This window comes from Syngnathoides biaculeatus, chromosome 23 (genome assembly GCF_019802595.1).
Source record: "Syngnathoides biaculeatus isolate LvHL_M chromosome 23, ASM1980259v1, whole genome shotgun sequence".
Lineage (NCBI taxonomy): Eukaryota > Metazoa > Chordata > Actinopteri > Syngnathiformes > Syngnathidae > Syngnathoides > Syngnathoides biaculeatus.
This window is the reverse complement of record NC_084662.1, coordinates 5455492-5599670: the sequence shown is the minus strand read 5'-3', so window position 1 is coordinate 5599670 and position 144179 is coordinate 5455492. Positions and strand designations below refer to the sequence as shown.

Genomic DNA, 144179 nt, shown 5'->3' with positions numbered 1-144179 from the left:
GTTTTGATTCGCTGCATTTCGATTCTGATACGCAAACCCCGGGGAAAATCCAAATCCGAACACGTTGGGACAAACACAAGAAAGGGAAGTTTCTCCCCCCCCTCCATTTTATTTCCAAGTTTAACATCAGGCGCCATTGTTTTACGGTCATGTCCATTGTCGCAATCGGAGTTCAGAAGCCATATATGTGTCATCGTCATAGCTAAGATGGCGTCTCTGTAATAACACCGGCAGTGGGGCTGGGGAGGGGAGGGGGGGGGGCATTATATTGGGCCGCATAAAACAATGACAGGTCAGGGAGTCTCAACAGCTTGTGACCTCCCATCTCCCCCCCCCCCCGAACAGAGAACTGCCATGTAGATGGAAGTGAGAGGCCGACTGCGATGATGTGTCGAAATGATAACAAAAAAAAAAAATTCATGTACCGCATATACTCGCACACCCCACTCTCTCACCCCACCCACGCATGTGCGCTGAACATCCCCTCGCGTCAGAAACGTCACCCAAGCGGCGCGCGTGTGCACAAAAACTCCCAACGAAGGCAGAAGTTGCTTCTGAGGAGAGAGAAGAGAAGTTAAGACACATCTTATTCTGGTCGTCATGGCAGGGAGGAGGAAACTTCTGCTTCTGGGTGAGTCAGACCAGCTTTCATGGAAAATCTGCGCTTTTTAGTTTCAATGCTGACTTTCGTCACGCGATAAAGATATGAAATGCTATTTTTTTTTGCCAGGAAATATTTTATTCCAACTCCTACATAATGAGATGTACATTTATTTAGCGTTCCCTGTGTATTTTTCTCTCTATTTTTCTCTTCCTTCTAATCATTTGGTTTTACCGCCTCATAATGAGACCGGCAGAGTCCTTTCAAATGCTATATGGACAAAACTTTTGGGACCGCCACGTTTTGGAATTATGAAAAATGTAAAATCGGACCATAAGAAAAATTTCCGAGATGCGAAAAAATGTGTTCGGCTCGATGAAATAATTCCAATAACTTCAGCATTGTTTAAAAAAAAAAAACCTTCAGGCTTCAACTACAAAGCGTTGAAAAAAAAACGGAACATAGGAAATTTAATTGGGTTTAATCAGATTTATTGATTTAAGTGATGGCAGGTGTGTCCTGCTGACTCCTATTTAATTTCTTTTTAAATGTGATTTATTAATTTAGAATATGGCCACGACACAGTTACAAGAGGGTGTAAAATCTTGTCCAACCACGTTATGACAACAGCTGATTTGTACATTCCGCTTTCTGAAAGTTTTTTTTTTTTTTTAATTAAATATCAATTGACCTGGACAACCTGTAGATCAAATTAATCGGGGGGAAAACATTTTTTTTTTTATTTATCTTACTCTATTTTTTTAATCACAAAAACCTGCCGTTTGAAAATGAGAATGTAAAGACTTTTTTTTTAAGTCCACTTTCAATCTGCCTTTTGAGTTTGTTTATATTCGGAGCACCATATTGTGACAGAAGAATGGAGCTTTGATTCGCAAACTTTATTGACCCAAGGCACAAATTTGGCATCATAAAAATCTCACACCACCAAATAAAAGTCACAAAAAGCATCATTACTTTACACTAAAATAATGATCTTATCTCATTTGTGTCACAAATGTACTTACGCAAAGTTATCATTCTGTCGTATGAACAGACACAGATGTGTACAGAACTTCATTTCAGTGTTCTGACGGTCACTATATATCGCGGGCATAGATAAGTGAAGCGGGTTTCCTGCATCTGCTTATCCGTGAATCCCTCTTAGGTCAGGGCAAGACGTCACGAGGAGCAATCGGACGAGCATCAAAATTTGTGACACAGGTTACAAGCAGAAGAAACGGCATCCAGAATATGAAATGTCACGCGGCGCCGACCTGTCATCCTCCCTTTGTTATTACGTCGTAAGCCGGCTTACCGGGGAGAAAACTTCATCCCTGCATCCCGTGCCAGCGCTTTTTACATACGGCGGCGGATGAGCAGACTGACTTTTAACCGATCGTGAAAAACCCGCGCTTTCCAATTTTCCTGCTCAAGGATTTCAACAAGATCTTGGAGTGCGTCTGCGGAAATGCGTCTGAGCAAGTTCATCCCGAAAGGGTCCGACGCGGAGGTTCTTCCCGCGACAAACTCGACCCAAACACGCCGGATCTTTGTAACCTTTCCGTGTTCTTCCCGTGCCTGCGTGGGTTTTCTCCCACATCCCAAAAACATGCAACATTAATTGGACGCTGTAAATTGCCTATAGGCGTGATCGTGAATACGACTGTTTGTCTCCACGTGCCCTGCGATTGGCCGGCAACCAGTTCAGGGTGTGCCCCACCTCCAGCTCGTTGACAGCTGGGATAGGCTCTGGCACTCCCCGCGACCTTCGTGAGGATAAGCGACTAAGAAAAATGGATGGATGGATGGATGTAAAAATAATAATAATAAATAGCATTAAAAAATAAATGGGATTTGAAAAGTACAATTAAAAAGAAATTGGCTTTTTGGGGGGATTTTTCCATTGTGGCAGTTCCAAAGTCAGAAAAACTACTGCAAGTGGGGGGGGGGGGTGGGCAGTAGGATGTGTTGCTCTGCTTTCCATCCAACAACTCCCTTATCTCAGCTGCACTACTCACAGGATTCTTTGTTCTGCTTTTGAAGAAAAGGGACGTTTCTGTACTATGAGCTCATCGCATCCACAACCGGCCTGATAGCACCTGGAGGCTCACAGGGGACAAAACAAACTTTTATATATAGATATATGAAAAAAAAAAAAAAATACAAAGGCGAACCCTGGCAAAAGCGTCATGACATCTCGTCATTTATACAATCAGGTCAATGGGGTATTGTGTCAGTTGTAGAGTACATTTACAATCGGTACGAACTACAACCAAAATACAGGGAGTCCTCGGGTTAAGACGGTCGCGGCCTAAGATGTTTCGACTTTATGCCGCCCGTCCGCCATTTTGTCTGACTAATGCTGTCCGAGCTGTATCTTTTAGAAAATCCATTCCCATGGAAACGAAGCTCAAGATCCAAAAAAAAGATCGGAGGAACGAGAGACACCAACACCGACCGTGGTGACAATTATTAAAGACAGAGTCCGTATTTTAGCGGGTGTTTGTTTTTCCTATGTCCTATGCGCCGCTCCCGAAAGCCAATCTTCCTTTGATTTACTTTCTCCTCGAAGCCGATCTTCCCTCTTCTCCACTCCCTCCCTCCCTGTGGTTGGTTTTTTCCCCGTGCCACGCCCACACTAACTTTGTTTTCCCTGGGGCGTTTCACTTTCCTTACCATTCTCTCGGTCTCTACATCCGTTTCCTCCCTCCAACTTGCTACCCACTTTATCCACCTACCACCCCATGCACCGAACCGTCTATATCCCACCCATCCTGTTCCTTCTTTTCTACCTCAGTCCTTTGTTTCCCCTCACTATATGCCCTCTTATTCATCTCTCACTCACCCCCCACTTCCGGCACCCCCCCCCCCTGCACTCCCTCTTTTTCGACCCCCCCCAGGTTCTCCTCTTTTCCCTTTCCCCTCTTTTTTCCTTCACCCTGTTCGCCCCCTACCTCCCAACACCCCTCTCGCCTCCATTTCCTTTACTCCCCGCTTTCATTTCTCCTCGCTTCCCTCCACTTCCCCCACTTTCTCACCCCTCCCTACCCCTCTCCCCTCCCATTCCCTCTCTCCGCTTACCCCCCCATCCCTTTCCTTTGACCTTGCCCGTCACCCCCCTCCACATACCCCCCCTCCATACCCTTCCACGCTCCTCCTCACTACCCCTTACCCCCACTCTTGTTAACCTCTCTGCCTGCGTGCGCCGCTCTCCTCGCCCACCCACCATGGTCCTTATTTTCTCTCTCCCCATTCCCTTTCACTCCATTTTCCCTCCCGCCTATTCCCCACTCCCCCTCCCCACCCCTCCCTCTCTCGCCCCTATTACTTCCCCCCCTGTCGCACCACCGTCCCCCTCCTCTACCCCCCCACTCACTCCCTGCCCCCTGTATCCACCTCTTCGTCCCCGTCTTATCCTTACCACTCCACACTCTTTCCTGCCAACACCACCTCTCGCTAGCCCCTCCCACCCTCCCCTTAAGCTCCGGATTTTCCCCTACACTCTCCTCACTCCCATAACTCTAGCCTTTCTCTACACCTTTCCCTGCTCCTCCCCCCCTCACTCCCTCCTTTCTTCCTCCCCCTTTTCACCTCCTCCCCTCCCCCCCCCTCTTACTTCTCCACCCCCCCCCCCACCCCTTCCCCCGCTTCCACTGCCCCCCTAACTCTCCTGTTCACCCCTTCCTCCTCTCCCCTCCCCCCCTTCCCCCCCCCTATACCCTCCCTCGACCAACCCCACACCCCCCCCCCTTGTATCCTCAGAATCTAAAGATTGTGGGCCCCGAGGTGACCTCCCAGTTGAACTCAACTGGACCAACTCTTTGTCAAGTGTCAGGGAGGTATCTTGCTCAGTTGCCAGAGGAAAGTCATTTGGCTCCTCATCATGTGGAATATCAGTGGTTCTGACTCCCCCCTGGATGACAGAGCTTTAATTTCCAAGAGTGAACTCAACCACTCAGAGGAAGAAGCTTCTTTTGGCCACTTGTGCTCCAATCTTGTTTGATTGGTCACTAACCACAGCTTGTTTCCATCGTTGAGGGTGGGATAATAGGCGGACCAAAAAATTGTTTTTTCCCATTTTCATCCAAGTCTCATGACCCCATACCAGTTTCATGCAGTCAATGCACAACTGCAGACGCCATGTCGAATTAACTATGGATTTTAGATTGTATCTTTCAACCCTAGTGTTTCTCAAATTGTAGAGGGGCAATGTAACCTGGCATTGTGTGTCAAGACACTTCCACCCGCCACTACCTACTCGTCACATCACCACAGTTCGAAGGTTGAATGACTTTTCTGTAGTCCATGTCTGTCCGAGGAGTTTGATTACCTTACGTTGGAGTCAACTGATCAGTCCACTTTCATTATGAGAATTGTAGAACTCTGTTGTATCAAACCAGAAATTCTTTTCTTATCTCCAGCTGCAGTTTTTAACATATATAAATAAGAACAAAGATCTTCAACTTCCAAAGATTTGAGGTTTTTACGGCGCTGGATTTGTTGGCAATCGCCCTGACTACCTTTTTTTTTTTTTTTTTTAATCTAAGTTGTGTTTTATTCAAACAACAGCTCTTATAAATATGTTTTTATGCAGTGGAAAGATTTGGTAAGCGTTTATTGACTGGTGACCATTCCAGAATTTACCAGATCTCTCACCCAAAGACATCTGACATATGCTCCAGCTAACCCACTATCACCATGACGACAAGAACACGAGAAAGTTCATGGTTGCACAGGATGTGTTGAAGGCATTGTTTTCCGAATTTTTGAGAGCAATATTTATAAACACTTTCAAATTTATTCTTCAGGTGTCGACTCATGTCCACTGGCACAACGAAAAGAAGGTACTGTTTAAAGATTTATGCGATTCTTTGTAGGATCTCCTTTTCTGTAATTTTAAAGTGCCACTGCCATGAAATTCATCATTTTTAGTATATAAATGAAAAAAAAGGCAGTCAGAAGGGACCCATCCGTTTTTTTAGCACACAACACGATTTTGATGAATATTCCTTTTGTAATTCCCGCCATGAAAATCCTCTCGAGCGATTTTTTTTTGAGAAGAAGTAGGAAGTTATGTACAGGGCAATAGGGCACTCAAGCGGTCTCGTTTGTTTATACTAGTTTTACCTGCTGGAAGGTAGCTCATTGTTCCTTCGTGTTCGCCAAAATGCCGGCCTTGCTGGATTTTGCACGAACACTTGGGAGGATGGATTCATTCTTCATACTTCCAAAAGACCCGGTTCGTCGTGAAAAATGGACTGCACAGGTGCACGAGAGGTTCGTGGGTTTCAAATGACAGGCATGTGTGTATACAGCTACTAATTTTTTTTTTTTAAATAGTTTGGGGGGAACCACTTAGTCCTTCTCTCATAACGTAACAAAAGATCCGTGTACGTGTGACAGGTGTCCTAAATGTGTCGATGTGCGTGTCAGACGGCTTCCGCATCAGGCACCCCGATGACGTCTTCCACATCGACCCGATGCGGAGTTGGTTTGGCCGCGTACGGGAGAAGAAATGAGCTTCCCCCCCGGCAAATAATAGTTTGGGTGTGTGTGGGTGGGTGGGAAGTGTGTGGGGGGGGGGCGTTATTCTTTCAAAATGTAACAAAAGATCAGCGCGCCTAAGCCAGGGGTGCTAAATGTGTTGATGTACCCGTTGGTGACGATCACGGCTTCGGCCGGGGTGGCTCATTCTGACGCCGAATTGGGGTGGCTTATCAAGGCGCCGAGCCGGGCCACAATGGCTCATCTACACCGTGGAGGTGGATCGGACGGGGAGGTGGTTTTGCTGTGGCGTCGTTGTTGCTCGCAGTCAGGGTTGTTTTTAATCACCATAGCACGGAGGTGGATTGGATGGGGAGGCGGTTTGGCCACGGCATAATCATCACTCGTGGGCGGCATTATTTTTATCACTGCCACGCGGAGGTGGATCGGACAGGGAGGTGGTTTGGCCACACGTGGTTTGGCCATGATCGGCATATCATCTACATATGCCTAAAAACAATCGGGTAATATTGCACCGGTCACTTTACTCGGTTGTGAGATGTTCTCTTTTTCGAAAAGAGCTTCCATGTCAGAAGGGGCGTGTCTGTCTCCCATTGTAGGTGGCAATGTCCCAGTGTGACATCACGGACAGAGCAGTAGCGCACCAAAACGGTTTCGTCTGTTTCTACTAGTTTTACCTGATGGAAGGTAGCTCGTTGTTCCTTCATGTTAGCCAAAATGCCAGTTTGTTGTATTGCTGGATATTGTTCAAACACTGGGGAGGATGGATTCGCTCTTCATACTTTTCCAAAATATCGTCATGAAAAATGGATTCCACAGGTGCAAAGGACACTTCGTGGGTTCCAAATGACAGGTAGGTGTGTATACAGCTACTAAGAAAAAACAATAGTTGGGGAGGGGGGGGTGCGTAATCTGCTGGGAGTGCTAAATGTGTCGATGTGCGCACCGCAAGGCTTCCGTGCAGCAGCCACTGAAGGCAGGCCTTGTTGATTAGGGCAAGCCAGCCTTGTGAATTGCCACCGGCCTTGTCAACAAGGCTGAGCCGGCCGCCAGCCTTGTCAACATGGCTTCGGCCAAGATGGCTCGTTGCGGCGCCAGGCCCCAGTGGCTCATCTCTGCCGTGAAAATGGATCGGACGGGGAGGCGGTTTGGACGCGACGTTGTCGTCGCTTGCGGGTGGCGTTTTTATCACCGCTGCACGGAGGTGGATCGGCCGAAGAGGTGGTTTGGCTATCATCTAAATATGGCTCGAAACGATGGGTAGTAAAACCTTGGTCACTTCTCTCGGTTGTGAGCTGTTCTCTTCTTCGAAAAGAGCTTCCGTGTCTGAAGGGGTGAGTCCCATAGTTGGTGCCACAGCGTGTTTTCAATGGCGAATGTCTGGGGTGATGTCACTGGCAGTAGATGCAGCCGAAATAGTGACCACTTGGATGTCGAATGACGCTTCCGCAACTTTGCGCATGGATGATGCGCTCTCCGCTAATATTTATTCTTTCGTATAGACATTGAAGTGAATCATGTTAAATGTATTTTTCATTAAAAGATTTATTTTAGAATGTTTATTGGATAACACTTGGGCTTTAAACAGACAGCAGAACCCTCCCTGTTGTTGTTGTAGCCAGGCAATCGCATTGATCAGTTGACTTCTGGTTCCAGGTAGGCAGCCACTTCCACAGGTCCATTACAGTCAGTATAGTGGGAGCCAATGCGCAGTTGAAGATGAGCTGTGTATCGTGAGGGCCCCATCTCCATTTTGGGCAGAGGTTAACGATGGTATTCTCAATACGAGTCATATAGTTATTGAGCATGTGGATTAATCCGGAGCGGTGTTGCGACAGTTTGGATCTTGGATCTCACAATCTACGTTTGACCATTCTGTGGCTGTGGTTAGTTCGCGAGTCAGAGTCCGTGTCACTCCTGTATGAAAATTGATCCAAATATTCACCAGTATTCACAGCCACAGGTTCAAATCTGGATGGACGTATTCTTCCGTCATCCTGATCAACCGATGCTGCTATTACTTCAACAGATGAGGATAAATCAGAGAAATCACCGCTACCCACAAGTGTGTTTTCGGAGAGGAGATGCACATGATATGTCACTACCTGTTTTTAAGTCATGTGACTCGCCAAAATGGTGGCACTCATCAAAATTCATAATTGCCGATAAAAACACCATGAAATGATTTCGGATTAACCTAAAATTTTCAAGGTACAGTATATATGACATGACCTATCAGATTAAGGCTTTTCATTGTTCAGCAGACTATTCCTTTAAAACTACATCTCAGGTTTACTGGGACCCAGAGCAATTTGATCAGTCTTGGGGTTAAATGATTTTTATAGTCCTTAATACCAGACATGAAAAGACCACAAAGTAATCATGTTGCAAAAGTTAAGATAAGTATCAAAACAAGTCAAAAGAAGTATCTTCTTAAAGGTCTAGTGTCATCCCTATAAACATTCTAAAGTAGATATTGAAATGAAAAATACATATAAGATTATTCACTTCAATGTCCCCATGAAAAAATAAATATGAGCGGAGAGCGCGTCATCCATTCGCAAAGTTGCAGAAGTCTCATTCGACATCCAATTGGTCGCCATATTGGCTGTATTTACTGTCTGTAACGTCACCCTGGACATTCGCCATTGAAAACACACCGTGGCCTCTACTGTAGGACACACCCCTTCAGATACGGAAGCTCTTTTTGAAGAAAACATCTCACAAACGAGTGAAGTGTCTGGGGCAATATTACCCTATTGAGCCATATTTAGATGACATGCAGACCACGACCAAACCACCTCCCCGCCTTATCCACCTCCACGTGGCCGTGATAAATGCTCACCCACAAGCCACCCCAGCCGACAAGGCCGGCGGCAGACTCGGCCTTGTCAACAACAAGGCTCAGCATTGGTGACAAGTCTGGTAGCGATCCACAAGGCCTGCGGAGGCCGTCCTTCCAATGCACACATCGATATATTTAGCAACCCTGATTTATGGGTTATGCCCCCCCTACTATTATTTTGTTTTGTTTTTAGTAGTTGTATACACACCTACCTGTCATTTGAAACCCACAAAGCTCTCCCTGTGCTCCCGTGCAATCCATTTTTCATGACAAACTGGGACTTTTGAAGGGTAAATCCATCCTCCTGAGTGTTCAAGCAATGTCCAGCAATGCAACGAGCCAGCATTTTGGCTAACATGAAGGAACAACGAGTTACCTTCCCGGAGGTGAATCAATAAGAAAAAAACGAGTCCATTGTAGGGTGGTTCTGCCATGTACGTCACTTCCTGCTTCTTCTCAAAAATGGCAGGAGTTACAAAAAGCTGTAGACGTCAAAATCATGTTTTGTGGTGAAAAAAACGCATGGGTCCATGTCAGCTGCCGTTTTTTCATTAATAACATGCTAAAAATCATGCATTTCATGACAGTGACACTTTAAAGTGCCTGTGTCCAGCAGGACCAATAACCAGCATCTCATCTTTTTCATGGTTAAAATGTTAAAATTTATAAGAAATTAATTATTTGTCAATATAACATAACACCAGATTACAGCCAATATATGGGTTAGTTTATTAGAAACAACAGGAAGCAGAACTTGAGGTAGAAGAAATGAAGATGCTGAGGTTCTTGCATGGTGTAAACAAGTTGGATACGATTAGAAATGAGCTCATGTTTTGGAGACAAGGCGAGAGAGAGAGCAGACTTTGATGGTTTGGACATGTTCAGAGGCAAGATAATGAGTATGTTGGTAGAAGGGTGCTGAGGATGGAGCTGCCAGACAAAAGAGCAAGAGAAAGACCAAAGAAAAGGTTGATGGATGTTATGAGGGAGGACATGAGGACGGTGGGTGTTAGACAGGAGGATGCACGAGTTGGGGTTAGATGGAAAAAGCTGACACTCTGTGGCAAACCCTAACGGGACAAGCCGAAAGAAAAATAAGAAGTAGTAGTATGGGTTAGTTTAGTAATTTTATTGATTTCAATCAATCTAGCACATTTCCCTTTTGTGGGACTAGTAAAGTTCTCATATTTAATGCCATCTTTACCAATAAACTCTCTAACAGGCATTAAGAAGGCTAATAGTTAGTAATGACATATGTGGCGTCAATAAAATGAGAGTGCAAACTACTTAAAGACAAGCATAAAAACAGAAACTGAAGAGGTGATATTGTGGGGGGGGTAAATATTAGTGTGGGCATGTGAAAAAAGTGAGGGGGCATACACAATGAATATGCTTGCTCACTTTTGCAAAATCACCTCTCACGTTCTGATTTCAATTCTCGCTTTTGTTCTCTTTGCTCTTGATTCTGATCTCTGCTCTAAGATTTATTTTTTCCTTGCTCTCGTTTCTTCATTGAGTCACTGCTTGCTTTATGGGAGATGTCACCTGTTAAGACTCGACTAGATGATCACCGCTCACTATTTACCTGGTTCAACAGGGCCCAGAATAATGATTTTACGCCCCACAATATTAATTTTATCTCTTCAGTTTTAGTTTTTCCGTTCATTTCCATGTACTATTTTATTGATAGCAACCTGATGCCATAGACATGGTCATGAATGGCTTTGTGTTATCTAAGAGAGATTCTAAACAACAGCTGATACCTATTTTTTTCAATATTTTTAGAAAAAAAAAGGCATATTTGACACTGGTCTTTGTTTTGCTCAGACAAAAATATCAGCCCCAATGAACATGTACACAAAAGCTGATACATTGTTTTCAACATTTTTTTAAAAGAACAAATACTTGGGAAAAAGCAGTGAAGGAGTATTGTTCCATGTGCCCTACAAAAATAGGATCAAATAACCAATGAAGAAGCGGTTTTATAACCAGTGGTATGGCATGCAGGATAGGGGATGCTTGAACATTGATGGTAGCTTTCTAATTAAAATATTACATAATTGAAAGACATTGAACACATTATCCTCCAAACAACTTGATGGTTTGTCACTGACCTGTCCTGTCCTGTCTTGTCTGTCATAACGAGGAACTAAATTTAACTGTACTTACTATATATAATTTTCCAGCCAGTAAATCTTGGGTTTTACTTCCATAATTGTGTGAGCAGTGGTAGTCACATTTTCTATATATTTATCTGAATGTGTTTTGTTTTCTGTATTTCTGAGGTCCATGACAAAAAAAAAATCTTTTAGTTGTGAATACTTAACTTGATGTAAATTGTTGTCCTGTGCCCCTCCTTATCTTCAGTGGACACTCTTCTCACCATAACCACATCCAACACTGGGCCACAGGAGCTTATTGTTCAAGTCAGGAAAGCTTTGGAAAATGTTATATTACCTTTCAACATTACAACGGATTTAATAATGACAAGCTTAAACTTGACTACAGGTGAGAATGCAATTAATACTAATTGGCTTCTGTAAGACCTCTAACAAGTGGTATAAATTATTTTTTGGTCACTATTTTGTGAGTGAATGTAGTGTCCTTTTTTTCTCCTCAGCCTGCTATTCAGACTTTAATGGAATTGAGCAGTGTCAGTGTGAGGATCCATATCTATGGCCATGTCACATCTGTGAAACTTATGGTACATGCAGCAATGCCAGAACGCAAAACTGCAACTGCATAAATGGAATTCCTCCGGATGGGCAGTATTGTGAACTAAGTAAATCCAGTTACTCAGACTGATGTTTCAGAATATGGACAACAATGATGACAAAACAACGATGATTAAGTTTGTTAGTCATTATCATGTGTTTTTTTCCTATGAATAAGCAATATTTTGAATTTTGCTCCACAGATATCACTACCACATGTTCAAAACCAACGACGACAGCACCACCATTAGAAACGACACCACCATCAATAACAGAAAGTAAAGTATCTGAGACATATAGAAATCTTACACTCATTCATCTGAGAAGTGAACTGAAAACACAATTTAAATTGTTCTCCAAATAAGTCTAATGTGTTTGTCCACTAACGAGGAAACAGGTTGAATGAGTTTTTAGCTCACATACAGACAGAACTACTAAACCTCCAAAAAAATCCAACATTGGGTCCTTCCTTATTTATTGTTATAAATTAAAAACTTTTGCATTAGTCTTGAAAAGATGAATATGATAGAATAAACATTAAGGCTTTGATTTCCCAGAATTTGCGTAGGTAAACAAAATATTTAAAACATTCCTAATCAATGTGCTTGTTGCCCAGGTGTGTCCCATTACATTAATTACTCAAACTATAAATAGCACTGAATAGCTTTGAAGATTTCAGGTTTTGAATTTCGCCTACCAACATTTTTTTTGTAATAGTTAAAGGTGTAACCGCCATAAAAAACTGTCTGAGATCTGTCTGTGGGCAAAAAACAAACAAACAAACAAACAAAATAATCATAAAAAAAAAACCAAGCAATTTTATGGCTGAGAGATCCATTGCAGAAGTATAATTTCTTTTCCAATATGTGTTTTGAAGTCAAACTCATGTTTCCAATTGACGGCATATATAAAAGAATTTCGCTTAGTTATCACAATACTATTGGAAGCGGAGTATATTGTACACAGTAACTGATATATATTAGTTGTATTTTATATACCATGATATTGTTTGCAATTAAAATGACAAAATGTTTCGACAACCTTTTCTTTAATTTTTCTAAGACATTTATAAATTCTTCAACTATATGAGGGAAAAGATAGAATGTTTGTTTAAACTTTGCTCTATCATTAACTCTACAGGTTCAACTCAAGTGCCCCAGACAATCGACGGTAAATAAGTTACACATGGTGACTCTTTTTTAAATTAAATTCTGTACTAATGAGGTATCTCTTTATTTTAGAGAGGTCGTTGTCGTTCACAATGAATATTGAATTTGAAGACTCATACAACAATAACGATAATGATGTTCACCAGCGGTGTTTACGTTCTGTAAGTAAGAATGCTTGCAGTTGTAATCTGTGGGAAAATTGTTTAACTCACAATGGGTCTGCTCACAATCTTAAATAGATTCAAACACAATCTGAGATCCATATCCCAGGTCTACTATCAGCAAGTCTTTCAGGCTTCAGGTAGATTTCAATTCTTTAATTTGATATTCGTCGAGCTTTTTAAATTATTTAAGTTACCGACCTTACTGTGATACAGTGCAATGCAAGCCTTTTTGTCTTTTGTTTCATGATTCTAATCAGATTTTTTCCAGTCACGGTGTACCTAAACAACAAATACATTTATAGTACACCTCACGAATGTGAATATTTTCTGCAATGAAGGAACATTATATTGCTTTTTAAAGTTGTTCCCATCTCAATCCCCTATAATGCTTAATCTGTTTTAAATGTTTGATATAGGAATGGTAGCACCATTGGTGACTTTGAAATTACAGCAAATACCCCAATTCAAGACTCAGATGTTGATGCACTACTCGCAGCAATATTCAATGACCTGAGAAGCACGTTTCCTATGATATTTGTCAGTAAGTAACTATAATAATGTTTCCATTGAAACAACCACTGAGACTTTCCGTTATATCACTATTAAGACTATTTGTCCGGAAAATATTCTGCAGAAAAATAATTGTCAACTCTTTGTGTGGTTTTCCATTAAAGGCAATGAAACCTTGGAAATTCAACCAAATGTTTCATTTTTTGGCAACACTGTGACTGTGACATGCGGCCCACCACCAGAGGACCTAGATTTTCGTATGACCTCGTTAATCTGGACACTTAATGGTGTTTTGATAAATGAAGATGACCAACACGTATTTTCGGAAGATAATGGAGTGGCAACACTTACAATCACAAATTACTTTTTCACTGACGAGGGTAAGAATCCATTCAAATACATTATACTGTATTAGTAAATGCTCTTTTTAAATAAATATTCAATAACATGTAAATAAGACTTTACTGCATAGTTATAAAGTTTGTTGAGGAAAATTGAGGAAATGCAACTCGACCTAAACATTGTTTGAAATCAGTTTCCCTTTCTTGTAATCTACCAATTGTTGGAATACTTGGTAGTTGGTAATGAAGTCTTAATTTTAATTTGCGAAACCATTTCATTACAGGACGATACCAATGTCAGCAGTTTGATCAGAATTCAAGTTTCCGACAGGACTCTGATGATACGTTCAGGTTTTTGGAAACACCGACAATCCAGATGGCCCCCCTCCAAAACAATATCTTGTGTGAGGTAGGACAGCAAGTGTCACTAGAATGCAGTGTCCAGGACCCCTACCAAGTGGAGTTTCAAGCCATCCCCAATCCAGGTAAAACTGAAACAAAAAAGCATCAGAAAGATGTTTTGCATTTATGAAACCATGCAGATCTACGGTTTAGCCCAAAATTGTCACCCTGGCCAATTTGTGAGTTATATTGAATTTGTGTCATTTCAAAAGATATCTTGTAGCTGGAAAAAAAAAAAACAAGAAAATGAGAAAATACTGGATCAGTCACGAGAGTTGGGCATTGTTTGAATTTGAGTGATCACGTTCCCGGTTCCAAACGATTCTTGATTTTGATACATGATTTAAATAAAGGGTGTACAAATTATTAACATCCATTTTCTTAGCAGTTAGCAATCAAGTTTTGTACTGAGGCAACTAGGTCATTAATTTTACCAGAGTTAAGGCACACTTGTGTTCGGTGCCACCACCATCAGTCAAAAACACATCTTTATGCATATTCTTCTTCATTAATTTTTTTAGCTTCTTTCCTGGTTTCCACACCTCTTCTTTTAGGTTGGCGGGCTATGCATCACAACTGGGAACTAGTGATGGGCATGGCAATTCTTTTGAGTCTACAGGATCATTCCAATAAGTACTTTAAAAAGATTGATCCAAAAGAATCATTCACTGATTCATTATATTATTTTTCACAAAATCACCCAATTGCTTCCTCATTCAGTTAATCAGCCATCCTTGAGGTTGACGTTCACTTAACATGTTCACTGAAGGACTATGCGTTGTTGTTGTTTTGTTTCATTACAATCTAGGAAAGGCAGGAAGGTTTAACAAATACGACTGGAAAAAAAAGTCTAGCTAAATTAACACCTACCTATCTCTCCCTCAGCAAGCTCTCAAACACCTGGCTTTGATTGTGACTTGTGAACTGTGTACAGTGACTCTCACTTTTCTTCATTGTACGAGTAGATCGTTTCTTAGTAGACCATAAACGTTATCAAATTTCAATAAATGAATCAATTGTGTCTAACAGCTCATGAATGATAAGTTCAACGAACAACTCATCAGTACATCCAGTTCACTTAAGTGCTTCCCCTGAATGAATCACTCTTCAGTACCCCAGGAGACTAGTTCACTGAACCAATCACTCCTCAGTTTTTAGTTCTCCAGAACATTCAGTTCACTTCAGTGTCTCCCCTGCCTGCATAATGTTTCCTGAAACTGGCTACTCATTGGTCATTTACCAAAGTCAGTGACAATGCTGGCTAATTTCAAAACACATCAGTACATTTAATGACGCCAGAATAAAAATATTTAAACTACTTAAAATCTATCCATCCATCCATTTTCTGAGCCCCTTATCCTCACAAGCGTTGTGGGAGCGGTGGTACAAATCCCAGTTGTCATCCATCAGGCAGGAAGCAGGGTTGCCCCGACCAGCCAATCGCAGAGCACATGGAGACAGACAACAGTCACACTCACAATCATAATCATACCAAGGGGCACTTTAGAGTGTCCAATTAATATTGCATATTTTTGGGATGTGGGAGGAAACCGGAGTGCCTGGAGAAAACTCACACAGGTACGGGGAGAGCATGCAAACTCCACACAGGCGGGGCTAGGATTTGAACCATGATCCTTACAACTGTGAGGCCAATGCGCTACTGCTGCTCTACTGTGCCGAAGTCATAACCAGAACGCGAGGGCGGACCCAAATGCACGACCCGGTGGACAGGAAGACAGTTGAAAGAGAGTCTTTATTCGTTCCAATGTCAAAAGCCGGGGAGTCAGTCAGAGCGAGCAATAGAATCAGAAACGACAAGTTTATGGGATTGGTCAGGGAACATGCGGAGGTCGGAGTCAGGAATGTGGAAGTGCAGGAACAAAGCATGGATGGTGATGATCTGGCAAAGACAGACCGTCCGCTGGGTCCTATATATACGAGGGTTAATTATTGCAGATCCCAATCAGCGCAGGTGTGCGGGGACCTGCACAGCCAGGGCTGGACCGGCAGGACCATGACAGCCGGTCACCACTCAAAATAATAATAATAATAATAATAATAATAATGGGGGACTGGGCGGCACGGTGTATTAGCTGGTAAAAGCGTTGGCCTCACAGTTCTAAGAACCTGGTTTGATCCAGGCCCCGCCCGTGCGGAGTTTGCATGATCTCCCTGTGCCTTGGTGGGTTTCTCCTGGCACTCCAGTCCATGTCTTCCTCCCACATCCCAAAAACATGCAACAATAATTGGGCACTCTAAATTGCCCCGAGGTGTTATTGTGAGTGGGGTTGTTTGTCTTGATATGCCCTGCGATTTACTGGCAACCAGTTCAGGGTGTACGCTGCCTCCTGCCCGTTGAAAGTTGGGATAGGCTCAAAGACTCCCATGACCTTGTTATGATAAGCGGCTACGAAAATGGATGAGTAATAATAATAATAATAATCATCATCATCATCATCATCATAATAATAACTATATACAACTATATTCTGCTCGTGCCTGCACACTGGTTGCTCAGTGGTCATTCACCAAAGATTCAGAAGTGAGTGACCTAACACTTCAGCTCTTCCGTTTCTGCTGCCAATTGACTTGCACACCTCATGAGGGCCTGTGGTGGCCAAGCTAAAAGAATGAATAATTTCATAAATGTATTTTGTTGCGTTTGTTCAGTAAAAAGATTTGGTCTTCTGAACAAAACATTTACAAATGAAACAACACATTTGTGACCCCACATTTTAAAATTTGGACAATTCCGGTAAAACCGGCACATTAGTCCCGGTTCTAACCAGTTCTCAATTCTCGGTGTCCAACCCTACCAGTCACTCAACGGTGGTATAGAGATTTCTTGTTTTTATGTGCGTTTCACTGCATCACGCCTTTTCACAAATTCACAAACCAAAATTAACTTGGATTTTTTGGGTAAATTACCCATGTAAATATATGCAATCATATTCACAGAGTTGTGTATTATTTGTCCATGTTTAGAAACAAGCTCAAGAGTTCAACATCTGCTGACAATCACACAGGAAGTCTGTGATAACCAAGAATTAAACATTACTTGTCAAGTCAATGATTTTCCACAATTCAAACGGAATCTAACATTGATGTTTTTCACTGATGGTAAGTATTGAGCCAGGAATGACAACAAAATTAATACTTTAGAATTAAGGTTTTTTCAACCATTCTCTGTCATTTGTAAACATGTATTGTCTGTCCAGGTGCATTCACATGTGTTGCTGATTCAGTATTCGGAAATGGATTTTTAAATGAGGTTGGTAGAGCTTCTTGTGAATTAAATCAGGTGGGAGAGAAGACTGCCATTTGCAGGGAAAATGGAACATGGGAAGCTCAAGAAGACAGTTGCACTCTGCAGAGGATTGCACATCTACTCTTTCAATCTCAGGTGAGTGCACGTTTTTATTGGCGGTGGGTTGTTTGTTTTTTGCTGCAAAATTGAAACTACAAGGACTGTTTCAGTAATAGTAGAATCAATGGAAGTTTTTTCTCCATAATGGGTTCCTTGGATTCTATAGGAGCAATAAAATCACAAATGATTAAACATTGCATTTGGTAGAAATCTGAGTTTATTGAAAGATTAGATACCTGAGTTAGCCTGAGTTGGATCATTTCTCTGTTCTGGGTAGAAACCTTGTGCCCTGCATTGATTTTAACATTGTTTTTTTCCCCCCTATTGAAAAATCAGTTTCTGAATGAAAGGACTTTGCCAGATTTCCTGGAAGAACTCAGTAACACCACTCTTGAACTCAGTGAGCAAATCACTGAATCTCCTAATGACATTGAAGCTATTGTTGCAATTCTCAACAATGTAGCAAGCTTTGTAACAACATTTAATATCGATATAAGTCAGGAATCCATGGAGGTATGTTTTTTTCTCTTTTATGTTTCAAGAGATGTTAAGATAAGTATTTGACTGTTTTTCTTTCCCCCCTTTTACTTTAGGATGTTCTTATCACGACTGATGTCCTTACGAGAGATGAGGCAACAAATTCATGGGACATTCTTAACACTCAAGCAGTCATCGATATCTTAGAAGCAAGAATCTTCACTCCCAGAAATGAGAGTGTCAGCTCATTATTGTTGTTTAGTCTTGAGGGTATAACGAGCAGGCTCATCAATGACTCGTTTAGCATTGAAACACCTTTGATTCTGTTGAACAAAACTACATTCACCAACAATTTCAATGGGGATTTTAATTCAACAGTGGGGATAGACATAGAGGAGTCTAATGGACCAACAAACCTCACTGTGATAACCTTTGAATCATTGGATAATGTACTTCCTCCAAGAGATGAGAACAACTCTACAGGCAGGGTAATCAATGGGAGAGTCGTACTTGTTCAGTCTGACACCACCGTGGATAATATCTCTTTCACATTTGACATTATAAATGACACCCTGGGGAACCCTCAGTGTGTGTTCTGGAACTTTACCCTCTTTGAAGGTCTTGGAGGATGGGATGAGGAAGGCTGCGAACTAGTTGTCAGAGATGATGAAACGGTCACGTGTCGGTGTGACCACCTGACCTCATTTTCAATGCTAATGTCTCCTTTTGTTCCAAACAGTCGTGTGTTGGATTACATATCCTACATTGGCGTTGGTATTTCCATGGCATCCTTACTTATATGCCTCATTATTGAAGCATTCATATGGAAAAAGGTTCGGAAGAGCAACACATCACATTTGCGCCACATTTCCATCGTTAACATTGCACTGTCTCTCTTGATTGCAAACATTTGGTTCATTATTGGCGCAAGTATTTCTGAAGGAGAGAAAAAGAATCCAGATGCATGTACTGCCGCCACGTTTTTCATCCATTTCTTTTACCTAGCTCTGTTTTTCTGGATGTTGGCATCTGCCCTGTTGCTGTTCTACCGCTCGGTCAGAGTCTTTGGTGGAGGCATTTCTAAAAATACTATGATGGCTATTGGATTTTCTCTGGGCTATGGGGCCCCATTGATTATCACAGTTATTACTATTGCTGTAACTGCACCAAACAATGCTTACATCCAAGAAAATGTGATCTGCTGGCTAAACTGGGAAAGGTCAAGAGCCCTACTGGCATTTGTAATCCCAGCACTGCTCATAGTGTTTATAAACATTGTAATCCTAATTGTGGTGATAGTTAAAATACTGCAGAGTCGGGGGATGACAAGCACTGCACAAGAAGATGAGAAGTATGTCCTGGTGGTCATTATTCGGAGCTTGGCCATCCTCACGCCCTTTTTTGGAATAACTTGGAGTCTTGGAGTTGGAATCATAATTGACCCAAGTAATCTCGGAATCCACATAACCTTCGCCCTTTTCAATTCTCTGCAGGTGAGTTTCTGTTACTGTTTTGTATCTGTAGATTTCTGAATGTGTTTTATATAGTTTATATTTGTTAGGGATGTACAAACAAAAGAAGGTCGTGGATTTGGTTCAGGCCTGGCATCCTTGGTTGACGCCTGACGGACTTGGTTTACGCTGGCAGCCTTACGAACCTCAAATAAACCGGTTCTTTTATCCTGGTCGATGTCATTCTTCAATGATCAGGCCCGATGAAAAGTGTAACCATTTATTCAAGCCAAAATTACAGAATAAGGTAAAAAAAAAAAAAAAAAGGTCAGTGAAGGTTCAGCTTTTAGGTCTTCCATGTGCAGCTCGAACAGCTCCAGGTGAAAAGACTGTAAGTCTGCTGCCATACTCATTTATTGTGGAGTCTCAGTTTCCTGTCGTGATCCTATGCAGTGGCGGACCAATACTAGCTTTGACTCGGCGTGTGTTGATGTTTTATGCTCGTGTTCCTCTCTGCGACTATGCTTATATGTCCAGGTGTACATACAATGCAACTATATGTTTGTGACAATAGCTTGGTGTGGACCTGTAATGGAATGTGGCAAACAAAAACATGTATGCACTGTTGTGTAATCATGCAGCCAGAAATTCATTTTGTTTTACTTCTCATTATTCTTCAATCTTGTCTATATATAGTCAGCTTTGACCCAATTTTAGTATTTACTATATTTATAGATTTTCAGACAACCAGATTATGGGAAAATATTAAATTAAAGGCAAAAGAGTTATGAAACTCACCTATTTTTGTGGTCAAAAATGAAATGTACTAAAACACACTTTGATTAAATGCATGAAAGTTACTTGTTAAATGTTACTCAATGAATTAATCAATAAAGATATAAAGCGCTTAAATACAGGAATAAATGGGGTTCAATGTTTGTTTAGCACAAAAAACTAAAGCCCCAAAGAATATTATGGTGTGAGTGACAAAGTCACTGAGAAAACTGACGCAGGCACAGGGAGAACTTGCAAACTCCATGCAAGTGTGGCTGGGATTTTTAAACCTGATTCTCAGAACTGTGAGGACAACGGTCTACAGCTGTGCCACCATGGTGCCCCAAATTGACAAATCATAGAATTAAAAACTAAATAGGAAAGAAAAGAAAAAGAAACTGTTTTTTAGTGTCCCTATGAAATTGCAAATTCAGAACTTCCTCGACAAGTTCATATATTAAATGTATGAATGAACATACATATACAGTATGGATGGTGTTGCATGTTTTATAATGCATGACATTGTTCGACTGAGAATGTTTCTTCTTGTCTAAAATTTTTCTCGATATTTTCTCTATCTTCACATAGGGTTTCTTCATATTAGTTTTTGGAACTCTCTTAGACAAAAAGGTATGTGCCTTTAATACAAAAAAAGCAATTTTTGTGTTTGCTAGGTCTGGGAAAAGTAATTATTAAATTAACCCCTATTTTGTTTTTTAATTGTCTTTGAAACTGATGTATGTTTGTGCTGCAATTATCTGCAATTAAAATGAGCATGTCAATCAAAATTATAGCATTTCAGCAGTCTCACAAGTCTCCTAGTTTGTTGATGTTATCTTGCTTAGATTTCCTTGATTGTAGTATTCCTAACACACATTAGGAATTGAGTATAAAAGTCACAAATATTTCCACAACTACTCATCAACCTAGAATTATACATTAGTATGTTAAATTGTTTGCACTAATTGTTTTTCAGGTCCGGTCCGAAATTTCAGTTTTCAAATCGTCTACGAGTTCTGGAAGTGGAACAAGGGTAAGAGCAGAACTCATCCACATTTTGTTAGTACATCACAGATCTTTCGAACAATGCTTTGTCGATTGCTCTAGACAACGAGTTCTGGAAATTCATCAAGTGGATGGCAGATATGGAAGAACTTTGGAAGAAGAGGTATAGCATCTTTTAAAAAGTGTGCAATATAACTCCTATGTACATGAAGCATAAAAACTAAGTTGCAGTGTTCTTTTTATCGTTTGTACATTTTATAGCTCATCGTGAGCATATATTTGTCTCTTTTGACAGTTACCAATGGAAGTTACAATTAGGCTTTGACTAACCACTCCAAAACGAAAGCTTTTAGCCCACTGAGAGCCATTGGCTCTGATTCGGCAGTCCTAATTCCTATTCTGCTGGCTACACATTCAGCTATGAACTGTTCCAGCAAAACACTAATGTTGTTTCTTCCCTGAGACAATTTTTTTTTCAAGACTTTCCCATCAACCAAATTATGTCAAGTTGATATGATCAACAATAGTCCATAAACAAGGCAACAGATAACAGTAACCACAATGTCGTATCTAGTTTTGCTATTGTTTGGTCACAGATTGAATCTCTTTTGTTGATGTTTTTCAGCGGGTACCAACCTGTCATCTGATTCCTCTTCATCATCTCAGGCGATCAACACTTGATGTCTGCTGCGAACATCTTTGCTCAGCGTGACCAAGCAACAAGCTCTTTCCATAAAGTGTGCGAAAGCTCAGACATAAGATGTCAAACTAATGCAAAAGCACTTTAATACTACTGTCTCATTGTCGACTTCATATCATTCCACCCATGACTCCGTCAACGAAGCACATATGATAGCAGTACTATGTCCTTGAAACAGGTGACCACGTATTTAAGATTAACTTCCTCCCAAACACTGCTACTTGTTTTGAAATATTGGAAACTAGCTGCACAATCGTAGACAGATTTAGGAACAAAGAAAAATATAGTGTGATACGATGGCCCTTTTATTTTTTTTCTCACAGCTATAGTCAAGTTTGGGAAGTATTTAAAAATGATCCATTTCTTTATATTATAAAGCAATCTTATTGTTCTTAAATTATTTCTTTTAGATTTTGATTGGTGATGTAATGTCAGAAACAACTCATGATTTTGTATGTATACATGACTATTAGAGTTGTTAATTCAACAACATTTAGGATAACACTCAACATATTGTAATTAATTAGCAATGGGCTTTTTCTTTTGTCTGACCTGTCCAGGCAAAGTTATGATTGTCAAGCACGTGTCTGTGAATTTGCTTTCACTGGAGGTACATTGCAATAACTGGTATAGGATTGTCAGTTGAAGTAAAATTATTAATGAATCAATATCATAGCATGACAGGAGACAATTTGAAAGTGTTAATTATTTTCGTGATTTGTTAAAAAATGTTCATACACTTGCACGGCATCACTATTATAAAATGTTTGAAGCACTTTACAAAAATATATATATAATTATACTTCATACTTAGTGTGTATAGTATGTTCTTTTTTTCTGTAATCAAATCTACAAGAGGTAACTTAACAAAAGTCACAGAGGCTCAAATTTTGTGTTTTAATATTATTTAGTGTTTTATATGTTCAATATTCTGTAATATCAGTTTTAATCTCTTAAAAAAATGAAAAGCAAGACGAAAATGACTGTTGAACTACTAAATCTAATTGAACGGGAAAGTCATTGATCAATTAATGGACTATTTTGTTCATCAGAGAACAGTAAGTTGTTCAAAAACTGCGTAAACATTGAACAGTTGGACACAAGGTCAAAATAAGAGTAGTATCCAGTATCCGGTGCATTTCAGGCTCAATTTAAAATTTTAGCTGAAATAATATCCCTTACTTTTTGTGAGTAGTCTATGTATTTTTATTGGAGTAGCAGTTATATACTGACTGTGTGAGTAAAGGACATCATTTGTGTAAAACCTGTGTACACGTTTGTATATTTTCCCCATCTTACGTGTTTGTGTTATTTAACATACTTCCATTAAGGGAGTATATTAAACTATGTTGTGATGCAGTGCATCCTGTGTTTAAATGTTTAATACCAATTAATTTAAGACATGAATAACAACATGGATAATGAAGTGTATTTGTAATTTAAAGTGTGCGTGATGATTAAAATCTTCAAACCAAGTGAACAATTGTGCTTGAAAATTGCTTTTGTCCTTCAGAAAAACTGCAGATGCATAAATACATGTATAATGACCTAAGCTGCTCGGCCTACATTAGTTTAGTGCGTTAACAACATTACCTACGTAGAGTATACAACGAGGACCAAACATTGTACATGGACTCACCCTTCAATTACTAGAGTGAGGACCCTTGTGGTTTGAATCCCATCCATCCACATATCCTTTAAATCGCCATATACTTTATATTTTCACAGAGGCAGTGCGTGATTTGTGTACCTTATGTGCTGACTGTGTTTATTTGATTGCTTTCATCTGACTTTGACATTATGTAGTAGGTGAATTGTGTATTTTATGTGCCGACTTTGTTTATTTGATTGCTTGTTTTGACCCTCTGCAGCCCGAAGGGGGGCACAATTCCTGTGTCTCCTGTAGGCCGGCCCTAAGCCCGGATAAATGCAGAGAGTTGCAGTACGAAGAGCATCAAGCGTAGAACTCTGCCAAACATATATGAGCGTTCATCAAACGAATTCCATAATGGATAGAACATGGCCTGGGCTAACTACGCCCGCCCCCAGCACTGTTAATCTGCAAGGCGTAGGCAGAGAGCAAGTGGAAAGGGAGTAAGGCCAGGAGCTCTTAGGAGCAGGGTTTAAATTATTTTACCATGGAGTAGATGGGAAGACAAATGGAGTAGGGGTTATTTTAAAGGAAGAGCTGGCTGAGAATGTTTTGGAGGTGAAAAGAGTATCAGATCGAGTGATGAGGCTGAAATTTGAAATTGAGGGTATTGTGTATAATGTGATTAGCGGCTATGCCCCACAGGTAGGATGTGACCTCGAGTTGAAAGACAAATTCTGGAAGGAACTAGATGAAGTAGTCCTGGGCATCCCAGAGAGAGAGAGTTGTGATTGGTGCAGATTTCAATGCACACGTTGGTGAAGGAAATAGCGGTGATGAAGACGTGATGGGTAAGTACGACATTCAGCAAAGGAACTATGAGGGTCAGATGGTTGTTGACTTCGCAAAAAGGATCGAGTTGGCAGTGGTGAAAACTTATTTCCAGAAGAGACAGGAACATAGAATGACCTACTAGAGTGGAGGTAGACGGACGCAGGTGGATTATATTTTGTGCAGACGATGCGGTAGTAATGGATAAGATGACAGATGAGTTCAGACTGGAATCCCCTTGGACTATGATGTCCGCAGATGATATTGTCATCTGCAGTGAAAGTAGGGAGCAGGCAGACTAAGAAAGATGGAGGCACGCACTGGAAAGCGGAGGAAAGGATATTAGCAGAAGTAAAAGAGAATATATGTGCATGAATGTGAGGGGTGGAGGAGGAAGAGTGAAGCTCCAGGGAGAAGAGATAGCGAGGGTGGACGACTTCAAATAGTTAGGGTCAACAATCCTTTCCAGGCCACTGGCCACATCCTTTCTGAGGTGCTTGACTAGCTCTTTGTCCTGAAGAGAGGCATCGTGCCACCAGCCTAAGCTCTTCACAGACCTCTCGGAGACAGTTGGAATTTGTTAGATTTATTTGGCTTGATCTTCATGTGAGACAGCTCGATGTTTTCCTGGAACTTTTTTAACAATCGTGCAGTGCAGGCCTCGGTTGTGATAAGTGTTATGAAGTCATCCATGTAGGCTCTGTCTGGAGGCAGCCTCACCCCAGGTCTTATTCGCTGCCCACCAACCACCCAGCAAGAGGCTCAGAGGATGACCTCCATGGCCAGGGTGAATAGCAGCGGGGAGATGGTACACCCAGCCATCATTCCCACTTCTAGGTACTGCCATGCAGTGGTGTACCCTGCTGTTGTAATGCAGAGCAGGATATCCTTGAAGTAGGCCCTAACCAAGGTTATAAGCGCCGCTGGGACCTTGAAATAGTCAAGCGCTGTGTGTGAAGATTATGAGGAACTGAGCCAAAGGTGTTTGCTAGTTCCAGAGACACCACACGAAGATCTCTTCCCTCTTTTTTAGCAACTTGGATCTGATGCCAGATGACGCTAGTGTGTTCTATGCATCCGGAGAAGCCAAGTATTCCTGGTTTCTGGGTTGAGGTGTCAATCAGGTTGTTACCTTTAAGGTATTCTGCTAGCCTATGAGCAACCAGACAGAAGAAAATTTAGGAGGCTGATCTGTCATAACTCCCCAATCTGTAATGAGTAATTCTCCTTTAGGATCAGAATTCCTCCACGCCAGGCAGTTGGTATCTCCCTCTTCTGCCACACAACCCTCATCAGATTCCAGAGGAATCGCAGGACATGTGGTGTGTTTTTGTAGAGCCTGTATGGAACTCCATTGGAACCAGGAGCTGATGCAGCCCTTTCTCTATGCAGAATATGGATTACCTCACCCACCTGGGTGGACTGATGTCCAGCTCATGCTCTGGTGGATTGATTGGTGGCATATCCGGTGGGAGCATAATATGTATAATAAAGGAATAAATACTTTTGTTTTAGATCTCTCCATCTCCCCTGTTTTCCCTGTCCTGCTTTCCTGTGTTTTGCTACACCTCAACACTGTCATCCTCACTCGTGACAGTGGTTGCAATTCTAGTTCATTTGGAGTCTGTACAGGTGTGTCTGAACATCTACAGAGTACCTGAATCCCCAAGAGTCGGAAGTTAAGGGGTTGGGGGGGGACGTCTTGTTTTCCTGAGGGTGTGAGGTGGTGATGGTGCGGTGTGTCAGGTGTTAGGGGTGCTTGGGGCCTGGCTTTGTGTTCCCGCGGCCGACTATGGGTGTCCCATTTTCAGTGCGCCACGATGGGGAAGAGTTGGGGTGTTGGAAAATGTACATTTTACATATTCCAAATATTGCCAGACAACAACGTAAGACAACATTCACAGGGTTTATTGTTATGTTGTGGCTTCTAACTCTCTCATACTGTGTGTAATATTTGTTCGTCATGGTCCTGTTGGTCCCAGCCCTGGCTGTGCAGGTCCTCTGCACACCTGCGTTGATTGACCTCCTTGTTCCTGATCCTGAACCCCTGTGTACCGACCTCCGCCTGTCCTCCGACCAACCCCGTAAGCTTGATGCCCTTTAGACTGCTGCTCTCCCTGACTGACTGACTCCAGTGTACCGATCCCTACTTGCCCACTGGCCTGCCTTCTACGCCTGACGTCCTGGTTACCGCTCCTCCAGTCTATCTGACCACCGACATTGGAATGAATAAACACTTTTCCCAAACTGCTTCTGCATCTCCGGAATCCTGCATTTGGGTCCTCTCCCGTATAAATGGGTTGTGACAGAGAATCTGGCCATTACAGGACCCAGCAGGAAAGACTTGGCATCGCTGGGAACGATGCCAGGCAAACCGCCTGCCGGAAGACTAAGCATATCCTATCCGGGTAGGCTCCATGATGTCGTCCTCTTCTTCCTTGTCACACGCACCGCCTGTGTGTCATGATTACGTCCCGACCACAACCCGCTCACCATCTTATATTTTCTTGGACTCGGATTTTTCTGACTTTGAGGAAGACTTAAATTTATATGAATGGCTGCCTGACTGCGATTCTGATATTATGAATTTCATCTCCCTATCTTTAGTTCCAGTTGTTTCACCTCCCCGTGTTTCCAGCTCCCAAGTGCCTCTGCCCGGTAGGTCCAAGTCCTCGTCCTCCAATCCTTTTTTGGGAACCCGCTTGGCCATCTACCCGGGTCCTCCATATGGCGGCCAGAGGAGACACCCAAGCAGGGTGCCCCATTGTACCTCCCGCTGTGCAACGACCAAGACACCGCCATCATCCATCTACTCCTCACTGGCAACGACCAATATTATATATATATTTAGAGTTTCCAATGAATGCATGTTTTTGGGATGTGGGAGGAAACCGGAGTCCCTGAAAAAAAACCCACGCAACAACAGGGAGAACATGTAAACTCCACACGGGCGGGGCCAGGATTTGACCCCTGGTCCTCAGAACTGTGAGACAGTCTAACCAGTTCCACCATCGTTCCACCTTGGTATGTTATGTTAAACATAAATAAGAACAGAATACAATGATCGTCGAATCATGTTCAACATAGTTAATTGAATGCATTACATAGACAAGGTATTTAATGTTTCAAATTATTCTCTTTACTGTTTTTTAGCAAAAAAACATTAACTTGCAAGTTTATAGCTGCAACACATTCCAAAAAAGCCGGGCAGGTGGCAAAAAGAGAGGAATGCACATCAAACGCCAGTTTGGAACTTCCACCAAGTGACAACAGGCTAATTGTGAACATGTGGATGCCATGATTGCATAAAAAAGGAGCTTCCTTAAATTGTTCAGATTATCAGAAGCAAAGATTAGGCGAGGTTCACCTCTTTGTAAACAAGTGCATGAGAAAATAGTCAAACATTTTAACGACAATGTTCCTCAATGTACAATTGCAAAGAATTTAGGAATTTCATCATCAACGGTCCACATTGTCATCAAAAGTTTAAGAGAATCTGGAGGAATCCCTCTGCGTAAGCGGCAAGGCCAAAAACCAACATTGAATTCCAGTGACCTTCGATCCATCAGCTGGCGCTGTATTAATAAAATGACATGAATGTGTAAAGGACAGTTTGGGGTAGTCTTTATTGTATAATTGCTCATTTTCAGGGTCTGGAGTTGTTATAAACCAGGTATATACTGTAAAAAAGAAAAATAAAACACCAGCCATTTATTTCAAGTACTTGCATGTAGCATAAAAATGGTACAGCATTGCAAAATTTTCATCAGCTTTTGAATGTAATAATATTATGATGATTTAGGGCAAGAGTTTGCCTGTGCAACTTGCATACAAAGCTGTTAAATTAAAGTGAAACTGAAAGTAAGTCACATAATTGAACGTACATGTCAACATGCCAGGAAAACTTGCCCATCAACAGCTGTACCAAGATAACTTGGATGCCGTCCTGCTAACATAGAATAAGAAGGCCTTGTTTTATTCACATTGCTAGAAAGGAACAGATAATAATGTGCTTCGTATTCTTGGTGTAATTATCACTTGTGTAGCATTAGACTTTCCGATTGAGGGTGCTTTATTTGCACTGGTTAGATGCAGTGGATGGTTTTGTCAACAAAGTTCATTTAACCACCGATTTGCTTTGTGTTCCATCGATCCATTCATGTTCTGAGCCACTTATCCTCATGAAAGTCACAGGAGTGCTGGAGCCCATCGGGCAGGAGGCGGGTATAGCCTGAACTGATTGCCAGCCAATCGCAGGGCCCATAGAGAGAAACATTTACACCTACAGGCCATTTAAAGTCTCTGATTATTGCATGTTTTCGGAATGTGGGAGGAAACTCGAGTGCCATGAGAAATCCCATCCAGGCATGAGGAGAACATGCAAACTCTACATAGGCCGGGCCAGAATTTGAACCCCAGTCCTCAAAACTGTGAGGGCAAAACTGTGAAGTTACTTAAGAATGTTCTATACATAGTTTGTGTATTTCTCAGAAACATTCTTCATTATTCACTGTCTACATATCTCTTTCTTTGTCTGTCTAATGCCCTCCCACCTATGACACATTCTTCTACCTAATAAAAGCTGGCTGCGCTGGGGAGTAGGAGAGAGAGAGGAAGCAGCAATGGAGCCGAGAACACACATCCAGGGTGTTCCTCACTCCCCTCTCCCCGCTGCAGCGGTATGAAATTGTACATTGTCTCTGCCTGAATTTCTTTTTACATCTGATGACCGACCACACGGGGTCTGCCTTTAAATGGACCCCACATTAATTGGTGCCGAAACCCCGGACCCACATCTGGACGATCTGCCGACGCTGGATTGAAGGACACCAAGACTCTGTCGACAGCGCTTCCCTTTGTTTGAAGCGGGTCTCCTCCTCCAGCTTTCACGGCAGTGCGCCCAGACACTGGGTCCCACGAACCAGGCCGGCATCAGATAATCAGGTAGTGCAATCTACTACACGTTTTTGAAATTGAAAAAAAAAAAAAAAAAAAATCACAGTTTTAGGTTGAATTATAAAATAAGGAGGTGGGAGTTGGCAAGCGCGCGAAAGGGCAGTGGCCCTCGTTGAAAAAGCCCAGCTGGCAATTTTAAAATCCGGATAACCCAAGAAACCATAAAAAGGAATTAGAGTTGGTTTATAATTAAGTGTAAAATAACGACTAACATTAGTTGGTGGTAATAGCACTTAACGGGATCGGGTATCTGGGTAGTGGAAATTAAACGTCGGTGTCTACGTAACAGTGACACAAAAGGAAAGACCAACCCCACCTACAAAGTTTTAAAAGAGTATAAAACAATGATTGAGTGCTGTAAGGAAGCGTGTTTAATCATGACTTTGGTAGTTGTTGTTATCATTATTTGTACTATCATTTTTTATTAACATCATGAATTGTCTGGCCAGAACAAAACACATTGTGAGTGATTACAAGTAAAATCGGAGTTTTGTTATACATAAATAAAATAAAGTGCACTGTGTGTGCGTGACTGCGCATGCGCCCGTCTGTACGTCTGTGTGTGCGTGTGCGTGAGTGCGCATGCGCCCGTCTGTACGTCTGTGTGTGGGTGTGTGCGTGTGCGTGAGTGCGCATGCGCGCGTCTGTACGTCTGTGTGTGTGTGTGTGTGTGTGTGTGTGTGTGTGTGTGTGTGTGTGTGTGTGTGTGGTGTGTGTGTGTGTGTGTGTGTCAGATCAGCGCTGTGATTGATGGTTTAGGGCGTTGGCCAATTGGTTTGGTTTGCCGAATTAAAGATGGGGCAAACCCAGAGAAAAGCTTTGTTGGAACATAAAGATGTGAAGTATATGGGAACAGTGAGCGAGGAATATGTAAAGTATGTGATGGGTTGGGTGAGAAAATTAGAATGTTCTCCCGATTTGGTCGATGTCCCTAATAAGGAGGAAGTGAAAAGAAAGTTAGTGAAGAAAAGAAAGGAAAAAGCCGGTAAAGGGAAAGAAACAGCGGGAGTTGAAGCCCAACTCCGCGCCATTGATGCATGGATTGCTCAGGGAAAGAAAAGACAAGGAGAAGTAGAGCAGAAAAAGCTTAGAAAGGAAGTTTTGCGTATGAGAATCGTTGAGACAGAGGAAACAGGAGTCAGGGTCAGACAGAGAGCACCAGGAAATGAGCAGAGAGCAGCTCCACGCACGTCTGAGGAGGAAGAGGAGGTGTTTGAACCCCCACTAGAAGAGGCGGGCCAACAGAGCACAGGCCCACCCACTGAAGGAGTCACCACTAGAGGGAAAAGTAAAGCGCCCCCTGGCAACAAACCAAAGAAAAACAAACGAGGCCCTCAGTCTGATGTAGTTGCATACCAAGGAGCTCTATATCCTCCATTGCCTGAGCTGGAGCCTATACCAACGTATCCCATGGTAGCCGTAGCTAACCCAGCATTTGGAAACATTGATGATACCACAGGCCAACCACATCAACCTATTATCTTAGTGTATAGGCCATGGACCGAAGAAGAGAAAAAAGCAGTGTGCTGGTGTCCCCCTCATAGAAGAGAATGCTCAAAAGTGGGCTGATGCTATTATGGATGTGCAAAGATCATATCATCTTAATGGGCGTGAACTGCTGAGTGTTTTGAAAATAACATCTGGACACAGACTGGGAAGATACCAGGGCACCTTCAACCCAGACCAAGCCCCTGGCATTCCTAAAAACCTTAATGCTGATTTCCTCCAAGAGTTAGACACAATGTTACAAAGAGCAGTCAACATGTACAAGAAACCACCAGACCTGGATAGAGTGAGACAGTGCAAACAAGAATCCACTGAAAGTGCCCAACAATTCCTTGATCGTCTGATTGATACAATGAGACTGTCCAGTGGATTTGAAGACTCACAGGATGTTAACAGCCCCTTCCAAACCCTCCTGAGATCCACCCTGATGGATGGCATAATGGAGGGGACAGCAAACTTCATCCAAAAACATTTCCCAAACTGGAAAACTGCCTCAGTCACCGATCTGATGGGTTGGATCATCCATGCTGAAACTCTGAAAAAGAAAAAACAAGCACAGACTGCATCAGCTCCAGTGTACTATCAAGACAGACCAGTCAAGGGGAGAGGCCGAGGAAGAGGCAGAGGAAGGTCTACATCCTACGACGACGCCTGCTACAACTGTGGAAAGAAAGGACATTTTGCCAGGGAATGCAGATCCAAACCAAAACAAAAGAAACCAAAACCTATTCAAGAAGAACAATATGAAGACTGACTAGGAGAACAATTGTTTCAGGAGGAACCTGAAAGTCAAAAAGAAGAAGACACAGACTCCCCTCCCCAACAAGTGTTAGACATATCAGTTTTATTCAGCAACACCTCATCAGTCACACCCCCGAAGAGAAAGTTAGATGTAGGCCCAGCCAAGACCCAATTGACGTTCATTGTAGACTCAGGTGCGCAGTCGTCAGTCCTCAAGGTGCTGCCACCTGGGATCAAATTGTCAAAAAGAACTCTGTTAGTTGTAGGAGTAGGTGGAACCCCCTCATGCAGAAAATATACTGAGCCAATCACAGTGTATGACGAAGACGGTACAGAACATAAAAAGGTAACCTTCGTTTACGTCTCAAATTGCCCAGAAAATTTGTTGGGAAGAGACCTAATTAAACAAATGGGTTTCACATTAACGGTAGAAGGTCACAAAATGGTGGTCCAAAAGAAAGATGATCTAAAGCCAATGTTGGTTCTTCAAGGAACAGGAGAACCGAGAACATTCTACAGCTTGGATCCCACTTCCCATGGCCCAGGTTCAATACTTAGAGCCTTAAAGAACCTACCAGAAGAACTATTAGCCTCCAGTGAATGGGAACCTCAAAATGAATACGACCTCCATGCCACAGTTAAATTCTGCCAACACCCAGCAGACACACATTTCCTAAAAGAGTGGAGGAAAGTGAAACCAAGTAAGGGCAGAGTGAAAAACGTGTACTGGTCACAAGAAAACGATTGGATGTTTGTGACAGTAATCTTACCAGACACCATCATGAATCTACGCCCCAATGACCCAACCACAGTACCCATGCACATCTCATTAGCAAAAAATCAAGACATGAAGTGGTCAGATTTTATCCAAAAGGTAAGAGACATCAGTTGGAGTGAAAGAAATCACCCGGAGGGATGGAGATCCACTACAGACTCCAACCATCATGCACAACCAAGCATGGAAAACAATTGCAGAATCAACAATCTGAGAGGAGAAGACATCTACAGATTACCCCTAAACTGGACAACCACCTTCACTCCAAACAAACACTTAACAAAATGAGAGAAGAAGATTCTGATCAGTAAAGAAGAACTGTCAGAAATCCCCGACAGACTGTGGTCAGCATCAAAGACTGATGTAGGCCTAATGACCACAGCAACTGAAGTCATCATTGAAGCCAAAACAAATTACAGACCAAGACTCCGCCAATATCCATTGAAGCCAGACGCCAAAGAAGGCATTACACCAGTCATAGCCAACATGGTAGAGGCAGGAATTTTGATTGAAGCGCCAACAGTTATGTGTAATACACCCATTTTCCCTGTAAGAAAAGCAGACACAATATCATGGAGAATGATACATGACTTAAGAGCAGTGAACATGGCAGTCAAACAAAGAGCTCCATGTGTCCCTGACCCACATACATTGTTAAATGAACTCAAAGCGCCACAACAATATTTCACAGTCATTGATTTGAGTAATGCATTCTTTTCTATTCCATTGCATGAGTCAGCCAGACACTGGTTTGGATTCACATTTAACAATAAAAAATACACATATACAAGGTTACCACAGGGCTACGCAGAAAGCCCAACTATTTTTTCACAAGAAATAAACAATTGCATTAGCCAAGATGAACACAAAGAATCTACACAAATTTTAGTATATGTAGATGACATACTGATTGCAAGTCCGACCAAAGAAGAAAATCACCAAGAAGCTGTTAGTCTTTGCAAACACTTAGCTGCTACAGGAAACAAAGCATCATTGAACAAACTTCAATGGACACAAACTGAAGTTGTTTTTCTTGGACATCTGGTCTCTGGAGACGGAAGAAAACTCACCTCTGAAAGGAAAACAGCAATCTTGAATGCATCAAAGCCTGTAACAAAGAGACAAATGATGGCATTTTTGGGGTTAGTGAACTTCTGCAGGCTCTGGGTGATTAATTATGCAGAGGTCACTCAGCCCCTAGTTGACATGATCTACACTGAAGACATTGCTCTGTCAGACCCCATTACATGGACACCTGAAGCAGAAAACAACTTCTGTATGATCAAACAAGCCATCACTGGAACAGGAGCACTAGGCCTGCCAAACTACCATAAACCATTTACTCAAACAGTTGATTGCAAAAATGGTTTCATGACATCAGTATTGCTACAACTACAAGGTCAAAAACTAAGACCAGGAGCATACTACTCAAAGAAACTGGATGCAGTAGCACAAGCATTACCTCACTGTGTCCAATCAGTGTGTGCAGCAGCAATGGCAGTCCAACAATCAGCTGAAGTAGTGTTGTACCATCCAACAACTCTCCTGGTAACACACTCAGTGGATGTCCTGTTAACCCAAACGAAGATGTCGTTTTTATCACCTGCAAGACATCTAGGTTTAACAGCAGTGTTATTATCACAACCTCACCTGACAATAAAAAGATGCAGCACTTTGAATCCAGCAACACTCATTCCCACGGAAGAAGATGGGGAAAAACACAGTTGTCTGGAAGCCTTGGACGAAGACTGCAAACCAAGGAAAGACTTGTTGGACACTCCACTGACAGAAGGAGAGACAGTATTTGTTGATGGCTCGTCAAGCAAAGACCAACAAGGCAATAACAACACAGGTTATGCAGTAGTGACACAGACAAAGACCCTGAAAGCAGAAAAGCTGCCTAGCAACCTGTCGGCCCAAGCAGCAGAAATCATCGCCCTCACAGAAACTTGTACATTGTTCAAGGACAAAGAAGTAACAATTTGCACTGACAGCAAATATGCCCACTCGACTCTACACATTTTTGCAGCAATGTGGGCCAGAAGAGGCATGAAAACATCATCAGGAAAACAAGTGCAGCACGCTGACCTTCTCACAGAACTGTTAGCAGCTGTACTACTGCCAAGACGACTTGCTGTGTGCAAATGTAAAGCACACACCAAAGCCAAAGACATTGTTTCACAAGGAAATGCAAAAGAAGATGAAGCAGCAAAGAAAGCAGCATGTGGAACACAAAAGAAATTACTCCATGTGAAAGACATTGATAATCAACAAGCTAAAACAATACCAACTGAAGTATTAAAAGACATGCAAGAACATGCACCAAACAAAGAAAAACACTCCTGGACAAAGCTCCATGTCACCAGAAGCCAAGATGGACTCTACCATAGAGACAATAAACCAATTATCCCTAGGAATTTGTTTCAAGCAGTAGCTGTATTGACACATGGGAAAGCCCACGTGTCAACAGGGGGGATGATGGCCATGGTGGAAAGGGCATTCACAGTACCATTAGGACTACATACCTATTTTAAAAATTTTTGTAGGTCATGTATAGTGTGCTGTCGTCATAATGTTCAGGGAAATATCAGACCAAAAAGAGGGAAGTGCCCTGTAGGGGGTTATCCGTTTGAAGTAGTTCACATGGACTTCATTGAGCTAAGCAAGAGTGGTCAGTATCAGTATTGTTTAGTATTAGTTGATTCTCTTACCAAATGGGTTGAAGTTGTTCCAGCCAAGCATGCAAATGCACTCACAGTGGCAAAGGCCATCTGCAAACGCATCATTCCAGACCATGGAATCCCTAGGGTCCTGTGGAGTGACAATGGGACGCATTTTGTTAATGATGTTGTAGATCACATGGCCAGTCACTTAGGTATTGTACTAAAACATCACTGTGCATATCACCCACAAAGTGCAGGTTTGGTAGAAAGAACTAATGCGACAGTAAAATTGAGATTAAAAAAGACCATGGAAGAAACAGGCAAACCATGGCCAGATTGTTTAGCCTTAGTAAAAACATACATGAGAATCACACCCACCTCCTCTGGCATCACACCATTTGAAGCAGTACACGGTAGACCATTCCACCTCCCACTCTGGGAGGGCCAGCCATGCTCAGACACAGTAGGAGAAGCAGACCCACTCACCAAGTGGCTCTGCAATCTGTTTAGGGAAAAAGAAGTTGTGAGAACAAATGATCTGCCTGTTGTGTCTGGTTCTTCTGTGCAGGAGACGGTGACCCCTGGTGACCTCGTTCTGGTGAAAGTGGTGAAAAGGAAAACTTGGTCGAGCCCACGTTGGGACGGCCCCTTCACAGTCCTACTCACCACCCCTACTGCAATAAAGATTGCTGAAAGAGACACTTGGATTCACCAGAGCCATTGCAAGAAGGTCACCGAACTGAAATAGGGTTAACTGGACTCTTAGGGTCAGTTGAACTCTTGCACCACACCTACCAACATGGCCTGGCTCTGGCTCTATGGAGCTGCCATCGTCCTTGGACTAGGAATGGTCCACCTCACAAACACTGACACTATACCCAACATTAAAACACAGATCTGGGGCCCAGAGACGTCACGACGCCAATGCCCAACATGGCCCAGCCCAGTAATGGAAGACCAGGCATACACAGCATGCATCCCACGAGCCAAAGGGACAGCAACTCTGGATATTCCTTTGAAGGGTTTGAGATCACTGTGCGCAGAATGTGAAGCCATGGGGGGCAACAGATATGGACCAGTGACGCGTCACGGTATTTACAAGTGGTATGCAGGCACCCCACCCGAGAGATGGACTGATAATGGGTATCGGGAGGGGTGGGATTCGGTGTTTCACGTCACAGGACATACAGTTAAATGGAAGCTAACATCCTTGGCCCAGGCCTACCAAAAGGAAGTGTTGGAATTCACAAAGAACACCACACATTTGCAAATGAAAGTAAACACATCCACGGAAGGTTGTTTGCAAATGGCATTAATGCCATGGGCTGGCAGGTATCCAGACATGCATCCATTCCAGTACTGTATATTGAATTCTGAAGCAGAACCTCAAAGTACTGGAGGTAACCCTGCGGCAGCATTACCAATACACATCGTTCAAACACGAGATGATAATCAAACTCCATCCATTTTTAAACACTGGGATGACCAGATAGAAGACGAAGGATATTCACATCCACTGGCATCCAACACATGGTGGCAGTATGCTAACCACACTGCCCATTCACAAGGGAAAGCAGGATGTTATGTTTGTTCCCTTTTACCTCATGCAGCCAACCAACCAGCATTGTATGCAACACCATTGTCTTACGAAGAAGCCAACACTGCACTGCAGGAGACACTCACACCATCTGTAAATCAGACACACGAACCACTGTTAGTTGTTACCAAAGCAACAGCTACGGGTTTTAAAGTCACACTTGACAAAGCACATCTCCACCATTGTAACAACATTGAAGACGATAAATATTGTTTCCCAATGTGTGTCAATGTCACCAGTTCAGGTGGAAAACATATCACACCCATCGACACCAAACATTCTAATGTTACAGATAATGCACAACCAGCACACCACACAGCTCTGGACGGAGTGTGGTGGATGTGTGGTTGGAACGCATACACCAAGTTACCTGAAAATACAACCACAGTTTGCACACCAGTAACAGTCTCAGATCACACCTACATAGTCACAGCACACCCGTTACATCGCAGAACTAAGAGATATGTTGACTTTGAGCCACATGAGGATTGGGGAGGCAGCAATGTCCCACAAGAGCATAAGTATTGGTCTACAGGAAGTAGGGTCGGCATGGCAATGTTCCCACAGTTTGGAGTAGGTTTACTCTCCGTGTTGAAAACATTGATTACAGATTTCAGACCTTTGTAAATGCCACATTTGATGTCGTCACTGATCTTTACGACACCCTGTCAGCCACACGCCTTATGGCTCTCCAAACACGCATGGCTGTTGACTTAGCCTTAGCTCCTCAGGGTGGTGTCTGTGCCATGATAGGAGAACACTGTTGCACTTACATACCTGATCATAATGAAACCATTGTAGACGTCGTCCACACCACGAAGAATCTGAAAGACACAATGGCAGCTGATCATGAGAAGCTACCTAATTGGCTTGATTGGTTGTTCACGGGTACATGGTCCCAAGTTCTATTGAAAATCATTGGTCCTTTTTTGATCATTATAATCATTTTTGTTCTTCTTTGCATTATCTGTTCAACTTGCATTGTCCCATTGTCCAAGAGAGCAGTCAATAGGCTCTTTGTCGCCCAAATGTATCATTATAATCTGATAAACCTCGATGATGATATTGAGGATGATGATGATGTTCTCATGTGATCACTGAGGCTTTTCTTTAACTCCATGTTTTGTCTATCACCAGACCAAGAAGGTTCTCGTCCTCATACGAGGGGGGAGTTGGGGAATTTTCCCTACAACAAATACGCTACAAATAGCGGTAGGGTTTTTCGCCCCATCCTGGTGATGGACCGATTGTTGTGTTTTCATTATGATGTGTTTACCAGAAACCTTTGGTTGGTATTCATTGATGTTCTTCGAATTCCACAACAGGGGGGAAATGTGACGTTACTTAAGAATGTTCTATACATAGTTTGTGTATTTCTCAGAAACATTCTTCATTATTCACTGTCTACATATCTCTTCTCTTTCTTTGTCTGTCTAATGCCCTCCCACCTATGACACATTCTTCTACCTAATAAAAGTTGGCTGCGCTGGGGGGTAGGAGAGAGAGAGGAAGCAGCAATGGAGCCGAGAACACACATCCAGTGTGTTCCTCACTCCCCTCTCCCCGCTGCAGCGGTATGAAATTGTACATTGTCTCTGCCTGAATTTCTTTTTACATCTGATGACCGACCACACGGGGTCTGCCTTTAAATGGACCCCACAAAAACTCTAACCAGTTGCTCCACCATGCTGCCTTTTTAAAATTTGTGTACCAAAATGTGTCGCAGCAAACAATGTGATCTTACCTCGAGTGTGAGCAGTACATGGGTGAAAGACAGAGGTGGTAAAAATATTCAGAACGCAGATATATGTGTACAGTTGCTGATGGTGCAGTGGTACATATGGCTGACTGCCTGACATTGGTGTGGGCAGCGTGGGATTTATTACTGCTCAGTGATGGTGTTGATATGTGCCCCGTAACTAACTGGCAACCAATTCAGTGTGTAGGCCGCCTTTTACATGAAGTTAGTTGGGATAGGCTCCAGTGCTCCCGCGACTAGCCTACTACGTCTAATATGGCTCGAAACGATAGGGTACTATGGCCCTGGTCACTTCACTCGCTTCTGTGATGTTCTCTTCTTCACAAAGAGCTTCAGTCTCAGAATGAGCGTCAGAAAAATCCGAAAATCGCTTTCGTTCATCTGCCATTGCATTCAGCACAGTGAGTTTTCTATGAAGACTGTCCCAGACACCTGGAAATGACGTCGCAGACAATATGGCGCCACTGGGATATCGAGTGAGACTTTCACAATTTTGCACGTTAATAAAATGCTCTCCGCTCACTTTTTCAGACTCTTATTATCATCAAAGTGATTAATATTATATGTAGTTTTGAGAACAAAACTTATTTTAAAATGTATATTTGGGTGCCAGTTGCACTTTAAGAAGGTTTTGAAACAAATTTGGCATGCCCTCCATCTCAACAGAAAGCACACGCTTGATTTATATCTACAAATGTATTGTTTGAAATGTCAAAAAAATCTATCACACCATTTATGGGCAGTTTAAGAGCTGCTTTTGTGAATAAATATTTTCTCAATTCGAGTGTGGAACTGGAATTCAAACTGAATTAGCATTGTTAGTAACAATGAATAGCTTGAACAAGAAGAAGGAACATAACTCTTTCGTTTAGTTTCATGTTCAATGATTGTAATTGTTGTCTACGACGGGGAGAATCCGAACCTGTCAGACTCGTCTGTAGCTCGTCCACAAACTGGATACAGTTGATAAATGGCTACTTGTTGCACACCTTTTTTCAGGCATTTGTGGAATAAGTCATCATTAATAACAAGAACAAAGCTAAATAAACATCTTTTTCCGTTCCTTATTGTCTTGTCCCTGTTTACTTCTAATAAGTAGGTGAAAAAAGTTATATAAAGTTTTGAATGACCAAAACATTATTTTCAAATTAAGCTACATTTAAGTATAGAATATGACAACAAATCGATCAGCTTTAGTCATTTGCAATGTGTATTAAATTCTATCCTAGTAATTAAAGGCTCTACATTGTCCATAGGTGTGAATGTGAGAATGTTTGGTTGCTTTTCACTGTACATTCCAGCGTTCTCTTTCCAGATTCATGCGTAAGGTGTACCCACCTCTCAACCAAAGTCATTTGTGACTGTCTACAGCTCACCTCTAATGTGTACAAGCACCATAGCAAATGGACAAATGGGTGATTTTTTGTGTTACAAGAGTGTATTTTAAGTAATTAAGATTGTGATTTTCACTTTCTCTCTGCAGTGGGGATGAAATTAATGAAAGCATTTCGATTCGTCGTTCTTCTCCTGGCTGCATACATCGTTTCTCTGAATAAGGACTACACACCATCTTTCAACTTGAATTTTAAAGTAAGAATTTACACTGACAAACAAATTAGACTTATTCTTATTTGCTCTTTCCTGCATGGAATGAGGCTTTCTGTGTCATTAAGAAGACCTCCCCCCCTTTCAGCTATACTGCGGTAAATAGAAAAGCATTAGCCATTCATTTGCATCTCTCTCTTTTTGACATTTTACCTTAAAAATAGTTATTGTTACTTAGCTACTGCAAGAGTAGGACAAATAGAGAAGTGAATGAGTGATGAGACAGACAAACATTAATTTTAAAAAAATGGTCTTCTTATTAAAAAAACTGAAGTGAACTGTTTATTGAAGACAACAAAGCAGCTACTATTTCAACCTAAAAATAACGACAAATTGGTGTTTCATGTGAATCAAAGATGTTTCCATACATTTTAGGAGCTGACGGATAGACAACTATCCTGCAGCCTTGGCAGGGAAAAAAGAGCTGGAGCAGAATGTTTTGCAGAAAACTGCTCCGAAGTATATGTAGATGTTTTCCTCTCAAAAGACAATCCAAACATTGAGGCAATAAGTTTTATTAATCTATTCAGCACTGCTGTGCAGAATGTCATCTTACCATTCAATATCATAGATGAATTAGTGGTGCAAAGCTGACATTTGACCACAGGTAAGCGTTTTTGTCTTAAACTTACCAAATGATAGCATTTTGATATTTTAGCTCATTTACTGGTTAATGCTGTTACGTCAATCTCTTTTCAGTCTGCTATCCAAACTCCACTGGAGGAAATTAGTGCCATTGTGAGGATCAGATGTTGTGGTAAGTGACATTTGTGACACTTACGGGGAATGCACAGGCAATACCACCACACAAAACTGTGACTGCGTGAATGGAATTCCAAAGGGGCAGTTCTGTGAACCGAGTAAGTAGAGGTTATATGAAACTGTTGCATTAACAGCATACTCAATGATTATGTGAAAACCTTGGCTAGTGTGTTGTGTCATTCTTTGGATGACATCAGAAGATGGACAGACAATGACCGCGGTGAACAACGTCTTACAGTGAAGAAAATAAGTATTTGAACACCCTGCTATATTGCAAGTTCTCCCACTTAGAAATCATGGAGGGGTCTGAAATTTTCATCGTAGGTGCATGTCCACTGTGAGAGAGATAATCTAAAAAGAAAAATCCAGAAATCACAATGTATGATTTTTTAACGATTTATTTGTGTGATACACCAGTCTATCAGCTAGAATTCTGACACTCAAAGACCTGTTAGTCCGCCTTTAAAAGTCCACCTCCACTCCATGTATTATCCTGAATCAGAGGCACCTGTGTGAGGTTGTTAGTTGCATAAAGTCACCTGTCCACCCCATACAATCAGTAAGACTCAAACATGTAACATGGCCAAGACCAAAGAGCTGTCCAAAGACACCAGAGACGAAATTGTACAACTCTACATGCCTGGAAAGGGCAATGGAGAAATTGCCAAGCAACTTGGTGAAAAAAGATCCTCTGTTGGAGCAATCATTAGAAAATGGAAGAAGCTAAACATGACGGTCAATCTCAATCAGAGTGGAGCCCCATGCAAGATATCACCTCGCGGGGTCTTAATGATCCTGAGAAAGGTGAGGAATTAGCCCAGGACTAAACGACAGGACTTGGTCAATGACCTGAAAAGACCTGGGACCACCGTTTCCAAGGTGACTGATGGTAATATACTAAGACGTCATGGTTTGAAATCATGCATGCCATGGAAGATTCCCCTGCTTAAACTAGCACATGTCAAGGCCCGTCTTAGGTTTGCCATTGACCATTTGGATGATACAGAGGAGTCATGGGAGAAAGTTTTGTGGTCAGATGAGACCACCATTTAACTTTTTGGTCATAATGTCACTAACCGTGTTTGGAGGAAAATGAATGATGAGTTCCATCCCAAGAACACCATCCCTACTGTGAAGCATGCGGGTGCTAGCATCATTCTTTGTTTTTTTTTTTTCTGCACATGGGACAGGACAACTGCATTTTATTAAGGAAACGATGAACGCTGCCATGTATTGTGAACTTTTGGGGAACAACCTCTTTCCCTCAGTCAAATCATTGAAGATAGGTCCTGGTTGGGTCTTTCATTATGACAATGACCCGAAGCACACAGCCAGGAAAACCAAGGAGTGCCTCCATAAGAAGCATATCAAGGTTCTGGCTTGGCCTAGCCAAGGGGAAATTTAGAGTCTCCAATGAATGTATTTTTTTGGGATGTGGGAGGAAACCGTAGTGCCTGGAGAAAACCCACGCAGGCACGGGGAGAACATGTAAACTGCACACAGGCAGGGCCGGGATTTGAACCACAGTCCTCAGAACAGTGAGGCTGACGCTCTACAGGTGCTCCACCATGCCGGTACAAAAATATGTTCACAGTAAATGATGATACAGGTAAATGCAGCTTTGCAGGGAATATGTACAGCTGGCAAATTGGTTAATGACTACATTTGTAATAAAATAAAAAGAACAGCCATGAACCTACTACCAGCGTAGGACACTAACACACTCACATTGTCATAAAAAGCATGACTTACAATGGCTGATATAAATGTGGACATTATGCCAGTCCATCCATTTTCTTCACCACTTATCCTCACGATAGGGTCGCGGGCATACTGGAGCCAACTGAGTGTGGGCGAGAGGTGGACACAGACTGAACTGGTTCAACTCAATCGCAGGACACATGTAGACAACAATCAATCACACTCACATTCACACCTACCGATAATTTCGTCTTCACCGAACCTTCCATGCATGTTCCTTGGATGTGGCAGGAAATCGGAGTACCTGGAAATAATCCACCAAGGCACGGGGAGAATATGCAAAGTTCACAAAGGGGAGAGCATGTAAAAAAAAAAAGATGTTTTTCCACACTATTGCTTTTTTTTTTTTTTTCCATTTTATTCATTTCATTTGTTAACTGTATTTCTCAGGCATCATCACAGGTCCAACACCGTCAGTGGCAGGTACTGTACTTTTTATTTTTTACATTACTCCTCGACATTGTACTTTTTTAAATCTCTTGGGTCAAAATTTCAGACCTAATATTCTTATGTCAATGAGAAGCATACATGGTGCAAGATATTTCTTAATTTACTCCTCTCTTAACACTATAGCATCTCCGATCAGTTCCAAAATCCCACTGGACTGAAGTAAATATGGCTCTACCCATAATATATGACTTAAGTTGATGAATTCGACTCCTCCAGACAGAAACTATCAACTTTTTTGTTAGGTAACATTCATTAATTATGTTATATGTCAGAATTGTAGCATTGTATCAAATTCTCCTCTTCAATTAAGTGCCCCATAGTCAGTTTGCTGTTGAGCACGGCCAGCATGACGTGCCACCACTCGTGTTGCGCCAAACACGTCATACGCATTACTCACGTCAACTGCATTGATGCTGCTTTCATTTGATGATCTCATGTGTTAAATGCATCTGTAATTAACTGGAAATTGAGTGGAAATGTTTCGATGTGAGCAAAAAAAAACCCTCGGGGCACATGCAAAGAATGGGGGAATTATGGGTGTTGGACACACTGCACTTTGCAGTGTGTAAAAAGCCTTTACAGACACATTTCCAATACTGGTATATTCACAGTATCTGAAAGTGATTCTTTGTTCTGCACCTAAATTATCTCCTGTATAATGACTTTGTGAGGAAGGCAGCTAACAATTGATCCAATGTATATCCACGCTTCCTGTTGGTCTTTTAATGCATGTTTACTACACGTGATGTCATTGTAAACTGTTGTGTTGTCTTGTCTTCTATACTCGTCTTCAACTTCATTGATCACTGTAATGAACATACGCACATTGAAGACTGAGCCAACAGAAATTATTCAACAACTAAGAGAAGCTTTGAATATCGTATTACCATTCAATGTCATGATTGATTTAATACTAACAGGCTTAATTCTAACCACAGGTGAGCGTGTGTTTAATGTTTATTGGTCTGCCTTTCAATATTTTCCATAAACGTCAATACTGTGGAATCAATATTTTTTCAGTCTGCTATACATATTTCAATGGACAACAGCAGTGTCAGTGTGAGGATCAGTTTCTTTGGCCATGTGGGATCTGTGAAACATATGGTACATGCAACAATGTGAGTATAGAATATTGTGACTGCATAAATTGAATTCCACCAGATGGGCAGTTCTGTGAATCAAGTAAGTGCAGCTACTTTCAAGATGTTCAGAATCTAAAGAAGTAATTGTATTTCGTATTTTTTTTTTTTTTTTTTTAGTAATGATCATGATTTAGAGCATGTTTACTATGAATATAACGTTTTCAATTTTGCTCCTCAGGTGTCATCGGTACATGTCTTCCGCCATCCACAGAAAGTAATATATCTTTAATCTATACACCTCCTACATTAATTAATGTAAAGTAAAACTTGTGTACACATACATTTGCATTGACATGGTGACAATACACTCTAGTCTGAACTACTCGAAGTTACACATAAACTGGGGCTCCTTCCCTGCCAAAGAGGAGACATTCAACATCCCTAGAGCAAGCTTCTGTAGCTGGGGATCGGATCACCCAGCTCATAGTGCACCTAACCAGTATGGCCCCTGCCACAGGTGGTGATCCCATGGTAATGGTGTCCCACATTACCCTTTTGATCTGTGCCCTGCCGGCTCCATGGCTGCAGGCCCAGCCACCAGTCACCTTCAAGCTCCACCTCAAGGCCTGGCTCCAGAGGGTCCCCTGGTGACCCGACTCCAGGCAAGGGAAACCTGAAACATTAGCTCCTAGGATCATTCTGACACACTAACCCCTCCACCATGATGACGGCGTCCAGAAAGGAGACACTGAAAGTTTTAGATTCCATTATTTTTTTAAGGGAGACACTTTTTGAAAATCATTTTGTGAACATGGAATTTATCTATGAACAAATAATGGAATGCTAGAGAACTTTGTCTAAATCAACTTTGCCCTACACTTAACTTTTCAGGTCCATTTCTCAGGCCCCCATTATTAGAAGGTAATTGAGTGACACAGAATAATTTTTAATATAATTGTACTTATTTGGAGTAACATGCTGTGTCTGTATTTCAGAGAGGTTGTTGTCATTCACCATGAATATTGACTTTGATGACTCATACAATGACAAAAATAATAATATTTACCAGATATGTTTGAATTCGGTAAGTTTTACTTGGTTATGATCATTTCAAAGAGTGTTTGCGATTGTTGATATTGACATAGTGTAAGAATTGAACCACACGTTGGTGTGCTCCCTGTCTCAAACAGATTGAAACACAGTCTTGGATCCACATCATGGGTTTACAATCGGCAGATCTTTTAGGTTTCAGGTACATTTAATTTGAAATTCCTCAAGCTTTTCTCAGTTATATAACTTACCTTGCTTACTACATTGAAACTACATGACTTTTAACCTTTTTTTCATAACTTGTATAAAAACTGATCTTTTCAGTCATTCCGCTCAGAAAACAAACACATCTGATATCCCCAGATAGTAAAAAAACTCCTGAGTTGAGACATATGAAGGGCTAGGAGTGAATCAAGTAAATGAATCAAAAAACAAAACTTACAGAATGCTTTTTAACCTATGTAAATATTGCAATATTTTTTATAATTATCTAATTATTTGATTGTTTATTCCATTATTTTCCCATGTAATTATTTCACTACTGTTTTTAATTCTACAATGTTCATATAATAACAGATTTTTTCATGAAGCACAGGGAGAGGACGGACAAAATTAAATAATAAAATGTGAAATGCCTAAAAATCCATCCACCCATACATCCATCCATTCAGCCATTATCTACCACTTTTCCGGGTCGGGTCGCAGGGGAAGTAGCTTCAGCAGGTATACCCAGAATTCCCTTTCCCTGGCCACTTCTTCCAGCTCTTCCGGAGGGATCCCGAGGTCTTCCCAAGCCAGCCGAGAGACATAGTCCCTCCAGCGTGTCCTGGGTCGTCCTCAGCGTCTCTTTCCGGTGGGACATGCCCGGAACACCTCACCAGAGAGATGTCGAGGAGGTATCCGAATCAGATGCCCCAGCCACCTCATCTGGCTCCTCTGAATGCGGAGGAGCAGCGGCTTGACACTGACCCCTCCTGGATGACCAAGCTTCTCATCCTATCTCTAAGGGAGAGCCCGGACACCCTGTGGAGGAAACTCATTTCGGCCCCTTCTATCCGGGATCTTGTTCTTTCAGTCACGCTTCGCCTTAAAACTCCTTCTTTACCACAACAGACCAATACAAAGTCCGCATCACTCGCTCACAGACGCTGCACCGATTGGTCTGTTGATCTCCCGCTCAATTCCTTTCTCACTCGTGTACAAGACCTCTAGATAATTGAACTCCTCCACTTGGGGAAGGATCTCATCCCCGACCTGGAGAGGGTACGCCACTCTTTTCCAAGTGAGGACCATAGTCTGGATTTGGAGGTGCTGATTTTCATCCCAGCCACTTGTACTTAGCTGTGAATCGCTCCAATGAGAGCTGGAGATCATGGCGTAAACTCAGCCTGTTCACACAATAGTTGTTGTGGAAAAAAGAAAATGTTCTGCTATTTTGATGTGCGAAGAAAAATGACTTCCAAATCTCATTGCCCTGAAAGTTAGACCACAAATCTTTCCCTTACCTGACGGAGCACGTACACTCCTTTACCCAGACCTGAAAATTATTGTGGAACACAAAAAATGTTTAGTGTATTCACTAGTGTTAAAAACAATTGTGACAAGAACAACAAGAAATACAAACATCAAGTATTCAGTAGTACATTAGGTACACTTAGGTACAAATCTCTGTTCCAAGACAAGTGATATACAGGCAATAAACCCTGAGTAATTACAAAAAAGCAAAAAAACACTGTGCTACTTCATTGTTTATTTTTAGCTATTGTTATTTGCTGTGTAGAGCTAAACAGTGAATCAAATTAAAAATGATAATTCATTAATCCTTCTACTGCTTTTTCGGGTAGCCATCCCTTTTCCCAGCCACTTCATCCATCTCTTCTGGAGGGATCGCGAAGCACTCCCAGGCCAGCCGAGAGATATACAGTAGTTTTTCCAGTGTGTCCTGGGTCATCCCCAGGTTATCTTTCCGGAAATGCCCGCAAAAACCTCACCAGGGAGGCATCCGGGAGGCATCTGGATCAGATTACCCAGCCACCTCAGCTGGCTCCTTTCAAAGCGGAGGAGCAGCGGCTCGACACTGAGGCCCTCCCGATGACTGAGCTTCGCACCCTATCTCTACGGGAGAGGCCGGACACCCTGCGGAGGAAACTCATTTTGGACATTTGTATCCGGGATCTTGTTCTTACGGTCATGACCCACAGCTCGTGACCATAAGTGAGGGTAGGAACGTAGATCGACTGGTTAATTGAGAGTTTTGACAATCAATTTAGCTCATAATCAACCAATACAAAGTCTGCATCATTGCAGATGCTGCACTGATCCACCTGTCAATCTCCTACTCCATTCTTCCCTCATTCCAGAACTACACCACAAGATACTTGAACTCCTCCCCCAACACCACAAGATACTTGAACTCCTCCCCTTGGGGCAGGATCTCATCCTCTACCTGGAGAGGGCACAACATCCTTTTCCAATTGCGGACCATGGTCTCAGATTTGGAGGTCACGCTTGGGCACGAACTGCTCCAGTGAGCGTTGGAGATCATGGTTTGATGAAGCCAACAGAACCACATAAGCTGCAAAGAGCACGTATGCAATGCTGAGGCCACCAAACTGGACACCCTCTATGCCTTTGCTGCGCCTAAAAATTCTGTCCATAAAATTTAGGAACAAAATCGGTGACAATGGGCAGCCTTCGTGGAGTCAAACTCTCACCGGAAATGTGTCCAACTTATTGCCGGAAATTCAGACCAAACTCTGACACCGGTTGTGCAGGGACCGAACACCCCGTATTAGGGGGTTCGGTACTGCATACTCCCGAAATGATAATAAATAATAAAATAATAATAATATAAATAGGCAGCACGGAGGCTCAACTGGTAAAGTGTTGGCCTCACAGTTCTGAGGTCCCAGATTCAATCCTGGACCAGCCTGTGTGGAGTTTCCATGTTCTCACTGTGCCTGCGTGGGTTTCCCTGGGCACTCCAGTTTCCTCCCACATCCCAAAAACATGCAACATTAATTGGAAACTCTAAATTGTGATTGTGGCTGTTTGTCTCAATGTGCCCTGCAACTGGCTGTTAACCAGTTCAGGGTGTACCCCGTCTCCTGCCCGTTGATAGCTGGGATAGGCTCCAGCACTCCCCGCGACCCTCATGAGGATAAGCGGCGAAAATGGATGGATGGATAATATAAATAATTTGACCTCATCTAGTTGTTTGAGGTAACTAAAATGTGTGTAATATCTAGCTTGTATCCAACATTGGGCTGAATATTGTAGGGTAGCCGTTTTCACTATGCATTCGTCATGGAGCATTGAGAAGACAGGCTGTAATGGAGCCCTATAGGGGGCATTAGCCGTTGCAAACTGTAGCCTTGTCCCTAGCCTGGATAAATGCGGAGGGTTGTGTCAGGAAGGACATCTGCCTTAAAATTTTGCCGAACAAATATGAGCGCTCGTTGAAAGAATTCCATCCCGGATCGGTCGTGGCTTGGATTAACAACCTCTGCACCCGCACTGTTAACCTACATGATTCCAGGGGGATTCACCTACTATTGGTCGAAGATGAAGGAGAGGTAAAAAGCGGGCTTTTAGCAGAAAGAGAGGAGGAAAGCATAACGTCTAGAATGGAATATGGAGACTTTAAATTCTTAGATTATGGCAGAAAAATCTCAAGAGTTGGTTAACATAATGATTGGGAAAAAAATTCTATAGTGTTTATCCAGGAGAGCAGGTGGAAAGAGAGGAAGGCCAGAAGTTTAGGCGCAGGGTTTATATGATTTTACTGTAATGTAGATGGGAAGAGAAATGGAGTAGGGGTTATTGTAAAGTAAGATTTAGCTAAGGATGTCTTGGCGGACTGAAGGGTGGCTATGGGGTTGTTCGACAGAATACGAGCAGGTGAGAAGATGCCTGAGGAAGGGAGGGAAAATTACCTCATGCGCATTTTTAAGAACAGAGGTTAATGTGCAGAAATGTGGCAATTATAGAGGAATAAAGTTGATGAGCCACACAAAGAAGTTATGGAAAAGAGCAGTGGAGGCTAGATTTGGGACAGAAGTGAGTATTTGAAGGCAACACTATTTGTTCTGTGCCTAGAAAGGGGACCCAAATGCATTATTTGCCTTGAGGATGGTAGTGGAAAAGTACAGAGAATGTCAGAAGGAGGTATATTGTGTCTTTGTGGATCTAGGGAAAGCCTATGACAGAGTTCAAAAGGAGGAACTGTGGTACTGCATGCATAAATCTGGAGTTGCAGAGATGTACGTTAGAATAGTACAGGACATGTATGAGGGTATTGGAACAACGGTGAGGTGTGCTGTAGGTGTGAAAGAAGAATTTAAGGTGGAGATGTGATTCAGGAATCAGCTCTGAGCACCTTGCTGTTTGAAGTGATGATGGCTAGGCTGACAGATGAGGTTAGACTGTAATCCCTGTGGACCATGATGTTCGCGGATGACATTGTGATCTGCAATGAAAACAGGTAGAGGAACAGTTACAAAGGTGGAGGAATGGACTGGAAAGGAGAGTAATGAAGATTAGCCAAAGTAACATAAAATACAGTTAAGAAAATAATTATTTGAACACCCTGCTATATTGCAAGTTCTCCCACTTAGAAATCATGGTGGGGTCTGAAATTTTCATCGTAGGTGCATGTCTACTGTGAGAGAGATAATCTAAAAAGAAAAATCCATAAATTACAATGTATGATTTTTTAACAATTTACTTGTGTGATCCAGCTGGAAATAAGTATTTGAACACCTGTCTATCAGCTAGAATTCTGACCCTCAAATGTCAGTCCACCTTTAAAAGTCCACCTCCACTCCATGTATTATCCTGAATCAGATGCACCTGTGTGAGATCGTTATTTGAATAAAGACACCTGTCCAACCCATACAATCAGTAAAACTCAAACTTGTAACGTGGCCAAGACCAAAGAGCTGTCCAAAGACACCAGAGACAAACTTGTACAACTTATAGAGAACCCAAAAACATGTCTGATCGAGGGTCTGTGTTGAGGAGTGGGCCAAAGAAAACATTTTTTTTTTGTGTGTTTTTCAAGAGAAGTTAATGGATACACAGAATCTCCCAACTTTTTTATTTTTATTTTTTGCATTTGTTATCAATTAATAGCATTGATATTATCTCTGGATCTGTGCAAACAACACCATCTTTTGGACACGTTTTTTTGTATGTAGTTATCCAATTTGTTTAGTTTTTATTTTAATTTATCTATTTTTTTTTTTTTTTTTTTTGGTATGGGACCTTGAGTGGTTCCCACAGGTACCACTCGAAGAGAAAAATGAAAATAACAGGTAGCGTTTTCATCCTGCACCCAACAGTAAAATTTAACTGTTTAGTTGCCATTATGACAGCAGTCTCATTCCCATGTGTAACCGGACTACAGCGACCTTGGCAGTGGGAATGAGAACAGCTATCTTACAAGTGGCCAATAAAAACAAATTAGTTTTGTTTGTGTTAACGATGGTTTCAAAAGCAAAAACTTTCCTACAATGAACAAATGAACTCAAGTACCCCTTTTTGCAATTTTTTAAGATGTTTGGAGTTGTTAATAACTCCTGAAAGCGACCCACTTGTCTGTGTTTTTTTTCTTTCATCATTTGTCTATCTCTCATTGTGTGGAAAATATTGGGAATTTGTATGGTCTCCCAAACAGTGTTTTGAATGGAATGAGACCCTTACGTGCTTGTAATGTATGTATAGTTAGACCAAATCTATCATTGTGTCCAAATTCCCCCTACGTGTGATTGTGAGTGCTGCTGTTTGTCTCCATGTGACTTGCAATTTGCTGGCAACCGGGTCAGGGTGTACCTTGCCTCCTGCCCATTGACAGATGGGATAGGCTCCAGCCTTCCCCGCGACCCTTGTGAGGATAAGCGGCTAAGAAAATGGATGGAGGAATGAATGGATGTGTAGCTTGAGGAAACTGACCACGTTTTGGATGCACATTCCCTTGTGGATTATGTCGCACACAGATCAAACAAGCCCTACAAAACAAGTTTTTTGCATACAAGTTAAATCTATGGATCATATAATGCCTTTGTACCAGGGCTACCATTTCCCCTGTTGAGACCTGAGACTTCCCATGGCTCAAGATAGCCTAATCCCATAAAGGTTTTGGCTGCTGCTTCTTTTGCTATTTTATCTGTAAATCCATTTCCTAATGATTGTTTGTCTGTATTTGATGTGTGTACTGCACATTTACATATGGCTATTTCTTTTGGTAATTGAACTGCTATGAGCAAATTTTGTAGTAGCTCTGCATGTGTCACTGTGTTCCCTGTAGTTGTCGCTTTTCCTCTATTTTTCCAGTATTGTCTATGTAGATTGTGATACCACCGTGAATACACCAGCATCTGGTCTCAGATTGTTTAAGACTGTCCAATAAGATATTGTCTGTCCAGTCCAGTCATCCCAATCCAAATCTGGTTCTTTTTCTGTCCAATCAGGAACATTTCGTACTACCAAAACAAATTGTCCCAAACTCTTCCACTCGTGTTGTAATGACGTGTGTGGTGGTGTCCATACCTTGTGTAGTGCATTTAGTTTGTCAGTCAGTCTTGTTCCTGCCACCACGACTGATGTACCATCTGAGTCCAGATTATCAATCATGATTTTGTCTGGTGTGGGCTTTTATAAGTTTATCTTATACTACATTCTCACTTGCAATGAGTCACTTCCTCCATCATTTTGTGGTTGTTCAATCACGTCTTGAGTTGTTTGCAGCAAGAAATCTCTTGTTCTTGTGGGAGGTTTGTTTGGAATATGTAAATTGTGATAATAGAGCGCTGGATTCCTATTTTGTAAAATATTTAACTGTCCTCCCAGGAATTCCTTTTTTTTTTCTTTTTACTTCTATTTTTCCTGTAAGAGAGGGAATTAAGCACAGTCCTAGTTTCAGCAAGCCATCTCTTCCCAAAAAACGTATGGGACAAATTAAAAAGTTGCATTTTGGGAGCATTAGTTGTGACATTTTTGATGGGGAGATGGCTGCTCTCTTCCTCATCTGTGGCCACAATTATTAAATGTTTTGCATAAAGCAAAAAAAATGTATCCTTCCTCTGTCAGAAAGGTGTCAACTTTGTTTTTCTTATTTTTGTAGCACTCTTTCTGCGTGTCATGTTTGGTTAACGTAATGTTACAGGCTGCCAGTCGGTTGGTCAACCCAAGGTTTTTCAATCCATTGTTTTGTAGGATTATTTGAATTTGCATGAAGAGCATTTTTTTGAATTGCCCTTGATAGACATTCCCTGGAGTGTGATCTTCAAGAATGCCTCTGTTTGCTTTTAAACATGAAAGCATTCCAATTATATATAATGGTTCATTGGTATTTTATTTTGCTCTTCCAATGGCAGAACAATTTGGGGTTTTTTTTCTTAATCTAGCAGAGGTGCGTGATATTAACCCTCAAACTCCCTGCTGCTGTGAGAAAGTACTTTACTGTCATCCAAATTTATTCTACTTCCACACCATTTAAGTGGTAAGATTTTCTCAAGTCTTGTGTTCCCTGGACGAATTATGTTACATCAACTTTATGAGATGTGACTCCTTTTATGGCCGTTTTCACATCATCTTGAGTCCAGCCTTTTTTTTTTTTTTTTTTTTTTTTTTTGCGTGTGTGTGTGTGTGTGTGTGTGTTCCTCTTATTTTATCCTGCAGGTTAACTATATATATTTTTTGTGTGTATGTTGAGCTGGCCAGTAAAGTCATATTGTGTTATCCACAAATTTAGATGTTTTGTTTTAGTAGGACATTTGCTTTCTACAAACTTCTAGTCCTTACACATCATTATTATTTCTTTTTTTTTCTGATGTTGTCTTTCAACTATTTTGCTATTTATCAACTATTTTGCTATTTCTTTTTCCCCTGTTGGAGTCAGTGGTTCATCTAGGGTGACTATACTGATTTTCCCCTGAACAGGGTGAGAATTAGGTTCTGTTTGAGGTAATTCTCAAGCTTCTACCACAAGTGGCGGAGAATTCTTACCTCTGCACCCTCAAACAGTTGTCACTCAATTTCCTGTTCAAATGAGGTAGCGAACCTCCACTCACACTTTTACACATGCACACGTTTCACGGAGCTCACGTAAAGGACACACCTTGCCCTTTTCTCAGTTTTATAGACTAATTAGTCTTCTCGATAGTGACTAGTATTCTTGAGGTTTGGTTCTGCCGCAGTCACCCAGACGCAAATTCACTCATTCATCATGAGTGTGGGAGTTTCCTACTCACCAGAGATGTCTTCACTTCCTTCGGCTTCTCGTCAACCCTCAGCCTCCAGGCGCAAAGTCGAGGCCCAGTCCCGGAAAGGGTCTCAAGTCCCGTGGCCACCGTCGTTGCCTGGACGTCGACTCAGCCCGTGGAAACGTCAGGTATCTTGAGATCCGGGTCGAAGGACCAGGTAAATGTCAGGTTCTCCAATCAGACATTCATTAAACAGGACAAAAAAGAAAGCAAAGACACCAGTTCAAATCTCGCGAGGAGAGAGCAGAGGAACTGTCTCGTACAATTCATCACTGTACTCTCTGATTATCCTCTCCTCAGCACCTCTATTTATTTAGTTTTGAGACGCCCCTTATTTACAGGGATATTACAATCAGGAGACGACAAGCAAAACAGTTTGAAACAAGGTGTACATGTTTGTTCATTTGCGTGTGCATGTGTGGAAGATTGCTGAATACATGTGTGGTCATCAATTCTTTAACAGGCAGCAGTTCTAACAGTTCTGATGATTAGATGTTTTTGTTCTTGCTATCTCCTGCTAGGAGGCTGCCACGTTATCTAGGGCAGAGCAAAGTATTTCTTTATTGGAAGCAAATGTATGATAATTATGATCACAATTATTCCTACAATTCTCTTGAACAAAACTACATTCACCAACAATTTCAACGGGAATTTAATTCAACAGTGGAGATAGACATAAAGCAGACTAATGGACCAACAAATCTCACTGTGTTAACTTTTGAATCATTGGATAATGTACTTCCTCCAAGAGATGAGAACAACTCTTCAGACAGGGTAATCAATAGGCGAGTCATACTTGTTCAGTCTGACACCACCGTGGATAATATCTCTTTCACATTTGGCATCATAAATGACACCCTGGGGAACCCTCAGTGTGTGTTCTGGAACTTTACCCTCTTTGAAGGTCTTGGACGATGGAATGAGGAAGGCTGAAAACTAGTTGTCAGAGATGATGAAATGGTCACATGTTGATGTGACCACCTAACCTCATTTTCAATGCTAATGTCACCTTGTGTTCCAAACAGCCGTGTTTTGGATTTCATAACCTACATTGGTTTTGGTATTTCCATGGCATCCCTAGTTATATGCCTCTTTATTGAGGGGTTTATATGGAGAGAAGTTGTACAGAAGGACAAAACATACTTGAGCCATATTTCCAGTGTTAACATTGCACTCTCTCTCCTGATTGCAAACATTTGGTTCATTATTGGCGCAAGTATCTCTGAAGGAGATAAAAAGAATCCAGATGCATGTACTGCCGCCACGTTTTTCATCCATTTCTTTTACCTAGCTCTGTTTTTCTCTCCACAATTCTCTACACACACACCACACACACACACACGCATGCACACACACACACACACACGCATGCACACACACACACACACGCATGCACACACACACACAAACTCCACAACAATGAAACCTGGGTCCTCAGAACTGTAAGGCCAACACTTCACCAACTGAGCTACCATGTCACTGTTGTCGAGGCAGTAATAACTTTCACCAAGCCAAAGATCATTTCATTTTCACTTGGACCCCAGCCACCCTGTTGGCTAAAACAAACTTTCCCACGATATAAGGCCAACCTTTCACTGATGGGTTCTGACACCCTTCATGGCCACAAGTACTGTCCTCAGTGCAGTCCTCCGCTGCCTGGCCTAAACACGCTCCAAAATCTATATGATAGATGAATGGTGTGTCCTGCATGTTGGCCGACTCATGTTCTTCATCATATGAGGATAAATCCGAGAAATCAGCGCTGTCCATCATTGTGTATGAATGAAACTGAACCTTTGTTTACGCACTTAATGTCCTGTGCACCAGTCCAGTAGTCATTCCTGTCCGAAGAACCATCCAAAAATTGTTTTCCAATGTAAGCGAGCCTTTGGTGCCACATCACATCCTCGCACATAAGTCGAGCGACTCGCCAAAATGGCGGTGCCCGTGAAAATTCATAATTGCCGATAAAAATCTTCGAAAAAAAACATTAAATGAGAGAGGATTAACATCACATTGTCAAGGTACTGTACATATGACATGACCGGTTGGATACATTGTTAATACAAACCACTGGAATTTCCCTTTAAAATAGCCTTGCCCAGATGACCGTCCATGCACTATTCGTAATACTCATTGGTTGTATGGCATTAAAAGTCATATATTTCCTGATAAACTTAGAGTTGTACAATAGTGTGGTAATTTGTGTACACTAACATTTTCAGGTGCGGTTCCGCATTTGGGGCGCAAGACAATCTCAAGCGTCTGGAAGTGGGACAGGGGTAACAACACAATTCATGGAAATTTTGATTACAGCTCACATATTTCTACAATAATGGATTAATGTGTGGTTCTGTCATTTATTTTAGACCACCAGTTTTGGAACCTCATCAAGTCGAGGACCATTTTGGAAGAGGAACAATGGAAGAAGCGGTATAGTAACAACTGGCTGCATTGCACCTCTTATTTCCAAAAAGCACAACAACTAAGTTGTGGTAGTTTTTACCTATGCAGTGCTCTATTTTTGCAGCCTAGTCTGAGCATGTATTCGTCTTTCTACTGTCATTTTACATATGGTATTTACAGCCATGTCTGTAGCGATTCACATGACAGTGCACTCATAATATATTATTTCACACATCAACTCAAGTACTCAGAAGTAGCTAAGACAACGATCCATCCATCCATCCATCCATCCATCCATCCATCTATCCAAATTTTAATACATATTCTATATCGCTTATGCTGTTCAGAGTTATTTGTGAGCCGGACGGAGCATGTTGTTTGTTGAATGATTAATTCAAAGTGGAGATACTGAATGGAATCCGTTAATGAAGTGATTTGTTCTTTATTTAGTTGAGGTAAACTGCAAGCGTGCAGGCTGTGATGGTACTGCTGTGTGACCTACTCATAAATCTTCAGTCAATGATCCAGCAATAATGCTCAAGTCTCCTACAACCCTTGTGCGAATAAGTGGCTCAGAAAATGGATCGTTGGATAGTTCAAATCCAAAGTACTGTCTGCGTTGTATAAAGAGTATACTGTTAAAGGGTAAATATTCTTTTGTCTTCAAAAGTGTAACCATGAGTCTAACCTTTTCAAAACCTCAGATAATGGATCCTACCACAAGGTGACAATTCAAGATCATATTTTGACAAATATGTCATGTTTGAGACAAATGGAACATGACCGGAGAGAGCCAATCATAAGCGTCGGCTTTAGAAGGAGGAAGAGATATGAAAAATATTGGAACATTTATGGCTTTTTTTTACGTGACTACAATGTAAAATTGAAATTGTTGGAATTTGCAAAAAGCATTGTTTCTCAGTGCAGTAATGGATAATATTTAGTATTAATAATTAGTTACTCCCCAACTTTAACCAGAATACCATCGGCAACTTCTTCCTCTTTTCCTTTCGGCTTGTCCTGTTAGGGGTCGCAACAGCGTGTCATCTTCTTCCATCTTAGCCGATCTTCTGCATCTTCCTCTCTAACCCCAACTGCCCTCATGTCTTCCCTCACCACATCCATCTTCCTCTCGCTCTTTTGCCTGGCAGCTCCATCCTCAGCACCCTTCCACCAATATACCCACGCTCTCGCCTCTGAACATGTCCAAACCATCGAAGTCTGCTCTCTCAAATCTTATCTCCAAAACATCCAACTTTGGCTCTCCCTCTAATGAGCTCATTTCTTATTCTATCCAACCTGCTCACTCCGAGCGAGAACCTCAACATCTTCCAGTTCTGCTTCCTGTTGTTTCTTCAGTGCCACCGTCTCTAATCCGTACATCATGGCCGGCCTCACCACTGTTTTGGAAACTTTACCTCCGTCCTAGCAGAGACTCTTCTGTCACATAACACACCAGACACCTTCCGCCAGCTGTTCCAACCTGCTTGGACCCGTTTCTTCACTTCCTTACCACTCACCATTGCTCTGGATTGTTGACCCTAAATATTTGAAGTCCTCCACCCTCGCTATCTCTTCTCCCTGTAGCCTCACTCTTCCCCCTCCACCTCTCTCATTCACGCACATATATTCTGTTTTACTTCGGCTAATCTTCATTCCTCTCCTTTCCAGTCCATGTCTCCATCTTTTTAATTGTTCCTCTGCATGCTCCCTGCTTTCACTGCATATCACAATATCATCTGCGAACATCATGGTCCAAGGGGATTCCAGTCTAACCTCATCTATCAACCTATCCATTACCACTGCAAACAGGAAGGGCCTCAGACCATTGGCGACTCCCAAGGAGCAAATTATGTAAAGGCAGGAGATAGTCTACAAAGCAGAAGACAAGATACAGTACACAATACACAGTATTATATAAATCTTGGGTGCCATTTGCAACTGTTCAGTTAATCGGACTTAATCTATTTTTTTTTTCCTCAGGTGGTAACAATTTGTCATCAGATGCCATTGCATCATCTCAAGTTCCCAGCTCATGATGACCACTGCATCGCACTACTCAGGCTGGCCAAGGAGAAAAATATTTCCAAATACTGTTTGAATGCTGATGGATGAGGTGTCATACGAATGCTTAAACATTATAATGCTTGTGGCTGGGATAGAAATACCTCCTTGAGGCAAGTGCGGTATTTAGGATTTTCTTATTGTAAACTTTTTTTTTTTATGTTCCTAAAATAATTCATGGTTCCCTACTGGTGGAGAAATGTTACACTACATTATATCTCACCTCACGCGTCGAGGTGCCTCTGTGTTGGGTAGCATTTACAAAATAAATGTTATTACGGTTCTCTACGATATTTTTGTTAGCCATTGGTGTTGCTCTCAATCAATATATTATACTGTATATCTACCTGTATGTAAATGTGTTTGTATGTTTTTGAAGTATATTTAAAAAAATGTAAGTGCTATAAAAACATACCTCCAAAAAAATTGAGAGAAAGATAATGGTGTAATAGAGTGTAATGTTTGTGAAGTGTTGAGCTATAGTATATTGCGATATCCTATGGCAAATGTTATAGTCCTGAATATATAAATAATGTGATAAATAATCATTAAAATAATAATAGTCATTAACGGACTTTGAAACATGACTAACAGAAATAAACTACAACACTATTTTACACAGTATACAGTATTGCGACATTGCATGTGTCATACTTTGGTAACGTGTATTTCTCTTTGTATCTTTTGTATTTGACTTGTCAGTTTGTTTGTAGAAATATACTGCCAATCATTGCATCGCTGTCGGGTGGGAACCTCTTATGCCAAAATTTCATCAATTTCACATTTGTTCACAAATCATTCCAGCACAAATTATTAAACCCATCTGAAGTATTGAAAATACCTTAGTTTTTTGACTATTCATTGTTACAAACCAAACACACACACACACACACACATACTCATTTATCTGGCCTCAGTGGCTTCAATACTTCCATTTTTTCCATTTTTTTGCACAAATCACACACACACACGCACACACACATGCACACATTATCTATCTATCTATCTATCTATCTATCTATCTATCTATCTATCTATCTATCTATCTATCTATCTATCTATCTATATATCTATCTATCTATCTATCTATCTATCTATCTATCTATCTATCTAATCTATCTATCTATCTATCTATCTATCTATCTATCTATCTATCTATCTATCTATCTATCTACTTTATTTTCTGGACTTCAGCGTGCATTGGTTAATTTGCCAAGCCCACTCTGTGTGGCGTTTGTTTTTTCCATCCGTGACTCTCACCAAACCATCCGCCGCAAATTTACTACTGTATACCATATGCACTGGTACTAGTGGGTGAGAAGATGCCTGAAGAATGGAGGAAAAGTGTGCCAGTTCCCATTTTTAACAACAAAGGCGATTTGCACAGCTGTGGGAACTATAGAGGATTAAAGTTGATGAGCCACACAATAAGGTTATGGGAAAGAGTAGTGGAGGCCAGACTCAAAACAAAAAGTAAGTATCTGCAAGTATCAGTATGGTTTTATTCCTAGAAAAAGTACCACAGATGCATTATTTGCCTTGAGGATGCTAGTGGTAAAGTACAGAGAAGGTCATAAGGAGCTACATTGTGTTTTTGTGGATCTAGAGAAAGCCTATTACAGAGTACCAAGAGAGGAGCTATGGTATGACATACATAAGTTTGGCGTGGTGGAGAAATATGTTAGAATAGTACAGGATATGTTGAGGGCACCATAACAGTGGTGAGGTGTGCCGTAGGTATGACAGAAGAAGGTGGAGGTGGCACTCCATCAGGGATCTGTGCTGAACCCCTTCCTGTTTGCTGTGGTAATGGACAGGCTGACAGATGAGGTTAGACTGGAATCCCCTTGGACCATGATGTTCGCAGATGACATTGTGATCTGCAGTGAAAGCAGGGATGAGGTGAATGAACAGTTAGAAAGATGGAGGGATTCACTGGAAAGGAGAGGAATGAAGATCATCCAAAGTAAAAGAGAAAATATGAGGGTGAATGAGAGGGATGGAGGGGGAAGAGTGGGGCTTCAGGGAGAAGAGATAGCGAGGGTGGACGACTTCAAACACTTGCGGTCAACTAGCTAGAGCAATTGTGAGTGTGGTAAGGAAGTGAAGAAACGGGTCCAAGCAGGTTGGAACAGCCAGAGGATGGTGTTTGGACTGAAGAGGCAACAGAAAGCATGGCTACAGGTGGCAGAAATGAAGATGTTGAGGTTCTTTCAAGGAGTGAGCAATTTGGATAGGACTACAAATGAGCTCATTAAAGGGACAGCAAAGTTGGATGTTTTGGAGACAAGGTTCGAGAGAGCAGACAGATGGTTTGAACATGTCCAGAGGAGAAAGACTGAGTATATTGGAGGGTGCTGAGGATGGAGCTGCCAGGGAAAAGAGCGAGAGGAAGACCAAAGAGAAGGTTGATGGATGTTGTGACGGAAGTAATGAGGGCAGTTGGTGTTAGAGAGGAAGATGCAGGAGATAGGATTTGATGGAAAAAGATGACACACTGTCGCGCCCTCTAAATGGACAAGCAGAAAGGAAAAGAAGAAAAAGACCATATGAATTTGGTACATATGTAAAATTATATTTTCACACAGACTTTGTAAATATTTATTTACATACCTTGTTTCCAAACTTTGACTGTAACAGAGCAGTAAAACGGCTCAAACGGCAAAAAATTCCATCCATCCATCCATTTTGTACTGCTTCTCCGGGTTGGGTCGCGGTGGCAGTACCTTCAGCAGGGATACCCAGACTTCCCTTTCCCCAGCCACTTCTTCCAGCTCTTCCGGAGGGATCCCGAGGGGTTCCCAGGCCAGCCGAGAGACATAGTTGCTCCATCGTGTCCTGGGTCGTCCCCGGGGTCTTTTTCCAGTGGGACATGCCCGGAACACCTCACCAGCGAGGCGTCCAGGTCAGATGCCCCAGCCACCTCATCTGGGTCCTCTCAATGGGGAGGAGCGCTGGCTCGACACTGAAACCCTCCCGGATGACCAAGCTTGTCACCCTCTCTCTAACGGAGGGCCCGGACACCCTGCAGAGGAAACTGATTTCGGTCGCTTGTATCCAGGATCTTGTTATTTTGGTCACGACTGACCAAAGGTGAGGGTAGGGCTGGCCAATTTTTATAAAAGAGTTTAAATTAATTAAATAAAACATATATTTTGCATCTGTGAGTGTCGTGCAGCATCCTCCTTTGATGGCACCAAAAACTAGCATCATGTTCTTCTACATAGGCTAAAGGAAGCTCCGTTTTCTTCTACAAGCAACTGAGGTAGATTCCACTTCTTCTACACAGAATTGAGGTGGGATTCTTCTTCTTCTACATTCGCTAAAAGTAAAGTCTTCTTCTTTTCCACTTTGAAATCATCTGCTCATGACCAAAGCCCTACGCATTGTAGCGAACGGCTATGTTTTAAACTTCCTGTGAACTAGTTTTTGTTGTTGGTTGTCCTTTTAAGCTCATAGCCACATGTAACCAAATATTTATATACTGTATATGGCGGCACGGTGTTTCAGCTGGAAAACGTTGGCCTCACAGTTCTGAGCATCGATTTTCTTTGCCGCTTATCCTCACAAGGGTCGCGGGGAGTGCCTATCCCAGCTGTCAATGGGTGAGTAGTACACCCTGAACTGGTTGCCAACCAATCACAGGGCACATGGAGACCGACAATATTTCCACTCACAATCATACCTAGGGGCAATTAAGAGTGTCCAATTAATACATGTTTTTGGGATTTGGGAGGAAACCGGAGTGCCTGGAGAAAATGCGCAGAAGCACAGGGAAAACATGCAAACTCCACACAGATGGAGCCAGGATTTGGACCGTGGTCCTCAGAACTGCGAGGTCGAGGCTCTACAGCTGTTCTACCCCATCGCCTTTTCTTAAACTATTTCACTCAAATATAAAAATACTAACACAGATATTTAAACATAGGTGTAAAATAACACATTGTTAAGAACAGATGAATAGTGTTGGGAATTTGCCCATGGTCTATGACCAGGTGTGAAAAGAAATGATTTTAACTTCATGTCTGGGTGTACTATTGCTCAATACTACAGTGCCTTTAAATAATCCTCTGTATAAATGAAAGGTTGTCTGCTCGTGTCGAACCATCTGTCATGAAACATGTAACTGATGCAAATTGTTCATCGTGCTTCAGTGCAAAGGTCCTAAAATGAGTCCCACCTCCCTCATATATTTGTTTGAAATTTGGATGTACAGTGCATCCAGACTATACTCATCTTTGCCAGTTGCAGATGAAAGGTGAGAACTGTACTCTTAATTTCCCAACATTTCTTGGCTATGCTGTACATATCTTGAATGTAAAACTAAGTCGTATTCATCCGTAACAACAAAGGTATGATTGAAAGCTACTGATATAGCAACTTTGTTTGTACTGTAAATAGTTATTTTCTTTACAGGCTGAAACAAGTACGATGCTCTGTACATTGAAAATTTATTGTCTAAGTAGATGATTACATGCTCAAAGTAATCCACACGGTAACTCACTAAATTATATATTCAGACATTCACTTGAAGGTCATCAGAGCAGGTTTTGAGTTGACTTTGGGCAATTAACTCAAATATAACTGAGACTACATCCCTTGACTTACCATACAGAAAATTGATAGTTAATTGTAATTGTCTTAACATTAGGGTTCCTTTGAAATGGCGTCAAATGATTGTGAGACGAAAACATCCGGGGTAAATTATCCCACCCACCCTTTCTCTCTTACAGTATGTCTATTAAAAAAGTATTGTAAAATGTCATCCATCCATCCATCCATCCATCCGTTTCTTACCTGCTTATCCTCACGAGGGTCACAGGAGTGCTGGAGCCTATCCCAGCTTTTAACGGACAGGAGGCAGGGTACACCCTGAATGGGTTACCAGGCAATCGCAGGGTACATGGAGACAAACAGCCACACTCACAATCACACCTACGGGCAATTTAGAGTGTCCAATTAATGTTGCATGTTTTTGGGATGTGGGAGGAAACCAGAGTGCCTGGAGAAAACCCACGCAGGCGTGAGGAAAACATGCAAACTCCACACAGGCGGGGCCGGGATCGAACCTGGGACCTCAGCACTGTGAAGCCAACACTTTCCAGCTGATCCACTGTGCCGCTGTAAGCCTTCATGAGAAAAAAGAAATGCAACTGTGTCCTTAGTGAGCAAACAATCAGGTGGCCTACTCAATTCAAATTTTGTGGTTTCATAGCTGTGAAGAGGGGTGAATACAGCACTATTATGAGAAGAAGTAAATAACAAAAAAAAATGTATTCACATATATGTAAATATGTGCCAGGTTATTTGTGCCAGTGGAAAATTATGGAAATTACTAAGGCTAGTACTTCCAGTTATGTGATGAGCTTGAGTTTTGGAGCTAGGCACTTAGGAGGGGTAAGTATTTATGCTATTTCTTTCTTTATTATGTGTAATTATTATATCACACTGCTTTGGCAGTGGGAGTCAGGCACGTGCCCAGACAATTTTTCTTTTTTCGGGTCATGGTTCTGCCAGTCCAGCCCAGGCTGTGCGGGTTCTCGCACAGTCGCACTGATTAGTGCCTCATGCTGTCTGATTGACTCTGGTATATATAGGACTCAGGGGACAACTGGTCTTCGCCAGATCGCCTGCAACTCATGCCCCGTTCCTGCACTCCTGTACTCTTGATCGTCAACCCTGGTGTACGGACCTCCGCCTGTCCTCCGACTGACCCTGAATTTTTTCGCCCGGTAGGTCCGGGTCTTCCAACCCGTTTGTGAGAACCCACTTGGCCATCTACCCGGGTCCCCCACGGGGCGGCCAGAGGAGACGCCCAGGCCGGGCGCTCCCTTGTGCCTCCCGCTGCGCGGCAACAAAGACACCGTCCTCGTCCACCCACTCCTCACCGGCAACGGTTAAACCAGCAGACCCGCAGCCGGCACAAAGCTTCCAGCCCAGAGGGAGGAGGGGGTCGCCAAATCACGAGGTGTTCTGCCGCGAAATGCGGGTGGACATAGAGGGGCAGAGCGCCGAGCTGGCGGTCTTCATGGCCCAGGTTCGGCAGGGAATAGAGAATCAGCCGAGCTACGTCGACGTCACGGTTGCAACGGACCCGCTCGCGAGACACGTCCACGTCGCGGTGTCAACGGACTCGTTGCTGACTCATGCTCACGCGGCGGTTGCAACTGACCTGCTCCCGAGACACGCCCACGTTGCGGTTTCAACTGACTCTCTGCTTACTCTCGTTCACGCTGGAGTGGCAACGGACCCACCGCCATGCCATTCCCACGTCGCGGTGGCAACAGCTCCACTGCAAGTGCACGTTGCGGTCGCCACTGATCCGCTACCGAGCCGAGTTCACGTGGCAGTGGAAACCGATCCGCCGCCTCGCAACGCTCACGTGGCGGGTGGCGACAGATTCACTGCCATACCTTTGTCGCGGTGGTGACAGGCGTCCGCGCGACCGTCGTAGGAGAAGGGTGAAATTGACGATTGAGGATGAGCATGCCAGAGCGCCTTCGACGTGCGTTTCCCCAACGAACAAGACCCAGAAGTGACGTGAAGAGGGCTTAAGTTCAGAGGCTGGAGTGAATTCAGATCAAGATGAGGTGAACTATTTTCTTCCAGTTAAAAGGGGGAGCCCCGTATCATCCCCGCTGCTCCAGTCTTTCGCCAATGATGATCTGTTCATGCCCTTTCGTGAACAAGCGCCCAGTTTAGTCGTGCCAAGGCAAGCACCGAAGGAGCAACATTGCAGCACTCTGCCGACTATGGGTGTTCAGGAGCCACTTTCCAAGCCCCACGTTGCCATCCAGGAGGTGGCGACAGCTCCGCAGCTGCCTCTCGTCCGTGTCCAGGAGTACCGGCGGCGACCGGTCCACAGCCGCTCCACGCTCCTGCTTCGTCGTTGACCGGTCCGCGGTCGTCCCCCATTCCTGCTTCGACGGCAACTGGTCCGTGGTTGACCCACGCTTCTGTCTCGTCGGCTACAAGTATTCTTCCGTCTCCCATTCCTGTCCTGACAGTGACAGGTATATGGCCTCCTCACATCCCGGTCTCGATGGCTGCCGCCTCCCTCTCCTGCTTCAGTGGCGACCGGTCCACGGCCGTCTTAGGGCCATGGCATGATGCCCACCGACCTTTGGCTGCTTCCTGACCTAGCCTCAGCAGCGACTGATCCCTGGCCGCCTCACGATGAAGCCTCAGCGACGACCGCTCTCTGGCCACCTCGTGACCTAGTTTCACTGGTGACCAATCCAGGGCTGCCTCGCGACCGAGCCTCGGCGGCGACCAGTCCCCGGTCGCCTCGCAACCATGGCTTGCGAGGTATTCGTCCGGAGCGGTTGCATGCTGTTGTCTGGTTCCTGCTTTGCCATTGGGTTCCTCCCCGAGGACATTTACGCGAATTACCCCATGGGGATCCTGGTGCTTGGCGTCCGGGATGTCCTCCTGACCTGTCCAGCCAGATGCCTCGAAAGACTAGGGTAGGGGGGTGCCCTCCCCCGGACCCTCTTCCACCTGCCCCTGGACATGTTAATTGTTGTGTGTGTGTGTTTCTGTCGTTTGGGCACGTCTGGGAGCCGTGCCTCAGAGGGGGCGTACTGTCATGGTTCTGCCGGTCCAACCCAGGCTGTTCGGGTTCCCGTACAGTCGCACTGATTAGGAGGCGCACACCTGTGCCTCATGCTGGCTGATTGACTCCGGTATATATAGGACCCAGGGGACGACTGGTCTTCGCCAGATCGCTGAAACTCATGCTTCGTTCCTGCACTCCCGTACTCTTGATCGTCAACCCTGGTGTACCGACCTCCGCCTGTCCTCCGACTGACCCTTTAAGCGTAACGTCTTTGATACTCCCTGCCTGCTCTGATTGATCTTCCGTGTACCGACCCCTGCCTGCCCGCAGACCTGCTCTCTACACCCGACGTCCTGATTACTGCTGTCCAACTTGACTGTCTGCCTGATCCCTGACTTTGAACCGGATAAACACTTTTCCCGGACTACCTTTGCGTCTCCGGAGTCCTGCATTTGGGTCCTCCCTCCGTCTCGATGGGTCGTGACACTTACTGCTTTTTAACGTTACAGAATGACGTCTTTTTGGCCTGAAACTCGGGGAGTTTGAAATGCTCCCTCTGCTTGGTTTTTATTTCTTGTCATATTATTGTGATGTTTTTTTTAAATTGCAGCCCAACAAAAGTGTTTTCGGGGACAGACAGAGGGAAATCATGGACAACGTAAATAGGGGCGTGAACCACAGCAGAACAATAGTTTGTTTAGATATTTGACCAAGAGTAACATTACAAAATTGGGGGGCTGCTGGGACCCAATGAAAACAAGATGAGAGAGGACAGAAAATGGCACAGAAGGACAAGATGTGGAAAATGAGGATGACAGTTTTACTGATGCTTTTAATAGTGTTTAAACTCACCTGTAAGAACCGCTGAGTATACTTCGCAATATAACATTAATATACCATAATTAATTCATATCACACATAATGTTGATCAACTGGTGTACAGAGTTACTGAGACAGCACATTAAAAAAAAAAAAAAAAAAAAGCAGAATCAGGGGCCAAGCCAGCAAGCTCATCCTCTGGGGGACCTTGTTATTGAGATGATACCCACTCCCCCGGACCCAATACTACAGTCCTGCTTGAGATGTACCTGCACCATATGCACAACTGACATTGTCCCAGATGATCACACAACTAGTCATTTAAAAAAAAAAAAATTCTTGAAGACGCTCCACAACTTGTTCAATGGTCACTGCACAAAACTATTTCTTTATTAGTCAATTCACACAAATTGCAAGAGGACTCAGCATCATTTTGCACATTCATCCATCCATCCATCCATCTATTTTCTTAGCCGCTTATCCTCACAAGGGTCACCGGGAGTGCTGGAGCCTATCCCAGCTGTCAAGGGGCAGGAGGCGGATTACACCCTGAACTGGTTGCTAGCCAATCACAGGGTACATTGAGACAAACAGCCACATTCACAATCCAACCTCAGGGCAATTTAGAGTGTCCAATTAATGTTGGATGTTTTTGAGATGTGGGAGGAAATGGGAATGCCTAGACAAAACCCACGTAGGCACAGGGAGAACATGCAAAGTCCACACAGGCGGGTCTGGGATTAAACTTGTGACCTCATAACTGTGAGGCCAACCCTTTGCCAGCTGAGCCACCATGCCGCCTCATATTCCACATTAAAAAAAAAAAAAAAAAAAAAGTTAAAATGTACTGGTGTTACCACATTGTGTGATTTTATGTTTTTGACTCAAAAGTATTCTCTGCAAGTTGAGGGTCGTGGGACTGCTGTATGCAAGTTGAGTCTGTTGTTGTATTAGAGCGGCTACAACTACCGGAGACAAATTCCTTGTGTGTTTTTGACATACTTGACAAATAAATATGATTCTGATTTGCATACTGATTCTGATTCCGATTTGCATACTGATTCTGATGCTTTTTACATAATTGGTAAATAAAAATGATTTGGATTGTGATTATGATTTTTGTTTATCTAACGGTGATATTTTCCCTCTAGGAACATGTTTCACACAATGTTTGCATGCCTGATGGGAACTTTATACGTCTACTATCAGGTAAAGGTGCTTCTTCCCTTTTTATTGTGTCTTTATTTCTGGAATTTACTCTGCATGAATTTTAAATTACCGTCAACTTTAAGTGCCTATAAAGTGAAATGAATGTTTAGTTTAAATTTGACAGTCCACAAAGAAGATTTAACTAATGATGCTTGAAAATTAATTTTAAATAAATCATGCTGCTTTCTCCATCAATATAGATTTATTTCGGATACTCCAGTTTCCTTTCACATTCCAAAAACATGCATGGTAGATTAATTGAAGACTAAAATTGTTAGTAGACGTGAATGGTTATTTGTCTGCCTTGCAATTGGCTGTCAACCACTCCTGGGTGTACCCCGCCTCTCACCTGAAGTCAGCTGGGATCAGCTCCAGCATTCTCATGACCCTAGTGAAGATCTGCAATATGGAATAAATATTTGTTTTTCTTTATGTGGTGGGGTAGGATTTGAGAATTATTAATATTTTGTCTTTAATGGAGCTAATTTGTTAAGTGCCAATTTAATTTTCCTGTTTTTCCGCACCGTTTTAGCCACACCCAAGAAAAGCATTAAAACTACAACGATAAAATATAATTTAATGCGATATCTCCACAATTGAGCTTTCACAAAAGTGAAAGTCACATCTTCTATGCATTAGAATGACAACAAATGTCAGCGTTATTTCACTATACTGATAGTTTTTCTTTGACACCTGCAAAACAAATAATGGAAAGATTTAAGAATGTCTAAATTTATTGACACTTCTTTTGTTTTGCAGGCTTATGCTTTTGGTATGTATTATGACCTCTACAATTATCCTCTAGTCATGATTAACTTGTCATACTATCCTATACCTAGGTCATTATAAATTTTGATTGATTTCTTACCAGAGTCTCCTGTTCCTCCAACACAGTACATTCAATATGCGCAGTGAGAATAATCGTGACTTGTTAAATACTTTTTTCAGCCGCTGTATCCAATACATTTCATATTATTATCTTAATTTGGAAGAAGTTTGATTCCAAGTTGAACAACTTCAATTTCACATTTGTTAGTTTTTCTGTTTACGCTGCAATGATCCAAATCCAAACCACATTGGAGGAAACAAAAAAGCCAAAACTATTAGGTCATATGAAGCTTGCATTGTGTTGTAAATCGAGCTTGAATGAGGCTGAAACATGAACATTTGTAGACTGTTGGAGCTTGGAGGAAGCTGGAAGCAACATGCTTTTGTCATAATTGACCTGCTAATTTAATATTCTGGCATAGTGACCTGTCATTAATTTTGACTCTCAGTCAGTGTTGGTAAATGAACTGCAGTTGGAGACTCACACTCTTTTCATTGTTTGACTATAACACATTTACATTTACATGACTCTCATCAAATTTGAGACAAATCCACTTGGATGTTAGCACTTCAAAAATGACTTTATTTATGAAATTTTTATCTCGTGACATAATGTTCAGATCAAAGATGTTACTAATATTTCTGTGGGAACAGCCTCCATTGCTGAATTTTTGGTGGACAGCAATGTCACAGTACAAGCGGAGAGCGTCCTATCACGCTTTGATACCTCACCCAATCCCCTTGTGGCAGAGGGCAGAAGAAATTTCCACACAGGGATGCTCGTTGAAAATAAACAGTTGCCAGGTACATTACATCATGTTCAAATGACTCATCATGTTGTTCTGTCATACAGCAAGGAAGAAACAAGTGTATTGCTATCAAGTTCCACATGCTCAACAATGTTGTTGGAATGTGGAATCAACATCACTAGTAGCAATATATAACTATGCAGGGCCATGAAATAGTATTTTCTTCCTTCTCAAATTCTCATTTTTTTTCCCATTTTTTTTCTTGTTTCAAATCAACAAACAACTCTGGCAGAGAAAGCCCAAATAAACATAAATTCAAGTTTAAAAATGGTTATTTTTATTCATTAAAGAAAAAATGTATTCAAAGCAGTGTTGGGGAAAAAAAGTGCCCCCTTTAAAATCCTGAATTAATGTGGCTAATGAATTTTTTGGTGGAAATCTGAGTTCATTTTCAATGACCACACCTAATTTTTAAATTGTTTTCATAAAAATCATTAATAAATAGCATTAAACCAGCACACTTTATTGTAATTTGGGTTACATTTGTATTATATTTACTTTTGTGTTATAATCCTCTTCATTAAAATGTGAAAGACATCCAAAAAATATGAATTTCAGAAAGGGGCAAATCCTTTAATCCTTTATATATATATAAACATTTTCTTAGAGACATTACAATTATATTTTATTTTTTGAAATTATAAATTCCATTAGTGGCACCGTGGCGCAGCTGGAAAGGATTGGTCTCAGAGCTCTGAGGACCCGGGTTTAATCCCAGCCCTCCCTGTGTGGAGTTTGCTGTTCTGCCCGTGGCTGTGTGGGTTTTCTCTGGGCACTCCGGTTTCCTCCCACATCCCAGAAACATCCAACATTAACTTCTTCTTCTTCTTCTTTTACTTTCGGCTTGTCCCGTTAGGGGTCGCCACAGCGTGTCATCTTTTGCCATTTTAGCCTATCTCCTGCATCTTCCTCTCTAACACCAACTGCCCTCATGTCTTCCCTCACCACATCCATAAACCTTCTCTTTGGTCTTCCTCTCGCTCTTTTGCCTGGGAGCTCCATCCTCAGCATCCTTCTACCAATATACTCACTCTCTCGCCTCTGAACATGTCCAAACCATCGAAGTCTGTTCTCTCGAATCTTGTCTCCAAAACATCCAGCTTTGGCTGTCCCTCTAATGAGCTCATTTCTAATCCTATCCAACATGGTCACTCCGAGCGAGAACCTCAACATCTTCATTTCTGCCACCTCCAGTTCAGCTTCCTGTTGTTTCTTCAGTGCCACCGTCTCTAATCCGTACATCATGGCCGGCCTCACCACTGTTTTGTAAACTTTGCCCTTCATCCGAGCAGACACTCTTCTGTCACATAACACACCAGACACCTTTCGCCAGCTGTTCCAACCTGCTTGGACCCGTTTCTTCACTTCCTTACCACACTCACCATTGCTCTGGATTGTTGACCCTAAATATTTGAAGTCGTCCACCCTCACTATCTCTTCTCCCTGTAGCCTCACTCTTCCCCCTCCACCTCTCTCATTCACGCACATATATTCTGTTTTACTTCGGCTAATCTTCATTCCTCTCCTTTCCAGTGCATGTCTCCATCTTTCTAATTGTTCCTCTGCATGCTCCCTGCTTTCACTGCATATCACAATATCATCTGTGAACATCATGGTCCAAGGGGATTCCAGTCTAACCTCATCTGTCAGCCTATCCATTACCACTGCAAACAGGAAGGGGCTCAAAGCTGATCCCTGATGCAGTCCCACCTCCACCTTAAATTCCTCTGTCACACCAAAGGCACACCTCACCATTGTTCTCCTGCCATCATACATGTCCTGTACTATTTTAACATACTTCTCTGCCACACCAGACATACGCATGCAGTACCACAGTTCCTCTCTTGGAACTCTGTCATAGGCTTTCTCTAGATCCAAAAAGACACAATGTAGCTCCTTTTGACCTTCTCTGTACTTTTCACAAGCATCCTCAAGGCAAATAATGCATCTGTGGTACTCTTTCTAGGCATGAAACCATACTGTTGCTTGCAGATACTTACTTCTATCCTGAGTCAAGCCTCCACTACTCTTTCCCATAACTTCATTGTGTGGCCCATCAACTTTATTCCTCTATAGTGCCCGTCTGTCTGATTACCTTGGCTGTCGTTGTCCAGTCTTCTGCTGTCCATCGAGAGCCTGTCTTACCTCTTTCTGAAAGGCCGCACAACATTCTTCCTTTCACAGCTTCCAGGTTCTCTGCTCTACCTTTGTCTTCTTAATCTTCCTACCCACCACCAGAGTCATCCTACACACTACCAACCTATGCTGTCGAGCTACACTCTCCCCTACCACTACTTTACAGTCAGTAACCTCCTTCAGATTACATCGTCTGCACAAAATATAATCCACCTGCGTGCTTCTACCTCTGCTCTTGTAGGTCACTATATGTTCCTCCCTCTTCTGGAAATAAGTGTTCACTACAGCCATCTCCATCCTTTTTGCAAAGTACACCACCATCTGTCCCTCAAAGTTCCTTTCCTGGATGCCGTACTTACCCATCACTTCTTCATCGCCCCTGTTTCCTTTACCAATATGTCCATTACAATCTGCACCATTCACAACTCTCTCGCTGTCTGGGATGCTCAGAACTACTTAATCTAGTTCCTTCCAGAATTTTTCTTTCAACTCTAGGTCACATCTTACCTGTAGGGCATAGCCGCTAACCACATTATACATAACACCCTCAATTTCAAATTTTAGTCTCATCACTCGATCTGATACTCTTTTCACCGCCAAGACATTCTTAGCCAGCTCTTCCTTTAAAATAACCCCTACTCCATTTCTCTTCCCATCTACTCCGTGGTAGAATAATTTAAACCCTGCTCCTAAACTTCTAGCCTTACTACCTTTCCACCTGCTCTCTTGGATGCACAGAATATCAACCTTTCACCTAATCATCATGTCAACCAACTCCTGAGCTTTTCCTGTCACAGTCCCAACATTCAAAGTCCCTACACTCAGTTGTAGGCTCTGTGCATTCCTCTTTTTCTTCTGACGATGGATCCGGTTTCCTCCTCTTCTTTGTCTTCGACCCACAGTAGCTGAATTTCCACCGACGCCCTGCAGGTTAGCAGTGCCGGGGCCGGGCGTTGTTAACCCGGGCCACGACCGATCCGGTATGGGATTCTTTAGATGAAGGCTCATATTTGTTTGGCACAGTTTTTACGCCGGATGCCCTTCCTGACGCAACCCTCTGCATTTATCCAGGCTTGGGGCCGGCCTACAGATTGCACTGGTTTGTGCCCCCATAGGGCTGCATTAACATCCAACATTAATTGGACACTTTAAATTGCCCCTAGGTGTGATTGTGAGTGCGACTGTTATTGTCTCCATGTGCCCTGCAATTGGCTGGCAACTAGTTCAGGGTGTACCCTGCCTCCTGACCGTTGACAGCTGGGATAGGCTCCAGCACTCCGGCGACCATTGTGAGGATTAGTGGCAAAGAAAATGGTTGGATGGATGCATAAATTCCATTATGTCCAAAATCTACCTGTGCTTCTTATTCTAGATTTGCGTCTCAGGGGGGGGGGGGGGGGAGCAGTGCACTGTCAACACTGTGTATAGTGGGGATGGGGCACTGCTGACCTCAACCCGGGATGTTGTGAGTCGGCGGGGAGAATACTTCGAAGACCTCCTCAATTCCACCAACACGCCTTCCCATGAGGAAGCTGAGTCTGGGTTCTCTGAGGCGGGCTCCTCTATCTCTGGGGTTGAGGTCACCAAGGTGGTTAAAAAGCTCCTTGGTGGCAGGACCCCGGGGGTGGATGAGATTCTCCCAGAGTTCCGAAAGTATCTGGATGTTGTGGGGCTGTCCTGGTTGGCACGCCTCTGCAACATTGCATGGACATCGGGGACAGTCCCTCTGGATTGGCAGACTGGGGTGGTGGTCCCCCTTTTTTCAGAAGGTCTATTCAGGCATGCTGGAGAGGAAGGTCCATTGGGAAGTCGAATTTCGGATTCAGGAGAAGCACTTTAGTTTTCGTCCTGGCCATGGAAAAGTGGACCAGCTCTCCACTTTCGGCAGGATCCTTGAGGGTGCATGGGAGTTCGGACAACCAGTCTACATGTATTTTGTGGACTTGGGGAAGATGTTCGACCGTGTCTTGTGGGGGGTTCTTTGGGAGTATGGGGTACCAAACCCCCTGATACGAGCTGTTCGGTCCTTGTGCAACTGCTCTCAGAGTTTGGTCCGCATTGCTGGCAATAAGTCACACTCATTTCCGGTTAGAGTTGGATTCTGCCAAGGCTGCCCTTTGCCACCAATTTTGTTCATAACTTTTATAGACAGAATCTCTAGGCGCAGCCGGGGCGTAGAGGATGTCCAGTTTGGTGGCCTCAGTATGGCATCTCTGCTCTTTGCAGATGATGTGGTTCTGTTGGCCTCATCAAGCCGTGATCTCCAATGCTCACTGGAGCAATTCGCAGCCGATTGTGAAGCAGCTGGGATGAGAATCAGCACCTCCAAATGTGAGACCATAGTCTTTTGTCGGAAAAGGGTGATGTCGGGGATGACATCCTTTCCCATGCGGAGGAGTTCAAGTACCTTGGGGTCTTGTTCACGAGTGAGGGAACAATGGAGTGGGAGATCGACAGACAGATCGGTGCAGTGTCTGCAGTGATGCAGACATTGTATTGGTCTGTTGTGGTAAAGAGAGCGCTAAGTCAAAAGGCAAAGCTCTCAATTTACCAGTCAATCTACGTTCCTACCCTCACCTATGGGCACGAGCTGTGGGTAGTGACTGAAAGAACAATATCCCGGATACATGCGGCTGAAATTAGTTTCCTCCGCAGTGTGTCCGGGCTCTCCCTTAGAGATATGATGAGAAGCTCGGTCATCCGGGAGGGGCTCAGTGATGAGCTACTGTTCCTACACATTGAAAGGAGCCAGATGAGGTGGCTGGGGCATCTGATCCGGATGCCGCCTGGACACCTTCCTGGTGAGGTGTTCCCGGGATGTCCCAACAGAAAGAGACCCTGAGGACGACCCAGGACACGCTGGAGAGACTATGTCTCTCAGCTGGCCTGGAAACACCTCGGGATTCCTAAGGAAGTGCTGGAAGAAGTGGATGGGGAATGGGAAGTCTGTGTAACCCTGCTGAAGCTACTTTCTCCGCGACCCAAACCAGAACAGCGGTCGAAAATGGATGTTTGGATGGATGGATGGGTTTAAGTACTGGTCGGCATGGTGGAGCAGCTGCAGAGAGTTAGCCTCATTGTACTGAGGACTGGGGTTCAAATCCAGTCCCCACCTGTAGAGGTTGCATGTTCTCCCCGTGCCTGCGTAGTTTTTCTCCGGACACTCCAGTTTCCTCCCATATCCTAAAAACTTGCATTAATTGGAGACTCTAAATTACCCCAGGTGTGATTGTGAGTGCGACTGTTGTTTGTCTATATGTGCCCTGCGATTGACCTGCAACCAGTTCAAGGTGTTCCCTGCCTCTTTCCCAATGACAGCGGGGATAGGCTCCAGCACTCCCAATGTCAGGTTTAAGCAGCCTAGGACATTTAAAGTAAAATTATCAAGGAAGCAAGACAAGAGGAACTTCTGGCTCGCGAGGAGAACGTGGGATGTGTCTCTTTCACAAATCTCCAACCGTTCTAATCACATTTCCACATCTCCACTTCTTTTATTCCTTAGGGTGCTCCGCATCACAACAAAGCAAATGTGACAAAAAAAGTAACTGTGACAAAACTAGTCCATGTGAGTCTTTGCGATGTCTACACCATCCTCTTGAGGTTGTCAGTCTTTATGTTGTTTTTTGCATCAATGTCTGGTGTTTCCACGGCACCCAATGAAACTTGATTGCATTACATTATTTAAGTACATCATAGCAAAGTTGCCATGGCACCCAATGGGCCTCTCGAATGCATCACATCACACAAGCAATCAACCATTAAAAACCAAGAAAGCAAATATGAGACAACTTTATATTTAATTAATCCAACATTTCCCTCCTGTTTATCTAAAATTTGCTTAAATTCTCACATCACCCAAAATAGACACTTTGCCAGATCTTCAACTACTTTGATACACTCAGAGGAAAAATGGTTGTTTATGCATCGTCATAACAGCTGGGATCTGGAAACAGATCAGGCAAGTCAGCCAGAATACTCCCTCATGAATTGTCCCCAGCAAAGGATAAATCTACACCATTTTGTTCTCCATGGGTGAGATTGCTGTGAGAATAATTCAGTTTAGGCAAGAGCGCAGACAGAGAATACAGCAATAACCACACAAAGTCAAAATAGCTGCGAAAACCGCAATGGAATTAAAACAGATGAGACGAGTACTTTTTTATTTGCCGAACACACTCATCCATTTGTCCTACATGGAGGTGTCAACACCAGAGTGCTCATTCACCTTACCATCGAGGACCCTAACGCCCTTTTATAGCTTGGTCAGACCACCGTCAGCAGCCATACGGTTCAGGATGAAGATGGATTGCTCCCCAAAGAGAGCGCAGACACCACATTTTCCAATGAAACTTGATTGCATCACATTATTTAAGTACATCATAGCAAAGTTGCCATGGCACCCATTGGGCCTCTCGATTGCATCACATCACACAAGCAATGAAGGATTAAAAACCAAGAAAGCAAATATAAGATAACTTCATATCCAATTGATCCAACACCCATGACCCTCATGAGGATAAGTGGCTCAGAAAATGGATGGATGGTTTAGGTCCTGAATACATGAAAGACATACTTATGGAATACAAACCCAGTAGAGCTCTGAGATCGAATGAGGTCAAATAGTGGCTAACAAGGCTAACATGGTGAAGCAGCCTTAACTATTACAGTGGACACAAATGGAAGAAGTTGCCAACAGAGGGGACGTCAGCCCCAAGTGTGAATGTTTTAAAATCCAGATTGAAAACTCTTCTTTTTGATCATGGTATTTAGAGTATGTCCCCTTTTAATGGCATTTCTTGCATTGTACGCTGTTTTTAATTGCACTTGCATATTTCATTTTATTAAATATATATATTTTGTTGACGGCACAGTAGCGCAGCTGTAAAGCGTTGTCCTCACAGTTCCAATGTCCAGGGTTCAGTCCCAGCCCCGCCTCTGTGGAGTTTGCACGTTCTCCCGGTGCCTTGCGTGGGTTTTCTCTGGGCACTCTGGTTTCCTCCCACATCCCAAAAACATGCAACATTAATTGGACACTGTAAATAGCCCCTAGGTGTGATTGTGAGTGCAGCTGTTACCTGTCTACATGTGACCTGTGATTGGCTGGCAACCAGTTCAGAGTGTACCCTGCCTCCTGCCCGGCGACAGCTGGGATTGGCTCCAGCAGTCCCACGACCCTCGTGAGGATAAACGGCTAAAAAAATGGATGGTTGGATATATTTTGGTATATTTTTTTGCCCGTTTTGAATGTTTTATTTCTTTGTATTCAAATCCTTTTAATCATGTAAAGCACATTGTGTATGAAATGTGCTATATAAATAAATGTGCTTTTCTTTCCTTTAGCTTGTCAACATTTGGGCAATGAATACTCTTGCAACTGTTCTGACGGCTACATTTGGAGCAATGAATTCTGCTACAATTTCAAGTGCTGCAGTGAAAGTACATGCACACACGTCAAGCAGATAACCAGACTTGTCTGCATCACCAAGGTCCAAGGTAACAGATTACTAGAGGTGGGAATCGATTAAAAAATTCACATGTAATCTCTTAGTTTATGTAATTAATTAATACCACTCATTGATGAAATATAACTACTATTTGACAGGCTTGGCAAATCAATCAGAGCTAATATTTGTTTTTCCTTTGAAATTGTTATATGATGAATTAATCAGCTTCAGGATAAAACTAAGGCTTATTAAACATTTAACTGCCTTGTAAAAAAGAAAAACAAGAAAAAACATTTGAAGTCAGTCAGAAACTCATTATTCGGGGGATTCTTGCACTGTTAACAGTTTGTTCTCTCAATACCATTCCAAGTTCTATTGGCATCACACTTTTTGGCTTTTCTATTTCACATATGTTTTCTGTGATGGTATCACACACACACAAAAATGCAGCAAGGAGAGGAAAAAAAATGTTTTTGCGGGAATCCTTTAAGATGATGGGGAAGGTGATATCAGAAGAACTGAACAAAATCTACCTTGACATCTCAACAGTTTACCTCAGAGGAACTTCAACACTGAACAAAAACACATGGGATTCAGACAAAATTGAACTGGTACGCAGTTTTTATTGCATTCTTTGTATTACCATTGAATTCTTCTTTAAATCAAATTCAGCGCAGTTCTGACTTGTTTTTTTTTACAGCTCGAAACTGCCTTTCGAAGACTAAATGGTTTTAAACACCTGAACATTACCAGCCTGAGGTATTGTAATGAACAAATACATTGAAATATTAATATTAATGTACATAATTTTATTTTTAAAGTCATCTTAAAATGAAAGATTTGCTGGTACCACCAATTGTTTGAGCTATTCTCAACCTTAAAGGCTATGCAACCGTACTTTGGACTTTGTGGTGGAGCTTAGCATCAAATTTGAAACACTTCGACTTCATGGCATTGTGTCGGCATTGGAAGTCAGTCTTGGAGCTGTTTTTACTATCGACTCTGTAGGCAAGTAATTTTTTTTTTTTTTTTAATACATAATGCTGATTTACTGTGTGTTCAGTTATGTTTCCAAGTGTTTGTTGAAGTCCCTTTCTATAAAGGCCACTTCAGGTTTTTTTTAACTGCTGAAGTTGGAGACACTCGTACTGATTTTTAAAATGTAAACCTTTTTTTGAGAAAGAGAGAGAGAGAGAGAGAGAGAGAGAGAGAGAGAGAGAGAGCCTTCCACACATGATTAGGAAAAAGTCAATTAGTGGGTGCTTAACGCCTCTTTATACTCCTGCATTCCCAAACTTAACAACGCTCACATTGCATCACGTTACCTACGCATTACCCAGCACAGCACCTCTGTGTTGCTTGCGGACATGTAAAAAAAAAGCTGTATAGATCATCTCTAAGGATTTGTCCATTTTAGTCACCTGCTGTGATTATGTGCCTACGCTGCCGCCTTGATTGATTTTTCAGGATAATTAAATTTATAATCTGGTCATTTAGGTCCATTTGTTCAAACAGACACTTTTCCACGGCTGCCATTGTCCCAAACCACTCGTGGAAGTGCTGCAGTGATGTCAGCGCAGTCGCTGCACACATGAGTATAAAGTGGCCTTTACTGTTCTCATAGTTCTCAGGATGACAAAACAGCTTTACCACCAGTATACAATAATTGCAATTATGTTATCTAAATAAAATTGTGAGTCTCCTCACCCAAACCAGATGTCTGTCATAGTACCAACTAAGACTGAACTGTGAGAGGCAGTCTGGTCACAAAGAGGATCTGGACTATGTATGTATGTATGTATGTGGAAGATAGATTGTGTCGTCAGTCGCCTCCTATGTTTAGAGATTGTATCCCAGCCTTATTGTTGATGGCCTCCCTCACCCTTCTTTCAAACCTTTTGTCTTCATTGTCCAGAAAATATAAATTTTTGTCCTCAAAATCGTGTTGCTTTTTAATTTAAGGTGCAGCTAGACAGCTGAGTAGTGATGGACGTACTGACCACAGACATGAGAGTTCAGCTACCACCTTCAACCAATCATATCGGACTTTGGATTTGCATTCACTGACTGCACACAGCACAGACAGACACAAAAATCAAAACTTTGAAAACATTTTTTAAATGGTTAAAATTTGCTGAATTTGAAATCCATGAAAATTGCTTGAGACCTCACTGTTGTCAATTAAGGTGCCAAACAGAAAATGGGAACATTAAGAACTTGATTTGAACAAGTATAATGGTTTCTTATTAATTACTTGCACTTATTTTGAAATGTACAGCTCTATTTTTTACATTGTTGTTTGATTACCCAGGTAGAATATACAAGATCTGTACTATTCTCACAAGAAAACAAGAAAGACCAGGAGCTCGACATTTGATTTTATTTTAAATTAGATTCTAACTGTCTAGCATTACGGAAAAGTGCAACCATTAATCAAAGCACAATCATAAAGAAAATAATGATGGTTCTTGTTCTGTCAGCAATCATAGATTTCTGGGAACTATATTTCACAAATTCTGCCAGGGTTTATCTAAACTTATAAGCACAACTGTACATACCAAGAGACATATATATTTGCTTAGTTCTATGTTACCTGACAATTCTTAATGACAAAAGCATTTGGATTTGATTGAGGTATTCATTACAACCAGAAATATATATATATATATATATATATATATATATATCACAATAAATAAACACTAGATTATCTTCCAAGCTGAATACCTGTTTGAGAAAATATCTGTCACTACAGTCACGGTTTGAACCATGACTTTACCATTCTTCTCCATATTCAGTTTTCTAGATTACATACGCTACTGTATTTTCTTTCTTACATAGGCATGGTCACCATAGAGTCGATGGAACATTCCGTACCTCACATGTCTGAGTCAATGCTGAAATGCACTTTAGAGGAGGCCTCAAGCAGGTCGGGCTGGAAAATCAAAAGGATGGATAAGTGGCTTGAGCTCAATAATGACAGTGTGGTGACACTAGACACTAGCTGTACCACAGAAGAATACAAATCTTGCACCACTATGACACTTCATAATTTAACAAGCCATTGGATGGGTGAGTTCAGGGATTTCTTCCTGATAATGTCATTAGCTTCTGCTAGATTAAAATGAACTCCATTTAATTTTTTTTATTTTCTGTAAGGAACCATGTTGTCAAATTATTGGATCATCAATATCATCCCAGTTTATTATAATCAGCTATACAGTGGTACCTCTACTTATGAATGTTTCTAGTAACCAAAAATTCAGGTTACGAAATGTCCCCTCGGAAAAATATTGTCTCTAGTTACAAAGGAAATTCAGGATATGAAAGGAAAAAACAGGTGCTGGTTTCACGGCCCTCAAATTCCACCGAACGTTAACATCCTGTATCTTGGTTTGTGTGGTCTGATAGAGCTCCTCTTCCATTAGCTATCGCCATAGCATCTTGCTGCCATCCGATTGGCTAGGAAGGACGTCAATCTTTACCCTGATGCACATCCTGTTCCTTGTTTGTGTGGCGCAATAGAGTTGCTCTCCCATTTGCTATCGCCGTGGTTCAGCGGTGCCCAGACCTTTTTACCCCAAGGTCTACTTTTCAAGCGGCCAGCCTCTCGCAAGCTACCGACGACGGGGATGGATGATGATGATGATGTTCCCAAACCATTTTAAGGTTTATGTTATGTTGCCTCATATATTTAAAATACAAAATTTGCTTTTTGTGGATTGTATTCTCTGTGCTTTCATCTGGGATCAGGCTGTGCCAAGGTGGAATTTTAAAATTACACACCATCTCATCCTGCACTTTCTACTTTGGCTGGCTCCAGACCAGACTTTCCCACTCGAAAAAAGAAAATCTCGTCCAGTTTAACCACTTTTTCTTCGATTATTCACATACTCTGACAGTCATTGCATCTTAACACAGCAGCATTTCTTTTTTTAACTTTCTACATTAATATCGAAAGTAATCATAAGCAGCATGTCTAGCTCGTCTTTGCTCTACGTTGCCCAGACTGTGTTGCAAACTAAACAGCGGTGCTGGACGCTGTCATTACAAAACACATTGATGTGCTGCGTAAGTTCTGTAACATTTGTAATTATGAGTGTACGTCTTTAAGAGCGGGGAAGGGGACGGGTGTGAGGTAAACTAGGAAAAAGAGAGTGTGGCAGAGCAGCGGTGTTCATTGTTAGAGAAAGTTCCGTGTGCTGCCTAAAAGAAACCAGTGGCTTCTTTTCATTTTTTACAGTGCGTATGTGAATTGTGCCATTGGATGTAACAACCAGTCATCCCTCACTCATTGAAATACATTACAAAATGCCACAAACTGAATAGCTGTATGTTATACTTTCAATTTGCATTGGATTATTATTTTTTTTTTGCACACAACACAGAATATTTGTGCAGTTTTGAGGGAACATTGGCTGAAGTCTTTTTTTTTTCTTCTTTGGCATGCCATCCCACGATCAACCAAGACTGCCTTGCGATCAACCGGTCAATCGCGATCGATGCATTGAGCACCCCTGCCATAGCATCTTCCTGGCATCCCATTGATTAGGAGGGACATCAGTCTTTACCCATGACACATATCCTGTATCCTAGTTTGTGTGGCACGATAGAGCTGCTCTCCCATTGGCGATCGCCGTAGCATCTTCCTGGCATCCCATTGGCTAGGAAGGACGTTAGTCTTGACCCATGATGATTTGCGTTTCTGCTTCTACACACTTCTATGCACTTCTGCTTACGAAAAATTCACGCTACTAAACGAATTCCGGAAGAGATTCTTTTCGTAAGTAGAGGTACCACTGTATTATTTATACACTTCTAAAAAATAAAAAAAATCAACTCTCACCCAGATCCACATTAATCAAATATTCCAGTTGAAAATTGATGATTGATGACATAGTTTAATTCATAATGACATAATTCTAGACTTGGAACTACAATGTAATGATATTCCTGTTTAATATGTAGCAGTGTGTAATTTGTACATTTTGTTATTGAGTCTTTTCTAATACAATAAATTGCAAATTTTGTGTACTGATTATTGTGACATATTCTAAGTATTCCCTACATTTGATGCAGGCACTTACGAATGTGAATTCATGAGTGAGTCAATCAGGCATACAGCAACGACAGAGCTAAGATTGGCACCCCTGCCTGAGTATATCTTCATGACCGCCAAACCTGATACGGTGGACTGCTCGAATGGGACTGAAAATGTTACTGTGGACATAACTGCCACTATCGACAACAACAGTGACAAATATGAAGTCTGGTGGAGCTACAATGGTGGAAATGAATTGGAAAGTAAGACAAGCATAAACAATGACTCCAACTTTTCATTTTTCTTCTTTTTAGTGCCATCACAAAAGCATCACAAATGATAATGATAACATTGACACCACAAGTAAAACTGATTTTACATCTCGAAGGACATTTGACTGATTGCTTCATTATCTATTCAAAACAAGGACTCCATTATTAAAAATATATATCTTTTTTCAGAAAATGTGTCAAAGATTTTTGATCCACACCAAGTGAAGCATAGCAATTTACTCTGCCTACCTGTTGCTTTGGTAAATTATAGTTTAAAGAAGTGGCTCCCAACATTCAACTAATGTTAGGAGCCATTTCTTTCACTAACAAACTAATTATCTTAAATAGGTAAGCTTCTTTGGGCTCGTCCCATTAAGGGTCACCACAGCGTGACATACATAAAATTTAGCTCATTACTTTTTGACTGTCTCTTGTACTTGCAATTTGCATGCACTCAACCACAACCTCAGACATTATCCTGAAACTGACATGTTTTGGTTTACAGCTGCTGCGCATTCATCAGGCTACAATTTCAAAGCTGTAATCAGCTGCACGAGAACAATTGAAGCACATTATGTGAATGTCACCTTTAAAAACAACAAGGATCAAGAAAAAAGTGGAGGACTGGACATTCGAGTAATTTACGGTACACAATATTAGACTTGACAATGTTATCCCCCACCTGACAACACCCCCTTCCCTATTCTTATCGTAACAATCCGTATTCCTATAGTCATACTCAATTCTTTTATTTCCTCCAAGATGGTGACAGATTCTGCAAAGAAGATGTTTTGTGGCCAAAGACCTCAGACGGAGACACTGTGATAAAGCAGACATGTCCAGAAGGCAGGATTGGCTTTGAGTCACGCACTTGCACAGGAAACCAATGGCAGCCAGTGTTCTCCAAATGTGTCAGCCCCCAGTTGTTTAACCTTTCAAGAGCAGCAGAGGTACAGCATCACGCCTCCCCCTCCACACACACACACACACACACACACACACCCACACACACACGCACACACACACACATGCACACGAACACACGCACGCACGCACACACACACACACATAATTTCATATCCAGGTGCCTAAATAAAAGGTGGCTCTCTTTTCAGTCACAATACAGTAAAGACAATGAATTACAGTGCAGTTAACCTGCTTTAGTGACACTCCAGTTGAAATGACTTTGCGTTGGGGAGGCGGTTCTGTCTCAAGCAAACGAATTGCTATTCACCACCTGTTCTGACGAGGCTAATGGACTTTCGTTATCATCAAAACAACTTTTGAAGCACTTCATTATGAGTTAACAAGTGGCTATTTAGTCTACAAGTGGCTATTTAGTCTCAAAAAACCTCATCTGAAGAGAAAAGTGAGCAGGAAAAAAAGTCTTTTTTTCACATATGTAGCCTGTACTTCCTCACTGAGCCACCGAATTACACTCGCCAATTAGTGCACAGATTTTTGCACTAACGACATCAGCAGTGAAAATTTCGCTCAAACTTCGGCTCAACTTAGTATTTATGCTTATACCGCAAATGCATGTTAAAATTCCAAAAGGTATCAAATGTATGAAGATGATGAAATGTAAAATTAATCATAATGTGCCACATAATGTGCCACATGTTGTCGACATCACCAAAAATACATAAAATATTCAGGCAAAATTCAAAACATATTTTTGATAAAGGGAGAAAACTAAAGCTTTAGAGTACTTGGTTGTTTTATTTCAGAATCGATAGGTAGGCAGGAACTCCAAAGACCTAAGCAAGTAAAAACTTTAATCAAACATTTTTCGAAATATGTCCCCTTTAAGGTTACTCCTGTTAAATTAATTAACACTTAGTCTTGTAAAGAATGCTGTTGTCATCAGGTGTGGGTTCCCGTAAAAAAGAAAGAGGCTATTGACAGTTTTAGATAAAAATATTTTTTACTGGCACAAACGACAGAAATGAACAAAATGTAAGTTGACAGAATTTTAACAGAATTTCTTAACTACTCTGTAGATTATGACAGTGAGCACTTCTTTCATTAGAAAATACAAATGAGTTGAAACACAGAAACAGCCCATTCTGGCAGTTTATCCACATATAAAAGATGACATCGTTCACACTGCAATTAATCTTATCTTCAGCAAATCAATAGGGGACAAGACTCTAGGAAAGCACATGACAAAAAGAATAAAGATAGGTATATTATGAACAATCTCATGAGCAGCGCCTGAGATATAATCCAAATCCAAAACTCAAACCAAAGAAAGTTTAATAACAGACTGGGTTCAGTACATGAGTAGGAAAACAAATAGATTTTCAGGTATCTAGAATATGTGACATAAAAAGCAAGGCTGAGAAACAAACAAGGTCAGATTTCACAAGAGCTCATGGCCATAGACAAGAGTGTTGGAATGTGATGAACAGTTACAACTATCTGGTGACGAGACAAGGCGTTAAATACACAAGGTAATGGGAAGTGACAAGACAGCTGCACAAAGACAGAATTAGGAGCAGGTACGCACATAATGGGAGAAGGGACAGGACACCAACAGACATGACAAACATACAGTATAGCCTAATGCCAGCTTTTCACATTTCTAGAACTTCGCCAAAGGACAAGAGACAACTCCAGAAGCGGCTGTGGCTATTTTTAAAGGTCTTCGGAACAATTCCATTTGGGATTCAAACTCAAGTGGCAGAATGGCTGATCTTAATGTGTCTATACACATTCTTGAGTTGATGGCAAATGCATCAGAAAGCAATACCCTGCAAAATAATGTATTACCGGTAAGCCCTTGTCAGTTCTTATTATCCATCCAATCCCTGTACCATTTATTTTCACTAGGGTTGCGCTTGTGCTGGAACTCATCACAGCTAACTTTGGGCAAGAAACAGAATACACCTTGAACTGAACTCTTTGTTAGTCTGTCAAAGGGCTCATATAGACAATCATTCACACTCACATTTACACGTCCAGTTGGTAGTTGCATGTTTTTGGATTGTTGGAGAAAACACACTCTGGCACAGGGAGAACATGCAAACTCCAAACAGGACTGCTGGAGCCTGGATTTGAAAATACAACCTCTGCACTGTGAGGCGTATGTGCTACTGTCCCACCCAGTTTGTATTATTTTGTATCTACTGTATTTAAATAAAATATTATAATGCAAAAATACAGTCTCTTTTGGAGATTGTTAAAAAAGGAGAACTGGAGGGTGTATCACAACTTACTGGGGTGCCTCACCGAGCCTAACTGGTTTTCAACAAGGCTGTGGAACAGTGGACTATTTCAACACCATAAGCAGGTCCCTAGAGGGGACAAGCAAGTTAGCCTCACATGTCCACATGTGCTTTGTCGACTTGGAGAAGGCGTTTGTTAAACCATGTCTATCTGGAACTAACCCAATGAAGAATAGTAGCTATTGTCTGTCCCAATGGTTACTACGAATTGCTAGATGACAACATAGCCTCATTTGCATAATTACTTTCATTAAATGCTATCAGAGAGAGGAATAATATCATGAGAGACATAAAACTGAGTTTTTTATATTTGCCTTTCACTCTGTAATACAAAGCGGACACAGCGGCATCTTTGCACATACACATGGAAAGAATTCGGAGGTGCAACCGAGGTACTGAGGTGGTCTGAATTATTGGCTTTAGAATAAGGTCTCCACTTTCTGCAGATAAAATGCTTCGGTTGGCTGCATCACAGTCAAGTGTAAAGATGTTTGAATGAGAATTAGAACCTCCAAATCTCAAATCATGGACTTCTGTCATAAAATAATTGGAGCCAACAGCTCTGTGTCAGGGATGAGAGAGGAGAAAAGCACCTTAGGGTCACCGTCACGAGAATGGGAGAAATGTATCGAGAAACTGACAGGTAGATCGCTGGAGTGTCTATATTGATGTGCACTCTTGTTGGTCTGTCATGGCGAAGAAGGTGCTGAACCGAAGAGCCAAGTTCATAATTTCTAAATTCTCAGCCTCACCGATGGACACTAACTGTGGTAATAACCGGAAGAACAAGATCACAGAATAAAGTGGTAGAAAAGAATTTACTTGGCCAGTGGGATGGGAGGGACTCCTCATAGAGAGGAGCCAGATTAAGTGGGTCAAGCATCTAGTTAAAATGTGTCCAAACCACCTCCCCGGTGAAGTGTTTCAGGCATGTCCGATTACAATACTAGCAATGCTAGCAATACTGTTTCTCCACTAGCTTAATCAAACCTAGCAATCCCTTCACAAACTTTTAAAATGAAAAAATAAAAAAATGTAAATAAAATAAAAACAGTTCAGGTAATTCTCTCAGGTAGATATACTTTGTAATGAAAATTTAACAGGCACAATTAGATATGTGAAGTCAATTAAAAGTTTCAAATATAACATTGTTTTCTTTGCATTTTAGGACTTCATATATGCAGCAAGTAATATCTTGGACCAAACCTGGGATGGAGACAACGACACCTCTGTTATACATAACATGTCAACAATTTTTCTTAGATCTGTGGAAGGTTTGGTGAAAAACATCCAAATGAACCATGAGCAAGAGCTAATCACTCACAATTTAGCTCTCAACATTTGCCCAGATGGTAACTGTGAAGTGACAATATTCAATACCACGATAAGTATGAACAAAACCTCCGGATTATCAAAAATACTTGGTGTGAAAAATATGACAGAAAAATTACCAAACAACTTCTTCAATATGGTGCCATCTTCAATTTTAATATCTGCATTACTGGAAAACAAGGAAGAGTCATTCCTGGAAATTAGTATGGAATTCATCAAGGAGCATCAGAAGTCTGAAAAATCTTTGTGTGTGTTCTGGAACAGCACAGTGGGGTGGTCAAATGAAGGATGCACTGTAAAAAGTGACACTAGTAACAGCACCCGCTGCGTGTGCGACCACTTGACCGCATTCTCTGCTCTCTGGTTTAAGAATGACAAATCTCCACCAACCCTTTCCACACTTACAACGATAGGTCTGAGTGTGTCCATTTGCTCTTTGATGATCTTTCTTATCAGTCAGTTTCTGATGAGGTCGGCAGTGGTCAAAACAAATGTTTCATATTTTTATCACATAGTTATGGTGAATATTGCCCTATTCCTCTTGCTCGCCCACTGCAGTTTCTTGGTTTCCTCATTAATTAATCTCTCAAAACATCCCCCATGGTGTATCATTGTGACTGTCTGCAAGCATCTCTTTTTCTTGACCACATTTTGCTGGATGCTGTGTTTGAGCTTTGTGCTGGTTCACCATCTGATCTTTGTCTTCATTCCACTGCGAAAAAAGGTTTTCACGTTTCTCTGCACCGTGGTCGGATATGCCTGCCCAGTGCTCATTGTGGGATTCACCTACATGTATTGCAAATATAGCAACCAGGATTACTATGATGAAAACTGTTGGCTAGTTTTTAAAAAACCCTTTCAGGGTTCCTTGTGTTCTTTCCTCCTCCCAGTTGGAACCATTACTTTCACAAATCTCTGTTGTGTGGTGATTGTCATTGTCACGCTGATGAAGACTCCAGGCCCTGATGGCAGCACTGCAGATCACAAGGAGACAGCCAAAAGTATACTCAAAGTGGTTTTCTATATGACGCCGTTGTTTGGACTAACATGGACAACTGGATTCCTTTTGTACATGGTGGACCGCAAAACAGTACATTTTACTGTTGTGGACTACAGTTTTTGCATCCTCAATTCCTTTCAGGTACTTTTAACGCATGCAAACATAACCACAATACCAACTCCTGCAATGTACAAACTTACAATGTTTTTCGCAATCAAAACCAATCCTAAAATCTTGAGGTTCCTCTGGTAACTGTAAAACCATACCATGTATTACCTGTTATGAGTTTTTCCAAAAGTTAAACTTATTTGACATCTCAGTGAAATGTTACAGAAGGGCAAGTTATATTAACGTCTGGGTTTCCTACTATTGGGCCATGGCTCAGTCCAGACGATTTCCTTGGGTGGGGAGTACAGTACGGTGGTCAAAAATCCCTTGGGAGGAAAGGGGTGATATCATCTTTTTGCATTGTGTGTTTATATTTTTTTTTAATTGTAAATTAAAAAAAAAAATGGAAGTGAATCCCACTGATGGCTAGACTGTGGAGTAAAAGTACTTGAGACCTAAAAATGGGTCAATAATGGTACAGTAATCACTCATTTTTTGCTGTTAATCGGTACCAGACCCGCCTGCAAAAAATGAAAAACTGCAAAGTAGGGGTAAATAGCATATTTTTAATTGTTATTTATTTTTTTATTTATTTTGCCTCATTGGTCCATGTTGTCGTGCATTAGTATGTAGCAATCCGGGGTTTTTTGGGGGGAGGGGCGTGAGTCCTGGAAATCCGCGATAGATGATGCGTGAAGTAGAGAGGGATTATTGTATTGGGTTCTCACAAGTACAGTATGTGCTATTTACAAATAGGGTATCATTTAAAAAGACAACAAACAGGCTTGTTAATGTTATGTATTCACAAAATGCAACACAAAGATAATATCATCAACCAATCAAGTTGACTTATGCTCATTTTAGTCTTGTTCTCACTGTCTTGCAGGGAGTTTTCATTTTGCTGTCGGGCTGTTTTGCGGATCAGAATGTTGGTATATTTTATTAAAATAGAAGCGAATCTATGTAATCAATACCAAAGGCACCCTGCCAATCTGTGTTTGTGTGTTTGTGTCTGTGTCACATATTACAGGTTCGAGGGGAACTGTTAAAGCTCCTAAAGGTACATGAACAAATGTGGTTCATTGAGTTATGCCACGGAATGGAATATACCATTTATCTCTTTTCTGCTTATATTCTCAGGTGTATTTAAAAAGAAGAAGAAATGAGAACGTTAAAACATCTACCACATGCATGAAAAACAAATGAGTCTTTGAGGACAGCTTGTGCTCTTGTGTTTAACCTATTTCTGCATCTTTACCTTTTTATTTTGAGCGAGAGCTAGAGAGAGGATATAGAATATGTTAATTATTTTCGCTTAGTGCTACTGATTGTCTCTAATGGTTACTCAGACATTCTCTTCAATGTTATTTGATGTTTCAAGCACTATATTGATCTGTCATTGGGCATATGTTTCTAATAAACTAATAATGAACATAAACTATATACTGTTTTGATAAATGTAGCATTCTTGTCTATAAATAGCGGTCTCAACATTGACTTCCTGGATCTTTGGGGTACAGTGATCTGTATTGCCAATCTTGTATTAGCACTAGCAACATTGGAACTATAACAGTATTAAACAAATAACGATGATGACGTTCTTTCGAGAAATTTGGGGCTTTAGCAGATTTAGCATTTCTTGGGTATTATTTCAGACAAGCAAACAACAAAGGAATGAAAAAGGTGACAAAAAATATTATAGGGGAATTCTGTGTGGATCCCCTGAAATTTCCCCTCCTTTTATTTGTTTGGCTTGTCAATAATTACATTCTGAAAATGTTCTCTTTTTTTTATCTTGTTGCAAATCAATGAGCAATCTGTAATTTCTTAACCAGAATGAGTGCAATTTCAGCAATGTTATGGATCAGTTTGTCGTTTACATGTGCAAATCATGACCGCAGTGAACCTATAGTATTCTATATATGTATCTTATAAAACAATAATTTAACATTTTGAAGTCATTTTTAATGAACTTAAATTTCCACATCATTCTGTATTTATTGGCAACCTCGGTTGAGTCATCAGACCATACAAATCACAAATTGTCACCATTCAAAACTTTTATTTAATGTACTGCTATTTCACAAGTCACAGCTGATTCACACAAGTGTGAAGAATGTCAGAGGTTGGTATTAGCTTAAGTGAATTGGTTTCAGTTCAGCAAAACCAAAACTATCTAGCCTAGATTTACAATGCCTCAAAATTAAATGTAATTTCTTAATTAAAATAGCATGGAGGGATAATTTCATGATTTTAATTTTTTTTTGTATGATTTGAGGGGTGTCGCTGAAATGAGATGTAATCATTTTATATATGCAAATGGAAATAAAGCCTGACCATGGAAAGCAAAAGCTGTACTGTATGTTAATAACACCAAGAAATACCTCTGGGTTCTCTAGGCCGAGGTCATACGAGATTGACTGACGCAAAGTCGAAAAGTGTGCTGTGGTCTGATGACTCCTCATTTCAAATTGTTTTTGGAACTCCAGGATCAAAGAGGAAAAGGACCATGTGAATTGTTATCTGTAGAAAATTAAAAAGCGGGCATCTGTCATGGTATGGTGGTGTATTTTGTGCCTTTGGTATGAGTAAATTGTACATCTGTGAAGGCACCAATGATGCTGAAATGTACATACAGGTTTTGGAGCAACATATGCTGCCATCCAAGTGCTGTCGTTTTCAGGCATGTCCCTGCTTATTTTAGGAAGAGAATTCCAAGCAATATTCTGCACATTCTACAATAGTATGGCTTTTTAGTTAGAGAGTCCAGTTTAGACAGGACTGGCAGGAGTCCAGACCTATCTCCTGTTGATAATATGTGACCCATTGTGAAGTACAAAATACAACAACTGAAGCCCCCAACTGTTGAGCAAATTAAGTTGTCTGTCAAGCATGAATAGAAAAGAATTGGACCTGCAAAGCTTTAACAATTATTCCTCAGTTCCAAAATGCCGATTGAGTGTTGTTAAAAGGAAAAGTAAGATAAAACAGAGGTAAACATGCCTCTGTCCCAGCTTTTTGGGGAAGAAAATTAAAAATGAGTACAGAGTTGGAAATGAGAAATCAAGTTCAGCAGTTTTGACATTGAATATGTTATTTTTGTAATATGTTCCATTGAATATAGAAATTTTTTTGCAAATCATTTTGTATTTACACAGCGTCATGGTTACATTGGAATTGGGGTTTGTACATTCAGTAAAGTAAAGTAACTGACATCTACCAATCTGGAAAGAATTACAAAGCCATTTCTAAAGCTTCAGGACTCCATTAAACTACAGCGAGAGCCAATATCTACAAATGGAGAAAACCAGAAACAGTGGTGAGCCTTCCCTGGAGTGTCCATCTTACAAAAATTACCCTAGAGCAGACGAACGACTTATTCAGGGGTCACAAAAAAGCCCAGGGCAACATCTAAAGAAATGCAGGCCTTCCTTGGCACAGTTAAGGTCAGTGTTCAAAAGGAAGACTGGGCAAACATGGCATCTATGGCAGAGAGCTCTTGGGCAAAAACAACTGCTGACTAAAAAGAACATAAAAGCTTGTCTTACTTATGCAAAAAAAAAGTATCAGATCGATTCCCAATCTTGCCCTGCAATTGGGTTGGAACCAGGACAGGGTATACCTGGTCTGGCCAAAGATAGCTTGTATATGCTCCAGCACTCCTGCAACCGTTGTCAATCTGATTAATTCCCAACATCTTTGGTAGAATATTCATTTGACTGATGAGACAAAGTTAAACTTTGTTGGAAGATATGTTTCTTGTTTAATCAGAAAAATATCACTCAGTCAAATACGTTGGTGGTACTGTGATGGTCTGGGGCTGGCTTGACAATTCATGATTTGGATGACTTTTTGTAATTGACGGAACCATGAAATCTCATTTTCAACAGAAAATTCAGAAGGTGAATGATCCGCCATACATTTTTTACCTCATTTTGAGTGCACTATAGAAAATGTTTGATTGCATTGGTTGCTGCTGAAGGTGGCCCAAGCTTTTCTTAGATTTGGGGGGCAACTAGTTTTCACACACAGGGCCAGGTAACTGTGGATTATCTTTATCTGGTATTTCCCTTTGTTTGATGATTGTACTTTGCCAACAAAGTGGGGAAAGTATGCAAAAAAAAAAGAGAATGGAGAAAGGGAAAAATAATTTTTATGGCACTGTAGATATACAGTAAAATTTGTACTGCGCAATAGACATTGCAGTTTATTCCCCCCCTCATGGTTGTCTTAATGCCCTGTCTAAGTCCAGAGGATCATGTGGGTTTTATAAAATTTAAATCATCATCATTTAAAAATTTATCATCAGAAACCCACCACAACTGTACATGTAGGTGAGTCTTGTGATACCCACTGCGCTGAAGTCCAGTCGCTGTCCAATGACATCGTTAAAAAATGGAATGGTGGTGGTGATTGTAGGGTACTCTCATTTTTGTTGAAGCAAAGCAGCCTGTAGTGCATGATGGACTCATAATCATATGGAGTGTTCAGATCAGTGATGAAGTCATCCTCATACTTAAAATTGTGCTTCTTTCCTGTGAGGTGGTGACATTAGTTAAACCACAAAAGTCAAACACCCCTGTTGGTCCATACATAGTAATAATATTTTGAAGAATATTCTTCTCAAGGAGAGCTGGGACCAAGTCATTGCTTTGTAAGTCTCAAATAAATCTTTAGTCTTTGCCCTCAAGTCCTGAATAAAGTCCTCAGTCAAGACAGTTAAATCCCAAGTCAACTCCCAAGTTGAGATAGGTAAATTCAGAGTCAAGTCACAAATCCTAGATTAAATCTTAAAGTCAAGTCCTAGACTTTGAACTCAAAGTGAAGTCACAATCCTATACTTTGAAGCTCAAAGTGGAGGACTTGCAAGTCTTGACTGACATGACTTGCAAGTCATTGACTTCGTCCCACCTCTGGTCTAAAGTCACACAAGACCTCAGCGTGCCTCACGCAGTACATCCAAAGCCGTAATCTTACATTATAAGACGTGATTTGGTAAACTGCTTTACTGTTCTACCGTCTTCGATCTGGTCCCACCAGATCTTGACATAGTCATCTCTGTCGGAACGTGACTGTTCATGTTAAAAGCCGGGAGCATGCAGGAGCTCATGCTGTATGATGGCTTTAGTGTCACATTGGGCCCCGATTGACACATTCTGTCCCTTTCTATCATCTCCAACATATGACCAGCATCTAGATTGAGAAAAGGGGAAATCTTTTACAACATTCTTACTTTATGTTGCAGTTTAGCTTAACATTCAGCTTCATCAAGATATTTGACGCATGATCATACTTTACCCAGAGAGCTTTGTGAAAGAGATAGGGTTAGCTTGGCTCTCCTTCATAAGGTTTGAAATCCACACAGGATCTTAAACGGTATTCCTCAAAAGGCTGGAGTATGACCCCTTTTGCGTTCAACTCTATGACAGCAAACATTTTCAATCACAAATATTGCTCGTAATGTTATTCATTTAGCTCAGTGTACCTAAGGAATCCGTTAAGATGTAAGGTATAGGGAACTGCCATCTCCTTGTTTGATCAAGGATTGCATTTCTGGTGGTCTGCACACACAGTCAGAGCTGTTGATATGTTGTCTGATATACTTTTAATTTAAATCATTTCAGCATTGGCTCTATATACTTACATCACCAACAATGTCACCTTCAAAAATATGCTTCAAGCCTAAAAATGTTATGGAATATCGTCAATCAACAAATCTTGCATCACAGACAACTTTTTAACTAGCTAAAAAATGTTACCTTTATTGATCTCTGGTATGTCACCCCGTAGTTCACCAGCATCTACATCATCACCTGGATAAGATTGTGATGTTCATTGTGTCTTATTGGTCAGTCGGTCATTGAAGAGCTACAACATGCATGTAATCATTGTATTATGATGAGCCAACCTGTAGCTGTTGGAGCAGCCTGCACCTAGCATAGAAAAGAGAGTTTAAGTCCAACAAAACAAAATTTTTCAGAGGTACAACCAAATCCAAGATAGAGCTACCTTTAAAACGGCCAAAATGACAATCAGCAACCCAATCTTCATCCGGCTCTCTCCAAAACCCATGTTGTTATCACCACATATACTTGGTTTTGTGATCCTAATGTCAGCACGGCCATGAAGAAAGTAGCCAGAGGAGAACTTTGCTCTCCAGAACGTGGCTTAATGGATAACGTATACCTTACACATCCTTTCAAACATTGTCTTCAACTGCTGCTGTTGACTCGGTACATAATCTGATATGATCGTAACCCCAATGATGAGAAATAAATAAATAAATGAACAAACACATAAATATATATATTTTTTTAATGGGCAGCACGGTGAGGCATCTGGTTAAACCGTTGGCCTCACAATTCTGAGGACAGGGGTTCAAATCCCGGCCCCGCCTGTGTGGAGTTTGCATGTTCTCCCCGTGCCTCTGTGGGTTTTCTCTGGGTACTCCGGTTTCCTCCCACATCCCAAAAACATGCATTCATTGGAGACTCTAAATTGCTACTAGGTGTGATTGAGAGTGTAGCTGTCTGTCTCCATGTGCCCTGAGATTGTTTGGCAACCAGTTCGGGGTGTTCCCCACTTCCTGCCGATGATAGCTGGGATAGCTTCCTGCACTCCCATGACCCTTGTGAGGATAAGCAGCTCAGAAAATGGATGGATGGCTGGATATATGATAAAGTTGTAAGTATACACACACATCTTTCATAATATAATATATAATTCGATATAGTTGCTTTAGTGTCACCAATATTACAGACCATGAAGGTATGTGCTCTGGGGTTTCTGTGTTTGAAATCATTGATGGTAAGATGTCGCTTCTTCTTTTCCTTTCGGCTTGTCCCAGCGTGTCATCTTTTTCCATCTGAGCCTATCTCCAGCATCTTGCTCTTTAACGGCAACTGCCCTCATGTCTTCCCTCAAAGCATCCATCAACCTTCTCTTTGGTCTTCCTCTTGCTCTTTTGCCTGGCAGCGCCATCCTCAGCACCCTTCTACCAATATACCCACTCTCTCGCCTCTGGATATGTACAAACCATCGAAATGCGAAGATGTGGCTATTTTACTAATTTGTCAGAATTGCTGCAGTTCTATCGGAAATCAAATATCCCATCCACATGTTTCCCTTGCATATTAGGAAAGTGTATTATTTTTTATCCACCTATCCATGTTAGAATAAGCGCTGTCTTTTCCTGAACGGTTTAAATACAGCACAACAGGCAGCACAATTGAAGAGGCAAGCTGGAAGTTCCATATTGGTAATTTTGTAGACGGACACCAGCCGAACCATGATTTTAGAATTTTAATATGACAGTTTTTAGAAAAAACTATTTTCTTGAAAGGTGATGGAGCACTGAAACGAAAAGCCCAATACTCACAAATCTGTAATATGTAACGCATAAGTTTTATAAATGTGGTACACACATAATTACAGTGTATACACAAAGCATAACACAAAGATAATGTTGTCAACGTTACACTCCAATGGTGCTTGCCATCCTTCAACAATGTGTTTGTGTACCAGGATACCAAAACAGTTGGCTGATTTATCACTGAGTTAGAGAGGGACGATTATCGAAGGCTAACCTACAGTAAGAATGATGCCAAAGCTAAAGTGCTTCGTGTCAAAATTAGTTCTCATTTGAAGGAGGTCACATGGTACTTCTGTTATCATCACTCATATCTCACACCAGACTTTGCCACAGTCTGTTTACATTTTTGCTTGCCATGACTGTAATAAATGTTATCGTGATTATTGCCGTAAACAGGCTAAAAAATATCTCTGGAAGTGAATGATGTATTCACCTCACCTCAACATTAAGATTTTGTCATGCTCCTAGCTTCCTGCCCAGGCTGGCGTGGCCAGCCAATCAGTCAGAGCACACCTGCACCGTGTTCCAGTTGATGACGCCCAGTATATATAGGACCCGGGGGACGACTTGTCCTTCACTAGATCGTCGTTCTTGATGCCTTGTTCCCGCACTCCTCTTTGCCTGACTTCTGCTCTCCGTGCACCGACCCACGCTTGTCCACTGACCACCCTCGTAAGCCTGCCGTACTATTACTTCTGATTGTTTGGACTGTCTGCCTGATCCCAGACCTTGGACCGAATAAAGGTTTCCTCTGTACTGTCTGCTTGTCTCTGGAGTCGTGCACTTGGGTCCACCCTCGAGCCCCGTTTCGTGACAGAACGATCTAGCCATAACATGGACCCAGCCGACTCCGAAGCCATCCGCCGTGCACTGCAAGTGCAGGGCAAACGCCTGGGCGAGCAAGAGGCTGCTCTCCAGGGTACAATCATACTTAATTCTCAAAAAAGCCCAACAAAGGATTCACTTCTTGCGGCTTCTGAGGAAGCACAGCCTGTCACAAGAGCGCTGAGACAGTTCTACACAGCGGTCATCCAATCAGTACTGTGTACCTCCATCATTGTCTGTTTTTTTTTTGGCTGCCACAAAAAAAGGACAAACTTCGACGTCAACAGCCAGCCAAACCTGCTGGATTGTCGGCACCACCCTTCCCACCCTTGAAGACCTGCACGCCACTCGAACTAGTTCCAGAGAGGGCAGGATTCTTTCGGATACTCCACATCCCGGCTTCCAACTCTTCCAGCTCCTTCCATCGGGTAAGCACTACCGATCAATGCGAGTCAAAGGCAGGGATTCAAACAATTTTTTTTCTTCTGGGAATTAAGTCGTTAAATTCTTGATCAGCGAACCTACTATTTCCTGCATTGTGCCATTGTTGGGACACACCTTCACATCCTGCTGGTCCACTCAGTATTAATATTAGTCATACATTCTATAGACCGCTGTGTAGAACTGTCTCAGCAGCTCTTGTGACAGGCCGTGCTTCCTGAGAAGCTACAAGAAGTACATCCTTTGCTCCGCTTTTCTGAGGATGGAGTTGATGTTCGTCTCCAACTTCAGGTCCTCTGAGGCTGTAATTCCCAAGAACTTGAAGGTCTCAATGGTTGTCACAAGACACTTGGACAGCATCAGAGGTAGCTGTGGTGAAGGATGCCTCCTGAAGTCCACAATATTTTTACAGTCTTTAGAGTGTTCAACGGCAGGTTGTGTTGACCACACCAGTGCTCCAGTCTTGCCACTTCCTGTCGATAGGCACACTTGTTGCCGTCTTTCTACCTGTTCTATATGAAGAAGACTGCATCTGTGACTCTTATAAGGAATAGTTCCTATTAACTGAATGTCTGTTGTTCTTTGTTCTTGTTAATTTGTTTGTTTTGTTTGTTCTGAATATCGCACCAGGTTGGCACCGACTGCCGGAGACAAATTCCTTGTGTGTTGTTACACACTTAACCAATAAAGCTGATTCTGATTCTCAACAAGCACATCTTATCCTTCCTTATTGGGATGGTAATGCTGTAATTCTAAGTATACACAGGTCTACCTAAATTGATTATCCAGAATATCAATAGTCTGGGGCTTCATGCCCCTGTTTGGGGTCACCCATGGCAAAAAGGTCGTACCCCTATGACGAGTACAAAAATTGGATCTTGGTTTCCCTTACCCGGATGCGTGTCGCTGCCCCCCCCCCCCCCCCCCCCCCCCCTCTGGAGCCAGGCCTGGAGATGGGGCTCGAAGGCGAGTGCCGGGCCTGCACCCATGGGGCTCAGCCGGGCACAGCCTGAAAGGGTAACATGGGTCCCCCTTCCCCTGGACTCACCACATGTGAGAGGGGCCATAGGGGTCGGGTGCGATGTGAGCTGGTCGGTGCCCAAAAGCGGGCACCTTGGCAATCCAATCCCCGGCTACAGAAACTAGCTCTAGGGACATGGAATGTCCCCTCTTTGGCAGGGAAGGAGCCCAAGTTGATGCGTGTGGTTGAGAAGTTCCAACTAGATATAGTCCGACTCAACTCTTCGCACCGCTTGGGATCTGGCATCAATCCTCTTGAGAGGGGTTGGACTCTGTTTCACTCTGGAGTTGCCCACGGTGAGAGATGCCGAGAAGGTGTGGGCATACTTATTTCCCCCCAGCTCGGGGCCTATACGTTGGGGTTTACCCCAGTGGATGAGAGGGTAACCTCCCTCTGCCTTCAGGTAGGGGTACAGGTCCTCATTTTCGTTTGTGCTTATGCACCAAACAGCAGTTCAGAGTACAAGCCTATATTTTTGGAGTCTTTAGAGGGAGTCCTGGAGCGTGCCCTCTCTGGCAACTCCATCATTCTGCTGGGGGACTTCAATAGCCACATGGGCAATGACAGTGAGACCTGGAAGAGCGTGATTGGGAAGAACGGTCCCTTTGATCAGAACCTGAGTGGTTTTCTGTTAATGGACTTCTATGCTCATCACGGAGTGCCCATAGCGAACACCATGTTCAGGCATTAGGGTGTCCACATCTGCTCCTGGCACCAGGACACTCTAGGTCACAGTTCAGTGATCGGCTTTGTGGTCGTGTCATTGGACTTGTGACCGCATGTCTTAAACACTCAGGTGAAGAAAGGGCGGAGCTGTCAACTGATCACCACCTGGTGGTGAGTTGGCTTCAATGGTGGGGGAAGATGCTGGTCTGACGTGGCAGGCCCAAATGTATTGTGAGGCTCTGCTGGGAACGGCTGGCAGATTCCCCTGTCAGAAGGAATTTCAACTCAGACCTCAGAAAGAACTTTGCTAGAGGCGGAGGACATTGAGTTCGAGACAATGTTCCTCACCTCCATTGCTGAGGTGGCCGACCGGAGCTGTGGCGGTAAGGTGGTCGGTGCCTGTCGTGGTGGCAACCAACGAACACCTTGGTGGACACCAACAGTGAGGGAGGCTGTCAAGCTGAAGAAGGAATTCTTTTTTTTTTTTTTTGGCCCGTGGGACTCCCGAGGCAGCTGACCGGCTGGCCAAGTGGAATGCAGCTTTGGCAGTCACTGAGGCAAAAACCCGGGCGTGGGAGGAGTTTGGTGAGGCCATGGAGGAGGACTTCAAGACTGCTTTGAGGAAATTCTGGTCCACCGTTCGGCGTCTCAGGAGGGGGAAGCAGTGCACCGTCAACACTGTGTATAGTGGGCATTAGGCACTGCTGACCTCAACTGGGGATGTTGTGAGTCGGTGGGCCGAAGACTTCGAAGATCTCCTCAATTCCACCAACACGCCTTCCCATGAGGTGGTGAAAAAGCTCCTTGCTGGGAGGGCCCCAGGGGTGGATGAGATTCGCCCGGAGTTCCGAAAGGCTTTGAATGTTGTGGGGGTGTCCTGGTTGACACACCTCTGCAACATCGCGTAGACATCGGGGACTATGCCTCTGGATTGGCAGACTGGGGGTGGTGGTCCCCCTTTTTAAGAAGTGTGACCGGAGGGTGTGTTCCAACTATAGGGGTATCACACTCCTCAGCCTCCCTGGTAAGGTATTTTCTGGGGTACTGGAGAGAAGGGTCCGTCAGGAAGTCGAATCTCAGATTCAGGAGGAGCAATGTGATTTTCGGCCTGGGCATGGAACAATGGACTAGATCTACACCCTGGGCAGGATCCTCGAGGGTGCATGGGAGTTCGCCCAACCAAAGAGTAACCCTGCTGAAGCTACTTCCCCCGTGACCTGACCTAGAAAAGGGGTACAAAATTGATGGATGGATGGATAAAAAATGGTTTCTTTTTGTCCTTCAAATTATTCCTTCCTTTCTGTACCATGGCAAGAAAGGATGGAAGTAAGAAGAAACAGACATAAAAACAAGGATAAAAGGAACACCAAATTTCCAAACATGTCACTTACTTCAACAAAAATATTTCCCTCATACTTGTCGATATTTGATCCTACAGAAGAATTCAAGCACATTAAAATGTTAGTCAATGTGTATATTGTCAGTCGCACCAAGGTTCAGGAATGGGTTTAAATTTTCATCATTCTTTTACGCAAAAAAATAAATAAATGAAATATCACCGCCAACTTTTTCACACTTCATACTGTGTATTAAAATAATCATTTGACATACCGTGTACCGCAGGTGAAACAGGTATCTGAAAATTATAAAAGCACTTAAGTACGTTCTCGAAAAGTGAAAATATACTTATGGAGATGAACACATAATACGTACAAAATGTGAAGAATTGAGAGGAACAAGACCAAACAATAAAAGTAGTCTAAACATCTTAATGCTGACCGAATGTCAAAATGACAAGACAGCACCTGGAAATTAACTTCGAATCAACTCTATTCCTGAATAGTGGTTTGATTTATGATGGACACGTGAAGTTGAGGAGTACTAACCAGTTTATCTGCCTGCACAAGCAAGGCTAAAGTATGATCATAACAAATTAGACATCTGCGCATCTGTATTGAACCCATTCGAAGTACATTTGATCGATTGCTTGCTAGAGAAAGACGATGACAGATTTAATGTTAAAACACTATTTGGCAAAATAGGTTAACCTTTCACCAATCAGAGCCACAGAGTCACATGACTGCGCACAAATTACCCACCCACCCCCACATAAGTAAATTTGCAACATTCCTGGCTACAAGAAGCCGACTTCAAACTTTTACTGTTTTGACCACTATACACAAAGAAACATCATTTTAGAAAATATCTGTTAATATAGCTTTTGTCAAAATCCAATGCACTATTATTTCCGTTACAGTTACATTATATCTGAATTTGAACATTATGCATGTGATATTTGTGATCAATTGAAGGCACAAACACGTTTACATTTTGCCTGTGTGAATGGACACCATGTTTGCATGGCATGTCTACATTCTGTATATAAATGAACAGAAATTCAACTTGTAAAAGGCCTACTGTGGATGAAACCGTTTTCAGTTTCTTCAGTGTGTGTAATTGAATAAACTTTCTTTCGGCTTGTCCCGTTAGGGGTCGCCAGAGCATGTCATCTCAGATAAACGCTCACATTTGTTTGGCACATTTTTACGGCGTATGCCCTTTGACGCAACTCCTAGTAAATAAATTGAATGTGAAACTCAAATTAAATTCTTATAGAAAAGGCACTCAATCACAATCTCAAGACGTGATATAATAGTAATACTAACATCCCTGAATGAAAATGATCTGCATTCTTCAGTTACACATTCACTTGTATGAATTTGAGCTGTAAATTTCAAACAGTACCAGTGCTTTGACATGAGTGTAGTGTGCTTCAAATGCCACAAGAGGGAGTCTCAGGGAGTTCACGGAGGCATGAGCATGAAAAGATGCTTGTCGAGTTACGGAGAAGCCTTTGTCGGTTGAATGCCAGAAATCGTGGCACTACTTCATCCAAGCAATAGCTAACGCGTTCGAATTTCTGACCAAAATCAGACGACAACAAGTATGATTTGTCGCGGTTCTGGGGTCCATGAGACGAGGTGGCCGAGTGGTTAAGGCGATGGACTGCTAATCCATTGTGCTCTGCACGCGTGGGTTCGAATCCCATCCTCGTCGATTACAACTTTTGGAGAATTCAGCCCAACAAATAGAATTATTTAAATTATTACATTTATTTAAAATATTTATGTCTTTTTACTCTTACGTAAGTATTTTGAGTAAGAAAAAAATTACCTTTACTCAATTACAACAAACTATTTTTATTCTTATCTCTTAAAGAATGTATTCGTTTATGTTTTTATATTATGCATTATTGTCTCTCTCTCTCATATATATATATATATATATATATATATAATGATGGGAAATATTTTTTAAGGGTTTACAGTATTTCAGGGATTTTGCTAAAAATTCAGAAAGTTTTAACTAGGTTTTCGGTCTTCAACACAAACAAAATATGTGCAGGTTGAACTCAAAATAAATTTATGGAAAACCCACAAGGACATGTGAGGACTCAGTTATAACAGTGATTTATTATTTATTGTAATGCAGTTTACAGAAACGACAAAAGGTACATTCCAGTGATTTTCAGTTGTTATAAACAATTCACCTCATTGATGAACATGTGGCTTGATGGGAACACAGAACAAGCAGTCAGTCAGTTGCAAAATGCATAACAATTGTTTTTCACATCGTATTCCTATTTTGTAGAATGTTGTCAGCATTCCCATTTTTCACTACTACCGCAAAAAAAAAAAAAATTGTTGCAAGCAGCACAAGTGTGGTAGAATACAGTCTGGACACAGTGGTTGTTGCGCTTCAGCTCACACAAGCTTAAATCCCACTGGGAGTCTTTTACACTATAACAGCAGCTCTGCAGCGCCACTTTTTTTTTTTTTGTAACTGTCCATTAGCACTTAAACTGAACCACTAGGAGAGCAACACCTTTCAGTACTAGTAGTGTTATTACCAGATTTTTTTTAAGCAAATAGTGTAAACATGATTAAGCAGTTCAGGTAAGGCAATTGTGATGTATCAAGAAAATAAGAACATTAACTTGGACAAAATAATTTGGGTCATACTCAACAGTATACTATTGGTTTGAAGTTATCTGTTAAAATTGAATATAAAATGAATAAATAAGGAACCATGATTATAAGAAACAGCCTCCCAAGAAAAAATTTGCTTTTCTATTTATTTCATTTATCTGCAGTTTTGATTTAACGTGATTGTAAAATGCTTCACCTAAAATAAACTAAATCTTGTATACATGCAACCAACATCTACTACAAAACGACCTGTTTGGGTGAATGACGATGGGGGAAAACCCCACATGAACTTAAAATGTCAACCATTTTATTTTTTTCAGATTTGAGATGTATCCACGGAGCCGCCAAAGTTCACAATATTCAATTTTTAGGCTTTGTTTGTCTTTACTGTACAATTTTGACAATAAATGATCCATGCATTTAATTTGTGTCCAAAGACACCAGAGTAAATTGGGGTTAAAAAAATATGTTATCAAACCGTTGTCATGATCATTACTGCACAGTAAGTCTGCTAACCTGTTTTCAGGGTTTGGGGACGTGACATCGGTGTACGTGCCCTAATCAGTCCCAATCAATTCTGCTGGCCCACCATGCATTTACATGAATGTAAAGCTAATTATATTTGTACAAATGTATATTTAAAAAAAGGATATTTATTTCATGCTCCCCATATATTTTTTGTGCAAAACCTGCCTTTTGAATTTTGTCGAGCGCCATCTCATTGCGCCGGAGCTCACGGATCAAAACTTCAGGGAGGCACCGTACTAAACCACACCCCAAGCTGAATAAAAAACACTAAGTTGATTACATTTAGGTTTACATCATGAAAGACAGTTGCAATCAAATGACACAAATACTTGGGCTTTACTATGATCTCTAAAAATAACGCGACCATAACTGTCTCTGGCAATCATGATGATATGTCCAAATACGCTAAACATTCCAGCATACATATAAAATAAGAGGATATATTGTAAGGATACTGGATGCTACTGCAGTATGAGAGGAATAAATCAAATATATTTAGGAAAGAGTACAGCCTGTGTCCTTCTGTGGCTTTAAATCGGGTTCCTTCATTGGTTTCACTTCTTCCTCTTTAGGTTTGGCCTGCAGAAAAAGCCATAATAAAAATGATTAGTCACAAATTTGATTCGTTGGACAGTGTTTTTTCAAATGTCAACACTAGAATAAGCGCTAATGGACCTGTACTTATAGAGTGGTACCTCTAATTAAGAACATCTCGAGGAGCGAAATATTCAGGTTATAAAACACCTCTTCAGAAAAATATTGTCTCTTGTTATGAAGGAAATTCAGGATATGGAAGGAAAAAAATGGGCATTGGGTTCCCCAAATTCTACTGAACGAAAAACATCTTGTATCTTCATTTGTGTTCATCCCATTGCCTCGGAGGGACGTCACTCTTTACCCATGATGTTTTTCGTTTCCCTTGGACAAACGACTGTCACTGAATCACGCAAACGCTGCTGACATACGGTGTCACAAGCTGTCACAGATTGTAAAAATACCAATGGCCCCGAGAAAATTTTTTGGAATTAAGCAGTGTGCATGCGTACGTTCGTACGTGTTTTCTCCCAGCTGTCAAAGTTTGCCACCTCCTCCGACCCGCACGATGCCTTTTACTTGTTACTTACCCTTTTCTTTGCATAGTCACCTAACGCCAAAGGGAAATGAGGATTTTTTTTTATTATGCTTTATATTATGTACATTGAATGCGTATTTTTGGCAGGGGGCTTGGAACGGATTACTCTATTTACATGTAAAATGGCATCTACTTACGAAAAATTCCCGTTACTAAACGACTTCCGGAATGGATTCATTTCTAAGTAGAGGGACCACTGTATAGTGATTTTGTACATTCTGTGCTTGTTCTATCTTGTATCTCCTCTTCTCCTCATTCAACTACTGACAACGCAGCATGGGGAACAACTGGAATTTCAGCAAATTATGTGTTTGACATCTCAGGTGAGTCATTGTTGCACTGATGAACTAAATTGGGTTGGCCGACCACTCTCGAGAAGGTTACTACTGTTCCTAGTCTCAGTTTCCCATTTGTGTTTAATGGGTCTGACTGTTGTACGCTGGCATCCTATAGGGATCGTGCAAGTGACGTCACCGTTTTTACGGCACCATATTGCCAGTCGAACAAAGCTCCTTGGCTCTTGTTCTTTTTTTTACTTTTACCATTATTATCGAGAGTAAATACAAGCAGCATGCTCTACGTAGCCAAGACTGTGTGGGTTGACAGTGTTTGTAATTAAGAGTGTACCCCTTTAAGAGCCGAAGGGGGGCGGAGTCAGGTAAACCCGGAGACCATGTGCTTCTGTGTTTTAAAAAAAAAAAAAAAAAAAAAAAAAGTCAGGCTGTGGCTCACTGCGCTGGATTGGTTTTCATGTGAGCTGAGAATGTCTATGTATTTCTACTCGTAAAAAAATTTACGAGTGTGATTTTTCTTGCTCGACTGTGCAGATTTGCGAGTGCGGTCGTGCCCGTCAAATGTGACTGACTGGGCTGTGGCTCACTGCGCTGGATTGGTTTTCATGTGCACTTAGAATGCCTATGTATTTCTACTCGTAACAAATTTTACGCCCGTGATTTTTTGTGCTCGACTGTGCAGACTTGGTAGTGCGAAGGCACGCGAGCGTGTTCATCAAATGTGAGTGACTGTGATTCCTTTATTAAACTAATCTGGGAGTGGTCAGGCCTGGCAGTAGCGAGTGAAATTCATCTTTCAAAATGCTGTTTAAAGGGGCACTGCCGTGAAATGGCTGATTTTTAGTATGTTATTAATGAAAAAACAGCAGGAAATATGGGCGCATGCGTTTTTTTTTTTTTTTTTTTTTCCACCACAAAACATGATTTTGACACATATGGCTTTTTGTAGCGCACGCCATGAAAATCCTCTCCAGGGATTTGTTTTTGAGAAGAAGCAGGAAGTGACGTAAAGGACAGAAGCGCCCCCAAGTAGACTCATTTGTTTTTATTAGTTTTACCTGCAGGAAGGTACCTCGTTGTTCCTTCGTGTTCGCCAAAATGCCGGCTTGTTGCATTGCTGGACATTGGTTGAACACTCGGGAGGATGGATTTACCCTTCATAAGTTTGCAAGAGACCCGATTCGTCGTGAAAAATGGATTGCACGGGTGCAGAGGACGAGAGCTTCGTGGGTTCCAAATGACAGGTAGGTGTGTATACATCTACTAAAAAAAATAATAGTTTCTCATAACATAACAAAAGATCCTCGTACGTATGACGTGCTAAATGTGTCGATGTGTGCGTCGGACGATGTTGGGCTCACCGGCGAAGGCTGCTGCATTGCCTCGCCAGCGAAGGAAGAACTCTGCGGACAATGCCGCAGTCAGCCGCGTGGGACGACAACGCCGTAAAGCGCACCGGCTCAATGGTGTTGTTCATCGCGGACGGCGGCGGCTATGAACAATGCCCTAAAGCAGCCCGGCTCAGCTCCGTGATAAGCCACATCGGCGCCGAAAATGAGCCACACTGTCCGAGGCGCCGCATCAGCTGGTCACGGCTTCAGCGAAGGCTGCGGGTCGGGCTCGCAGACGGCAGTGGCTCTTAAGAACGCTGCCACAATGCCGCACTCAGCCGCGTGCGATGACAACGCCGTAAAGCGCCCCAGCTCGACGGTGTGTTGTTCATCGCGTACTGCGGCGGCTATGAAAAAGCGTCCTAAAGCACCCCGGCTCGGCTCCATGATAAGCCACTTCGGCGTTGAAAATGAGACACCCCGGCCGGCTGCGATGAGCCACGATGGCTCATCTCCGGCACGGAAATGGATCAGGCGACGAGCCGGTTTGGCCGTGATCGCATATCATCTGAATATTGCCCGAAACAATACGGTAATATTGCCCCCGTCTCTTCACTCGGTTGTAAGATGTTCTCTTCTTCAAAAAGAGCTTGTGTTAGAAGGGGCGTGTTCGTCTCCCATAGTTAGGCCCACCGCGTGTTTTCATTGGCGAATGTCTGGGTGACATCATGGACAGAGGATGTAGCAATATGGCGACCACTTGGATGTCATAGAAATGACACTTTTGCAACTTTGCGTATGGATGACGCGCTCTCCGCTCGTATTTATTTTTTCGTGTAGACATTGAACAATTTACAATATCTACTTTAGAATGTTTATCGGGATGACACTAGACCTTTAATCACAGTTAACTCTTGATCCCACTAGCACTGCATGCGTACGTTTAGCTTTGACTCTTCGTTTGTTACAGGACCAATTGTTTCACTGGCAACAAATGCACAGTGTTCCAATCACAAAAAAAAAAGAATGTGACTCATACCTTGTCGTTTTTGGCTCCCCTTGTCAGGTCAAAGGTAGCATAAACTTCAGGAGTACACTGCTCACTGGGGCGTGGCAGCTCAAACGGGACTGGCTCGGCCAGGCCATAGCTCGCTTTCATCTCTAGCTGGGGAGGTTCAGATGGGACCTTGTGGAAGTATCTGGGAAAAAAATGTAAATCAAGTGTTTAATTTGAGTTTTGTTGGTGACGCTCTTTTAAAATAAACTAAATCAACATTTTGTGCACATTCTTTAATAGCTTAACTACGTGACCGATGTCCTGACCATTGGATGTGAATTGTGTGACTTAATCGTTACATTTCTGTCCCTTACAACAACACATGAACTCTTTGAAAGTCATTTAATAGAGACAGTTTGCTAAATCAGTAAGCTATATTACGAAAGCATAAGTACATCAAACAGACATGAAAAACATTGGGGACTTTAATTTTGGTGAGAAGCAATGCTATTTTTCATAAATAACAGTGGCCATTTAAATTTCATTGACAAGTGCTGCATGTTAACTGGTCTAAACATGACTATTGGTTTCTGGGTCACTTTTTGAACAGAGTAAACTTAGCCAACTAACTTTTGGTTCCCATTTGCATTCATTTGCTTTATTGATATAAATGTGTATGACTCACATAAACCCATTTTCTCTCTGGCACTTCTCCAGTGTGTTCTTAATGAAGCCACCCAGTTTGTGGAAGAAAAGCTGCTCAGACGGTTTGGCCGTGGTGCCCGGGCCTTTGGTGTGACGATACTCTTTACACAACTCCTCGGCGCGGGAATATGCTACAAAAAGTATGTTGTCATGTTAATTCAATGAGGAAGTCTGCCAGTAAAAAGAGGGCAAAGGAGCTTTTGGGCATGTACAGACAAATCTGAAAAACACCAAGCTTCTGTAGTGCTGCACTCTACTATAGGATCAAAAGAAGATGACATGACAGTTTTAGTTATCTAGAAAGACGATCCAGTAGTGAACTAAACTGGTAAATTTTACATACTCAGTGGTAACATGAAGAAATAAACCATTTATTCAGCTTTACTAATTGTAATTTCTTGAAACCAATTAAGTCTACAAATAGGAAGTCATTTCTTCTTTGTCTCCTGCACCAACCAACACTTTAAGGGGATGGGACAGTTGTGCAAAAAACTAAGACCTAGGACCTACGTTTAAAAAAAAAAAAAACATCATTGATGGAAGGCGATAGTGATGAGCTATAATTGAAACCAAGAAATATACCCTTTTCTGCTTCTTGCAAAGATCGGATTGCCTCACCACACTTATCATTCCCCAGCAGGGTCTGTCCATGATAGCAATACGCCTGTAAATAAATGACAGCACATGTAAATGAGACTACCGCTCGGCTGAGAACAGGAGATCAGATAACCCTTTTAATTCTCAAGCAAGTGTAGCCCGGTGGCAATTTGAAGTACTGAACTCTCACAGACCTGAAAGGGTTAATTAAAGGTCAAGTGTCATGAAATGGATGATTTTTAGTATGTTATTCAGGGGAAAAACAGCAGCCGGTGTGGATCCATCTGTTTTTTCCACCACAAAACATGATTTTTGTAAGTCCCGCCATGAAAATCCTCTCGAGGGATTTGTTTTCGACAAGAAGCAGGAAGTGACGTTGGAGGCAGTAGCGTGCTCAAGCGTTCTCATACGTTTATACTAGCTTTAGCTGTTGGAAGGTAGCTGTTTGTTCCTTCGTGTTAGCTAAAATGCTGGCTTGTTGCATTGCTGGATATTGCTCAAACACTGGGGAGGATGGATTTACCCTTCATAAGTTTCCAAGAGACCTGGTTCGTCGTGAAAAATGGATTGCACGGGTGCAAAAAACGAGCGCTTTGTGGGTTCCAAATGACAGGTAGGTGTGTATAGAGCTACTAAAAAAAACTATAGTTGGGGGGAGGATGTAATCCTTTCAGAATGTAACAAAAGATCCGCATCCGTAAGTCAGAGGTGCTAAATGTGTCAATGTGCCCGTCGGCGCCGTATCTGCAGATCCCTGCTTTGGCCGAGCTTCCGTGTCCCACGAGCCACCGCCGAAGCCGTGCCTCGCGGCCAAGCACGGCTTCGGCCGGGCTGGCTCATGCATACTGTCTGGGAGTCTGTTGTTAGTCAGAAGTGATCTGCATTTCATCTAAACATGGCTTGAAACAAAAGGGTAATATTGCCCCGGACCCTTCACTCGATTGTGAGATGTTCTCTTCTTCAAAAAAGAGCTTACGTGTCTGAAGGGGCGTGTCCCATAGTAAGTCCCACAGCGTGTTTTCATTGGCGAATGTCCCACTGTGACGTCACGGACAGTGGATACAGCCAATATGGCGACCACTTGGATGTCGTCAAATGACATTTCTGCAACTTTGCGCATGGATGACGCACTCTTCGCTCATATTGATTTTTTCGTGTAGACATTGTAGTGAATAATGTTATATGTATTTTTCATTTCAATATCTATTTTAGAATGTTTATTGTGATGACACTTGACCTTTAAGATCCTTCATCTCCCTTGGACATAATACAAGTGCATTTATTGTGATAAATAATCTGTTGCTTTGGTGTTTAACTGAGTGTTTATACTGAAGGGGAATTGTTGTTGTGACTAGTTACGGTATGTAGTATTGTATAGACGAGGTTGTCCTATTCCTGTGTGAAGCCGGTTTGTCAAGATGGAGTTGAGCGGGAAGAGGAGAAAAAAAGAGGAGGCAAAAAAAATGAAGTGTAGAGATAAACAAAGCAATGAAAAAAAGCAGGGGCGGGCGTTCACGCTGAAAATTGTATACCGGGGGAATTGAAAAATTGTCAAGCGGGAGGGCGGGGGGTCTGAAAAAAATCCACTGAAACATGAAACTTTCATGATGCACCCACCAGGTTGAAAACCACTGACGTTGAGGTTTGGTGTTTGTTTTGGGTTGAACTAATATCGTACAGACTTGAATTAAAACCAACCAGTTTTTACAACCAACCAGATGACCCTTAGATATTTTTTATTTAGGAAAAATTTCAGGTATTACTTAGTGTGAATAGATTTATGTGGCGGCACGGTGGAACAGCTGTAGAGCGTCAGCCTAACAGTTCTGAGGACCGTGGTTCAAATCCCGGCCCCAATTGTGTGCAGCTTAAATGTTCTCCCCAAGCCTGCGTGAGTTTTTTCTGGGCACTCTGTTTTCCTCCCCCATCCTAAAGACATGCATTGATTGAAGACTCTAAATTGCACCTAGGTGTGATTGTGAGTTCAACTGTTGTCTGTCTCCATGTGCCCTGCGATTGGCTGACAACCAGTTGAGGGTGAACCCTACCTCCTGCCCGTTGACAGCTGGGTATGCTATTAATTAGGTGCATGCATGGTATTTAACTGACATCAAACAAACCCAAGCACCCGCCATTCTTCAGTAAGTTGTACACAGTACTTACATAAATTACAACTTACATAAGCCATGTAAAAGTAGAACTTCAGCTGGAGATACTTCCTCCACTTCCTGCTGCACTCGGGCTCCAAAGTGTTCAGAGTGTGATCTAGGGATAAAAAGAACAAGTTTTAATAAGCTTTAGTTCTTTCTTGATTCTTGTTATAAGTCATGATAAAATGGCCTTTGTGAACATCACCACATATGCACGTTTAAAAAAAAAAAAATACTTGAAATGCTTACCGGCTTTCTGATAAAAGTTGGCTGTCTCGGATGCCAACGCTGCAACAATTGAGGCGTTATGCTTCAATTCAATGGCTCTGGCGATCGTCACTGTGGATAAACAGGAACGTTTACATACCGGCACCATTGTTTTTTCGGTTCATCTCCTCATAGAGAAGAGAACTTAAAACAAATCAATCCAACAACGAAATTCAACACTGTGTCATGTGACATTGGAAAATAATACACATAAGGGGTTCCAGATAGGGAACACGTTACCTTCTTGGGCTTCTGCCTGAGACTGTATGATGTATGCATCAATCACTCTGGGATCTAGGTCTCGACCTTTTTCTGCAGGGGTGATGAGACGGGGGATGTGGACTTCCTGTATGAAAATAACAGCCATTTCCTACATTAATTTGGTTTTACGTCTTCAGAGCAGTAAATAAAATTAATACAACTGAATCTATTCTAATTCATTTAGTGTTGTGTAATGAGTAGGCTGCGAGCCTGTTAAAAAAATAGCTCACCAATTATGGATGTTTTCTTGCAATGCTGAAAAAAATGATAATTTAAAAATGTAAATCCCTACAGGGATTTATAGATGTGGAATATTGATATTTCTAACTCCAATTCTAATTAAGTTTGGACATTGTCCTAAAAAAAAAAATGAATACAATGATTTGCAAATCATGTTCATCCTATCTTTACTTGAATACCCTACAAATACAAGAGACTTTGTTTTTACCCAATAATCATTAATTTAGAATTTTATCGCTGCAACACATAAAAAAAAAAAAAGCTGGGACAGCTGACAAAAAAGTTCAGGAATGCTCATCAAAAACTTCCTTGGAGCATCCCACAGGTGAACAGGCTAATTGGGAATGGATGGGTGCCATGATGGGGAGTAAAAGGGGCTTCCCTGAATTGCTTAGTCAGTCACAAGCAAAGATACAGAACAGTTCATCTATTTGTGAACAAATGCGTGAGAAAATAGTTAAAGAGTTTAAGGACAATGTTCCTCAATGTTCAATTGTAAGAAATTTAAGGATTTAATCATCTACGTTCATCTACATCAAAAGGTTCAGGGAATCTGGAGAATCCATTGCATGTAAGCAGCAAGGCCAAACACAGACATTTAATGCTCGTGACCTTTGATCTCTCAGGCGCCACTTCATCAAAAGTGGACATCAATGTTTAAAGGATATATGTCCGTAAAGCAAAAGCCATTTATCAACAAAATGCAGAAATGCCACCACCTTCTCTGAGCTCAAGCTCATCTAAGATGGACTGCTGGAAAGGGGAAATGTGCTCTGTCGAACGACGAGTGCACATTTCAAATTGTTTTTTTTTGGAAATTGTGGACGTCGTGTCCTACGGGCCAAAGAGGAAAAGAAAAGAACCATCCGGACTGCTGTGGAGGCAGAGTTCAAAAGCCAGTATCTGTGATGGTATGTGGCTTTGTCATTGTCAATGGCATGGGTAACTTACACATCTGTGAAGGTACCAATAATGCTCAAAGGTACTTACAGGTTTGGAGAAGCATATGCTGCCATCCAAGCAGTCTTTTCCTTGGACTCCCTGCTTATTTCAGAAAGACAATGCCAAACTACATTCTGCACGTGTTACAACAGTGTGCCGCCGTAATAAAAGTGCGTCGGACACTAGACTGGCCTGACTGCAGTTCAAACCTGTGTCCCATTGTAAATGTGTGGTGCATTATGAAATGAAAATTTTGACACTGGAGTCCATGGACTGTTGAACAGCTGAAGCTGGACATCAGGCAAGAATGGGAAAAAAGTCCACCTACAAAGCTTCAAAAACTATTGTCCTAAGCTCCCAAACATTTATTGAAAAGAAAAGGTGATGTAACATTGGTAAACATGACGCTGTCCCAGCTTTTTTGGAATGTGTTGCAGCTATAAAATTCAAAGTTAATGATTATTTGCTAAAAACAAAGTTTATCACTTTGAACAAATGTCTTTGTAGTAGTTTATTCAATTAAATATAGGTTGAACATGAGTTGCAAATCATTGTATTCTTTTATCTTGAACACAACGTCCCAACGTCATTGGAATTGTAGTATTAACTTTTTCCAACCTTGAAAAATAATTAATTTGTGATTGTAATTTGAAGAAAACATGATCATTGCCTTCAAAGATGAATTGATTAATAACCGTAAAATTAAAAGTAAAGACTGATATTTTATTGTAATAACGTTTCATTTTAAGATATGTGTCTAAAACAGGAAGCCATTCTCATGAATCTGTATCCAGGAAGTAGCTCTCAGTTTAAAAACATGAGTGATAAGGCCATCACAATCATTGCTATTTGGACTTGTTAATTGGTAAATAAAATGGACACAATAATTTTTCCCGACTTGATAAATTGTCACTGTTGTGGTGAGCCAGAGCACAGCTCTCACAGTGAGCTGAAGGAGAGATGGCTGGCTGTGGACTTAGCCACGAGTGGACTTGTGGAACACTGGACTGATGTTGGTGCCGTTTAATACGCCACAGCGGAGTTTCCCACGTATACATTTTTTTTTCCTGGTGGACTGCCACGATTAAATTTTAACTGTAGAGTTTTGCTTTTTTTGTGTAGAATTTGAGCCTGATGTGTTCCTTCTGTGTGTCTGCTAATGTTCCGCACTCCCGATTTCCTTTGTGACACTGAAAATGCAGTCCCTGAAATGAGTGAAGCATCAAAAGAATTTGTGAATTGATATTCTGGTATCAGAGGCATTGACATTTTAGACAGGATTGCTGCTGCAGCTGGCGCCATTGGAAATTCTCACAGTACACTTGGTGCTATTTTTGTTAGTATTTGTGTGTATTTTTGCTTTGCTATATACAATCCTCAGGACTGTTTGCATTTAGATTATGGTGTGTGGAAAAACTAGAACAGGAAACGACCAAAGCTGCACCGTTGAGCGCTGCGACCCCCCTCCCATACACACACACACACTGTACGATAACTGTTGACTCCTTTGTCGACAATCATAGTTTTAAAGTTTTGCAAATGACCTTTGTAAAACCAATAAGGATGCACATGCAACTGTTGAGTCCCATGTCCACCATTAATATAAGACAGCGTCAGAGTAGTTCTTCATTTCATACTGCCATGAGACTCATACTGTAAACCCACAAGTTTTTACTTAAAATAATTTTGAAAACATCCAAACAAAAGTATTTAGTTGGTATGTTTGTAGAGTTCTCCATGTTTTGGAAAAAAAAAAAAAAAAAAAGAAAATTCTGCTTGTTTACAAATAGACATTTTATATTGAAATTAACCTCCTCCTACAGGCTGAAATGAAATGAAAGGTACTCTGCAGAACATGTTTCTATCATGTCATTTAAAATTATTTAAAAGAAATTGCATTTTTAGTTGCCCAGTGCATGTTGTACACAAACCTCATGTTCACAGTAAAATATTTGGAGGTATAACTTGAGTCTCGATTATTGTAGTAAAATCTGAGACCTTATGTTTTTTACTTTACAGTTTTTATTCATTTCTTTATACATTTGTCTTTGTGATTGTAGTTTTAAAATGTATTTTTTTTTTAGAAGATAGTAAATGTTTGCTTAACTTTACACCCCCACACCACCACTACTACAAAACCCTCAGACAGCTGGGCATACCTACAACCACAGTTTCTGGTCCTTAGGAACCACTTCACAGCCTTGCTTCATGTGCAGTGTATAACACAGAGTACGACAGAGAGACTATAGGGAAAGTTAACTGTTTACGAGAGTTGCTAGCCCACGAGTTAGTGAATTAAGCTGCTAAAATGCTTACTCCACGACCACGACATCCTTTAAAACGTTAGTGCCTCACTCTGAGTTGTTTTGTGGGCTAGTTTTCAATTAACACACACGCGGGAAAGTTAATTTATTTTGTTTATTAGCCCGAGAGCTAGCTCCCTTGGGACAGCTCGCTCTTACGCAGTGACATTTAAAACATCAGCACCCTGTTGTTGTTGGTCATGACCTGGATTGTGAATCAAGTGCTTTGAACATTTTCACATATAGCAACCTTACAAAGTGGAAAGTATTTTAGTGAGATTTTATGTAATACACAGAACAACATAACATAAGTTGTCTCATTTGAGATTGGCCCCAAGCCATACAGGGTACAAGGCAAACGTGGTTGGTTCTAGAGCTCATGCACCTACGTCATCAAATTACGGATGTGCCGGTCAAACAAACCATTTTTCAATGGTAAGTCGGTTGGAGAAGATGTGAAAATACGTCTTACAGCGCGACGCCCAGAGTTTCATCCGATACCGTTAAACATTTAGAACGTGATAATGAACGAAGGTACATGGAAAAATGAGAGTCATTTGGCATAGAGGACCCATATTTAATGCCGAAGACGATGTTTTCACCGATGAGAAATTTTACTATTAACCAGCTTCCGCTTGTCTTGTACAACTGGATCTACACATGAATTTAGTGAGTAAGTCGTCGAGATTTATACGGAAGAGTTTGAAAGCGCAGAAAAGTCTGGATGCAAACAAATACTTCGTTGCTGGATCTGTTCTCACTCAAGAATAAATCCCACATAGTGATGGAGCCACTCAGACTTTTTTAATACAAATACCAATATTTAAATACCCCAATTTCTCGAAAATAATGCGCAATTTTTTCCAGAAATATTTTCAAAAAGTTAATAGAGCGCATTATATTTAGGTATGGATGAAAAATAAAAAATATAATCAAATTGTATAGTTGTATACAGGTACATAGAGTGGTAAAAAGGGTATACATATACATTTCAATATGATATTCAATATCTTATGTTACACGTTTATATATATTACGGTAATGTGCACCACCAACCTGAGTTCTATGACCACCTCTGGGAGCGTTGCATTTTTACGATCGTTAGTGTAGCATATTTTTTGCTCCTGCACTAAAGATCAGAACGACCATGAGTTGGTTTTAACTTAAACTAAGACAAAAAATGTCGACTACAACGACTAGTTGTGCAGTTGCTTTTAAAAGAAATGTGTCATCCCTGACGCGAGCAACCCAGAAGCAGCGCAGCAGTGAAAACAACGAGAGCTCAATGGCTTCAGGTCGTTATCTAAACAACGTGAGCTCAAACTACATAGAAAGGGCATACGTACATAAATAAAAAAAAAAAGAACAGGAGACTGCAGACAATTGAAATGCTCGCTTTTTTTTTCTTTTTTTAAATGTGCCCATTACGCTAGTGTCTACGTAGTTTGAGCTCATGTCGTTTTGATAGCCACCTGACGCCACAGTGAAAGATGCTACAGATTGGAGCCGAATGGAGGGGGAGAGGCTGCGCTGCCTAACTCAAACTCTTGGGATTAAACATTTTTTTCTCCCACACAAACGCTATGGAAGGCACAGAGAATGACATGCGGTAGGAGCAAAATAGGATGTTCATGATACAATGCAAAAGGCACCGGAACAGTACCAAGTCATCAATGATGAGTTTGACAGTGATTTACCAAAGGTAGCTATGATGGATGGATATTTTTCAGATTGGAGATGAATGAGATGCTTCTTTTGAAGTCTTGGCCAAGGATGTGCAATGTAGAAGATAAGCTTAACTATGCACAAACGTTTTATGCACTAATATTTAATGAAAAAAAAATGTTTGTTCAACAGTGCTAAATAGTTTATTTAAGATTATGTGTTATCAACAGTATTAATAAAATCTTATGCACTTCTTGTGCATTTATTTTTGTTGATTCAGGGATTCTGTTCTGATAATTACAGGGACCAGGACAAGTGTGATCTGTGTCCTGTCCCGAGTTATATATATTACAGCTACTTCAGAACGTGAACAATGATTATTATTAATGGTTGTTGTACAGATAGTTTTTGAAAAACAATACAAATACAAACCTAACAAAATATATTCCCAAAGGGTTTTCAGCTGAAATTGAAAAAAAAGATGGCTCTACAAAGTATTGAGGACTGTTAGGAAGGGTGGGTGGAGGAGGCTGAACCCAAATGCATACCCTATTCTTGAGAATTTTTTTTGCTTCAATTTTTAACAAGTACATTTCATTTTTGTTCAACTTTACAGTTATGCAATACTGTATGGATATTAACAAAAATCAAAAATATAGCATGAGGTCAAGACGGCTACAGGCATGTCCGAATTTTCATCAAAATTTACATACGGTTGCATTTTTTTTTTTAACCATATATGTAGGAAATCCTGTGAAATACAGTTTTAAACTAGTCACTGTATGTCAGTTACCTTAAGAGTTTTGAAGATTCCAGCGGCAACCTTCAGGCTCCGGTGAACATCTTTTGCTTCATCCTCTGAAACGCTGTCAAAAAGGAAACCATTTCAAGGGTGGGAAATCTAAGTTACATTTAAAATATTATTAAATAAACATACTTTTCTTTTCCAGCAAGCCTTGAGGCAAACTTTGTGTACCAGATCGCTACATTGAAGGACATGGAAACCAGCTCAAAGATGGCATCTTGTTGGGCACTAAGTTGAGTGCATAGAACAAAGGAAGCGTTAAAACAGTCATCAACGTGAAGAATGCGAGTTTGCATGCATAAACACAGCTGTTCCCATGGCTGCTTATTTAGCAGACAGTACAAACAATACTTGCTATCAAGTGTTTAACTCATAAAATGCACCTGAGTGCTGTGCTGTCGGAAGTTATTTAATTAAGGTCATATGCTTTTGGGACACACATTTATTGAGTTAGAAAATATTTATATAATTTATTACAATAAACTACAAAATGTAGTTTACACCTATCATTACCGTAATTACTCGAAAATAATGCACAGATTTTTCCAAAAATATTTTCAAAAAGTTAATAGAGCACATTATATTTATGTATAGATGAAAAATTAAAAATACAATCACATTGTACAGTCGTATACATGTAAAAAACATATACATTTCGATATGATATTCGATGTCTTATGTTACACATTTATATATATTACGGTAATGTCCACCCCCAACCTGAGCGATCAGAGCTCCTCCGAGAGCTTGAATTTTATGAGTTAGCGTAGCATGCTTGTTGCTACTGCGCCAAAAATCAGAAACGACTGCCCATGAGTTTGAACTCAGAAAAAAATGTCGATTACAACAGCTAGTTGTGCAGCTGCTTTTAAAAGAAATGTGTCATCACTCGTGGCGATGATGCCGGTAACCCAGAGGTCGCGCTGCAGTCCGAAATAACGATAGCTTGCCTCTATGTCTTCAGGTGGGTATTAAAACAACGTGAGCTCAAACTATTTAATACGAGTGCCATGGGGACATTAAAACAAAAAAACAAAAAAAACGGGAGAGCACAGACAATTGAAATGCTCGCTTTTTAAAAAAATGTGCCCATTACGCTCGTTTCTACATAGTTTGAGCTCACGTTGTTTTGATAGCCACCTGACGCCATAGTGAAAGATGCTACAGATTGGAGCCGAATGGAGGGCGAGAGGTTGCGCTGCGCAAACCAAACTCTTGGGATTAAAAAAATATTTGAAGTCATTAATGATGAGTTCCACAGCAATGCACCAAATAAAGCGACTATGTATCTTTTTCAGATTGGAGATGAGTCGTAATGCTTCTTTTGAAGGCTTGGCTAAGGATGTGTAATGTAGTGGATAAACTGCACGATGCAGCAACATTTTCTGCACAAACATTTCATGGAGTGTTTAAAGTGCCACTGTCATGAAATGGATGATTTTTAGTATGCTATTAATGAAAAAACAGCAGCCGGTATGGACCCATCCGTTTTTCACCACAAACCATGATTTTGACGTATATTGCTTTTTGTAACTCCCGCCATAAAAATCCTCTCGAGGGATTTGTTTTCGACAAGAAGCAGGAAGTGATGTTGGAGGCAGTAGCGCGCTCAAGCGTTCTCATATGTTTATACTAGTTTTAGTTGCTGGAAGGTAGCTGTTTGTTCCTTCGTCTTAGCCAAAATGCTGGATATTGCTCAAACACTGGGGAGGATGGATTTACCCTTCATAAGTTTCCAAGAGACCTGGTTCGTCGTGAAAAATGGATTGCACGGGTGCAAAAAACGAGCGCTTTGTGGGTTCCAAATGACAGGTAGGTGTGTATAGAGCTACTAAAAAAAACTATAGTTGGGGGGAGGACGTAATCCTTTCAGAATGTAACAAAAGATCCGCATCCGTAAGTCAGAGGTGCTAAATGTGTCAATGTGTCCGTCGGCGCCGTGTCTGCTGATCCCTGCTTCGGCCGAGTTTCCATGTCCCACAAGCCACCGCCGAAGCCGTGCCTCGCGGCCAAGCACGGCTTCGGCCGGGCTGGCTCATGCATACTGTCTGGGAGTCTGTTGTTAGTCAGAAGTGATCTGCATTTCATCTAAACATGGCTTGAAACAAAAGGGTAATATTGCCCCGGACCCTTCACTCGATTGTGAGATGTTCTCTTCTTCAAAAGAGAGCTTACGTGTCTGAAGGGGCGTGTGCCATAGTAGGTGCCACAGCGTGTTTTCATTGGCGAATGTCCCAGTGTGACATCACGGACAGTAGATACAGCCAATATGGCTGCTACTACTACTACTACTACTACTTGGATGTTGAATGACACTTCCGCAACTTTGCGCATGGATGACGGACTCTCCGCTCATATTGATTTTTTCGTGTAGACATTGTAGTGAATAATGTTATATGTATTTTTCATTTCAATATCTATTTTAGAATGTTTATAGGGATGACTCTTGGGCTTTAATAAACAATGTTAAAGAGTTTATATTTTTAAGACTGAAATATGTGTTAACAGTATTAATAAAACGTTGTTTATGAGCATTTAGTTGGTTGAGGGATTCTGTTCTGACAATTACAGGGACCAGGACAAGCGTGTCCTGTGGCCTGTCCCAAGATTATATTTCCGCTATGTCAGCACATGCACATTATTATTAATGATTGTTGTACGGACAGTTTTTTTGAAAAACAATGCAAGTACAAACCAAACAAAATATAAATACAGATCATTCCTAATATTCTGAGCATATGGGTTGCGGCAAATTGGTGGTGCGCATTGAACATTGGTAGAAGGTTTTTCCTGATTTTTTGGGGTCAACTTTCGAGGTGCGCATCATACTTCAGGGCGCATTATACTTGAGAAATTACGGTAGTTACAGGGATCTTATTTGATGTGTATACTGCATCTAAGAGGCACAAAAATGAGCAAGTATGCTTGTAGTAAGAATAATTTACATCCGAGGGCTCAATGCTATCAATTAAAGTATTGCGACGTTGTGCTGGAAATTTGGCGTATGAAGTTTTTAGACAAGACAGGCCTCTAGAGTGTGACTGATTTGGTTGCACATGTGCCCTAATTTCTGAAGAGCACAGTCCACCTGTACACCCATCCATTTGAATGGGAGGGGTCGGGGGGGGGGGGGGGGCGATGCTCTCACCTGCCCTAGGATTGCCATGTGCATGCCTGTATGCGGAAATATTTTTCCAAATGCCAGCTCTGGCATACTCAAAGCTAGTTTTCTGACGATGAGCCGGTAGCTGCACAATTACATAATGTTGAGTGACAAAAATGGAATTAGTTCCAAAGGCTGAAGTGATAGGACATGGGAACAATTTGGATTCAAGTCAGATGAATGAGACCATCAAGATAAAAAAGATAACACAAAGATAGCTGGTGTGTCAAATAACCTCATGAAGTTGCAACCAAGACAACACAACTTAAAACCTCATCGTGACATAATCAATTTTAAAAGGGAAATTCAGTGCTTTGCATGAACAGTGTATCCAATAGGTCATGTAATAGGCACCCTATTTTGATAATGTGATTTTAAATCCTCTCATTTAATAGTGTTTTGAGAAGGTTTTTAATCGACAATTATGAATTTTCAGGGGTGCTGCCATTTTCGTGAGTCACATGATATACGTGGACGTATGTGGCGTGTACCGTGCCGTTCCAAACGCTGGATTGCATGGAACACCATTATGCCCAGCGCTGATTTCTCAGATTTATCCTGATTAAGAAATAGCAGTATCAGGTGATCAGGAATATGGAGGAATACTTCCATACAGATTTGATTTCATTCAAAGTCACACCACAGCATCTAAATTGGATTTAAATCCGGACTTTGATTTGGCCGCGCCAAAACCTTTTTTTCCTTTCTTTTTTTTCTTCAAGCTTCAAGGTTGGCATAATTGTCTTTTTATCAAATGCTGTGGCAGTTTTTACGCCAGATGTAACAGGCCGCACATCTTCCAAAAAGTTACAATTTGGACTCATAAATTCATAGAATGTTTCTCCAAAAGTCTTGAGGATCATCAAGATGCTTTTTGGCAAATGTTTCCTAGGTTTGTGGTTAGTCATAGTGACTGTGAGTTAACAAGGGAATGGGGGCAATTCCTTTTTTTTACAGAGATTCAGAAAAGTTTGGAATTTTTGTGCCTTAATAAATTGAATTGTCATTTGAAAACTGGATTTGTATATATGATTTGAAACCTTTGTAAGTCAAAATGAAAAAAAAATGAAATCAGGAGGGGACAAATAGTTTTTCATGGCACTGTATTATAAAAGGATGTGCACTATATATTAGAAATTATGGCACTTGATTTATTATGCTATATAATCACTATAAATTGCATCGAAAATATCCATGTTCCTCATTGTAACCAGTGGTGAGGTACAATATCTTACTGAATTACGAGTGGATCGTCTTAAATACTTCATTCATACCTCGGTGTGTTCCCTTGTAAAGTATCAGTCCATTTGAAGTTCTGGATATACCTCATCTTGTTGTCCTGTGTAGTTCCATCCAAGGATACAATAAAGCCTGTTGTATCACAACCACATTCAAAAAGAACAAGAAATGGATTACAATTCTCATGTATTAATAAAATGGAATATAAGAGGGCATTGGTTGACTTTAGGAGCATTTGCCACATCCTTCTCAAATAATATTTGTAGAAAAATATAGTATACATATATGACCTTTTGTCTTGAGAGAGCAGCCAAGAAGAAAATGATATCTAAGCAAGTTTGGCTTTAAACACTGATGTTATCAAGGGTAGTCGTGCTCATTAACGTAGACAGCTTTCCCATTTTCTGGGTTTGGTCATGATGTTGATATTCCACATGTAGCAGATTAACATCCCACCGAGAGTATTGGCTTCATCACATTTAATTTTCTTACTTAATGACGTCGACATCATACTGACCATACACATTTGGATTGCCCAGCCATCAAGCGAAAGATAAGCAAAACCTACTGAAAACCACCATGTTTGGTTTGGCACTTCATATAATGATAATACACATTTTATTTTTCTTTTGTACAGAACAATATTAAAATGTTAAATATATTATTCTCATCTAATCTTTGCATTTTTTATATTGAGCGAAAAAGCAATGGCAAAAGCTTAATCTCACTTTAGCTAGCAAATCACACCTCTCTTGAATCCTTCAAGCGTTACTTTTGGTGAAATTTTCACTTTGATTCTAGGCCTATCATGGCATACAAATTACAAAATGAAATGATATGGCCCTTAAGATACAACCAAATATGCAAATACATCACATAACGAGATTTTCACTGTCTGAACATTTTCCACTCAGCCACTGAATGAAGAGACTTGAGTTTCCTCCTGGATATTTTTTGCTATCGGAACACAGCGTGCACAGCACTTTGCCGGGAATGTCCACTTTTTGTATGTGTTCGGTTAGACATGTTGATACCGTTACACTTTTTTCAAGCCATGCCCATCTGAAACAGTTTTGGATTCCAGAGTCCTTGTCAATTGCCCTCGCTCGATCTTCATTCTTTTTTTTCTAAAAATTTCGCCATTGTAAAACTTTGAACACACCGTTGCTAAATTCGCGCTAAGACCCACGCGCCATTACTTGGCTAACAAGTTACACTGCGATTTCTGAGAACCGAGAACACATGTCCATGGCAATGGTGAAACTCGATTAACCACTAACACGATTGGATCGTTATACTGTATAACTCTGTTGTCCAATCGAGTAATCTGCTGCAAACAAGTTTTAATGTTTATGTCGCAAAGTCCAAATATTTACACTACAGAGTAAGTTAGAACGGCATATGATAGTCATGCTTGTGCTATCACTAAGCTGAATTTGCAGCTCGGAGCCCACCACTGAGAGCCCCCCCTGAAATTTTCTCAGCGGATTTGCGCTTATCTCGAGAATGGTCATTTTGGTCTGAAAAAGTCGGAAATCCGCCGATCAGCGGAAAATTCTCATCCCTGATGATATAATACAAGGGTTCCTTCATTTAAAAAAGAAAAGGAAATGGAAAGAAACAAAAGATGACTGTTTTGGCCCATCCCATATTAAAAGTGGCCAATTAACACCTCCGGCCTGTCCAGGTGGCTGGACTTGTTCGTAACTGCGCATTGGCATAATGCAAAACCTGGGGGCTGCTGTTGTACAGAGGTTTTGGTTGATATCTTTGCTTGGGATCAGATGGCTCATGTTTTCATACTGCAAAAACAACCCAAAGAAAATTAGGTGAAGATGCATTATGTGACGTATTCTTGGTGTTTTGTCGATCAGTTTCATGCGCATGGAGAAAATTATTTATGCCACACTCCTCTTCAGCAAACGTTCCTTTAAGTCTTTCACTACATGTAATGTAGCACGTTTTAAGTGGATGATGGAACCACGTTCATATTTCTTCAGATAGTAGCATTTTTTTGCAAAATATCTTATATTGAATGTTTGAAGATGCTACAGAATGCTATTGGAATAAAAGTGGTCAGTTAGGGCAAAGACTAATTTAGGTACTGTATTTATAAGACCGGAGAACATTCTTTGAGGTTATGATACTCTACACAGCTGTTCAGATTATTTGATTAACAGCAGCACAGATCATTACATTTTGCAAATTACTTATGGGGATCTTGTGCAAGTGTGAAAACTGACATTGCAGAAGGGAGAAGTATGCATCTGAGGCACTTTTCATGATCTCTGCATTGCAGGTAACATCGGTGAACATTTCCAGCAACCTCGCTCTTGTTGTCCTTAGATCACTGCAATTGGTGAACAGACAAACAATTATGAGATGGTGTTTCTCTTGATAGAACATTTCGTTGACTGTAGCACTTTATCAAGAGAGAAGACAGAACACATCTTGAAATTATTCTATGATCACGATGTAAATAACTGATTATGCTGTCATGAATATAAAAAGTGGAGATTAACACATCAGACGTACTTGCAGATTTTATTAGCGGTGGGGCTCCCTGCAACACCGTAAAAATTAAAGGACACAGGCGCTGTAGCCTTGAGAGGATTCCGGTGAAACCAGTGTGCCATCTCCTGGGCGGGGCCACGTCTATAAAGGCAGCAATAGTCAACAGGACAACAGGTTAATGAACGAGTTATGACTAATATTAGACTGTGGAATTCCCGACAATGTGCTCAATACAGTGGATAATGTGTGCTAGCGAATATGCTTTCGCTAACAACAGAAATTCGATGTTGACAACACAAAGAGCCTTGTCCCGGATTCTCGTTGCACCAAAAAATATATACATATATTTATATTTGCCGATTCAAGTGTTTCACTGAGGCTCTACGACTGACTTTTTTACATGAACTCGGTGTCTTGAAAAGAATCGAAATTCCATTACGTAAGAGCACATAAGCTAATGTTAACGCTAGTTAACATTTACAAGTTGTAATAGTGGTGTGTCGACCGATTCGTTACATCACAGATATGTAATACTCGACGTAAAAAAACAAAACTGTTTAAACACTTACCAATCGTGTTGACGTTTGTTTTTTTTTTTGTTTTTTTTTATTGTGTTCTGACGGTCGTGACACAAAGTCTAACACTTACTAGTTATTTCCGGAAATAAACGGGACTGAATGTTGTCCAATTAATACAGAATGTTCAGTCACATGACAAAAATCCAGGAAGTACGTACGCTCAATAACCTTTTAACAAGCACCCACCCCCTCAAAAAAAACAAATAAACTGGATCTAGTCTGTTCTCAATGTTATTTATTTACTTATTTTTTTTTATTTATTTATCTTTCTTGCATGGCCTTGCGGGATTGTGGGCTTGTATGGACAGTTTGGCCGTTAAACAAGTGAGTTTGAAATACTTCCTCTGCTTATTTTTTAAATCATCCATCCATTCATACATACATACATACCGTACATATATACGTACATACAATACGATAGGATAAAACTGAGGTCTAATACTGAGCTAAAATTGTTGCCAGTGTATGAGCTTTGTTTTCATCAAGTTATAAGACTCTTTCCATACTATGTTTGTCATGCTGATATTAGTCTGAATTAAATGCAGTCCTGTTTGAGTCAGACATTACTCTGTTCCATACAAAACAGGACTAGTGGTAAGTATCAATTTTATTACCACAATGACAAGAGCATGCTGAGCCTAACCCTAATTAAGTTTTGCCACAAGCCACATTGGAGTTGCGTTTCCCCCTTTTTTTTTAAACTGAAATATATATCTACCTAATTATAATTTTACATAGAGTATAAACTAAAAAAACATTTTGGATAACTAGTTTTGAAATGCAAAGGAAAACAGTTTGTCTAACTGTTTCTTTCCTAAAGTGGTTTGGTAAAAAAAATTAAAATGCTTGGAATCTCAGAATTACACATCAGTATTGAAAATGAAGACAATTTGCAATTGTGGAACAGCGAAAAACTTGAATTAGATGCATATTATTTGCTTTTGCAGGACACGTCTGGGCCCACAAGGCTTGAGTATAACATTTATTCGCTGATGGAGTTAACAACAAACTGATGTCACGTGTCACTTCGTGTGAAGAACCATGTTTGTGGTGCGCATGTAAAGTACACATCACCAAACATAAGGTACTGCACTTCCCCAGTGCCACCGCATCAAGCACGCAATTGAGCTGAGCACCTGAGGGTTATATGCTGCTTTTAAGAAGCTGCACTAGTGCTCATTTACCTTCAATTTTGAACATACTGTTTCAGGAAGTTTAGCCAGGCCGTGCCTTGATAAGTGTGTCTGGTTTTCTCTTGGAAGAGTAAACTTAAATGTAAATTGACAACACTGTTACTCAACAGTTGAGCAAAGTTCTGAATTACTCGAGCTCACATACACATTTTAAAAAATAGGGAGCGAACAAAAGGCTTCTCTTGGTTGTTTAATTTCACACTTGATGGGTAGGAAGGCACTCAGGGGAGACAACTATTTGAATACAGGGTCAAGCAACCAAAAGTACATTTTCCACAAATGTCTCTTTTTCACACAGAAATATCATTTTAAAGTAAAAACTCAACAGAAAATGACATTGACTAAATGGTACGGTTTAAACACCAGTACTCACCAAAGCCTCATAAGCAAGAAGCACTGTATCCCAGATAAATATGGACAATATTTTTAACTTTCTCCATTCTGAGAAAAAAAGTCAACAACAGCTATTAGGAGTAATTATCAGAATTTAGCCAAGACAAAATAAAAAATCACATTTGCACTATCCCGTGAAATAACCTTGAGAATCATGAAATCTATGGAGGGTGCGATTTGCAGTATGCCGCAGGTTTTTCACCAGGAATGACTAATATGGGTTACCCATATAGTTGCACTGTCATCAGTGAACAATCTTAGATTACTGACTGTGTAAAAAACAAGATGTGACAGTTCATTTCAAACCACTAAACATTTGTGAAATGAACATTGACATCCATTGCCCCCTACTCTTCTAATTTATGATTAATACTGTGTGTTTTTTTTACATCAGGCTGAGGTACAAAGGAATCATTAAAAGGCACTTTTGCACAATTACATCATTGATAAGACTGTGTTAAAATTCAGTTGTAAACTTACAAAACACAATTCATATTCATGCATTCTGCCTTTTGCTTGTATCACAAATGTACATTTTGGTATCCCGTCAGGTCAAGAGTCCAAAAGGCCACATTTCTCCTGTTTCAAAAGCAAACACACAGGAACAAAAATCAATAAATCAAGTTGTCATGTTTGATACCAGTGACGATCATGAAAGCGAGCTAACATGGAAGGCCTCAAGTCCATTGAACAACCATTATTACAGTCTAATGACACAAGCGCTGCTTTATGTGTGGATTCAGTAACTTTTCTTCAATTATGTGCATTAGTTTAACATTTCCAAAAATGTGCGAGTTTAACTGCACTTGAAATCGTACCATTGAAAGTACATGTATTTAAAAAAAAAAGGAAAAAGACTCCAACTTAAGGTTTTATTAAAGCAGCAGCAAACTTGACCAAGTTGTGTAAAATGTCAAATGTGAAGAAAAAATAAAAAAAGGAACTAATGGTCAAGGGAATTATATGGGTGGCATGTAAAAGGGACTCGTTAAGAACGTTAGCTTCACAGTTCTGAGGACCAGGGTTCAAAACCCAGCCCCACCTGTGTAGAGTTTGCATGTTCTCCCCGTGCCTGCGTGGCTTTTCTCTGGGCACTCTGGTTTCCTCCTGCGTCCCAAAAACATGGATTAATTGGAGACTCTAAATTTCCATTAGGTGTGATTGTGAATGTGAATCCTTGTTTCTATGTGCCATGCGATTGGTGTACCCAACCTGCAGCCCGAAGTTTGCTGGGATAGATTCCAGCACTCCATAAGTCTTGTGAGAATGGATGGGCAAATGGATGGAATTCTATGGCTTGAAAAATCTAATGCACCTATCTATCTTCTATACGGTTGCCCTTATTAGGGTCGCGGGTCACTGGAGACTACCCCAGCTGACTTGGAGTGAGAGACAGAGTTCACTCCAAATTGGACGCTATCCAATCTCAGATTAAATGCATGATACACACAATTTATCAATTCAGTTTTTGGCAAAAGTATATTTTTTGATGTAGATAAAAAAAAGCAATGCAGAAGAGTTCAAGCAGTGTATGTACTGTACAACATGCTTGGAATTCATTTACACCTGATTTTTGGAGGAAGACCTCTCGATCATGAAAACACACAAAAGTGGTGAATTTGGATGTAAATGTGCAGCCTGAACATTTTGAAACATCGTGATGTAAAGGCACAGTTCACAGACGTTTGGCATAGTTATTGCATAAAACATGGTCTCGGACATCTCCCCACCCTCCATTCTTCATATGGTCCTTGTGTTGAGCTGCTTCAGAAGCAGTAAGGACAAGAGAAGGAGGGAAAAGGCCATCTTTTGCTTTGCCAAGCGCCTCCTCAACCTTCTGCAAGGCCCATTCTGGCCTGCAGTTCTGCTTCTGGTGCAGTCCACAGTCCCCAGTGTGAAGAACCCGGGAGCCCTGAGCCACAAGCACTTTTATAGGCTTTGAAATGCAGGCACCAGAAAGATGCTGCAGAGTCCAGTCCCAGTTGTAATCATCATACGTGCAGAATTCCTTGCTGCAGCCCATCATCTTGTAGTACAACTCTCTGGAGATGGCCATACCTATGTTGTGTTTTGTGGACATCCACCCAGTGGTCAATACCTTGTTAGACAGTGTGGGGAAACCAGTAAAGTCATTATGGTTTCCCAAAGCAAGCAAATCACAATCCGGGCAGGTGTTCCTCCTGAATTCCACCATTGATTTATAGAAATGGAAAAAGTCTGGTAGAACGTAGTTGTCCTCCTCCAGAAATATTACAAATCCATTGTAGCCCTGGATTGCCTGCACTCGCTCCCACACAAAGTGTAACTTCCACCACCAGTGATGTTTGGTTTGAGTGATGGATGCTTCCCTGTAGTGTCCGTAAGAGTCTGGGTGCTCTGCATTGAGACATCCTGTTTTGAGGGCACTGTCTTTGGATATGTCCCGTGGGCAGTCCCTAGGATCCTGCCCGGGAAACTCAGTGGGATAGAGCTGAGTGCTGAACGGGAAATAAATTTGCAGTACCTTGCAGAACGTGATCCCTTGCACAATGGCGTTGACTTCCGCTGAAAAATAGTCATGGCTGAAGATGAGCAGGAAGCTGCTGACATCTGCAGCTTTCTCCAGAGACTTAATGAGAAGTTGGAGGTATTCTGGTCTGTTGTGGATCTGCACGACCAGTACCAGCTGGGGCTCCCCTGGAAACTGCTTGACATTTAAAACATGCTGCTTGTAATTGGCATTGTAGACAGATTGTGTCAGTTCTGACAGTGACCCAGAAAAGTCAAACTTTACTGTTTCACTTAAGCGTGTGTCCTGATATGCTTGATTTCCCACATCACCTGTGCCGTTCTCTGGAACTGACAGCACACGGGTAGAAACCAAAAGAGTCCAAACGACAAACGAAACCCCCAAAAGCACCAGCAGATTCTTTTTAACCAGCCGAAACCTCATTTTTGATAGATTACAAAAAGCAACCTTTGCTTTATGGCAGCTCACATTGTTCGGGAAGTCCTCTTTATGCGTTGCGTGTTTGATTTATCTAACTTCTCTCCCTGTTCCTCTCAACACCGTGCCAGCTGCCACAGAAGTTGTGCTTGCTTTTAATCCTTGTGAAGAGAAAGGAGCCAAAATAAGTATTCTTACCAAGAGCAGAAAGGTTGTTAAAAGTTATCTTCAACTTACCCTGACTGCGGGGTAACTTGTCAGTGTGTGCCGCTCGTAACAGGAAGAAAGGAAAGTGACGGAGCAGTTTCATCTTCTCCACTGTGCAAGTCTTTGACTGCTGACGTGTACAAAACAACCAAGCGTCACAGGGAGTGAGCGGCTTGCTGGACGAATCAGACCTGCACTGGTGTATGTAATATGAGAAGCAGACTTCAAGCCAAATGGCACTGTTTGACAGTAAAAGGGAAGGAGGGGCGACACTCTGCTGAGCTTGGAGCTGAAGTTATTCAAAACAGCCTGGGTAAAGTCCCCCCCCCCCCTCAGCGATGCAGTGTTGGGAAGATTACTTTGAAAATGTAGTTGTTACAATTAAAAGTTACCCCACTCGTAATGCAATAGTCGTGGAAACTATTTGGATGACTTTGTCTAAGTGACACAATTCATTACTGTACCCGTACATTGGATTACATTTTAAATGCACAAATAGGACCCTGGGATTTTCCCCTTAAAATGGAGGATTGAAACCAAAGAGCATTTGTTTGGAACTAGCCGCATATTTGTTCTTTACAGAAATAATAAATGGATAACAACACATGATAAAATGTTAATGCACCACTTTTTTCTCATTTTTACCTATATCATTGATACGAGTCAGGAATGTGTTAAACTTATCTGGTTGACACTTTAAAAGAAAATGTCCATACCATAACGCAATTTAGGTAAATGCTTTCTCCCTTTTTTTTGTATCACATGTGTTGCATTTTGGCATTCCTAAAGGGGACATATCTCCTGTTTCAAGAGCAAACACCCAGGGGAAAAAAATATATATCAATAAGTAAAGCAGGTGACACAGTGGGCAGCTGAAAAGCGTTGGCCTCACAGTTCTGAGGACCAGGTTTCAATCCCGGCCCCGCCTGCGTGGAGTTTGCATGTTGTCCCCGTGCCTTTGTGGGTTTTCTCCGAGCACTTCGGTTTCCTCCAATATCCCAAAAACGTGCATTAATCGGACACTCTAAATTGCCCTTAGGTGTGATTGTGAGTGTGACTATTGTCTGTCTCCATGTGACCTGCAATTGCCTGGATACCAGTTTGGGGTGTACCCGCCTCCTGCCTGATGACACCTGGGATAGGCTCAGGTGCTCCTGCAACCCTCATGGGCATAAGCGGCTAAGAAAATGGATGGATTAATAAATCAAGCGCTCACTATTACAAACAGTGACTGTCCCAGATGTGTGCAAATATTGTAGGTATCAGGTCTGCCGACACAAGATATACTGTGTGTGTCATGAACCAGCGTAGCCAAATGGAGGACTTCCAGGCAAAGGCATAATGTTCGGAGGGGTTTTATTCCAAAAACAGGTCCATCCCAAAAAGGCCGTCCAACACAAGTAGAAGCACAAAAACACTAGGCTAGTGGCAAGGTTCAGAAACTTAAACAGGGTCCATTGACAATGAGGCAAACTAAGAAACGTGACAAAATGTGGTCAAACTAAAAGGGCACAGACTCGCTGTGACAAGAGATTGCTCTAGACTTACGTATGCACAGTAGCAGAGTGTCCCAGAATGCAGTGAAGCATGTACAACAAACTGGCAAATGCCGATGACACATTTACCATTTAAAGGTCTAATCCAGAAGAAATGTATTTTATTGGTCTATCATGCAAATGTAGCTAAAATTTCATAAAAAAAATATTTGTAAAAATTCACAACACAACAGAAATCAAATAAATTACCGCCAAAGTGCACATTTTCTGTGTACTCCGAATGCCTCCCATGTCTGTTTCAAACCGAGGCTCTGTTGAAGCTGCTTCCGTGTGACGTCACTCAAAGACAATCCCAGTACAGAAATGGCTTCCTATATAGACAATCATACATGCAAGTGGGATCTAGAGAAGATAGACAGCAGTGGTGAACAGGAACAAAGCACCCCCCACACCCCACCCCAGTCTGTCTGGTGGGCATCCAGGCCACCCAAAGCAAGGCATTTGGCCGAGCAGGTCAGTAGGTCAGCCAGGACACCAATCACCAAGGTCCCCACGGGGCGACTCGGGAGGACGTCCTCAAGGAGGACCCCAAACCCTTAGCAGTAACCAGACGGGAGCTGGTGACGGCTCCGGATTAGACCTCCCGGGACGCGGTCACGAGTCAGTAGCTGCCGTAAGTTGGTCGATGCTGAGACGTTGTCGTGTGGTGGACAAGAATAGGTGGCCGCTGAGGCGTGGGTGGTCATTGGACGGCCAGGAATTGGTCGCCGCCGAGTCGTGGTCAACAAGCGGTCGAAAATCAATCACCGCCAAAACAGGAGTGGAAGGCGGCCGAGGATCGGTTGCCAGCGAGATGTGGTCGAATGGAGGACTTCCAGGCAAAGGCATAATGTTATGTTACTATATTCCAAAAACAGGTCAATACCAAAAGGGCCGCCAACCTTACTGAACACTTTCTTGTAGTTATCAGTTTAAAAGCACATTTTTGCCACTGTCTGTTTTTTGCTGTTTCATCCGCCGTTGTCGTTTTGTGGTAACTGTTGTTTCCCAACAATTGTGATGTTTGATGAATTGGTGCTTAGCTGAGAAATTGGGACAACAAACTGACAAATTGTTCCTTCATGTTTGCCAAAATGCCGGCTCGTTGCATTGCTGGACATTGCTTGAACAGTCGGGAGGATGGATTTACCCTTCATAAGTTTGCAAGAGACCCGGTTCGTCGTGAAATATGGATTGTACGGGTGCAATGGATGATAGCTTCGTGGGTTCCAGATGACAGGTAGGTGTGTATACAGCTACTGAAAAAAATAATAGTTTGGGGCGAATCATGGAATACATCTCTTATAACGTAACAAAAGATCCATGTACGTAATGCAGGCGTGCTAAATGTGTCGATGTGAGAGTCGGATGGCGTCGGGCTCGGCGCCAAAGGCGACAATGGCGCACTCAGCCGCGTGCGACGACAACGCCGTAAAGCGCCCCGGCTCGACGGTGTTGTTCATTGCGTACTGCGGTGGCTATGAACAACGGCCTAAAGCAACCCAGCTCGGCTCCGTGATAAGCCACCTCGGCGCTGAAAATGAGCCACACTGGCCGGCTGCGATGAGCATCTCCGCCGCTGAAGTGGATCGGACGGGGAGACAGTTTGGCATACACATACACATAAGATGATAATAATCACAAAGAGAGCGCAAACATGAAAGGCGTTATGACGTAGGAATATCCTTCAGTGTGCTCTACCGCCTAGCAGTGGCACAAAGCGCAATACTGAACATTAGGTAAAGACGACAATGTATCTAAACATTTAGTTCAGTGTGCCCTGAACTTCATACTCGTGTTAAGAAACACTTAGCTTGGCTTCTGCAGGAGACTCACATATTCAAACAATTATTAATAATAATCTTAATATAATGCATGTGCTAGTAATAGGTACAAATAGAATTTATGACATTTTTGAAGTTCTAGTGACCTTATTGTCAGGTGTTTACCTGAAGCAGCATTCCTCTCAGACATGTGGTGCTGTTATAGACTAAAGAGTTAAAAAGAAATAAATAAAATGATCAGTCTAAAATCTGAATATTTTGTCATAGTAAAGCTAAGCAAAGCAAATTTATTTGTATAGTGCATTTCATACACAAGGTAATTCAATGTGCTTTACATGATTAAAGCCATTTGAAAACAAAGAGATAAAACATTTAAAATGGGATAAAATCAATAAAAATGATAAACAAAATATTTAAAAAAGACAATTAAAACCACATACAGTGCAAGTAATATGATCAAAAGTGGTTATATTCTAAAAAGCATGAGAAAAAAGAAGTGTTCCAAAAAAAAAAAGTTATGGCTGTCCTCATCTCTGCAGCATAATAGCTAAATTCTGCTTCACCATGTTTGCTTTGGACTCTGCGCTCCACTATTTGACCTGAGTTAGTCAATCTCAGAGCTTTACTGTGTTTGTATTCCGTAAGCATTTCTTTCATGCATTCAGGACCTAAATCATTTAGTGATTTAAAGACCAGTAGAAGAACTTTAAAATCAATTCTAAAGATGACTGGAAGCCATTGCAAGGACTTTAGGATTGGAGTGAATATGCTCTGACCGCTTTGTTTTGGTCAGAACATGATCTGGAAAATTCTGAATGAGCTGCAGCTGTTTAATGCTCTTTTTGGGGAGTCCAGTCAGAAGACCATTACAGTAGTCAAGTCTACTTGAGATAAAAGCATGGATGAGCTTTTCCAGGTCTGCTTGACACATACAAGACTTGACTCTAGATATGTTTTTCAGATGGTAGAAGGCAGTTTTTGTGATTGATTTGATATGATTGTTAAAAGTCAGGTTGGAATCAATCAAAACACCAAGGTTTCGAACTTGGTCTTTGGTTTTTAAAGATACAGAGTCCAGGTGTTTGCTCACAGCAATTCTCTTTTCTTTATTACCAAAAACAATTGTCTCAGTTTTGTACTGATTTAGTTGATTTTAATAGATTTTTTAATTTTGGCTCATCCAGTTATTTATCTGATTTAGACAGTGGCACAATACTTCAATTGAATTGTCATCTGGAGACACAGCAAAATACAATTGTGTCTCATCTGCATAGCTATGGTAGTCAAAATTAAAGTTTTGTCGAATTTGACCCTATCACGAGCGAGGCTCGATGGCGGACCAAATGCACGATTCCAGAGGCAAGCAGGTAGTCTACAGAAAGCCTTTATTTGGTCCATGATCAATGATCAGCGAGTCAGTCAGGAAAAGCAGCAATATCAGAAAAGGCAGGCTTACTAGGATGGTCAGGGAACAGGCGAGGGTCAGTACACGGGAGGTCAGTTATACGGGAGTGAGGGAACGAGGCATGAGAATCAACGATCTGGCGGAGGACTAATTGTCCCCCGTGTCCAATAAGTACTAGGTGTAATCAGCCGACACAGGGTGCAGGTGTGTACCGACTAATTGGCTGGCCACACCCAGCCTGGGCTGGATGCCAGGGGAATGACAGTACCCCCCCCCCCAACGGCCGGCTCCCGACGGCCCAGGAGTTTCTGGATGGGCCGCATGAAAGTCCTCGATGAGGGAGGGGTCCTCAATGAAGCGCGAGTGGATCCAAGAGCGCTCCTCCGGTCCGTATCCCTCCCAATCCACCAGGTACTGGAACCCCCTTCCTCTGCAGCGAGAAGACAGCAACCGGCACACTGTGTACACCGGTGGGGGGGGGGTTGGCCGGAGGAGCAAGCGGCGAAGGACGATCCGGGCGTAGTCTGCCGACGTGGAACGTAGGGTGCACCCTCATCGACCTGGGTAGTCTAAATGATATGGCGACCGGGTTAATGATTTTGGTGATCGGGAACGGACCAACGAACCTGGGATCAAGTTTGCGGGATTCCATCCGCAGCTGGAGATCCTTGGTGGAGAGCCACACTCGCTGCCCCACCCTGAGTTCTGGTGCGCCTCTCCTCTTAGGGTCCGCTGCAGACTTGTCGATGTTGCCCATGCACCGCAGGATCCTCCGGGCTGCCTCCCAGGTCAGCATCAAAGTCCGGTCTCTAATTCCTGATTTACCCTCTCCGTTTTGCCGTTAGACTCCGGATGATGGCCCGAAGTTAGACTAGCCGAAGCGCCGATGACGGTGCAGAATTCCTTCCAGAAGCGGGTGCTGAATTGCGGATCTCTGTCCGAGACGATGTCCCGGGGGAACCCGTGGTAACGGACGACCTCGTCCAACACCAGCTGGGCTATCTGCTTGGCCAACGGGATCTTCTGAAGTGGCACGAAGTAAACCATCTTGGAGAATTGGTCCATTACAGACAGCACAACTGTGTTTCCCTGAGAGGGTGGTAGGCCGGTCGTAAACGGGACGTCTTATTTGCCGCACACACCGGCCAGGCATTGACGAATTCCTTTACGTCTTTGCTGAGGTTGGGCCACCAGAATCTCTGTTCAACCACAGAATGAGTTTTTGCCATACCCGGGTGGCAGACTATCTTGTTCGAATGGGCCCAATTGACGACGTCTCCCCGAAGTGATGGAACGACGAACAGGCGATCAGACAGACAATCTGCGGGCGGCGGCGTCTCTCCCAGGGCCTCCTTCACCCGCGACTCGACCACCCAGGTGAAGCCGGACACAAAGCACGCCTCTGGCAGGATAGGCGCCGCTAAAGACTCTGTGCGTTACCCCTCGTGGATCCGTGAGAGGGCGTCCGGCTTGCCGTTCTTGGAACCTGGGCGGAACGACAGAGTGAAGTGGAAGCGGGTGAAGAAGAGAGCCCACCTGGCCTGGTGGGCGTTCAACCGCTTCGCGGTCCTCAGGTACTCTAGGTTTTTGTGGTCGGTGAGGACCACGAACGGTACTTGTGAGCCCTCAAGCCAGTGCCCCCACTCCTCCATAGCCGTCTTGACCGCCAGCAATTCGCGATCCCCCACGTCGTAGTTTCTCTCTGCCGGGGTTAGCTTCCTAGACAGGAACGCACACGAGTGGATCCTTCCGTTTTTGGGACTCCTCTGCGACAAAATGGCTCCGATTCCCGATCTGGATCCGGGATAATAAGGATGGCTGCAGTGATGAAACTTGCCTCAAGTTTATTGAAGGCCTCCTGGCAGGTCCTGAACCATACGAAAATGTTGGGCGGAGAGGTGAGGCCGTGCAGAGGGGCGTCCCCAGCGCTGAAGTTCCGTTTGAACCTTTTGTAGAAATTTGCAAAGCCAATGAACCTCTGCACGTCCCTCCTGTTGACAGGGGTGGGCCACCGAAGTACCGTGTCGATCTTCCCAGGATCCATCCGTATCTCCCCTTCTGCAAGGATGAAGCCCAGAAAGGACACAGATGCTTGGTGGAACACACACTTCTCCCATTTCACAAACATCTGGTGCTGAAAGAGACACCGGAGCACCTCTCTGACCTGTCGGATATGGGAGGTCAAGTCTGCTGAAAAGATAAGAATGTCGTCAAGGTATACAAATACGTTTTTCTTCAGGAACTCCCGAACCACGTCATTAAAGAAGGTTTGGAAGACGGCCGGGGCATTAGTCAGTCCGAAGGGCATCACCAGATACTCGTTATGCCCCGTGGGAGTGTTGAAAGCCGTCTTCCATTCATCGCCCTCCCGGATCCGCACCAGATGATACGCGCTACACAAGTCCAGCTTGGTGAAGAACCGGGCTCCTTGGAGGAGTTCAAATGCCGTAGCGATTAAGGGCAAGGGGTACCTATTCTTGATCGTGATGTTATTCAATACTTGATATTCGATGCAGGGTCGTAAAGTGGAATCCTTCTTCTTAACGAAAAATAACCCAGCACCGTGAGGACAACGGCGAATGAGTCTGGTTCCCAGCGACTCCTCGACATAATGCCTCATTGCCTGGTGCTCCGGTCCTGTCAAAGAGAACAATTTCCCTCTAGGAGGTGAGGTGCCTGCAAGGAGTTCGATAGCACAGTCATATGGCCGATGCAGCGGCAGAGATTTTGCCTTGGACTCAGAAAAAACTTCCTTTAAATCATGGTAGCAAGAGGGCACCATGGCTAATTCGGAAGTGGTACTCTGTTCAGCAACTTGAATCCCTCCGTCCCCCCGAGCGGCGAGACACTGCTTGTGACAGTCCTCCCCGCACGCCATTATCCGACCCGTGACCCAGTCAATATTGGGGTTGTGTCTCTTGAGCCACGGGCTCCCCAGGATTATATCACTGCTGCTAGAGTTAAAAACGTGGAAACTAATGCGCTCCGTGTGCGTGTCCGGGAAGCGATTAAGTTTCCAAGACGACCACAGTAGAAACAAGGCTCTTCATGTCGCCGGCGTAAGCGCTCCTCCACTGAGTTGCCGATCCCCTCCACTTGCATGGGTTCCGACGTAGTAAGCAGCGTGGGCGCCCGGGAAGCGACCGGGCTGAGCCTCTCTGTCTCCTCCTCGGTCATGCCGTCCCATCTGCCCCTGCACGGCCAAGCGCTGATCCACCTTGAGGGCCAGTGCAATGAGGGCATCCAACGAAGGAGGAATATCCACGGCAATAAGGTGACCACGGATCAGTGGGGAAAGTCCCTGGTAGAAGGCGTCATGGAGAGCCTCCTCGTTCCACCGGCTCTCGGCGGCCCGGATCCGGAATTCGATAGCGGAGTCTGAAACGCGGCGACAGCCTTGGCGAATTGCGATGAGTGAGGCCGTTGCCTTGCGTTCCGGAGCCGCGTATTGGAATACTTGAGTGAGCACGCAGACGAACGTCGTTCATGAACGGCAGATCTCCGAGTTGCGACTCCATTCTGCTGTGGCCCATGCTTCCGTCCTTCCCGTCATGTGGGAAATGACGAAGGCGATCCGGGAGCGGTCCGTGGGGAAAGCAGACGCCTGCAGTTCGAAATGGAGGTCGCACTGCGCAAGGAAGGGCTTGATGTTGCCAGAGTCGCCTTAGAAACGTTCCGGTTGGGAGAGTGGAGTTATGCTGGCACGGAAGGGCTCCGTAACAGGCGGAACGGGTGGACTCAGAGTGACGGGCGGGGTGACCATCGTCGCCGTAGCAGCCACGCTAGCTTGGGATGCTAGCCACGGCTCCAGCCCGGCACAGATCTCATGGACACGTTGATTTGTTACCTGAAGAGCAGCCTCCTGCTCAGCCAGGCATCTGCTGTGGAACTGCAATGAGCGGCGATGGCTTCGGAGTCGGCTGGGTCCATGTTGTGGCCACATCGTTCTGTCACGAATGAGGCTCGAGGGCGGACCCAAATGCACGACTCCAGAGGCAAGCAGGTAGTGTACAGAAAGCCTTTATTCGGTCCGTGGTCAATGATCAGCGAGTCAGTCAGGAAAAGCAACAATATCAGAAGAGGGAGGCTGACTAGGATGGTCAGGGAACAGGCGAGGGTCGGTACGCGGTAGGTCAGGTATATGGGAGTGCGGGAACGAGCCATGAGAATGAACGATCTAGCGAAGGACGAGTTGTCCCCCGTGTCCTATAGGTACCGGGTGTAATCAGCCGAAACAGGGTCCAGGTGTGTGCTGACTAATTGGCTGGCCACACCCAGCCTGAGCAGGATGCCAGGGGCATGACAGACCCAAGGGTAGCATATACAGGCTAAACAGGAGAGGTCCAAGAACTGACCCTTGAGGGACCCCATGGGTCATTGCCATTTGCTGAGACCGAGCAATTCAAAGAGGCAGTGGAATGGGTGAGTGGGGTCACCAGCGATCTGGTGCCCTAGCGGGTGTTATAAATGTCCAGAAGGGAGGGAGGGAGAGACACCAATGATCTTCTCTGCTGCTCTCACAGTGTGTTGCAGGATCTTGCAGCAGGAAGTGTTGCATATGCTGTACCACAGGGTGATGCAACTGCACAGGATGGTCTCGATCGTCTCTTTGTAAAAGGAGATCATGATGGGGATGGAGCTCTCGCTCTTTTCAGTTTCCGCTGCAAGTAAGCCGCTGTTGAGCCTTTTTAGCCAGTGCTGTTGTGTTGGTGGTCCAGGACAGGTTTACGGAGATGTGTACACTCGGGAATTTGACGCTTTTCACCCGTTCTACTGCAGCACCGTTGATGATTAGGAGGGGATGCTGGGTGTGCCCTCTCCTGAAGTCCACTTTATCTTCTTTGTCTTTGGATGTATCAATCAACAATTTCAGGGGGGTTATTTCAGCAGTACATACCCCATTTTATATCTTCTACAGTACCTTTGGCTTGGTGATTTCAGCTTCTTCATGCTGATATTCTATTGGCATTTTGATTGCATCTTGGGTATTTGCGTCGGCATTTCACTCAATTCCCGACATACAGAAAGTTCAGTCATTTACTCTTGACACAAAGGAGGAAAGTATATAAAATTTGTACATAGAAGAGGTGTGACAATAAGATAAATGACAAATCTCGACTACAAATTACGAGGTTTCTGATCCAATATGAGTCAGGCATAATGTCTTCAAAGAGATCCTGCAGTGTTTGATTTTCCAGGGCGCAAGAAGAGGTGAGAGTTGTGGCAGGAGAACAAACAGTTACTTCACAGTGAAAACCCTCCTGCTTGCAATGCCCTGAGCACCTGACAGGTCCCGGCCCAAAAGGTCATTGCTGCCCTACTCAGCCAACCTGACTTCATGGGATTTTTTTTTTTTTCCAGAGCTGTGGATAATCCTTTGAGTATCCTTCCAGCAGTGCGTGAAGGTGTGGCAATTAAGGGTTGGATTCCAGAGAGGATATTTCAGAGGGAAAATCTTCAAGTTTGTAGTATTGATTTGAAATATATTATAACATTATTTGTGAGGCCAGTCCTGGAACCTTTCTGACCATTGGCCTTTGGCCATTTCCAATAACAAGCATGTGAACCATTTGGTATCACCTGGATTTCTATATACCGTGAAGAAAATAAGTATTAGAACACCCTGCTATATTGTTCTCCCACTTAGAAATCATGGAGGGGTCTTAAATTTTCATTGTAGGTGCATGTCCACTGTGAGAGAGATAATCTAAAAAAAAAAATAATCCAGAAACCAAAATGTCTGATTTTTTTAACGATTTATTTGTGTGATACAGCTGCAAATAAGTATTTGAATACCTGAGAAAACCAATGTTAATATTTGGTATAGTAGCCTTTGTTTGCAATTATAGAGGTCAAACATTTCCTGTTGTTGTTCACCAGGTTTGCACACACTGCAGGAGGGATTTGGCCCACTACTCCACACAGATCTTCTCTAGATCAGACAGGCTTCTGGGCAGTCGCTGAGAAACACAGAGTTTCAGCTCCCTCCAAAGATTTTCTATTGGGTTTAGGTCTGGAGACTGGCTAGGCCACGCCAGAACCTTGATATGGTTCTTACAGAGCCACTCCTTGGTTTTCCTGGCTGTGTGCTTCGGGTCATTGTCATGTTGAAAAAGCCAGTCACGACCCATCTTCAATGCTCTGACTGAGGGAAAGAGGTTGTTCCCCAAAATCCCCAAATATATGGCCGCGGTCATCCGCTCCTTTATACAGTGCAGTCGTTCTGTCCCATGTGCAGGAAATCTACCACCCCCAGGTTTCACAGTAGGGATGGTGTTTCTGCCTTTTGTTTGGTGTGCATGGAACTCATTCGTTTTCCTCCAAACACGGTTCGTGGAATTATGACCAAAAAGTCCCAATCTGGTCTCATTTGACCAGAAAACTTTCTCCCATGACTCCTCTGTACCATCCAAATGGTCGTTGCTAAATTAAATATGGGCCTTGACATGTGCTTGTTTAAGCAGGGGAACCTTACATGCTATGCATGATTTGAAACCATGACATCTTAGTGTATTATCAACAGTCACCTTGGAAACGGTGGTCCCAGCTCTTTCCAGGTCATTGACCAAGTCCTGTCGTGTAGTCCTGGGCTGATTCCTCACCTTTCTAAATACAGGGTTAGGTTAGGTTGTGATATCTTGCATGGAGCTCCACTCCGATTGAGATTGACCGTCATGTTTAGCTTCTTCCATTTTTTAATGATTACTCCAACAGTGGACCTTTTTTCACCAAGGTGCTTGGGAATTTCTCCATAGCCTGTTCCAGCCATGTGGAGTTGTACAATTTTATCTCTAGTGTGTCTTTGGACAGCTCTTTGATCTCGGCCACGTTACAAGTTCGAGTCTTACTGATTGTATGGGGTGGACAATCATCTTTATGCAGCTCATGACCTCACACAGGTACATCCGATTCAGGATAATGTATGGAGTGGAGGTGGACTTTTAAAGGTGGACTAACAGGTCTTTGAGGGTTAGAATCCTAGCTGATAGACGGGTGTTCAAATACTTATTTGCCGCTGTATCGCACAAATAAATCGTTAAAAAAAAATCATACAATGTGATTTCTGGATTTTTCTTTTCAGATTATCTCTCTCACAGTGGACATGCACCTACGCCGAAAATTTCAGACTCTTTCATGATTTCTAAATGGGAGAATTTGCAATATAGCAGGGTGTTCAAATACTTATTTTCTTCACTGTATAATGGTCATACACTGTGATCTTAGCTTCATCTAAGTACCATAATTCCCAGCCTACAGAGCGCACCTGGTTATAAGCCTCACCCAGTACATTTGTAAAGGAAATACCATTTGGTACATACACAGGCCGCAGCCTTGTAAAAGCCGCAAGTGCCCACATTGAAACCCAAGACAGAAAGACTGTACACAGAGAGTTTAACTCTATCTATCTATCTATCTATCTATCTATCTATCTATATCTATCTATCTATCTATCTATCTATCTATCTATCTATCTATCTATCTATCTATCTCTATCTATCTATCTATCTATCTATCTATCTATCTATCTATCTATCTATCTATCTATCTATCTATCTATCATTTGTCCCCAAAATAGTTTGCCAGGAGCACAGTGGAAGATTCGGGTACTGTTATCCACACTTCTAACTAGTAAAATAGTTTGTTGTCATTCGGTGTCCTTGAATGACACTGATTCCTGCGTGTGCCAGGGATTTCTCTGTCCTCAGCGAACACAAGGACTTTTCTTCTCCTCATTCAGCACGGATAGACAAACAACTCACATTAACACCTACAGTTAATTTAGTCCTAACATGCATTTTTGAGAAATGAAGGAAGAAGTAACTGGAGTTCACTGTTTTTATTATATTTAAAATCTTTATTATTTTTATGTGAATGCTGGAATGAAAAAAAATGCATTTTGAAGTAGAATGTATTAATAATTGCATCATCCTGGCCAAAACTCTTCTGTCTAGAAAAAAAAAAAATCAGTACGTATGTAAGTAAATAGCATGACATCATCCATCCATCCATCCAATTTCTGAGCCGCTTATCCTCACAAGGGTAGCAAGAGTGCTAGAGCCTATCCCAGTTATCAACAGGCAGGAGGTGGGTACGCCCTGAACTGGTTATCGATGGTTACACGGAGACAGACAACAATTGCACTCACAATCACACCTAGGAGCAATTTAGAGTGTAGGAAACCGGAGTGCCTGGAGAAAACCCATGCAGGCACGGGGAGAACATGCAAACTCCTCACAGGTGGGACCAGGATTTGAACCCAGGTCCTCAGAACTGTGAGTTCAATGCATTACAGCTGCTCCACTGTGCCACGCTATTAGATCATACTGTATTTGTGTTTGTTATTTATTATTTGTGTTCATGCAGAAAGAGTTCCAACAGGTTCATTTATCAGAAGTGTAACAAATCATTGTTGAACACCATCATAGTTTTATAGCAACTTTTGACAAGATGATGACAAATTTTATATGCCACTTGGTGGTAGCAGTGAGCAATTTTAAACTGCTATCGTTATGAACAATTTATTATGCAGCCATAGAAGGTAAAATTAAGCGTCCCTGAGTGTCTATAAAAGTGCTATCTTATCATTATTGTTATTACATTATTTCCATTACGTGTACACAAAAAACTTTTTTCCTTGTTTTTTTTTTTTGTGTTTTTTTTTTTGTAACAAGAGGCCCAGTGCCACTTCCTTAGAATTATAGAAAGGCCAAAAGAAAATTTCCGAGTGTTTCAAACCTCATACATAAATATTACATTTTCACTGTGTTACTGATACATACTTTGATAGCTTCACAGAATACACAGTAAACATCATAATAGATTTCCATATAGTAAATGTAATTTAATCTGTAGCGGTGAATTTAAAGCATTGTTTTTCAAGATTTGATGAGGATAAGCCACTCAGATAAGGGATGGATTTAAATTTGGAATGCTGAGCACTACAACCAGCCTTTCTAATATACAGGGAGGTCCCAACAGTTAAACGAACACATGGTCATGACGATCATGGTTATCTCATCATAAAGGACAACCCACAAAAGATGACTTAATCACTAGCTTGTCTCATCTCCAAACAAAATCAGCAAATGGTTTAATAAAGGTAATTATATGGCACTGATGTCTGCTCTATATCATGCCAACACCCTCCCACAGTTACTACTGTATAAACATGCTAGTTTGGGGAGTTCCGCCTGCAAGAGCAAAACAATAAACTCCCAGAAGTACAAGTTTCCTTTTGCTCGAGAATTATGAATCTTCCCCTTCATTTCCATACATGATTGAAGAACAGCTGGGTGTGCGTAGAAGTGGAAAATCTTCGATGATAACGTGTCCTTGTTTTCTTCACGTGAACACTTGCTTGAGAATGAAGAGAACCGTGAATAAAATGCAAAATTTATAGCATGGTTTCACATTGTAATCATAGAGAGTGGAATATATTTTTCGTTTGCTGGACTATAATGGTGAAAGTGTTTCCAGTTTCAATCTGACTATAGAGCTTCTTTTTTTTTTAACAATCGAAGACAAAATTACTGCCACAATATATATTAAATAGAATGACAAAGCATGTGAGTCGTTAGAGTGTCTGCCTCACAGTTCTGAAGACTGGAGTTCAAACCCCGGCCCCCTGTGTGTGGAGTTTGCATGTTCTCCCCGTCCCTGCGTGGGTTTTCTTTGAGATCTACCCTTTCCTCCCACATCCCCAAGACATGCATTGATTGGAGACTCTAAATTGCCCCTAGGTGTGATTGTGAGTGCGACTGTTGTCTGTCTCCATGTGCCTTGTGATTAAACCAGTTCAGGGTGTACCCTGCCTCTTGCCTGATGACAGCTGGGATAGGCTCCAACACTCCCATGACCTTCGTGAGAACAAGCAGCTCAGAAATTAATATTCTGTGATAATCATACAATGAGAATATTTTAAAAGGCATTTCATTTAATAGAACTTCATAATATATATTTCATTGTTGTCATAGTTATTATTCACACATTCATCTCGACATTGCTTATTTGTCATTTTGTGTAACCCGGCAAAAGGAACAGATAATAGATATTTACAGCTTTAAAAAAATCCATCAATTTTCTGTGCCACTTATTATCATGAGGGTCGCAGGAATTAAAAAAATATATAATAAAAATTTAAATTCTGAGGAGTTTCTGTCAAATATGAAAAGAGGTTTGCACAAGGTCTTAACCAATGAAAACAAGGCTGTGGATTAATTTGCACACATTTCTCCACATCATTTTCAAGTTTTTTAAAACACCAAGTCTGGGTTCAAGAAGCTTGATTACATAACTACGTTATGCACAGTCTATCCGCTTGAACTCTGCATGGCCCTCAAACACATGATATCAGTCAAGTAATCACTCCAACAAGATGAACATGAGGAGGACATCATGCTGTCAGCAAAAACACGAAGAGAACAATTTGCGCTCAGTTTTCCCCTTTGTATCTCACTGAGTGTGTTCATGACAATCGTAAGCCCCAGTGGCCTGGAGTTGAGCTGTATTACTACAAGCCACTAAAGTGTATAATTAGTGCTAAGCATCTTGGAATGGCATGGCTAATCAAAGAAAGGGCTATAAAAATGCCACTGTAAAATTATAAATTATAATGCAAACATGTTTCCACAGCCAAAGTGAATTTGGACAATTGGGCATTTTGAACATCACTGCAGTACACATCAGGTCCCCAGAACTGTGAGGCAGACATACCATGGAGTAGAATGTTAACAAGCCTGCCAATGAATGAATAAAAAAATCACTAAGTAAACTGCATACTGTAAAATGACGCTTCAAAATTGTGACAAATAGAGACTTTCCCAATATGGGCATGTCTGCTGAATACACTGGAAAAAAAACATGCCCTGCTAAATTTCAGATGCCACTCAAAAATGTTCCTACAGTATGTGTTTAAATGTCTGTAGTGTGAGCCATAGGCTGAAAAACGTTTGCCACTTTGTTTAATAAACAGCCGACTTCCTCAGAAACGTCTTGATGTAGAGTGAGACAACTACAATGCCTGTACACAAGCTAGCTC

General features: G+C 41.9%; 4 protein-coding genes and 1 non-coding gene across 6 annotated transcripts; 3 read left to right on the top strand and 2 right to left on the bottom strand.

The window, feature by feature from the left end:
• Positions 1–11322: 11322 nt before the first annotated feature.
• LOC133496909 (adhesion G protein-coupled receptor F4-like) lies at positions 11323–23483 on the top strand. 2 transcript variants are annotated; one of them, XM_061813003.1, is made up of 17 exons: positions 11323–11459; positions 11572–11733; positions 11869–11943; positions 12806–12835; positions 12907–12995; positions 13074–13135; positions 13415–13539; positions 13673–13888; positions 14134–14334; positions 17237–17371; positions 17470–17654; positions 17955–18131; positions 18212–19588; positions 20909–20950; positions 21297–21353; positions 21428–21488; positions 21951–23483. In XM_061813003.1, the coding sequence occupies exons 1-17, from the start codon at positions 11435–11437 to the stop codon at positions 22004–22006; spliced, it is 3075 nt and encodes a 1024-aa protein (XP_061668987.1). In that variant the 5' UTR covers positions 11323–11434; the 3' UTR covers positions 22007–23483. The 2 variants fall into 2 exon arrangements, with proteins under 2 accessions (XP_061668987.1, XP_061668988.1); XM_061813004.1 differs by lacking the exon at positions 17955–18131.
• A 40388-nt stretch (positions 23484–63871) lies between these two features.
• On the top strand, positions 63872–88880 carry adgrf3b (adhesion G protein-coupled receptor F3b). Its single transcript, XM_061813085.1, has 14 exons — positions 63872–64277; positions 76588–76740; positions 77241–77302; positions 77392–77450; positions 77575–77699; positions 79533–79763; positions 81771–81995; positions 82510–82650; positions 82767–82954; positions 84596–84781; positions 86403–87707; positions 88561–88602; positions 88705–88734; positions 88815–88880. Exons 1-14 carry the CDS (start codon positions 63872–63874, stop codon positions 88878–88880), a joined length of 3219 nt encoding a protein of 1072 aa, XP_061669069.1.
• A 12094-nt stretch (positions 88881–100974) lies between these two features.
• trnas-gcu (transfer RNA serine (anticodon GCU)) lies at positions 100975–101056 on the top strand. The gene has a single exon. It is a non-coding gene; the product is annotated as a tRNA-Ser (tRNA).
• Positions 101057–101452: 396 nt separating this feature from the next.
• Positions 101453–123824, bottom strand: brox (BRO1 domain and CAAX motif containing). Its single transcript, XM_061812714.1, has 13 exons — positions 123690–123824; positions 123142–123261; positions 122850–122956; positions 120642–120738; positions 116337–116432; positions 116193–116265; positions 110229–110334; positions 109971–110060; positions 109751–109836; positions 107557–107638; positions 106955–107105; positions 106312–106471; positions 101453–103095 (listed from the first exon to the last, which is right to left on the bottom strand). Exons 2-13 carry the CDS (start codon positions 123240–123242, stop codon positions 103012–103014), a joined length of 1233 nt encoding a protein of 410 aa, XP_061668698.1. The 5' UTR covers positions 123243–123261; positions 123690–123824; the 3' UTR covers positions 101453–103011.
• Positions 123825–124498: 674 nt separating this feature from the next.
• si:ch73-91k6.2 (alpha-1,6-mannosyl-glycoprotein 2-beta-N-acetylglucosaminyltransferase) lies at positions 124499–128675 on the bottom strand. Its single transcript, XM_061811376.1, has 2 exons — positions 128448–128675; positions 124499–128371 (listed from the first exon to the last, which is right to left on the bottom strand). The coding sequence occupies exon 2, from the start codon at positions 128214–128216 to the stop codon at positions 126960–126962; it is 1257 nt and encodes a 418-aa protein (XP_061667360.1). The 5' UTR covers positions 128217–128371; positions 128448–128675; the 3' UTR covers positions 124499–126959.
• Positions 128676–144179: the final 15504 nt, after the last annotated feature.

Coding starts and splice junctions, on each gene's coding strand:
- LOC133496909 (XM_061813003.1), top strand. CDS start 11,435: ATGACAAGCTTAAACTTGACTACAG. Junction 21,354..21,427: donor GTTCTGGAAGTGGAACAAGG/GTAAGAGCAGAA, acceptor CGATTGCTCTAG/ACAACGAGTTCTGGAAATTC. Junction 21,489..21,950: donor GAAGAACTTTGGAAGAAGAG/GTATAGCATCTT, acceptor GATGTTTTTCAG/CGGGTACCAACCTGTCATCT.
- adgrf3b (XM_061813085.1), top strand. CDS start 63,872: ATGCGGGTGGACATAGAGGGGCAGAGCGCCGAGCTGGCGGTCTTCATG. Junction 87,708..88,560: donor GCATCCTCAATTCCTTTCAG/GTACTTTTAACG, acceptor ACTGTCTTGCAG/GGAGTTTTCATTTTGCTGTC. Junction 88,603..88,704: donor GCTGTTTTGCGGATCAGAAT/GTTGGTATATTT, acceptor CACATATTACAG/GTTCGAGGGGAACTGTTAAA.
- brox (XM_061812714.1), bottom strand. CDS start 123,242: ATGGCACACTGGTTTCACCGGAATCCTCTCAAGGCTACAGCGCCTGTG. Junction 122,957..123,141: donor ACCGCTAATAAAATCTGCAA/GTACGTCTGATG, acceptor CACCAATTGCAG/TGATCTAAGGACAACAAGAG. Junction 120,739..122,849: donor ATACTTCTCCCTTCTGCAAT/GTCAGTTTTCAC, acceptor GTGATACAACAG/GCTTTATTGTATCCTTGGAT.
- si:ch73-91k6.2 (XM_061811376.1), bottom strand. CDS start 128,216: ATGAGGTTTCGGCTGGTTAAAAAGAATCTGCTGGTGCTTTTGGGGGTT.